The sequence below is a fragment of the Drosophila rhopaloa genome, unplaced genomic scaffold (genome assembly GCF_018152115.1).
Source record: "Drosophila rhopaloa isolate 14029-0021.01 unplaced genomic scaffold, ASM1815211v1 contig_2, whole genome shotgun sequence".
NCBI lineage: Eukaryota > Metazoa > Arthropoda > Insecta > Diptera > Drosophilidae > Drosophila > Drosophila rhopaloa.
In genome coordinates this window covers 14,406,098-14,548,065 of record NW_025335083.1, presented here as the reverse complement: position 1 = coordinate 14,548,065, position 141,968 = coordinate 14,406,098, and the positions used below count along the sequence as shown (strand labels likewise).

At 39.0% G+C, this 141,968-nt stretch overlaps 13 protein-coding genes and 1 long non-coding RNA gene across 18 annotated transcripts; 6 read left to right on the top strand and 8 right to left on the bottom strand.

Annotated features, from left to right (window-relative positions):
• Window positions 1-5,260: 5,260 nt before the first annotated feature.
• On the bottom strand, window positions 5,261-8,529 carry LOC108037859 (aminopeptidase Q). Its single transcript, XM_044459523.1, has 4 exons — window positions 7,947-8,529; window positions 7,735-7,890; window positions 6,319-7,675; window positions 5,261-5,988 (listed from the first exon to the last, which is right to left on the bottom strand). Exons 1-4 carry the CDS (start codon window positions 8,450-8,452, stop codon window positions 5,881-5,883), a joined length of 2,127 nt encoding a protein of 708 aa, XP_044315458.1. The 5' UTR covers window positions 8,453-8,529; the 3' UTR covers window positions 5,261-5,880.
• Window positions 8,530-18,153: 9,624 nt separating this feature from the next.
• Window positions 18,154-25,473, bottom strand: LOC108047751 (CD109 antigen-like). Its single transcript, XM_044460138.1, has 9 exons — window positions 25,369-25,473; window positions 22,703-23,893; window positions 22,381-22,642; window positions 22,093-22,318; window positions 22,017-22,037; window positions 21,894-21,956; window positions 21,724-21,829; window positions 20,574-21,672; window positions 18,154-19,341 (listed from the first exon to the last, which is right to left on the bottom strand). The coding sequence occupies exons 1-9, from the start codon at window positions 25,425-25,427 to the stop codon at window positions 18,304-18,306; spliced, it is 4,065 nt and encodes a 1,354-aa protein (XP_044316073.1). The 5' UTR covers window positions 25,428-25,473; the 3' UTR covers window positions 18,154-18,303.
• A 7,247-nt stretch (window positions 25,474-32,720) lies between these two features.
• LOC123037776 (CD109 antigen-like) lies at window positions 32,721-38,336 on the bottom strand. Its single transcript, XM_044460137.1, has 9 exons — window positions 38,242-38,336; window positions 36,221-37,411; window positions 35,899-36,160; window positions 35,614-35,836; window positions 35,538-35,558; window positions 35,415-35,477; window positions 35,245-35,350; window positions 34,095-35,193; window positions 32,721-33,758 (listed from the first exon to the last, which is right to left on the bottom strand). The coding sequence occupies exons 1-9, from the start codon at window positions 38,298-38,300 to the stop codon at window positions 32,721-32,723; spliced, it is 4,062 nt and encodes a 1,353-aa protein (XP_044316072.1). The 5' UTR covers window positions 38,301-38,336.
• A 3,779-nt stretch (window positions 38,337-42,115) lies between these two features.
• LOC108038725 (CD109 antigen-like) lies at window positions 42,116-46,650 on the bottom strand. The gene is given in 10 exon segments (XM_044460432.1): window positions 42,116-42,308; window positions 42,310-43,118; window positions 43,499-44,597; window positions 44,649-44,754; window positions 44,819-44,881; window positions 44,942-44,962; window positions 45,018-45,243; window positions 45,306-45,567; window positions 45,628-45,723; window positions 46,034-46,650. Coding segments are annotated over 10 exon segments (3,492 nt in total).
• Window positions 46,651-50,496: 3,846 nt separating this feature from the next.
• LOC108043760 lies at window positions 50,497-53,245 on the top strand. Of its 2 annotated transcripts, none has more exons than XM_017122567.2 (5): window positions 50,497-50,701; window positions 50,765-50,812; window positions 50,870-51,268; window positions 52,466-52,776; window positions 52,960-53,245. In XM_017122567.2, the coding sequence occupies exons 1-5, from the start codon at window positions 50,637-50,639 to the stop codon at window positions 53,067-53,069; spliced, it is 933 nt and encodes a 310-aa protein (XP_016978056.2). In that variant the 5' UTR covers window positions 50,497-50,636; the 3' UTR covers window positions 53,070-53,245. The 2 variants fall into 2 exon arrangements, with proteins under 2 accessions (XP_016978056.2, XP_016978054.2); XM_017122565.2 differs by having other exon boundaries at window positions 50,756-50,812.
• A 2,028-nt stretch (window positions 53,246-55,273) lies between these two features.
• On the bottom strand, window positions 55,274-57,349 carry LOC108043759 (retinoid-inducible serine carboxypeptidase). The gene is given in 4 exon segments (XM_044459956.1): window positions 55,274-55,602; window positions 55,878-56,007; window positions 56,009-56,790; window positions 57,227-57,349. Coding segments are annotated over 4 exon segments (1,284 nt in total). The 5' UTR covers window positions 57,303-57,349; the 3' UTR covers window positions 55,274-55,306.
• A 584-nt stretch (window positions 57,350-57,933) lies between these two features.
• On the bottom strand, window positions 57,934-59,363 carry LOC108043761 (retinoid-inducible serine carboxypeptidase-like). Its single transcript, XM_017122568.2, has 2 exons — window positions 58,384-59,363; window positions 57,934-58,300 (listed from the first exon to the last, which is right to left on the bottom strand). Exons 1-2 carry the CDS (start codon window positions 59,348-59,350, stop codon window positions 57,990-57,992), a joined length of 1,278 nt encoding a protein of 425 aa, XP_016978057.2. The 5' UTR covers window positions 59,351-59,363; the 3' UTR covers window positions 57,934-57,989.
• Window positions 59,364-63,112: 3,749 nt separating this feature from the next.
• Window positions 63,113-64,702, bottom strand: LOC108053816 (retinoid-inducible serine carboxypeptidase-like). The gene is made up of 2 exons (XM_044459716.1): window positions 63,723-64,702; window positions 63,113-63,639 (listed from the first exon to the last, which is right to left on the bottom strand). The coding sequence occupies exons 1-2, from the start codon at window positions 64,687-64,689 to the stop codon at window positions 63,341-63,343; spliced, it is 1,266 nt and encodes a 421-aa protein (XP_044315651.1). The 5' UTR covers window positions 64,690-64,702; the 3' UTR covers window positions 63,113-63,340.
• A 1,785-nt stretch (window positions 64,703-66,487) lies between these two features.
• LOC108053817 lies at window positions 66,488-134,675 on the bottom strand. The gene is made up of 7 exons (XM_044459965.1): window positions 134,204-134,675; window positions 108,999-109,681; window positions 69,997-70,208; window positions 68,406-68,541; window positions 68,087-68,343; window positions 67,855-68,026; window positions 66,488-67,140 (listed from the first exon to the last, which is right to left on the bottom strand). Exons 2-7 carry the CDS (start codon window positions 109,066-109,068, stop codon window positions 66,998-67,000), a joined length of 990 nt encoding a protein of 329 aa, XP_044315900.1. The 5' UTR covers window positions 109,069-109,681; window positions 134,204-134,675; the 3' UTR covers window positions 66,488-66,997.
• Window positions 84,000-85,081, top strand: LOC108049291. Its single transcript, XM_017130432.2, has 2 exons — window positions 84,000-84,109; window positions 84,714-85,081. The coding sequence occupies exons 1-2, from the start codon at window positions 84,037-84,039 to the stop codon at window positions 85,019-85,021; spliced, it is 381 nt and encodes a 126-aa protein (XP_016985921.2). The 5' UTR covers window positions 84,000-84,036; the 3' UTR covers window positions 85,022-85,081.
• Window positions 91,449-93,557, top strand: LOC108049290 (phenoloxidase-activating factor 2). Of its 3 annotated transcripts, none has more exons than XM_044459964.1 (3): window positions 91,449-91,676; window positions 91,738-92,758; window positions 92,963-93,557. In XM_044459964.1, the coding sequence occupies exons 1-3, from the start codon at window positions 91,455-91,457 to the stop codon at window positions 93,472-93,474; spliced, it is 1,755 nt and encodes a 584-aa protein (XP_044315899.1). In that variant the 5' UTR covers window positions 91,449-91,454; the 3' UTR covers window positions 93,475-93,557. The 3 variants fall into 3 exon arrangements, with proteins under 3 accessions (XP_044315899.1, XP_044315898.1, XP_016985920.2); XM_044459963.1 differs by having other exon boundaries at window positions 91,738-93,076; window positions 93,194-93,557; XM_017130431.2 differs by having other exon boundaries at window positions 91,738-93,557.
• LOC108049293 lies at window positions 111,149-112,994 on the top strand. The gene is made up of 3 exons (XM_017130434.2): window positions 111,149-111,767; window positions 112,257-112,552; window positions 112,611-112,994. The coding sequence occupies exons 1-3, from the start codon at window positions 111,223-111,225 to the stop codon at window positions 112,820-112,822; spliced, it is 1,053 nt and encodes a 350-aa protein (XP_016985923.2). The 5' UTR covers window positions 111,149-111,222; the 3' UTR covers window positions 112,823-112,994.
• Window positions 129,998-131,663, top strand: LOC108049292. The gene is made up of 5 exons (XM_017130433.1): window positions 129,998-130,126; window positions 130,185-130,289; window positions 130,351-130,749; window positions 130,952-131,283; window positions 131,347-131,663. The coding sequence occupies exons 1-5, from the start codon at window positions 130,086-130,088 to the stop codon at window positions 131,586-131,588; spliced, it is 1,119 nt and encodes a 372-aa protein (XP_016985922.1). The 5' UTR covers window positions 129,998-130,085; the 3' UTR covers window positions 131,589-131,663.
• On the top strand, window positions 132,595-133,254 carry LOC108049295. Of its 2 annotated transcripts, none has more exons than XR_001769531.2 (3): window positions 132,595-132,808; window positions 132,871-132,939; window positions 133,003-133,254. It is a non-coding gene; the product is annotated as an uncharacterized LOC108049295 (long non-coding RNA). The 2 variants fall into 2 exon arrangements; XR_001769530.2 differs by having other exon boundaries at window positions 133,000-133,254.
• Window positions 134,676-141,968: the final 7,293 nt, after the last annotated feature.

Sequence of the window (141,968 nt, the reverse complement as noted above, 5' to 3'; positions counted from 1 at the left end):
TTTCTTAAAATATGTTTCATTGATTAAGAGGTTAAATTTCTTTGAAGTGAATAAAGAAGTGAAGTGAATAAAGAACATTCTAGAGCGGAATTCTCATTTATTTATACATAGCTAAATTGAATTTTAAACTTAGAGCAAACAAAAAAAGGTTTAAGCTAAAGCTACTAGAGACCTTAAGCTCGACAATTGTAATTTTATTTTATCATACGATATTCTTTTTGTTTAATTTAATGTGGTTTTAGCGGATTCTTTGTTTTGATAATTTTTTTTTTTTTTTTAACTTTTATTTAAATTTTATAAAATATTTGACAGTTATATTTGGTGAAATTGGCTATAGCCTGGGCTTGCGTTGAATATAAAAATAGTTTTTAAAAGAAAAGAGAAAGGCATTGGGAACACTCAACGGTTTTTAATAACTTCCGCCATGTTTGTAATAACTTTTATTTTATTGAATACCCGAAACCCACTTTTTATTGCCGCTAGCAGCTGAATAAATCAATAATCACAATTATTTGTGCATTGTTGCCAAAAAATTGTCTCATTTGCATGATGCAATTTCTTGAGGCCAAAGCTAGTAATTAAGCCGGCATTTGGCAGCAACAGAAGATTGTCCACTTAATTCGAAAGGAAGCGAAAACTTTTTTATTAGCTCTGCAATTCCTCCGTCTTTTCTCCTCGGCATTTCAATTCCCCGAACTTTTTTATCAGACCTTTTACAGTTTTCCTACTTAACTTTACGTTCGCTTGGCCCTCGTTTTTTCCACCGCTTGGCAGGTGAGTGCAAGGGACGGAAGGGAAATGAAAGACGGCAATTAATGTTAAGCTCTTGGCACGGCCCAAAGGATAGTTGAGCATTTGGCGGGGCAAAAAAAAAAAGAACAAAAAAAAACAGAAGTGCAGCGAGGGAGGGGATTGGTTTTAATTAGGAAAAGTGTTTTATACTCCAATAACATTATGGTAAGCTTTGCAGGATTGAACCCGGAAGACTTGGAGCTCTTAAAAAATGCAAAAATTGAAGTTTAAATTTTGTGCTTTAGAGTGAAAATCAATGAATTTCTTTTAAAGTACTATTTTTCACAGGAACGCCCACAAATGCGGACAAAACAGAACGTATTAATTCAAGTTATTAAATTTCCACCACCGTACACCACAAATAAAATAAGCTTCAATCTACAAAAAAACCATTAAATGAATTTGAATAATAATTATACCGCTTATTGCTGTTAAATAAAATGTTGATTTATTTATAACAGCGTTTGAATATTTGTTTTCAATTTATAGATTATAAATTTCAGAAGGGATATTCATTATCATTGATTGCTTTTTGTTATTTTTTGAATATTTATCGATTTTTGACCGCCATTTGTTCATATATCTGGTCAATAGTTAAAGTTGTCAGCATCAAAAACTTTATTATTCATTTTCATTGGTGGAAAGTGGGAGCCATTGGCCATTTGGTATTTATCTTTGTTTACCATACTTTATGCTTGACTGATTTCCCCATTAAGTATGACTATTTTCTTCCCAGAAATATTTTTTATTATAACAACAGACAAACAACAATAAAACTACAGATACGAACGCAGTTTTAGTATTTTTATTCTTCACGCATTTTGCTTATTGTCTCCACGAAACTGTTTTTAAGTCCCATACCCGGTGTTGCCATGATTTTTAGTGGGTAAACAAGAATTTCGATGCGGCATAATTTTCCCACCACCTTGTCCTCCTCGCGCGGGTAATTTGTTTTTGACGCATTGCTGATAACGACGCCGATGATGATGTCATAATTTTATTTCGCTATTCCATTGCCCGGGCTAAAAGTCAAAACAAAAAGCGTTTAAATTTCAACGATCTATCCGCATTCGATGTAATTTGCATAATATTTTAATTTTGCATACTTATTGGCGCATAATTAGGTGGTTAAGTCCGCGGGTGTGGGCTTTGTTGTTTGACTTTTAGTTCAATATTTACCAAAGAAAAAATTTCAAATTTAATTTGCATAGATGAGAGAGTAATTGCAAGGAAGGGGCTGATTATTCTACAAGTTATAAAATCTAGACGGTTCTTTTTTATTTCTTTAAGATTCTGCTGGTTGCTTTTTAAATGTTTTATAGAAAAAAGCCGTTTTTCTAAGAAAAGTGCATATTTTCTTTGTCTTGCCCGTCAAATATTAACAACTCTCTGGTATTTTGTACAGTCTACCCATTTAGTGGTAGTCTCAACCTGTCCCTTATTTATTTGGTTTTTTATTTACCCCTTGACCGCAACGGCAAAAAAACTCAAATGTACATACGCGCATTTTAATGGACTTCGCGGAATACTCAACTTCAGAACATCCACTCCTGGTAAAATCGGATACACATGCACCCATTCCCAATTGCAAATCGAACGTACGTTTCGGGTGCCACATAATGTTTGTCTAAGATCCATGGTGTCCCTTGATTTTGTGGCGTACTGAAAAAATATTTCTGAGGGGCTTTACTAATTCGTTTATCGTATTTCGATAATCTTTGGTCAAAGACGGACAGTTTCGAATAGCTTTTTAAAGATATTTTAATCAAATGTTGCAGTTTTAAGTGGTTTAATGAAATCCCCTCCAGTACACCCCTGTCCAGATAAAAAGGTCTGGTCTGGGCACAAAAACCCAACGAAACGGGGTACTTTTTTTTCGCAATCCCGCCACCCAACACAAACACTCGAGTTGCTGAGCGTTGCCGGATATTGGCTTCATACACCGCCAGCCAATTTTAAATTGCCAATATTGATTTATACGCCGCATGCGTTGCTGCCACATGGGGTACAAAAGCCAAGTTAGGGGGAGTTCTGAAGCTGGAGCTGGAGCCCAGGTCCTCTGAAGCATTGTTAAGTTGCAATTTTGCAGGTGGTGGCCGGGGATCCATTGCCAAAGATGGACGTGGGGCCGAAGTAAATGGGCATGGGATTTCACGTAGTTAACGCTGCCAGAATTTATTGGCCAGGCTTTAATAGCTGCACTCGCATGCAATGCAAATGTGGTTAAATGTACACGGTGAACGGACTTAAATGCAAAGATATTTACCATTCATTTATTTTTGATATGCCAATAGAGGATATGAATATTGAAAACATATGTAACCGCAATTTTAACTTTAATTTATTATTTCTTTTGAAACATTATCAAGTTTTTTGCTGTGTACAAGCTTATAAAGGACATAAATATTGAAAATATATGTTGGCCTTATTTTTACCTTAAATTTAATGTTTATTTTCTATTACAGTATAATATTTCTTTCTGTGTACGCACTTATAAGCTGCATAGCATAGGCGAGCATCCTCAAATATAATATTACTTAGCTTAAATGCAATTGGATATGCTATCAAAGCGAAGAAAAAATGATTTTCCCATTCGCCATCCCCTTTTAATTTCGCATGCCCATCTCTTTGCTCGGCTTCTGATTTCCCAAATCCCATTTAAGAATTCCCTTTGTGGGAGTCAGGGATACCCAGAACTCAGACTTGCCCACAACAGTTGAACACACTCCTTTGCATAATTCATGTAAAAAATTCAACACAACTCGAATTTGAGTCCCAGTGTGTTGGTTGTTTGTTTGCTGAGAGCTGTTTCGGATCCTGCTGCCGTTGTCCTTTTTATGGGGGCAATCGACATGTGCTTTAAGTGCTGCGATGCCGGCAGATAGATGAGAATGTGTCAAATGAATGTGGCCCGGTTAACCAACTGACATGTCCTGTTCATATATTCATAGGAGGTGCTTTACGTTAAAATTAAAAAATAATAAACTAAAAATAAAATACTTTGATATCATAGCTTATCTTATGTATATCTTAAGTATATGAAAACTAAAATATATAATTATAATATTTTAGAACATGCTTTTGCTTATAGTTTCTTGGGTTCAAATTCAACTGTTGTGGTTTACTGGTCAACCTTTTGCAACTATTACCTTTTGCAGGCTGGACCTGGGCAATTAAAAAAAAATTAATTGACCGCTTCCATAATGAACGTCATTATAAAACTGTCAACTGCATTCTGCAACTGTATTATGGCCAGCTCTGACACAAAACGATATTTATACCCGTTACTCGTAGAGTAAAAGGGTATATTGTATTCGTGCAAAAGTATGTAACAGCTAGAAGGAAGCGTTTCCGACCCTATAAAGTATATATATTCTTGATCAGGATCACTAGCCGAGTCGATCTAGCCATGTCCGTCTGTCTGTCCGTCTGTCCGTATGAACGCTGAGATCTCGGAAACTATAAAAGCTAGAAGATTGGCATTTTGCATGCAGATTCTAGGAGTTCCTACGTAGCGCAAGTTTGTTTCAAAAAGGTGCCACGCCCCCTTCAACGCCCACAATCGCTCATATACGATTTAAAAAATTTAAATATTTCGGAAAAGTAAAAATTCAGTTTTATTGTGTTTATCAATACCTATCGAAATGTAGAAGAAATTTTTCAAATCGGACCATTCGTTAAAAGGTTATGCGTGATCAAAGTTTCTATCTCCATCTCCCTCACACTCCCTTTACGTGAGTAACGGGTATCTGATAGTCGTGGCTCCCGACTATAGCGTTCTCTCTTGTTTTTTACTTGCTTTTACAATAATTGATTTTTTTAATACACCATAAGAATTTTTGTTTTCATTGCGCCCAAAGTGAATGCTTTAGTGCCTTTAACAAGTATGAAATTAAATAGCAACCTTAATGAATTTTCGCATTTAAACCTGGCCACAAACAAAGGGGAATTAAAAAAGCAAGTTCCGACATTTAAATTTATCATAAAAATCATATAAAATTCCTCTTAAAAAGGATAATCATAGAAAACGAAGGCGATCAAAAAAAAATTAAATGTTTTATAATAGGTGAAAACATAATTACTTTCGCAGGGTATGTTGGTATATTGGTTGTTGATTGATAAATGTGTTCTCTGTACAAAATAAAGTTCCGCAGGCTTAGGCTGCCTCAACTTGTTGCAGCAAACAGCGTTATTAATGCATAGCGGCAAATTTGATTTATAAATATTTGTCTTGCCCCTGGCTAAAAACGAACCAAAAGAGCCAAAAAGGGGCGTCGTAAAAATAACCAAAACGGAAAATGGTAATTTATTTTCCATTAAATTTAATTTGCATGGTTTTAGGCGCAATCCGCTTCCGCCTGATCCTTGGCTCCCACGGCTGTGGCCTGAATTTCATTTAGCGAAAAATATGCTTTTATTTTCCCCCCACAATTTTCCACACTCTTGCTGAGGATATTGGTATTTTTACCAATTTTGCTTTAGTTTTAAATATTTGTATAATTGGATAATGTTACTAAATAAGTTTTTAAATTATGGTACATTACTTTACAATTTCACGACTAAGTTTCTCCTTAGCATTTTGCATTGACCTTAAAGCCATCTGAAGACTTTAACCTTCCGGTCGTTGAAGTGATTTGGTGAACAGGAGGAGTCCATTGCATTCGCATCGCCATGGAAATTGCTGCAGTATTAGGGGTCTGGCATTGTCTTTACCACTGCGGAAAGGAGCATCGATACTGTCCTTTATTCCTGCCCAGTTCTCAGTCCACAGTTCGCGGCTCCGCCTTTATTGTTATTTCGCCTGCATCATTATTTCAGTTGGCGCCTTGGCACTGGCCGTGTTGTAAGTGGAGCCCCAGTTACCAGTGGCTGCTCCTTCCCGAGTCCTTTGGCATTCTGCGGAGCTGCTTCTGCTGTTGTTGCAGATAAAGATAAATAGTCTCAGATAACGCTCAGTTATTTGCAAACAAATACAATTGCGGTTCATTGATGGCGGTTTCATTTCGCCATCCACCGAAGAAGTAGTCTGATTGGGGAAATGGGTGTGGATCTGGTCTGGCCCATTAATTTGTGGCTCTTGAATGGCGGTTAGTCCGGGTAGTCGAGGCTATTCAGATTCACATCCTTGAGCACAAATTTGTCGAACGTGTAACTGATGAACTCAGCATACCATCTGCCAGCAATACCCAGCCATTTCTGTGGGGATAACAAAACTACTTGAGAGGATATTCTGTGAGTAAGGGTCGATGCATACATATTTTGAATAAATTATTGAAATACATTAATATTTAATTTTAATAAATTTTTGTAAAAAGATAATTTAAATTCAGTTGTTATTAAAAATATATAAATATACATTTTAAAAACTACACTGCCTTATATAAATTACTTAGTATATTTCACTCATAAGCTTTGCCTTTACATTGAAGGTCTTACCGAAGTTGGTTTGATTATTAGTTATTAGTATTAACATTTTCATATATGAAAATATTAAGAAAGTATTTTGTATCCCTCCTTATTGCTTACCGCAATGTTAAAGGAACTTTCCGGGGAGACGCCCCAAATGCCATGTGTCACGCCCACAACGAACGCCATCAGGGGCTCATACTCGTCCTCATCGACTATATACTTAAGGACATTTAAGGCGGTGCTCCAGCTGATTAGCTCGTGGTTCCACAGGAAAAATATATCGCTGACGATTTGGGCTCTGTTAAGGACGTGAATGCTGCGGAAGTCATCGAAAAGCGTGGTTGCCAATAGCTGCCAGGTGAGTTCGTCATAGTTGACCCTGTAGTAGCCAACGGCCCGGAGATTGAGAAGGATCCAATGGTCTTGGGGCACATCCTCCTCCAGTTGTACGCTTTGATTTTGTGCACTGAGCCAGGCCCTCGGCCTGAGGTCTCTGGAGGAGGCCTCGTTTTGGATGAAGTAAGTCAGGGGAATCCACCAGAGCTCAGTCCTGCTTCCATTGAGGGCGTGGCTTTGGACCAGGACTACCTTACTCCCCTTTCTGATAACTGTGACCAGTGGATATCCCTTCTGCATGATCCACGTGTCCATAATGCCCTTTACGTTCCAGTTCTTGGTCTCGAAAGACTCCCTTTCACTGGCCAACTGCAGCGATCGCCAGAAGAGATCGGGGGTACTGCTGGCGAAGGAGTTCTGCCACAGGTGCCGCTGGAGTCCGTCGTAGAAAGTGGCGTTGCCCAGGAAGCCGTTCACCATGCCCATCAGCGAGGTGGCCTTCTGGTAGAGGTGCTCCTCCGACTCTGGACTGGCGGGCGGGAAGAGGGGCACCAAGGACATGCCGGCCACCTGCGATTCGTACATGAAGGCCATTTCGCGATGGCGCAGAAGCAATCGACGACCCATTCCCGGCTGCAAATGATCCACGGCGAGGGCCTCAAAGTAGCCGGTTAGACCCTCCTTCAGCCAGAGATCCGACCACCAGTCGATGCCCATCAGATTGCCGAACCACATGTGGGCCATTTCGTGAGCAATCAGCAGGAGCGCCTGCATTTTGGCCCTCGACATTGGGCCATCCTCGCGTTTAAGGATCTCCTTGCTGCGGTAGACGACCAGGCCGAGCTGTTCCACGGCGGAACTGGGGAAATTGTCCACCACCAGCTGGTCGATCTTGTCCAGCGGCAGGCGCACCTGCAGCAGCTCATCCAGGAACGTGAGCAGCTGGGGAGCCACTTCGGCGGCAAAGGAGGTCTCACGCACATCAGCCGATTTGGAGCAGGTGCGAAAGCGGACAGGATATGCACTGGCCGCCTGGGTGAATCGACAGGTGAAGTTGTTCACTGATAAGGCCAGCAAATGGGTGGGCATCAAGGGAGTAACCTCATGCACGGACCACACGTAGTCCTGTAGTTCATGGCTATTAAACCGGTTAAATTATTAGGGACTAAGAGTACAAGTGGGGGATGCTTTACTAACTTGGGCAGCACAGCACGGACATTCATGTTGCTGTAGCTTTGGAATCGCCTGTGATGGCCCATGGTCACATTAAAGGTGGCCCTTAAGGCGGGCTCATCGAAACTGGGCATGGTATTCCTAATCAAGTTCCGATCGAAATGAGAGACGGAGTACCAACTACAAAAAGTGGAAGATTAGCTTTCATCAGGATAACAGCAAAATGCAATATTTACATTTTCTCCGAGGTCCTTGCATTCACATAGTGAAGTACAAAGTAACCATCCTTCTTTTCCTTCGACATTGATCTACCGAATGCAATAGTTAGTATATAGGACTTTCCCATCCTTAAGGACTTGTCGAATGTTAAGACCATATTTGCCCGATCTTTATTGAACATGACATTCATTAGCTGATAATCCGACGCCTCGCCATGCAGCCTTATTTTCTGGGCTTCCACAAAAATATTGGCCACATGGAGCACCAATTGATTGGTATTTTTTTGAGCATGTAGGGAAATATTCACGGAACCATGGTAACGCAGGTTGGACGGGCTATCCAGGTAAGTTATTAACCTTATGTCGTAGTGAAAGGGCGTGATAGTTGTCGGTAAACGAGACTCATTATAGAGCGGAACTTTAACGGAGCTTGCGACTTGAAATACAATCAAAATGACTAAAATGCGCAACAGAGTAATATCTTTCTTGTAGACTTCATTAATACTAGATAACCATATTGGCATGCTGAATTAAAAGACTCGATTTCAGGACTTTTGGACAAAACGCCGAAAAAATAGTAAAAATTTAAAATTTTTAAACAAACAAAAGTTTTTTGACAATCTAGCAAAGAAACATTAGATTAATCTTTCTGTCGATATAAGTTGTATTTTTAAATTTTTATAATTATAAAATAAAAATAAGTTTTAAACATGATCACTTATTATTATTTAAAAATACTGAATATGGTTGAGTGTTTCAATGTCTATTTTAAGTGTTTAATTTTTGTTTTCAAAAACATTTTAATAATCATTATTTTCGGTCCCTGTAATATTTATAAATAACATTCTCAGTTGTCTGTTTTATTATATATTTAAAATTAGGTAAAGGTAATGGGTTATGATAGCCCCAGTACGCTTGAAATAAAAGGAAAGAAAGAAATGCATAAAAGGAATTAAATTCAAAACGGGTGTTATTCAATGACCATTTTAACTGAGGGCAGGGAGTCTAGATTTTCTGGATGTGAAAAGAGGTGCGACCAGTAAAAGTAACATTTCCAGCTCGACTTGGCAGCGTCTTGACTTACTTTCCAGCTTTCACTTGCGAGGTGGCAGAAGTTTTGCAACTTTTCGCGTTACGTGCGTTTCCCGATTTGCTCATGTATCTGTTTGCATCCGTGTGCGAGTGTGCGAGTGTTGGTGCGTGTGTGGGTCCTGCGCCAAAAAAGTATGTTAAGCACTTTGCTCCCAGTTTGCAGGCGCACTTTTGGGCCCAGCAGGACCCTCGAACGCAAACGCATACGCGTACGTTTTCGGATCTGGTTTGCGATTTATACGTGCATGTAATATGTGTAATTTATGACTGACGGGATGTGAGCGCTTAAATTATGTGCAAAATGCTCACCAAAGCCTCGCTGGCTTTGGGAGGCTAACAAACTTTTACTCAAAACTTTGCCACCAGTCCCTCCGCGAATATCAAAATATTGACAGTCACGTGTGGATTAGTTATTGGATTTGGGTTTAGTAAGGGGATTTTTATTTCGCAACGCTGTGCTTCATCGATTTCTTTATTTACTAGAAAGGAAGACCAGCCTCGGCTTGTCGAAGTTTATATACCCTTGCACTTTTTGCAAAGTTTCATCCAACTAGCTTTAAAACTGAGAAACTAGTTTGTGAAGGTTCGGAAAGACGGACAGATGAACCTAGACATGTCAACTAGTCTGGTGATCAGACGTGCCAGTTTTGGACACTTTTCTGCAAATCCATTTTTCGAAAATTTGAAAAGGGAGTAACATCATTGAAAATGTCGAAAAATCGACCCAAAAATAAAAAAAAAGTGAGAACACAGATTTTTAGAGAATCAAACCACAATCATTTGGGGATTTGCTACTTTGAAATCGGATGTCTGTAAGAAAAGTTATGAGCTTAGAAGTGCCGTTTTTAGACACTTTTCTGCAAAGCCATTTTTCAAAAATTTGGAAAGGGAGTAACATCATTGAAAATGACGAAAAATCGACCCAAAAATAAAAAAAAAGTGAGAACACAGATTTTTAGAGAATCAAACCACAATCATTTTGAGGTATGCCACTTTCCTATCGGATGTCTGTAAGAAAAGTTATGAGCTTAGACGTGCCAGTTTTGGACACTTTTCTGCGAAGCCATTTTTCGAAAATTTGGAAAGGGGTGACATGATTGAAAATGACGAAAAATCGACCCAACAATACAAACCAAGATTTAAACTCAGATTTTTAGAGAATTAAACACAACCAATGCTATTGGTATTTTTCCTTGAGAGTCTGATTCTAATATATTTTATTTTTAAGGTTACGTTTCAGTCTAAAATTATAAAACCGAACATAGTGAAAAAGATGTTTTGAATAGCTGCAGGAAAAGTGATTATTTGCCCCTAAGACAAAGGATACCATGAGAATGGGTATCTACTGTCAGAAAGTGTGTCCATTTGAGGGGCTCTCCGAAATGACAAAGCTTAGTCGGATTATGCTTTATGCCCCCTCAAAGGCCCTCAGCCCTTTCCCGGTGCATTTGCTCATCCCGATGCGGATCCTAAATGAATTTTCATTTCCAATTACTTTACAATTTTGCTTTTGTGTGCCTGATGACTTGGATCTGAATCTGGTTGCCTCTCCCGCACTTTGCCTCCCTGCGTCCTTGTCTGCCCCTGGTGGCATTACAATTCGATTTCCTAATTTTCAATTTTACACGTTTGGCAAACACTCGAGCCGAACAGCCCAGATCGAAAACAGGACAAGACCCGAATACCCATACCTAGTCCTCATCCGCATCCGCATCCGCATCCCTATCCAATCGTTCCGCTATCCGTATGCAATGCCAGGCCAGAGACTTTTGAGAAATTTTAATTAAAATTGAATTTTCTTGCATTTAATTAAAAGCTTAGCTGGCGCGCATGAAAAATGAGAGAAGCCAAAGAAAAACTATGCTCGATGAGGATGCGGACGAGGGTGCGGACAAGGATGCGGATGCGGATGTGGATGTAGATGCGGATGTGGCAGGGCACTCGAGCAGAAGTGCATGCACTGGCTGCACCAGAGATATGAGAATCATCATCGTCAGCTGGCTAAGGCATACATATACATGTATCCCATCGCAAAAGGAAATAGAGCTGCAGATATTTTCGTTTGTTTACCGGGACCAAGATCCTGGCCTTCCCGGAACCGGTGCTAAACGCAACACTGACAGCTCCTGTCAAAATAAGCAACTAATCTCTGCCTGCTGCAATATTGTTTGACAAGCGAACACAGACAAACAAGTGGGTCGGCTGCCATTCATCAAACTCCCATTTAAGGCTTGTGCCATTGATTTTCAGTGGAGACAATTGCCCCGAAATTCTGGCCATGGTTTCAGGAACAATAACCATGCCAATTGGATTTTGGGTTGTGGCTGGCTAATTAAGTTTTTCACTTCACCCCCTCCCCTCAAATCCACTGACAAATTGCTACCGAAAATTTGTCTATGCCGCAACATTTTCCACCATTTCCGGCCACCAGAATGCATCACAGTTGCGGACCGGAAGTCGATTCAGTTATATCGCAGGAGGCGGCCATGCGGAATGTTTCGTTCGTCGATTTTTGTCCGGCTTAGCGATAATTTTTAACTGACCGCAATGAGGCAAAACAGGATCTGGATGGAGTGTCCCGAATCATTAGTATGGTGCTCAACTTTTATACCTAGTCGTCAACTGCTGGCTTTAATCGACCGTCAGAAGTCTGTACTAGTACCACACAAGACAGTGTAGTACAAAATTTTACATTTATTCTAAAATATATTTATCTTAAAAATATGCCGTTTTCATAATTTGTAAGACCCACTTTTAAGATTTTCTTAAACGAAGATAGGAATGATTTTGAAACTGCAAATAAATATCATAAATATAAATATACAAGTCTATTTTGAATACTTAGATATTTTTGGTAATGCAAACAGTTATTAATTTCTGCAAGCATTGCAATTAAAAAATCAATTAAATATACGTATAATTTGATTACAAGACAGGGTTTTTTCGTGAAAGTCGTATATGACTTATTAGAAATTCATCTAAAATGGCTCTTTTCGCTTGGCAGTTTTTTCTTTTTTTTTCAAGGAAACCAATCAATGCATTCTTTGTATTCCTTGCTTTGGCAACGTTGAATGCCACGAACAAATTCTGGTGGCGCCAACTGACCAAGCAACCGATCAATGGCTACCCATCCTGCTTCCGGAACGATGCGGCCGAAGCCACATAATTGTTTTAAATTTTTCATAAATTCCCCCGCAAAATGTAGCTCGATAAAAAATTGTGAAAATGTTGCACACAGCCCCCAACCAGCGGCAGTAGGTAAATTTTCAAGTCTCGGCTTTCGAGCGCCACCGAGTCGAGACTCCTCGAGATCCGGTGGCCCAGAGTCGAGATCCGAGGATGGAGGACAGTGGACTGAGGACCGAGGACCGAGGACCGAGGACCGAAAGCGGAGGACCAGGCATAAATAGTTTAATATAAAACGCAGACAAAGGCCTGGAACCGGAGCCCTTGGCTCATCTCGTGCCCGCATAGTTTGGCCAGCTCGGAGCTCATCCTCGTGAAGCGTTTCTTTTGTCTTGCGGCAAGAGGGAAAATATTTAATGCACCCACAATATTTTGCTTGGCTGGCAAGTGATAATGCACCCGCCTCCTCCACAGAAATGGGCTGCCTTGGCCTTTGGCAGGAGCACAAAGGACCAACCAACCAACCAGATAGTCAACCAACCAAAGTGGGCGTGCCGCTAGTCGTCAAAGCAGCCCACCACTGCCGATTCGCTTTTTATATGCATATTCAACAGTGTGGAAGTAATAAAGCCAACTTGCCGACAGTTATAGTTGCTTGTACAGTTGTCTGGAGACAGTCGGTTTGCCGGAAGCAGGAAGCACTCATTGCCGGCCCAGACATTCACGGTGCCGGATGCTAAAGAGGACAAGAGCCGGCGCGATTGGAAAAATGAATCCTTTGACACTTGACTCTCGTCCTGTGCCTCCACTTAATTCACACAATTTATGGCATGATAGCCAAAATTATTTCACATTTTTATCAAGGTTTTTTTACGCTCTATATAGCTCTTTTAAAAATATTTCAAATATTAGGCATTTGCTAGGATCAAGGATTTTGTCCTTTTATTTATAAATTTGATTGATCCTCATACATTTTTGGCTTAAACAAGCAGCTTACAGTACATTTGTTTCTATGAGCTGGTAAACAGGTCGACATTAAAAAGTTTATTTTATGAATATTTAAAAAATTCGATTTGGCATAACATCTGAAATATGCTATGTTAAGTAGAAGGTACAGATCGTCACGACTTTTTTACCTCGTTAAGAGGAGCTTTCTTTAAAAATAAATAGAAGAAAAAAGTATAATTGAATTAATTTTCATATCTTATGGCTATCAGGAAGATATATAAATACAAATTTTAAAAGGAAAGCGTAAAAGTTAAAAACAGAACTAGCGAATTTCTATGTTAAATTATTTTGAACAAAGATGAAGTGAAATATTCTCTGTATTTCTCCCACATGCAGTTATTTGTCACATAACTTGATGTACGGCACTCCGCTGACATAATTAAATTAGCTTTTGCTCCAAAGGCGAATGGAGAACGTTTAGCTAATTTGTCATTCAAAACACGCTTTAATCGAACCCACCGAGTCCATAGTCCTGCCAGCCAGGCAACGAAATTGAAAGTGACATTTATGACACAGACATTGCCGACACGACATCATCATTTCCATCAGCGGCAACATTCCTCTGACGAGAGGCGGTGCAGTTTGCCCTGTGGCACTGATTTGAATTCTGTCAACAATTTCACGACGACGACATCTGCGGAGGTGCAAAGAGGCAGTTGATTGGCCGTCTCATTGCGACGGCAGACAGGAGGCAAATTTAATTGTTGTCAATCCGACATTGCCAAATTGGACCTGCTGACGGCTGTCTCTGTTCGTTCTGCCCAGCATTGTCTTTTGGTTAGCCGCCAGCTAATATCCACATTTTTTGCCAGGATTAATTCTATGCAAGGCCGATCACTCTGCAACAAGTTTTTCAGATTGCAGATCATTTTCTGATTCGAGGAATAAAGAATATATTTAAATTCATCCAAGTGCTTTTATAGGGAAACTTCATTTTTGATTACTTTTCATTTATACTTTTAAGCTAATGAACAACTTGAGTACATCATAAATATCTCTGGTAGATAAGAAACTATAGCCTTAACATGACATTGAGAAATCGGACCTAAAATATTTGTAACTATATGTATGATCATTTTTAATATGTGTAAGACAAGCGCTTAAGATATATGTTTGAGCTCCCCATGTTCTTAATTCTTAAATAATAATATTAATACCACATATTCTTCCACTGCGATTTAGAAGAAAGAGTTTTCCATGTTGCACAGTGCTATGTCTACATAATCAATCATTCTTGTCTAACTTTACCCCTATTCGTTTTCAATGTCATGGCTACAGAAAATTGCTGACATATCCTGCGGCCTAACTCCATGCTCCTGACATTGCCAGCTTCTTTTGCTACTTTTATTTTGTGTACACTCCTAATTTGTGTACGCCTTTTTTTTTTGCTGCGCTTTTCTCTTCTGCATTATTGTGATTTGGGCCATAATTATTTTCCTGCTTCTCTTTGAAATGCACTGGACGTGAATTTCCATTCCGCACTGCCCGATCCCCCAGGATGTGCCGACATTTTGCTTGTCACGCAAATGTTTCGTGTCAGATTTGCCCTCCTCCGACTGCCTTCCTGCAGGAAATATTCATTTTTAACCGCATATATATACATGCCGCTACACAGTTTGCCATATTCTTCACATAAACCATTATATATTTTCAACATTAGTATGTAAGAGCCGTGTTCGTGGAAAACCGCGCTGCACGTCGACGGTCCACTTGCAGGAAGTCTGCCTGCCCACAGCCAACTGACCCATGTAACAACTCATTTCTGCAGCAAAACTTGCCTAGATGCCCATAGTGCCTCAAGATCCATAGATAATGTTACGAAAATCCATAAAAACTGTGCCATTCTCATCTGGCTTTTTGCATGGTGAGAACTTTATACATTTTATTTGATTGTATAGTTCAATATATACTATTTTACTATTTTATTTTAAAGCTGTGAAAACCGTTTAAATTAAATGTTCACTCTCGTGTTTTTTAAACTATTTATGTGCATCAGAATAATAGATCGCCAGAAGTTAAAAAACTAATTTAACGCAAATAAGTATATTAAACCAATTTATTTACTTGCCATTTAAAAGCCTGGAAATAATAAATTTGAAGTGTGTTTTAAAAGCTTTGGTTACACAGTGCACTTCTCGCTGCACGTTCCCTCGGTCGCATGCTATATTTTTCAATTTGTAAACATATCCTGCGGTGTCGGCGATGAAAGCCGGTCTGAAAGGGGCGGCATTAGCCAGCATCCAGCCACTCCCCCGCACCGGCTGAAATGCATTTGCTTCATTTGTTTGGCGTGTATTTCATGTCAACTTAATGTTTATTAGAAAACGTCTACTCAAATTGCAAGGGGCACTGCGCAAGGGAATGCCAAAGGACGAAGGATGAGGACGAAACTCAGGCTGCCGACTGATGTAAGTCCTGGCCAGTGGAGCTCATTCGTCGACCAACGAAGGCCAGAACTCACGGTATTTGTGAACGTTAAATTAAATCCTCTGAGGCAGTGATAGAAATGACATCAGAGTTTATGAGTTTAACATTGCGATGTGTTTTTTGGGTCTTTGGTAAGGTCAAACTACTAAGAAACCAAATTTAAGAAAAAATGCCAAAGCGTTGAAGTCTAGAAATACAAAATAAAAGTATTTTACATTCCTTACACATAAGTATAAATAATATAAAAAGCTGATAAATATGCCCTCAGGGGTCAGAACATAATGATAACGTCAGAAATTACTAACACTCAATTTATAAAAAGCTCTCTTCTTTGTAGAATTGGAATTATCATTTACGTTTGTTACTAAGTTAATTATTTATACTAATGAAAAATAATTATATCATTTGTTAATGACGCTAATAAAAAAAAAGTTAATTAGAGTTATTGCTCATCCCAGAACTGATAATAAAGCAATTCCGAGAACTGATGATAAAGCAATTCCGAGATTAATCAATATTCTCTGAGAACTCACAGACTGTGGGAAACAACTATTGATAAGGCGTTATCAATAACATGTGTACTATTTCTTAGAAATGTAAATTCCTATGACTAGGCTCGCATAAATTTAAAAAGATGCATTGGAAAAATTATTTAAAGTTTACTACTCACAACAACACAATAAAGTTCACTGAAGTCAAACGATCCGACAACGAAATACCACTTAAACAATTTAAATCAATTGATGAAATTTAATACAATAATACTCTAAACGGAAAATTATTTTAAGATAAAATTAAGCAACTGGTAGGTAAATCCTCTAATTGATAAAAAACTTTTTTTAAAATTTGTTCGAATACAAAGTCAATTATAATCTCTTAAAACACTTTTATTTTAAATATATGTATTTTCAATTTAAAGATTTATAAGAAAGAGCTGTCAATAAAAACCTTTTAGCAATTGTCATATAAATGAGTGGTATGAGCGCGATTTACATGTATTATATTTATTTTTATGTAACACATGAGATTATGACGTTACACATTATCAACAAAAGCCCAGCAGTTTTATTAAGCGCAAGTACTCGCAAATACCACTTATTGTTTAGTTCTGCTGAGTCATAAAATTCAATGACTAGTGGTTGCTATTATCATCATGTTGGTGCTAAGAGTGTGTTTATTGACCTTTTCTCTGGAGCTATGGGCCAACCATTAGACGATAGTCACGACGACTATTATGATCCAATGATATTGCAGAGGACCCCAAAGTAGTCACTTCAAACATAAAAACTTTTTTCCAAATTACATGGTGCGGCTTGCACGCAGATAGGACTTGTGTAAAGCGATCAGAATGCCCAACGACCATGCGCAATGGTTTAAAGCTAATCGTGGACCTGAATGAACCGCAGACAAGTGGCTGTCACTATCTGCAATCCGGATAATTTGGCGGGTTTGATGATTGCATAGACTTTTCAGCTCAATATCATTGAACTTTGGTGTTTTTTTAGCTTAGACCAATGAATGTATCCAAAATCAAATCCTACATTTTTTTTTTTTTTTTTTTTTTTGCGGAGTCCCACGGCCTACTTAGTCGCCTAACCGACCGAGGGGCGCAGCCGTGTATCGTACGGCACGATTCGCGATAAGATAGACGCGAGATAGGAAAATAAAGGTAACGGTCCGGGGAAAAAAGTAATAGTTAGATCAATCTTGTGCCAATGAAGCAAGTATCAATCGTTTTAGGAGCGTCAGAGAGTCAAGATTTGATATTACAGGAAAAAGTCTATTATAGTCAGAACATAATACTCTGAAAGGCTCATGCAAGGCATAGTTAGATCTACAATGATTTAAAATTAGGGGAATATAATTTCTAGTTAATCTACTTGGCACAGAAAAGTTTAGCCGACTTAACAAGTCGGGGCAGTCAATATCACCATGTATAAGGTTATAAATAAAGATAGTACCAAGCATCGTTCTACGGTTGGCTAGGGGTGGTAAATTAATCAAAAGAAGTCTACTAGAATAAGAAGGTAAGAAAAGATTTGCATCCCAGTTTAGGCGCCGTAAAGCAAGAAGAAGGAAGTTTTTTTGTACAGATTCAATACGACCAATATGTATTTCGTATTGTGGACTCCAGACGGGAGACCCATACTCCAGAATTGGACGGACTAGCGAAATAAATAAAGTTTTAGTCAAATAAGGATCATCGTTTATACCAAAGGAGCTCCTCCAGTTTGTCCCACCGAGAGCAGCAGGAGCTACGTAGTGGGCCTCTGGAGCACCAGCTTCAATGGAGACAATCTGTTTAAGGACGTTCAAGGAATGGATAAGTCAGGCACTTCAGCCATACAACATTGTCCTGTGACGTTGGTTGTCTCAAAAGCTTTGTTTGGAATAGTTACGGCCTAAATTGTTTCTTGTGAAATTCTTTACTAAAAAAAAATGAATTGATTTCTTATGCCACCCAACCACTCCCTTTCGCAGGTAACTCCGAATTAGTTATATATATTTGAACCCATGTTACTTGAATATTGAGGAAATACTCCTTTTGGCCGGAGAATGAAACACAAGGAAATTATTTCAATTATAGAACAATATATTTAATATGTATAATACATATATAACTGAACAGTGTACATAATTGATTGTTCTGCATACATATATGCTTCGAAATCGAATAAAAAACTTGAATGGAAATAAATCTTCTATGAAGCGTTTTAATCTTTCAAAGACATTCGTCTCCGCACTCTTCGCCGTGGCAGACGTCGCACAGGGAGGACTCCACGTTGTAGTACTCGGTGGCGATGCGCTCCTTTTGGTAATAGTCGTAGAGGATGACATACGACGGCCTCAGGTTGGCCACCGGGTGGTTGAGGATCGCCTTAACGGTCATGCACTTGCGGACATTGGGCAACAGACGATCGAAATAGATGTCAATCTGGGTGTCCGCTTTCAATGACTCCACGCGCTTCACATCAGCGATGGCCTTGATATTTGCGAAGGACTCTGGATCGCTCACATAGCCGGATGGCAATTTGATCTGCATTACCGCCATGTTGGTAGGCTTGCCCTTGTCGGAATCTTCAACTGGAGTATACTCGCCGCAAATGTCCAAAACGATACGTTGTTTGTCCGATTTCTTAGCTATTGTTGTTAACTTGAAGCTGGGTTCCTTCTCCTTGGTGGCCACGTTGAAGCGGTACTGTATCTGGAATTGAACGCGACCATTTCCTGAGGCCGAATACTTAACATCCCGAGTGTCATCCGGAAGCGGGATATTCTTTGTGTTCCAATTTGAGTCGTCCGTGATGACTATGGTTTTCTTGGGCGGGGTATCGATTCGAAAATTGACGTTCGTCGGTTTTTCGCTTTGGATCCCGTACTTGGTCAGGGCCATGAGGGCGACTACTGTGTCCTGGGACGAGGCGAAGCCACCGTTGCTGTTTCGCTTGCTGATCAGCCAATTGACAATCTGATCCGTTGAATCCATCGATTCTTTCTCCAAAAGGGCGAGCAGCACATAGGCAGTGGTCTCGACGTCGTTGCTGACGCTGTTGTCCGACCTGGTCCACCACTTGCGATCTCCACTTTTATTGGCCATGCTTTCCAACGAGATCAGGACCTGTTCGGCCTTGCTATTTTTGGCCAGCTGGAGCGCCAAAGCGGCGATGGCCAGATCGTATGGATCATTTGTCTGGTCCACCTTCTGGGCCACAAATTGAACGGCTTTGTCAATCAATTTCTGGTATCGGTTCATGTATTCCTGTGGGTAAGTCAAAATGTTGGGTCAAATCAAGAAGACAGTATTATGTATTATTGAACTTTCAGAAAGATTTAACTATTTAAATCGGAATATATATACTTTTTATACCCTTGCAGAGGGTATTATAATTTTGGTCAAAAGTGTGCAACGCAGTGAAGGAGACATCTCCGACCCTATAAAGTATATATATTCTTGATCAGAATCACCTCCTGAGTTGATATAGCCATGTCCGTCTGTCCGTCTGTCCGTCTGTCTGTCCGTCTGTCTGTTTCTACGCGAACTAGTCTCTCAGTTTTAAAGATATCGAATTGAAACTTTGCACACACCCTTCTTTCCTTTGCACGCAGTATATAAGTCGGAACGGCCGGGATCGGCCGACTATATCCTATAGCTGCCATATAACTGATTGATCGGAAATGCCATAACTCTGCTGTTTGTTAATTTAGGAAGTTGGGACTTTCTATGGGTTTTATATTTGGCCAATCAATCCGACGTACCAAATTTCATAAGGATCGGCCGACTATATCCTATAGCTGCTATATAACTGATTGATCGGAAATGCCATTACTTTGGTGTTTGTAAAGTTAGGAAGTTGGGATTTTCTATGGGTTTTATATTTGGCCAATTAATCCGACCTTCCAAATTTCATAAGGATCGGCCGACTATATCTTATAGCTGCCATATAACTGATTGATCGGAAATGCCATAACTTTGGTGTTTGTTAAGTTAGAAAGTTGGGATTTTCTATGGGTTTTATTTTTGCCCAATCAATCCGACATATCAAATTTCATATGGATCGGCCGACTATATCCTGTAACTGCCATATAACTGAACGATTGGAAATGCCATAACTTTGGTGTTTTTAAAGTTAGGAAGTTGGGATTTTTTATGAGTATTAAGAATGCATCATATGAATAATTTTGGAGAATATAATTTTCAGAATATTCTGCAAAGGTATTTCAACTTCGGCTCCGCCCGAAGTTAGCTTTCCTTTCTTGTTATTTACTGAAATTGTAATACCTCTACAAGGGTATAACAAACTACGAATTTACTGCATGAATACGAAAGCTAATACCAAATAAATATTAGTTAATATTTAAAATAAATATTAATATTATGCAACACAACCTTAATTATACATTTATTTTATATTCTCACCAAACAACTATATTATTGCATGGTATCACTATTTATATGTTGTCAAGCTGGCTATGCCAATATGAAGAGCTCACCTTGTTCTCGAAGAAGGCCAACAGGACGAATGAAGTAAGTGCTAAGGGGCTGCCATGGCTATTGTTATTGACCCTTCCCCGCTCCGGGAACTCGCCACTAGCAACCTGCCGGGACTCCAGAAAGTCGAGGCCTCTTGACATAACGTAGTCGTCAATATACACGAACTTTTGTGCCTGGTGGAAGGAACGCAGCACATATGCTGTTAGCCAAGTGCTTCCCGCAGGATCACTCTGGCCAAAGGCGCTGAAGGACCAGTCGTCTCGCTTGTAGGTCAGTTCTCTCTGGTAGCCAGTCTCCAAATATGTCTTAGCTTGGGCCGATAACGCGGGATTTTTGTTTTTGCGGTTCTCCAAGTAGCCCAACACCAGGACATTGGGCACGAAGTTCATCATGTTCTGCTCCCCGCAGCCGTATGGCGCCCGAACCAGGCCATTGAGGTTATCAAGCTGTGGCGCCTGGATGGTCTTGGCCACTGCCGCACCTACGACCATTGTACCTGGTACAATCTCTTCGGGTTGCTCCACCGTTATCGTCCGTTGTGGCATAAACATTGTGTGACGACGATGCAACCGTTGAACGTTAATCAATACAGCTTTGTTGACGTACTTTGTTACGCCATCGGCCTTTACCTTAAGTCTTTCATGAATAGTGTCGCCGGCATTTGGCGCGAGTGCGGTGATCTTCAGAGTGATCAGACCTATTTTCTTGGGCCGGATCATGAACGATATGCTGCGTCCGGTGTTGGCGGGTATATAAAGCGACTTCTCCCTTCGCAGGTGCAGAAGCTCCTTGGTCACATTCGCACTGGTGGCCTCAACAAACTCGTACTCCCTGTCAGAGTTATCCATCGATACAGTGGCCCGGACAGGTCCACCCAGGTAGTTGAACACCAGCACGGGAATGGCTACCACTTCATTCCGCTTCACTGAGTAGGGGAGGTTGGTGGTTGCAAAGAACGGTTGGAACACACGAACAAAGGTTGGGTCCCTCGTCACGGCAAGGCCCGTCTTGGCGTTCAAAGAGAAGCCACTGATCACCCAGGAGGTCATCGTATCCGGCATCGTTTTGGGCACATAAATTTCACCATTGTCACCCACGCTATTGAATTTTGTTAATATTGGTTGGGCAATGCAAAGTACGGCCACTTACTCTGATATATCATCAAAAAACCAGGTTTCAGGGAACAGCTTACGAATCGCTGGAGGTGTACCTTGCGTTTTGGTTGATCCAACGGCAGTAGGAGCTGAGTTCTTTTCTGGAATTTATTAATATTTTATTGCAGTATATAAATACCATGAAACAAGTGGGAAATAGCTTACCTGGTCCCGATTTAATACCTGAGCTTCGACTGGGAGGGAAGGCATAACATTTCTTCAGGTCATCTGAGAAATTAAGATATTAAGTAGGGTAATCATTGTTCAATTCATATAATCATTTCTTACCAGGATTAGTATAACAGCCACCTGTAAGGGGTAATAACGTTTAGAAAGAGCGATTCATATTAATTATGTTACTCACCGCTCTCTTTATCGATGTAAATATTTGCATTGGTTATGGTCACCACATCGGTCGAGTATTTGAGGAGATTGTTCAATATTTGGTTCCGGTCGAGGTCGTTGCCAGATCTAAGAAGCAGTACACTCTGGTCCACTCCAAGAAGACCAACGAAGGAATTGGGGTCGGTCTTAACCCTGAGGCTCACATTCTGCTTGGGCTCGGTTTCTTCCGGTGCTGTAATTTCAATCTGTGCGGGAGGTAAAAAGAATGGATTAGAAACGTATTTCGATCAATATTGCAGTGCCCTACCGTGTTGCCAAAGTCCTTTTCGATGTCGACAGTTTTCTCGGCGGTATGCAACTCTCCATTAACAACATATTGGACAATAATGGTGGCTTGGGGCACCATGTCGAAAGAGGGCAAAAATGTTAAATTCCTACTAAATTGTCCTTCTTCCACTTGTATATATCGGTTAATGATGATGTTACCCCGTGCGACTATCGCCAACATGAAATAGGGAAGATAGTTATCGGAGACAACATTGATTGTTAGCGGCTGCCTTAGTTTGGGTCTGTGAAGTGAAAGATATTATAGTATTATACCAGAAAATGGCACCTCTGATGATACTCACTTGTTAGTAATAACCTCGATCTTAAGTGATTTCTCCAGCTTATATGTATATTGCTTGAAATCGGCAGCGTTCTCCAATTTAGCAGTAATAAGGCAACTTTTGCATGTATTATCGGGAAAGATAAATGTGTGGCTGGCGATACTTTTCGGAAAGGTAGATTCTTTTGTCCTATTATTCTGACAGCACAACACGTCAAGCATAACTTTCATTGGCGAGTTTAAAACAGGAGAACCGTCCAAATTCCTGACTACAGTGCGAATGGTATAATTTTTTCCTGGAATGTAGGTAGTAGGCCAAAGGTATTCCTCCAGCTGGTAGCGATGCTCATGGAGATTTACTTGGGCGGTGCCGTTGTGCTTCAGGTCCGTCAGCTCCTCCGTAACAGTGGCAATAATTTTCAGAGGACTTTTCGCAGTGGCCGCAAAGGGGAACTCCACGTTCACCGCTCCATCGATCGGCAGGGTCCTCTCAGTCCCACTGCCCTCCAACGAGACGACGAGTGTGCCCTTCACAGGCTTTTTAAAGGTGTACGTGGCCTTTATCGTAGCCGTAATTTTCCCAGCTCTATTCACAATGTTCCTGGGGGTAATTACCTTAACCTCGAACTTCGGCATCACATACGTGTCCACCACGAACGACTTTGACTGCTGGCCCCTGTCCTGGACTTTAACTGTCATCGTCCAGTTTCCGAGCACCGGCTGATCGGATAGCTGCAGTTTTTCGGTGAAAACGCCATTGGTCGGCTTGACATTCTCCCACTTTTTGATCATGTTATTGGCTCCGTCGTGGATCTCAATTGTAATTGGCTTGTCGATCGTGGCAGGTTGGGTACGCCTATTCAGGAAGAGGACTCTGAACTGCACAGCATCGCTGGGCTTGTAGGTGGCCTTGTCCGTCTGGATGTAGATCCAGTCCTTGTCGTCGGCGAATTGCAGACTTTCGGATTTCTGGAACACTATACCCCCTACACCCTGGGCTATTAGCTGGTAATCACCATTGGTGATCTTCGGGATATCGAAGGCAACGTTTTGCGAGGTCATGGGTGGAACCACCAAACTCTTTTTTACATCAAATGAGGGTCCTTTAATGCTGAGTGTCATATAAGTAGGACCATGTGCGCTGTGCACGGTAACGGCCACGTTGAAAGGACTGTTGGGTCGAATGTTCTTTGCCGCCACAATGGAATAAATACTGAAAAATAAATAAATAACATCGCTCATATTTAAGGGGGTATATACCTTTTTTTGTCGAAAAAAATAGGAAAGTTTGGATTTTTTTATGTATGTAACTATTGTTTTTATTAAATGAATGATTATATTTTCTGAAAGTTTAGATTGTTGACAATGTTTATGCAAAAAATTTTGAAAAAATATTTAATAGTTTTTAAGGTGTGGGTGTTTCCCTTAAACGCCTTTTTTTTAAAGAGCCTTGCGGTGATAATTCCCCAGCACGAAAGGGTAAACTGATACCGAAAAAATAAAAATATTTCATTAGTTTAAAGTAGTAACCTGTACTTGAACGAACGTTTTAAAAAAAAATTTTTTTTTTGTGCAAATGACGTTTTTGGACGCAAAAATTCTTACAAAACTATTTATTTCGGCGAAATAAAAATTTTTACATGACAAAACGATCGTTCAAGTACTAATAAAATTCATTACGAACATTTAAAAAAAAATTTGAAGAAAATCGGTTCAGTAGTTTTTCGCCAATCCATATCACCCCAAAGTCATTTTTAAAAAAACCATTTCGAGATATTCGCGTTTAAAGTTTCAAGTTTGGGTTTGGGAGGGGACGAGGCGCGCGGCTAGGAGCGCTCTAACTTTTTTTTTACAGCTCAAATCTCTATGAAAATTTTGGGAAATATTCTTAAGAAGTTGTTCTTTAAGATAAAGCAAAAAAAAAATTTCGATTTTTTGAAAATGAAAAAGGTAATCAAAATCCAAATGTGTCTGTATTTTTAATTTATCTGGTTAAATATTAGATTTTGGAATCTATTAAGTGTATGCCAAGAATATTTTCCTGGCCTTAAATTAAGCTTACTTTTGTAATTTTATAAAATTTAAACCTTCTTTGAGGGGATAATACTCAGTCTCTAAGCTGTAAGTAGTATCATGTTATTATAGTTGTAAGTATTATTGAGCAGTGAAATACGTATCATATACAAATTTAAATTGCTCTAATAATTTATTCTTTTTATTTGCAACTCGAATTCCGAGGAAAAAATTTCTGATAACGACGTATAAGTAAGGCAAATATGATGAAGAACTAAAGCTGTGTTTTAAATTTAATTACTGATTGCTGAGCGAACTTTCGTTATCGGGCGACACGTCTTCGGGTTATCATTTTAATTATACTGTTATGACAATTCTATTTTTCTGGTGGAAAACCCAGTTTATGTATTTTTAAGCCTTATGATTTTTAAGATAAAATATTACTTTAAAAATGTTGTAAGTCCTCGAAGTCAAAAAACAACTTGCAAAGGGATCATATCAATTAAAATGTGTTATCATTGATTTAAGTTGTGAAAAAGACACTAATTTGTGTTTATTTTAATTAAACCGTACTTGAGTATCTAATTAAAGGAGAGCACTGCATCTGTTTAGCAGTTTCATCTGAGAAACACAAACCTTTATTTTTTAAGATATATGTTAAAATTGTACACTTACTTTTCGGCATTAATTGACAACACATAGTGCAGCAAAATTGAAATCAAAATTAACCGCATGTTGCAATCTTTTAATTTTTATATTTTTCCACCAGAAGAGCACTTTAGTTTTTCGACCGTTTAATTTAAAGCGACAGAAGGCACTGAGCTTATTGAGCTTGGGGTAGACTTCTATTTATATCGCTTCTTTGACTTGCCTCGCACGGGGAATAAGTACAAGTATTATATGTCTTATCAGTTCTGGGTAATTCCAGACCTTTAACCTGAGTTCTGAAAATCTTTTTAGTGACCAAAATATAGATTAATGGAAAAAAAAACAACAAGAGAACTCTGTGCAATGCTGTTTCTTGCTGTTGTACATACGCAAGCCTTGCCTATAACCGCATGTGGAGGAATTAACGCCAAGGCATCAAGTCGCATCCAGGACACCCAGGACTTCCGGCCCCCCAGATGGGCTCCCCCCAGGCATTTCAAATTTTTTATTCTCTTGCTTGGGTCCACAAATGTTTGTACATTAGCAACATTTGTGCAAATGCTTGGGTGACGACGCAGGTGCTGATTATATTGAAAATTATTAGTGAAACATTGCAGCATCAGGCTCCCGTGGATTTGGAGGGGTCAGTAGGCGTGGGCGTGGGCGTGGGCTGAAGTGGGCTGGAAGGTCGGACTTCCTCTGCTTTGCGCTGCATGTGGGCTATAAAAATTGATTGCATTCTTTGCGGCACACCAAGTGTGCGCTGACTGTGTGCGGATGTCTATGGCTGCGTGAGCACTAGTCAAATAAATGGGTGTAGATGTTTAAGAGTTAAGAGAATGGTTGCTTTAAAATAAATTTTTATTTTCTTTATTTAATTTACTAAATTGATTATTATCTAACTGCGATTGCGAATTGCAACTTTAACAATACTGCAATAACTTTAACTTATACTTTAGTGTGATAAGATTTAATACGGGATTGACAAAACTTTGTTTTACTAACAACATTATGAAAGTAAAATAATGTCAACATTTGATACAATCTGCATTATTTTTTCAAAGATTATTATGTAAAAAGCGGTTAAAAACAAGAAAGGAAAGCTAACTTCGGGCGGAGCCGAAGTTGATATACCCTTGCAGAATACTCTATAATTATATTCTCCAAAATTATTCCTATGATGCATTCTTAATACTCCTAAAAAATCCAAACTTCCTAACTTTAAAAACACCAAAGTTATGGCATTTCGAATCGATCAGTTATATGGCAGCTATAGGATATAGTCGGCCGATCCTTATGAAATTTAGTAGGTTGGATTGACTGGCCAAATATAAAGCCCATAGAAAATCCCAACTTCCTAACTTTATAAACACGAAAGTTATGGCATTTCCGATCAATCTGTTATATGGCAGCTATAGGATATAGTCGACCGATCCCGGCCGTTCCGACTTATATACTGCGTGCAAAGGAAAGAAGGCTGTGTGCAAAGTTTCAACTCGATAGCTTTAAAACTGAGAGACTAGTTTGCGTAGAAACAGACAGACGGACAGACGGACAGACAGACGGACAGACGGACATGGCTATATCAACTCAGGAGGTGATCCTGATCAAGAATATATATACTTTATAGGGTCGGAGATGCCTCCTTCACTGCGTTGCACACTTTTGACCAAAATTATAATACCCTCTGCCGGGATCGGCCGACTATATCCTATAGCTGCCATATAACTGATTGATCGGAAATGCCATAACTCTGCTGTTTGTTAAGCTAGGAAGTTGGGACTTTCTATGGGTTTTATATTTGGCCAATCAATCCGACGTACCAAATTTCATAAAGATCGGCCGACTATATCCTATAGCTGCTATATAACTGATTGATCGGAAATGCCATAACTTTGGTGTTTGTAAAGTTAGGAAGTTGGGATTTTCTATGGGTTTTGTATTTGGCTAATTAATCCGACCTACCAAATTTCATAAGGATCGGCCGACTATATCTTATAGCTGCCATATAACTGATTGATCGGAAATGCCATAACTTTAATGTTTGTTAAGTTAGGGAGTTGGTATTTTCTATGGGTTTTATTTTTGCCCAATCAATCCGACATATCAAATTTCATAAGGATCGGCCGACTATAATCTATAACTGCCGTATAACTGAACGATTGGAAATGCCATAACTTTGGTGTTTTTAAAGTTAGGAAGTTTTTTATGAGTATTAAGAATGCATCAAATGAATAATTTTGGAGAATATAATTTGCAGAATATTCTGCAAGGGTATTTTAACTTCGGCTCCGCCCGAATTTAGCTTTCCTTTCTTGTTTTAAGTATTTTTAACGAATTTATTTAGATTTTCTAAGTTATTGCGTTGCATTTTGCGAGAGCCTGTCGAGAGAGCGAAACACAGAGAGCGGATGCCAAGAGAGCGACGGCCGAGAGAGCAACAGCCAAGAAAACTGATGAGGGGGAGGGGTAGTGCTGCAGGAAAGGGGAGGGGAAAGAGGCAATTTAAGTTAAATTTGTTTAGGATTTTAAAAACTTAAACTGCTGCTCCGATCAATATGATTTTCGATCAATAGTCAGTCCTGTGGATCAAATGCTTAGGTTTTATTTTTCATTTTGTAGCAGAAGTAAGAGCCTTATTTAATTTCCACCATGGAAGAAAATAGAAAATTACTACAAATTCTGTAAGCAAAGCCAAAATGTTTCCAAGTTAAATATTAATCTTAAGATTCGAACTTTTGACCAAATACGTATGTACATATGTATATTTGGAAATGTTTTGATTTGCTTATATGTACAATACATGTACATACATACAATGTGTGTATATGTTTCTATTCGAAAGTAGATAATGTGCTTAAATACAAATAAAATGATTTATTATACCCGTTTATCGATCAAATGTGGAATCTGAAAATAATACGTTACTTTGCTGTTTTTGTATTGGATGCCAATCTTTTACTGTGTGTACAAAGGTTTTCGTTTCATTCAAAACAAGAAATTTGAAAACAACAAATTCCAATTTACAAACAAGTATACATATTTGTGCGCAAATTAAAATTGCATTGATAACATTGGAACTGATAAAAAGTATACAAGCTCACGACTTTTACTTGGATCACTTTCATCCCTAAAGATTATAAAATGAAAGACCAATTTTTAAGGGGATACGGCCACAGCCCAAACCGTAAGAGCAAGAGCAGCCAAATTTTTTCACAGTATTCCATTGGGGGCGTGGGCGCCCACTAAGATCCGATATGTCCCCCCAGTGGCCCCAAACAGCTCCAACATCCATTATTCTGAGCAAAAAAAAGTTGATGTATTTAAGCTTAACTTCTAAAGTGGTTGGAATTTCGATATTTGGTTTTTTCCGAATTTTAGGTTTTGAAAAGGCCTAATTAGAAATCTAAAAGAAATTTCGATATCCCCCATAATTTGGGGGCTACATTTAAAATTAACTTTTCGATTTAAAAAATCTAAACCGCTGCTCCGATCAAGATGATTTTTCGCTCAATAGTTATTCTATGGCCCAAATGCTTAAGTTTAATTTTTCAAGTTTTTAACATTTTTTTAAGTATTTTTAACGAATTTATTTAGATTTTCTAAGTTATTGCGTTGCATTTTGCGAGAGCCTGTCGAGAGAGCGAAACCCAGAGAGCGGATGCCAAGAGAGCTCGGCCGAGAGAGCAACAGCCAAGAAAACTGATGAGGGGGAGGGGTAGTGCTGCAGGAAAGGGGAGGGGAAAGAGGCAATTTAAGTTAAATTTGTTTAGGATTTTAAAAACTTAAACTGCTGCTCCGATCAATATGATTTTCGATCAATAGTCAGTCCTGTGGATCAAATGCTTAGGATTTATTTTTCATTTTGTAGCAGAAGTAAGAGCCTTATTTAATTTCCACCATGGAAGAAAATAGAAAATTACTACAAATTCTGTAAGCAAAGCCAAAATGTTTCCAAGTTAAATATTAATCTTAAGATTCGAACTTTTGACCAAATACGTATGTACATATGTATATTTGGAAATGTTTTGATTTGCTTATATGTACAATACATGTACATACATACAATGTGTGTGTATGTTTCTATTCGAAAGTAGATAATGTGCTTAAATACAAATAAAATGATTTATTATACCCGTTTATCGATCAAATGTGGAATCTGAAAATAATACGTTACTTTGCTGTTTTTGTGTTGGATGCCAATCTTTTACTGTGTGTACAAAGGTTTTCGTTTCATTCAAAACAAGAAATTTGAAAACAACAAATTCCAATTTACAAACAAGTATACATATTTGTGCGCAAATTAAAATTGCATTGATAACATTGTAACTGATAAAAAGTATTCTAGCTCACGACTTTTACTTGGATCACTTTCATTTATTATATAGCTCTGCCAGTATCCTTCTGATTCTCTCTCTTGAAGGATCTTCTACAAAGGTTGTTTACACAAAGGTTTTCAAAAAACGCGCAAATAAGAAATAAGAAAGTCCTGACAACCCAATTTCCTAACTCCAAACTAATATTAAGCGAACGAGCAAAAAGTCGTATACAATACAATTTTACAAAGCGTTGGGGCTGAGATGGGTGAAATATTTTTTTTGGATGCACCTGGAGGGACAGCTAAAACCTTCTTGACAAACTTATTGTTGGCAAAAGTTCGAAGTTCAAAAAAAATAGCCCTAGCTGTAGCATCTTCCGGTATAGCTGCTACCCTGCTCAATGGAGGTCGAACTGCTCATTCTACATTTAAACTTCCTTTGGATTTAGTTAATTTAGAAACACCTCATTGCTCTATTTCAAAGCAATGTAATATGGCTGCGGTGTTTAAAGATTGTAAGTTAATTGTTTGGGATGAGTGCACAATGTCACATAAAGTTGGGCTTGAAGCCATAAATAGAACCCTGCAAGATATTAATGAGAATACTATGTTGATGGGTGGTATTACAGTCCTGCTAGCTGGAGACTTTCGCCAAACCCTTCCTGTTGTGCCAAGAGGTACAAGAGCTGACGAAATAAAGGCCTGTTTAAAATCTTCATTTTTATGGCCACAGATAAAAAAACTAGCGCTCAAGAAAAATATGCGAGTGCACTTAAAAGGAGACAGTTCTGCAGGAATTTTTGCCGAAACTCTTTTAAAAATTGGGAATGGCGTCCATCCAACAGTTGATGGAAAAATAGTTATAACATTACGCTTAGGAAATGTAGTCAAAAACGTTCAAGACCTTACATCCAAAATATTTCCTGACATTTCCAACATATCATGTAAAAGCTTAGATTGGCTATCTGAGCGCGCCATTTTGACAACGAAAAATGAAAGAGCAACCACTATTAATAATTTATTGCTAAACTCATTTGATGGTTTAAAAGTCTCCTATAAATCGGTTGACTTTGTTCCTGGTGCTGATAATGCTGTTCATTACCCTGTTGAATTTTTAAATTCTTTGAATCCTCCAGGAATTCCTCAGCATAATCTGTCTCTTAGGATTGGAGCACCCGTAATGTTATTGCAAAATTTAAGTCCCCCAAAGTTATGCAATGGGACACGATTGCAGATAAAAGGTCTTCATAAGAATGTAATCGAAGCAACAGTATTTACGGGGTGCGCGAAGGGGGAAACAGTGTTTATACCCAGGATCCCATTAATACAATCCAGTCTGCCGTTTAAGTTTAAAAGGCTACAATTCCCTCTAAAAGTTTGCTTTGCAATAACTATAAATAAATCGCAGGGGCAGACTTTGAAGCTGGCTGGACTAGATCTTAGAGAAGATTGCTTCTCTCATGGACAATTTTATGTCGCATGCTCTAGAGTTAGCTCTGCCACTAGCCTTATTATTCTCGCTCCTGAAGGATCTTCTAAAAATGTTGTTTACACAGAGGTTTTAAAGTAATCATATTAATTAACATTCTTAAACCTAGAAAGTTTCAGTGGAATATGTCTAATTGGAGATACCACATTAAAAAAAAACGCGCCAATTTCTCTACCTCAGGGGTGGTGTGGAAATGGGAAAGTCTTGACAACCGTACTCAAAACTAATTTTAAGCGAACGAAGTCGCGCCGGGTACAGCTAGTTTTTATATAAATGAGTGGTATGAGCACGATTTACATGTATTATATTTTTTTTATATAACACATGAGATTATGACGTTACACATTATCAACAAAAGCCCAGCAGTTTTATTAAGCGCAAGTACTCGCAAATACCACTTGTTGTTTAGTTCTGCTGAGTCATAAAATTCAATGATGACAAATCTTAGATGTAGTGGTTGCTATTATCATCATGTTGCTGCTAAGAGTGTGCTTAGTGACCTTTTCTCTGGAGCTATGGGCCAACCATTAGACGATAGTCACGACGACTATTATGATCCAATGATATTGCAGAGGACCCCAAAGTAGCCACTTCAACCATGAAACCTGTTTTCCAAATTACACGGTGCGGCTTGCACGCAGATAGGACTTGTGTAAAGCGATCAGAATGCCCAACGACCATGCGCAATGGTTTAAAGCTAATCGTGGACCTGAATGAACCGCAGACAAGTGGCTGTCACTATCTCACTATCTACAATCCGGATGATTTGGTGGGTTTGATGATTGCATAGACTTTGGTGTTTTTTTAGCTTAGACCAATGAATGCATCCAAAATCACATCCTACATAAGCAGTTCTCTTGTTCCCATATGACTGACCGACGAGGGGGTGGTTCAAGACTATGACAACTGCTTTGACACTGGCTGGAATTACAAGACCGAGAGCAAACTGGAACTATGAATATAGTTCTTAGACTGGACATGAATGTCGCACAAGCCCCCAGATCGAATAACTCTAGCTCCACAACGTTCGGCGCCATTCCCCGAACCGAACAGGTCGTTGATGTCAAAGGAGCTCCTCCAGTTTGTCCCACCGAGAGCAGCAGGAGCTACGTAGTGGGCCTCTGGAGCACCAGCTTCAATGGAGACAATCAGTTTAAGGACGTTCAAGGAATGGATAAGTCAGGCACTTCAGCCATACAACATTGTCCTGTGACGTTGGTTGTCTCAAAAGCTTTGTTTGGAATAGTTACGGCCTAAATTGTTTCTTGTGAAATTCTTTACAAAAAAAAATGAATTGATTTCTTATGCCACCCAACCACTCCCTTTCGCAGGTAACTCCGAATTAGTTATATATATTTGAACCCATGTTACTTGAATATTGAGGAAATACTCCTTTTGGCCGGAGAATGAAACACAAGGAAATTATTTCAATTATAGAACAATATATTTAATATGTATAATACATATATAACTGAACAGTGTACATAATTGATTGTTCTGCATACATATATGCAGCGAAATCGAATAAAAAACTTGAATGGAAATAAATCTTCTTTGAAGCGTTTTAATCTTTCAAAGACATTCGTCTCCGCACTCTTCGCCGTGGCAGACGTCGCACAGGGAGGACTCCACGTTGTAGTACTCGGTGGCGATGCGCTCCTTTTGGTAATAGTCGTAGAGGATGACATACGACGGCCTCAGATTGGCCACAGGGTGGTTGAGGATCGCCTTAACGGTCATGCACTTGCGGACATTGGGCAACAGCCGATCGAAATAGATGTCAATCCGGGTGTCCGCTTTCAATGACTCCACGCGCTTCACATCAGCGATGGCCTTGATATTTGCAAAGGACTCTGGATCGCTCACATAGCCGGACGGCAATTTGATCTGCATTACCGCCATGTTGGTAGGCTTGCCCTTGTCGGAATCTTCAACTGGAGTATACTCGCCGCAAATGTCCAGAACGATACGTTGTTTGTCCGATTTCTTAGCTATTGTTGTCAACTTGAAGCTGGGTTCCTTCTCCTTGGTGGCCACGTTGAAGCGGTACTGTATCTGGAATTGAACGCGACCATTTCCTGAGGCCGAAAACTTAACATCCCGAGTGTCATCCGGAAGCGGGATATCCTTTGTGTTCCAATTTGAGTCGTCCGTGATGACTATGGTTTTCTTGGGCGGGGTATCGATTCGAAAATTGACGTTCTGCGGTTTTTCGCTTTGGATCCCGTACTTGGTCAGGGCCATGAGGCCGACTACTGTATCCTGGGACGAGGCGAAGCCACCGTTGCTGTTTCGCTTGCTGATCAGCCAATTGACAATCTGATCCGTTGAATCCATCGATTCTTTCTCCAAAAGGGCGAGCAGCACATAGGCAGTGGTCTCGACGTCGTTGCTGACGCTGTTGTCCGACCTGGTCCACCACTTGCGATCTCCACTTTTATTGGCCATGCTTTCCAACGAGATCAGGACCTGTTCGGCCTTGCTATTTTTGGCCAGCTGGAGCGCCAAAGCGGCGATGGCCAGATCGTATGGATTATTTGACTGGTCCACCTTCTGGGCCACAAATTGAACGGCTTGGTCAATCACTCTCTGGTATCGGTTCATGTATTCCTGTGGGTAAGTGAAAATGTTGGGTCAAATCAAGAAGACAGTATTATGTATTATTGAACTTTCAGAAAGATTTAACTATTTAAATCGGAATATATATACTTTTTATTTACTGAAATTGTAATACCTCTACAAGGGTATAACAAACTACGAATTTACAGCATGAATACGAAAGCTAATACCAAATAAATATTAGTTAATATTTAAAATAAATATTAATATTATGCAACACAACCTTAATTATAAATTTATTTTATATTCTCACCAAACAACTATATTATTGCATGTTATCACTATTTATATGTTGTCAAGCTGGCTATGCCAATATGAAGAGCTCACCTTGTTCTCGAAGAAGGCCAACAGGACGAATGAAGTAAGTGCTAAGGGGCTGCCATGGCTATTGTGAATGACCCTTCCCCGCTCCTGGAACTCGCCACTAGCAACCTGCCGGGACTCCAGAAAGTCGAGGCCTCTTGTCATAACGTTGTCGTCAATATGCACGAACTTTTGTGCCTGGTGGAAGGAACGCAACACATATGCTGTTAGCCAAGTGCTTCCCGCACGATCACTCTGGCCAAAGGCGCTGAAGGACCAGTCGTCTCGCTTGTAGGTCAATTCTCTCTGGTAGCCAGTCTCCAAATATGTCTTAGCTTGGGCCGATAACGCGGGATTTTTGTTTTTGCGGTTCTCCAAGTAGCCCAACACCAGGACATTGGGCACGAAGTTCATCATGTTCTGCTCCCCGCAGCCGAATGGCGCCCGAACCAGGCCATTGAGGTTATCAAGCTGTGGCGCCTGGATGGTCTTGGCCACTGCCGCACCTACGACCATTGTACCTGATACAATATCTTCGGGTTGCTCCACCGTTATCGTCCGTTGTGGCATATACATTGTGTGACGACGATGCAACCGTTGAACGTTGATCAATACAGCTTTGTTGACGTACTTTGTTACGCCATCGGCCTTTACCTTAAGTCTTTCATGAATAGTGTCGCCGGCATTTGGCGCGAGTGCGGTGATCTTCAGAGTGATCAGACCTATTTTCTTGGGTCGGATCATGAACGATATGCTGCGTCCGGTGTTGGCGGGTATATAAAGCGACTTCTCCCTTCGCAGGTGCAGAAGCTCCTTGGTCACATTCGCACTGGTGGCCTCAACAAACTCGTACTCCCTGTCAGAGTTATCCATCGATACAGTGGCCCGGACAGGTCCACCCAGGTAGTTGAACACCAGCACGGGAATGGCTACCACTTCATTCCGCTTCACTGAGTAGGGGAGGTTGGTGGTTGCAAAGAACGGTTGGAACACACGAACAAAGGTTGGGTCCCGCGTCACGGCAAGGCCCGTCTGGGCGTTCAAAGAGAAGCCACTAATCACCCAGGAGGTCATCGTAATCGGCATCGTTTTAGGCACATAAATTTCACCATTGTCACCCACGCTGTTGAATTTTGTTAATATTGGTTGGGCAATGCAAAGTACGGCCACTTACTCTGATATATCATCAAAAAACCAGGTTTCAGGGAACAGCTTACGAATCGCTGGAGGTGCACCTTGCGTTTTGGTTGATCCAATTGCGGTAGGAGCTGAGTTCTTTTCTGGAATTTATTAATATTTTATTGCAGTATATAAATACCATGAAACAAGTGGGAAATAGCTTACCTGGTCCCGATTTAATACCTGAGCTTCGACTGGGAGGGAAGGCATAACATTTCTTCAGGTCATCTGAGAAATTAAGATATTAAGTAAGGTAATCATTGTTCAATTCATATAATCATTTCTTACCAGGATTAGTATAACAGCCACCTGTTAGGGGTAATAACGTTTAGAAAAAGGGATTCATATTAATTACATTACTCACCGCTCTCTATATCGATGTAGATATTTGCATTGGTTATGGTCACCACATCGGTCGAGTATTTGAGGAGATTGTTCAATATTTGGTTCCGGTTGAGGTCGCCAAATCTAAGAAGCAGTACACTCTGGTCCACTCCAAGAAGACCAACGAAGGAATTGGGGTCGGTCTTAACCCTGAGGCTCACATTCTGCTTGGGCTCGGTTTCTTCCGGTGCTGTAATTTCAATCTGTGCGGGAGTTAAAAATAATGGATTAGAAACGTATTTCGTTAAATATTGTATTGCCCTACCGTGTTGCCAAAGTCCTTTTCGATGTCGACAGTTTTCTCGGCGGTATGCAACTCTCCATTAACAACATATTGGACAATAATGGTGGCTTGGGGCACCATGTCGAAAGAGGGCACAAATGTTAAATTCCTACTAAATTGTCTTCCTTCCACTTGTATATATCGGTTAATGATGATGTTACCCCGTGCGACTATCGCCAACATGAAATAGGGAAGATAGTTATCGGAGACAACATTGATTGTTAGCGGCTGCCTTAGTTTGGGTCTGTGAAGTGAAAGATATTATAGTATTATACCAGAAAATGACACCTCTGATGATACTCACTTGTTAGTAATAACCTCGATCTTAAGTGATTTCTCCAGCTTATAAGTATATTGCTTGAAATCGACAGCGTTCTCCAATTTAGCAGTAATAAGGCAACTTTTGCATGTATTATCGGGAAAGATAAATGTGTGGCTGGCGATACTTCTCGGAAAGGTAGATTCTCTTGTCCTATTATTCTGACAGCACAACACGTCAAGCATAACTTTCATTGGCGAGTTTAAAACAGGAGAACCGTCCAAATTCCTGACTACAGTGCGAATGGTATAATTTTTTCCAGGAATGTAGGTAGTAGGCCAAAGGTATTCCTCCAGCTGGTAACGATGCTCATGGAGATTCACTTGGGCGGTGCCGTTGTGCTTCAGGTCCGTCAGCTCCTCCGTAACTGTGGCAACAATTTTCAGAGGACTTTTCGCAGTGGCCGCAAAGGGGAACTCCACGTTCACCGCTCCATCGATCGGCAGGGTCCTCTCAGTCCCACTGCCCTCCAACGAGACGACGAGTGTGCCCTTCACAGGCTTTTTAAAGGTGTACGTGGCCTTTATCGTCGCCGTAATTTTCCCAGCTCTATTCACAATGTTCCTGGGGGTAATTACCTTAACCTCGAACTTCGGCATCACATACGTGTCCACCACGAACGTCTTTGTCTGCTGGCCCCTGTCCTGGACTTTAACTGTCATCGTCCAGTTTCCGAGCACCGGCTGATCGGATAGCTGCAGTTTTTCGGTGAAAACGCCATTGGTCGGCTTGACATTCTCCCACTTTTTGATCATGTTATTGGCTCCGTCGTGGATCTCAATTGTAATTGGCTTGTCGATCGTGGCAGGTTGGGTACGCCTATTCAGGAAGAGGACTCTGAACTGCACAGCATCGCTGGGCTTGTAGGTGGCCTTGTCCGTCTGGATGTAGATCCAGTCCTTGTCGTCGGAGAATTGCAGACTTTCGGATTTCTGGAACACGATACCCCCTACACCCTGGGCTATTAGCTGGTAATCACCATTGGTGATCTTCGGGATATCGAAGGCAACGTTTTGCGAGGTCATGGGTGGAACCACCAAACTCTTTTTTACATCAAATGAGGGTCCTTTAATGCTGAGTGTCATATAAGTAGGACCATGTGCGCTGTGCACGGTAACGGCCACGTTGAAAGGACTGTTGGGTCGAATGTTCTTTGCTGCCACAATGGAATAAATACTGAAAAATAAATAAATAACATCGCTCATATTTAAGAAATCAAAATCCAAATGTGTCTGTATTTTTAATTTATCTGGTTAAATATTAGATTTTGGAATCTATTAAGTGTATGCCCAGAATATTTTCCTGGCCTTAAATTAAGCTTACTTTTGTAATTTTATAAAATTTAAACCTTCTTTGAGGGGATAATACTCAGTCTCTAAGCTGTAAGTAGTATCATGTTATTATAGTTGTAAGTATTATTGAGCAGTGAAATACATATCATATACAAATTTAAATTGCTCTAATACTTTATTCTTTTTATTTGCAACTCGAATTCCGAGGAAAAAATTTCGGATAACGACGTATAAGTAAGGCAAATATACATATGATGAAGAACTAAAGCTTTAAATTTAAAATTTAATTACTGATTGCTGAGCAAACTTTCGTTATCGGGCGACACGTCTTCGGGTTATCATTTTAATTATACAGTTATGACAATTCTATTTTTCTGGTGGAAAACCCAGTTTATGTATATACCAAAATGTATTTTAAAGCCTTATGATTTTTAAGATAAAATATTACTTTAAAATATTACTTAAAGTCCTCGAAGTCAAAAACAACTTGCAAAGGGATCATATCAATTAAAATGTGTTACATTGATTTAAGTTGTGAAAAAAAACACTAATTTGTGTGCTGAATATTAAAGTAAGCTAGCAGCAAAAAGGTTTATTTTAATTAAACCGTACTTGAGTATCTAATTAAAGGAGAGCACTGCATCTGTTTAGCAGTTTCTTCTGAGGAACACAAGCTTATATTTTTAAAGATACATGTTAAATTTGTACACTTACTTTTCGGCATTAATTGACAACACATAGTGCAGCAAAATTGAAATCAAAATTAACCGCATGTTGCAATCTTTTAATTTTTATATTTTTTCACCAGAAGAGCACTTTAGTTTTTCGACCGATTAATTCAAAGCGACAGAAGGCACTGAGCTTATTGAGCTTGGGGTAGACTTCTATTTATATCACATCTTTGACTTGCCTCGCACGGGGAATAAGTACAAGTGTTATATGTCTTATCAGTTTTTGGTAATTCCAGACCTTTAACCTGTGTTCTGAGAATCTTTTTAGTCACCAAAATATAGATTAATGGAAAAAAACAACAAGTGAACTCTGTGCAAATTTCTTGCTGTTGCACATACACAAGCCTTGCCTATAACCGCATTCAAATTTTTTGTTCTCCTGGTCGGGTCCACAAATGTTTGTACATTAGCAACATTTGTGTAAATGCTTGGGTGACGACGCAGGTGCTGATTATATTGAAAATTATTAGTGAAACATTGCAGCATCAGGCTCCCGTGGATTTGGAGGCGTCAGTAGACGTGGGCGTGGGCGTGGGCTGAAGTGGGCTGGAAGGTCGGGCTTCCTCTGCTTTGCGCTGCATGTGGGCTATAAAAATTGATTGCATACTTTGCGGCACACCAAGTGTGCGCTGACTGTGTGCGGATGTCTATGGCTGCGTGAGCACTAGTTACATATATATGTATAAGTTACTGCATTAATTCTAGATCATTCTTGTATATTCTTTGTGTACGTTGTTGTTGTTGTAGAGTTTGCTCTCACTGGGCTCTCTCTCTCTCTTTTGATCTCATTGCTCTCACACTCTATCAGAGAGTTGGGGGTTGCACTATGGGGCCAACGACCACTTTTGTTGGCCAAAATTAATAACTCGCTCAATTTTAGAGATATCGAGCTAAAACTTTACCAATCGTTTTTTGGTATCCTTAGGCAACATATATGTTAACAAGAAAGGAAAGCAAACTTCGGGCGGAGCCGAAGTTGATATACCCTTGCAGAATATTCTGTAAATTATATTCTCCAAAATTATTTATATGATGCATTCTTAATACTCATAAAAAATCCCAACTTCCCAACTTTAAAAACACCAAAGTTATGGCATTTCCAATCGTTCAGTTATATGGCAGCTACAAGATATAGTCGGCCGATCCTTATGAAATTTGGTAGGTCGGATTGATTGGCGAAAAATTAAACCCATAGATAATCCCAACTTTCTAACTTTACAAACACCAAAGTTATGGCATTTCCGATCAATCAGTTATATGGCGGCTATAGGATATAGTCGCCCGATCCTTATGAAATTTGATAGTTCAGACTGATTGGCCAAAAATAAAACCCATAGAAAATTACAACTTCCTAACTTCAAAAACACCAAAGTTATGGCATTTCCGATCGTTCAGTTATATGACAGCTATACGATATAGTGGCCCGATCCGGCTCGTTCCGACTTATATACTACCTGCAATAGAAAGACAACTTTTGGGAAAGTTTCAAGCAGATAGCTTTAAAACTGAGGGACTAGTTTGCGTAGAAACGGACGGACGGACAGACGGACAGACGGACATGGCTAGATCGACTCTCCTGGTGATGCTGATCAAGAATATATATACTTTATAGGGTCGGAAATGTCTCCTTCACTGCGTTGCAAACTTTTGACTGAAATTATAATACCCTCTGCAAGGGTATAAAAAGATCAAGCAAATATATCCCATAGCTGCCATACGATCGATATAGTCAACTTTGTTATTTTTTAAGATAATCGAAACATTTTTTTTTTATTATATACTTTATAATTACATTTATATTATATTTTTTTATGTTTTTTATATCTGCTTCTGAATAGAATTCAAAATGCAAAACAAAATGTTCTTCGTTCCACAAAGGTTCAATGTAAATGCACTAAAATCGGATTAAACAAATTTTATTAATAAGTAAAAAAATGGCACTTGCTATTAAACGCCATGATCTTCGGATTCTAGTTCAATATTTTATTGAAAATCAAAAGGATTCTAATATTCAACGCAACTACTGTTAAGGTTGCAAAACTTGAGTTTATGTACTTAATAATTAAATTTCGGAAAAAGTGGCAATAAGTGGCGATTCTAACCATATACATTTTAAAAAGAATTTAATGCTCTACAAATCTCAATAGGTTTCAGAAATGGACTCCGCTGGACTCACTTTGTTACTCTACTTTAAAATTAGTTTTCTAATTAAAAAACGCGTTTTAGACAACTGTCTTTAACACTTAAGTACAAAGACAGCACGATAGATTTCAACCATTTAAACACACAAACACTTAGTACACACCACCATTCATCGAATTCATATCAGAAACATTTTTTGGAACGCTTATAAACTGATTTTTTAACTACTTTAATAATGCAATTTATAAGTCGAATTTCAAAAGCACGTGGCTTGCGTCTTAAACATCTGATTTAACAGCTGTTATCCTAACAGAAGCGCACTCTATCGGAATTCCTGAAAGATTGGTCTTTTGTTAATGTATTCTAAAACACCTTTTTTGGATTTTACGACTTTTCAAAAATGTGTTTGGCCCAACAAAAGTGGTCCTTGCCCCCATAGTGGGTTGGTGCGAGTCGTAAGCGGAAAGCGAGTTCAGTTGAAAGCCAGCAGTGATTCTGAACTATAAATACAGTAATGGAAAAAATAATAGAAACGACATTTTATTTCGTATTTTTCAAACTTTTCTTCAGTCAATTTTTTTTTTTTAAGTTTAATAATTTTGATTAATAGTCGATACAATTATGTGTCTAAATATACCAAAACAATAAATTTCAAAAAACGTATTAAAAAAAATTTTTAGGCCTGGAAAAAATAATAGAAACGAATGAGTTAATTCTATGGAAAACAGTTTTCTAGCTTCAAAGCCTATTAGTTTAGAGGGTAACTTTAGTATATAGTTATGCCACCGCAATTTTTAATGATTTTGGTTCATGGTTCCATGGAGTACCACTCGGAATTCACTTTCTTCCACAAATCTTCACTAGTTTTGGACTTAAACCCACCAATCCTCTTCTTTATTATCCCCCAAAGGTGCTCTATAGGATTTAAGTCTGGGGACTGCGATTACGGCGATTCATCACAATAATAAGCGCGCAACATCGGTGAAAAATTAAAAAAAATCCCTTTCTCTCGTCGAAACATCTTAAAAATTATTTGAATGCACCGGTTACAAAGTCCAAAAATCGGGAAGATTTGTGGAAGAAAGTGAATTCCGAGTGGAAACTATATCCTATAGCAGTTATATAACTGATTGATCGGAAATGCCATAACTTTGGTGTTTGTAAAGTTAAAAAGTTGGGATTTTCTATGGGTTTTATTTTTGGCCAACGACTATAACTTACAGAATATTCTGCAAGGGTATATCAACTTCGTCTACGCACAAAACTAGCTTTACAGGACCCCGAGCACAATTCCCCCGACCATAGTTATATATATAATATAAATAGTGTTATTACGCCAGATCGAATAAATCTAGCTCCACAACAGAACAACATTGTTGGTTGTCTCAAAAGCATTGTTTGTAATAGTTACGGCATAATTTTATTCTTGTGAAATTCTGTATTATATTGTATTATTTTAAAAACTTAAAATGAATTGATTTTTTTGCCATGTAAGTTTCCCTTTCGCAGGTAACTCCGAATTGGTGCTACTTGAATATTGAGGAAATACCTCTTCCGGCTAGAGAATGCAACACAAAGAAATTATTTCAATTATAGAACTCTATATTTAATATGTATAATAACTGTATAGTGTAATAATTGATTGTCTTGCATAAATAATAAATCTTATAAAAAACTTGAATGGAAATAAATCTTCTATGAAGCGTTTTAATCTTTCAAAGACATCCGTCTCCGCACTCTTCGCCGTGGCAGAAGTCGCACAGGGAGGACTCCACGTTGTAGTACTCGGTGGCGATGCACTCCTTTTGGTAATAGTCGTAGAGGATGACATACGACGGCGTCAGATTGGCCACCGGGTGGTTGCGGATCGCCTTAACGGTCATGCACTTGCGGACATTGGTGTCCGCTTTCAGCGATGGCCTTGATATTTGCGAAGGACTCTGGATCGCTCACATAACCGGATGGCAATTTGATCTTCATGAGCGCCATGTTGGTGGGCTTGCCCTTGTCGGAATCTTCAACTGGAGTATACTCGGCGCAAATGTCCAGAACGATACGTTGTTTGTCCGATTTCTTAGCTATTGTTGTCAACTTGAAATTGGGTTCCTTCTCCTTGGTGGCCACGTTGAAGCGGTACTGTATCTGGAATTGAACGCGACCATTTCCTGAGGCCGAATACTTAACATCCCGAGTGTCTTCCGGAAGCGGGTAAGACTTTGTTTCCCAAGGTGTGTCGGGGTTGATGAATATGGTTTCCTTGGGCAGATGCGCGACGATTTCGACGGCCGGAGCGATTTCAATTTGAACGTTAGGTGGTTTTTCGTTTAGGAGCTCGTACTTGGTCAGGGCCATGAGGCCGACTACTGTGTCCTGGGTCGAGGCGAAGCCACCGTTGCTGTTCCGCTTGCTGATCAGCCAATTGACAATCTGATCCGTTGAATCCATCGATTGTTTCTCCAAAATGGCGAGCAGCACATAGGCAGTGATCTCGACGTCGTTGCTGACGCTGTTGTCCGACCTGGTCCACCACTTGCGATCGTCACTATGCTTGGCCAAGTTTTCCAACGTGTTCAGGACCTGTTCGGCCTTTCTGTTTCTGGCCAGCTGGAGCGCAAAAGCGGCGATGGCCAGATCGTATGGATCATTTGTCTGGTCCACCTTCTGGGCCACAAATTGAACGGCTTTGTCAATCACTCTCTGGTATCGGTTCATGTATTCCTGTGGGTAAGTGAAAAATGTTGGGTCAAATCAAGAGGACAGACATATTATTGAACTTTCAGTTAAAACGATTTAAATCGGAATATATATACTTTATATTTACTAAAATTATAATACCTCTGCAAGGTTATAACAAAATACAAATGTACAGCATGAATACGCAAGCTAATACCAATATGATATGTTAACTAAATAAATTTAAATAAAACACATCATAAATATTTTAAATATTAGTTAATAGATGTAAGAAATATTAATATCATGCAACACAACCTTAATTATAAATTTGGGAATTTTAAAATCTTTTTTTAAAAACAAATAATCTTATCAAACAAATATATCATTGCATGGTATCTCTAGTTATATTCTGTCAAGCTCACCTTGTTCTCGAAGAAAGCCAACAGGACGAATGAGGTAAGTGCCAAGGGGCTGCCATGGTTATTCTGAATGAGCCTTCCCAGCTCCGGGAACTCGCCACTAGCAACCTGCCGGGACTCCAGAAAGTCGAGGCCTCTTGCCATAACGTTGTCGTCAATATGCACGAACTTTTGTGCCTGGTGGAAGGAACGCAACACATATGCTGTTAGCCAAGTGCTTCCCGCACGATCACTCTGGCCCCAGACGCTGAAGGACCAGTCGTCTCGCTTGTATGTCAGTTCTCTCTGGTAGCCAGTCTCCAAATATGTCTTAGCTTGGGCCGATAACGCGGGATTTTTGTTTTTCCGCTCCTCCAAGTAGCCCAACACCAGGACATTGGGCACGAAGTTAACCATGTTCTGCTCCCCGCAGCCTTTTGGTTCAAGAACCAGGCCATTTAGGTTATCAAGCTGTGGCGCCTGGATGGTCTTGGCCACTGCCGCTCCTACGACCATTGTACCTGGTACAATATCTTCGGGTTGCTCCACCGTTATCGTCCGTTGTGGCATAAACATTGTGTGACGACGATGCAACCGTTGAACGTTAATCAATACAGCTTTGTTGACGTACTTTGTTACGCCATCGGCCTTTACCTTAAGTCTTTCATGAATAGTGTCGCCGGCATTTGGCGCGAGTGCGGTGATTTTCAGAGTGATCAGACCTATTTTCTTGGGCCGGATCATGAACGATATACTGCGTCCGGTGTTGGCGGGTATATAAAGCGACTTCTCCCTTCGCAGGTGCAGAAGCTCCTTGGTCACATTCGCACTGGTGGCCTCAACAAACTCGTACTCCCTGTCAGAGTTGTCCATCGATACAGTGGCCCGGACAGGTCCACCCAGGTAGTTGAACACCAGCACGGGAATGGCTACCACTTCATTCCGCTTCACTGAGTAGGGGAGGTTGGTGGTTGCAAAGAACGGTTGGAACACACGAACAAAGGTTGGGTCCCGCGTCACGGCAAGGCCCGTCTTGGCGTTCAAAGAAAAGCCACTGACCACCCAGGAGGTCATCGTATCCGGCATCGTTTTGGGCACATAAATTTCACCATTGTCACCCACGCTATTGAATTTTGTTAATATTGGTTGGGCAATGCAAAGTACGGCCACTTACTCTGATATATCATCAAAAAACCAGGTTTCAGGGAACAGCTTACGAATCGCTGGAGGTGCACCTTGCGTTTTGGTTGATCCAATTGCGGTAGGAGCTGAGTTCTTTTCTGGAATTTATTAATATTTTATTGGAGCAAAGAAATACCATGAAACAAGTGGGAAATAGCTTACCTGGTCCCGATTCAATAACTCTGCTTCGACTGGGAGGGAAGGCATAACATTTCTTCAGGTCATCTGAAAAATTAAGATATTAAGTCAGGTAATCATTGTTCAATTCAAATAATCATTTCTTACCAGGATTAGTATAACAGCCACCTGTTAGGGGTAATAACGTTTAGAAAAAGGGATTCATATTAATTACATTACTCACCGCTCTCTATATCGATGTAGATATTTGCATTGGTTATGGTCACCACATCGGTCGAGTATTTGAGGAGATTGTTCAATATTTGGTTCCGGTTGAGATCGTTGCCAGATCTAAGAAGCAGTACACTCTGGTCCACTCCAAGAAGACCAACGAAGGAATTGGGGTCGGTCTTAACCCTGAGGCTCACATTCTGCTTGGGCTCAGTTTCTTCCGGTGCTGTAATTTCAATCTGTGCGGGAGTTAAAAGGAATGGATTAGGAACGTATTTCGTTAAATATTGTATTGCCCTACCGTGTTGCCAAAGTCCTTTTCGATGTCGACAGTTTTCTCGGCGGCATGCAACTCTCCATTAACAACATATTGGACAATAATGGTGGCTTCGGGCACCATGTCGAAAGAGGGCACAAATGTTAAATTCCTACTAAATTGTCTTCCTTCCACTTGTATATATCGGTTAATGATGATGTTACCCCGTGCGACTATCGCCAACATGAAATAGGGAAGATAGTTATCGGAGACAACATTGATTGTTAGCGGCTGCCTTAGTTTGGGTCTGTGAAGTGAAAGATATTATAGTATTATACCAGAAAATGACACCTCTGATGATACTCACTTGTTAGTAATAACCTCGATCTTAAGTGATTTCTCCAGCTTATAAGTATATTGCTTGAAATCGACAGCGTTCTCCAATTTAGCAGTAATAAGGCAACTTTTGCATGTATTATCGGGAAAGATAAATGTGTGGCTGGCGATACTTCTCGGAAAGGTAGATTCTCTTGTCCTATTATTCTGACAGCACAACACGTCAAGCATAACTTTCATTGGCGAGTTTAAAACAGGAGAACCGTCCAAATTCCTGACTACAGTGCGAATGGTATAATTTTTTCCAGGAATGTAGGTAGTAGGCCAAAGGTATTCCTCCAGCTGGTAGCGATGCTCATGGAGATTTACTTGGGCGGTGCCGTTGTGCTTCAGGTCAGTCAGTTCCTCCGTAACAGTGGCAATAATTTTCAGAGGACTTTTCGCAGTGGCCGCAAATCGCTCCATCGATCGGCAGGGTCCTCTCAGTCCCACTGCCCTCCAACGAGACGACGAGTGTGCCCTTCACAGGCTTTTTAAAGGTGTACGTGGCCTTTATCGTCGCCGTAATTTTCCCAGCTCTATTCACAATGTTCCTGGGGGTAATTACCTTAACCTCGAACTTCGGCATCACATACGTGTCCACCACGAACGTCTTTGACTGCTGGCCCCTGTTCTGGACTGTAACTGTCATCGTCCAGTTTCCGAGCACCGGCTGATCGGATAGCTGCAGTTTTTCGGTGAAAACGCCATTGGTCGGCTTGACATTCTCCCACTTTTTGATCATGTTATTGGCTCCGTCGTGGATCTCAATTGTAATTGGCTTGTCGATCGTGGCAGGTTGGGTACGCCTATTCAGGAAGAGGACTCTGAACTGCACAGCATCGCTGGGCTTGTAGGTGGCCTTGTCCGTCTGGATGTAGATCCAGTCCTTGTCGTCGGCGAATTGCAGACTTTCGGATTTCTGGAACACTATACCCCCTACACCCTGGGCTATTAGCTGGTAATCACCATTGGTGATCTTCGGGATATCGAAGGCAACGTTTTGCGAGGTCATGGGTGGAACCACCAAACTCTTTTTACATCAAATGAGGGTCCTTTAATGCTGAGTGTCATATAAGTAGGACCATGTGCGCTGTGCACGGTAACGGCCACGTTGAAAGGACTGTTGGGTCGAATGTTCTTTGCTGCCACAATGGAATAAATACTGAAAAATAAATAAATAACATCGCTCATATTTAAGAAATCAAAATCCAAATGTGTCTGTATTTTTAATTTATCTGGTTAAATATTAGATTTTGGAATCTATTAAGTGTATGCCCAGAATATTTTCCTGGCCTTAAATTAAGCTTACTTTTGTAATTTTATAAAATTTAAACCTTCTTTGAGGGGATAATACTCAGTCTCTAAGCTGTAAGTAGTATCATGTTATTATAGTTGTAAGTGTTATTGCGCAGTGAAATACATGTCATATACAAATTTAAATTGCTCTAATACTTTATTCTTTTTATTTGCAACTCGAATTCCAAAGAAAAAATGTCTGATAACGACGTTTAAGTAAGGAAAATATATATATGATGAAGAATAAAGCTGTGTTTATACCCTTGCAGAGGGTATTATAATTTCAGTCAAAAGTTTGCAACGCAGTGAAGGAGACATTTCCGACCCTATAAAGTATATATATTCTTGATCAGCATCACCAGTAGAGTCGATCTAGCCATGTCCGTCTGTCCGTCTGTCCGTCCGTCTGTCCGTCTGTCAGTCTGTCCGTCTGTCCGTCCGTTTCTACGCAAACTAGTCCCTCAGTTTTAAAGCTATCTGCTCGAAACTTTCCCAAAAGTTGTCTTTCTATTGCAGGTAGTATATAAGTCGGAACGAGCCGGATCGGGCGACTATATCATATAGCTGCCATATAACTGAACGATCGGAAAAGCCATAACTTTGGCGTTTTTAAAGATAAGAAGTTGGGACTTTCTATGGGTTTTATTTTTGGACAATCAATCCGACATACCGAATTTCATAAGGATCGGCCGACTATATCTTATAGCTGCCATATACCTGATTGATCGGAAGTGCCATAACTTTGGTGTTTGTAAAGTTAAGAAGTTGGGATTTTCTATGGGTTTTATTTTTGGCCAATCAATCCGACATACCAAATTTCATAAGGATCGGCCGACTATATCTTATAGCTGCCATATAACTGAACGATTAGAAATGCCATAACTTTGGTGTTTTTAAAGTTAGGAAGTTGGGATTTTTTATGAGTATTAAGAATGCATCATATGAATAATTTTGGAGAATATAATTTACAGAGTATTCTGCAAGGGTATATCAACTTCGGCTCCGCCCGAAGTTAGCTTTCCTTTCTTGTTTAAATTTAATTACTGATTGCTGAGAGAACTTTCGTTATCGGGCGACACGTCTTCGGGTTATCATTTTAATTATACTGTTATGACAATTCTATTTTTCTGGTGGAACACCCAGCTTATGTATTTTTAAGCCTTATGATTTTTAAGATAAAATATTACTTTAAAAATGTTGCAAGTTCTCGAAGTCAAAAAACAACTTGCAAAGGGATCATATCAATTAAAATGTGTTATCATTAATTTAAGTTGTGAAAAAAGACACTAATTTGTGTGCTGAATATTAAAGTAAGCTAGCAGCAAAAAGGTTTATTTTAATTAAACCGTACTTGAGTATCTAAGTTTCTTCTGAGAAACACAAACCTTTATTTTTTAAGATATATGTTAAATTTGTACACTTACTTTTCGGCATTAATTGACAACACATAGTGCAGCAAAATTGAAATCAAAATTAACCGCATGTTGCAATCTTTCAATTTTTATATTTTTTCACCAGAAGAGCACTTTAGTTTTTCGACCGATTAATTCAAAGCGACAGAAGGCACTGAGCTTATTCGTAGGGGTAGACTTCTATTTATATCGCATCTTTGACTTGCCTCGCACGGGGAATAAGTACAAGTGTTATATGTCTTATCAGTTCTTGGTAATTCCCGATCTCTAACCTGTGTTCTGAAAATCTTTTTAGTCACAAAAATATAGTTTAATGGAAAACAACGAACAAGTGAATTCTGTGAAATGTTCTTGCTGTTGTATATACACAAGCCTTGCCTATAACCGCATGTGGTTAAACACAACGCTAAGGCGTTACGGCGCATCCAGGACGCCCAGGACTTCCGGCCCCCCAGATGACCCTCTCCCCCAGACATATCAAATTTTTTATTCTTCTGTTCGTGTTATATGTCATATCAGTTCTTGGCAATTCCAGACCTTTAAGCTGTGTTCTGAAAATCTTTTTAGTCACTTAAATATAGTTTAATGGTAACCAACAAACAAGAGAACTCTTTCCAAATTTCTTGCTGTTGTACATACACAAGCCTTGCCTATAACCGCATGTGGAGGAATTAACGCCAAGGCATCAAGTCGCATCCAGGACACCCAGGACTTCCGGCCCCCAGATGGGCTCCCCCCAGGCATTTCAAATTTTTTATTCTCCTGGTCGGGTCCAAAAATGTTTGTACATTAGCAACATTTGTGCAAATGCTTGGGTGACGACGCAGGTGCTGATTATATTGAAAATTATTAGTGAAACATTGCAGCATCAGGCTCCCGTGGATTTGGAGGCGTCAGTAGGCGTGGGCGTGGGCGTGGGCGTGGGCTGAAGTGGGCTGGAAGGTCGGGCTTCCTCTGCTTTGCGCTGCATGTGGGCTATAAAAATTGATTGCATACTTTGCGGCACACCAAGTGTGCGCTGACTGTGTGCGGATGTCTATGGCTGCGTGAGCACTAGTCAAATAAATGGGTGTAGATGTTTTAGAGTTAAGTAGAAAATGTAGCGAGAATGGTTGCTTTTAAATTTATTTTATTTTCTTTATTTTTTTTTACTAAATTGATTATTATTTAACTAATTGATTGTGATTTGCAAAACGTGACTAGCCCATTGACTAGCAATAACATTAACTTATACTTTAGTGTGATAAGATTTAATACGGGATTGACAAAACTTTGTTTTACTAACCACATTATTAAAGTAAAATAATGTCAACAATTGATACAATCTGCATTATTTTCTCAAAGATTATTATGTAAAAAGCGGTTAAAAATTATAGGAACTAATACCATAACCTTCCCATTCTTTTTTCTCCAATAGCTTGTTCATCAGTCGCTCGCTGTACTTGACAATAATTTGAAAATTGATGATGTGCACACAATAAAGTGTCAAATATCGACACACATCAGCGCACTGGGAGGCCGACATCATGACTGCCGATGCGAAAGCTTTGGAGACAGGACAGCTTTGGCAGCTTTGGAAAATAATAAAGAAGTCCACACGTGAGCCGTGCCAAAAAGCAATGTGCAAAAAAAAATATAGAAAAACCTACAAAAATTGATTGAGCGCATGAAGCGAGACACAGGTGATTTCATCTCAAAAAGAAGGTGGGCGCCGATACAAACTCTCAGGTGGAATGCCGAGGAGCAAGGATGCCGCCAAACCACTTCCCATACTTCATCCTCCAATTTTTCACCTTTTAATAATTTCGTTTGAATTTTTATTGTCTTCCTCTCGAGTCAAACTTATTTGCTGTTGACGTCAAGCGTAATTTATGTGATGCTCCTCACATATTATCACAAAAATATGCAAATATGTCGCCAAATTTGATCAAATAATTTGAAGGTGAAAATTAAATAAGACGTGTACCTGTCAGTACAGCTCCTACCTGTGTTTATTTTTTTCTTGTACATATTAAGTTCTAGCACAAAAAGTGTTTCTAAAATAATAAATATTGCCTTTTACTTGAATTCAATTTTTCCAACTGGGCAACTGAAGCTATTTTCCCAAGGGTTGACATTATCGAAGTTGCTTTTAAAATATACTCAAATTTCATAAATCCAAGGAATGCGTTGAACTTACACTTGAGTTTCACACTTGAGTTCATTTTAATTGTTGCTGCAACACAAAACACTAGTTAAATTTACCTAAAACAAACACCACAGACTTATTCGCGATTTTAGAGCGAAGACAATGCATTTGGTAAGGCACCGCAACACCACTATTGAAAGGGAAGTAGAATCTGACAGAGAGTCCGAGTAAGTTGAGGCTATGTCAAATGTGTGATCGAAGGATAACCCTTCAATCCATAGCTTTCACAGCAACCCGGAAGAAGATACAACCTGGCCCTTGGCGGTGAAAGTGTCCAGGTGAGGGATCATCACGGTTAACAATAATATATCATGAAGTGCACAATGCACCCGCAGGACAACGGTGCACCTGTTGGACTACAAGATGTTCATTGCCGCTCGCCGTATCCAGTCCTATTGGCGTGGCCACCGCGTCCGAAAACAGCTCCATCAGCGCTGGCAGGCTGCGATTACCATTCAACGATGGTGGCGCGGCTTTCGGACTCGGCACAACCTGTGGGAACTTCTGGAAAGGCGTCTGCAGGACACACTCCTCGAGCACTTTCGCCGCGCGGCCATCGTCATCCAGGCTTTGTTTCGCGGCTGGCGGGACAGGCGGTACATTCACAACGTTCGAAACCTGCGCCGCATGCAGTCCTCCGCCGCCGAGGACCTGCTCAACTGCGTGATCCTCCAGCTGAATCACATGAAACGGACCGGGTCACTACCGGGGATCCTTTCGCTGCGAAACTCCCAGTAAGTAACAAATAATAAGATCACTGAAGGTCGTCAGGCTTGTAAGCTTGAATCAAAAACAAGAAAGAAAAGCTAACTTCGGGCGGAGCCGAAGTTGATATACCCAGAATATTCTGTAAATTATATTCTCCAAAATTATTCATATGATGCAATCTTAATACTCATAAAAATCCCAACTTCCTAACTTTAAAAACACCAAAGTTATGGCATTTCCAATCGTTCAGTTATATGGCAGCTATAGGATATAGTCGGCCGATCCTTATGAAATTTGATAGGTTGGATTGATTGGTTAAAAATAGAACCCATAGAAAATCCCAACTTCCTAACTTAACAAAAACCAAAGTTGTGGCATTTCCGATCAATCAGTTATATGGTGGCTATAGGATATAGTCGGCCGATCCTTATGAAATTTGGTAGTTCGGATTGATAGGCCAAATATAACACCCATAGAAAATCCCAACTTCCTAACTTCACAAACACCAAAGTTATGGCATTTTCGATCAATCAGTTATATGGCAGCTATAGGATATAGTCGGCCGATCTTTATGAAATTTGGTAGGTCGGATTGATTGGCCAAATATAAAACCCATATAAAATTCCAACTTCCTAACTTAACAAACAGCAGAGTTATGGCATTTCCGATCAATCAGTTATATGGCAGCTATAGGATATAGTCGGCCGATCCCGGCCGTTCCGACTTATATACTGCGTGCAAAGGAAAGAAGGGTGTGTGCAAAGTTTCAATTCGATATCTTTAAAACTGAGAGACTAGTTCGCGTAGAAACAGACAGACGGACAGACAGACGGACAGACGGACAGACGGACAGACGGACAGACGGACAGACGGACAGACGGACAGACGGACATGGCTATATCAACTCAGGAGGTGATCCTGATCAAGAATATATAACTTTATAGGGTCGGAGATGTCTCCTTCACTGCGTTGCACACTTTTGACCAAAATTATAATACCCTCTGCAAGGGTATAAAAAACTAATACAAAATACATATAAATTTTATAGTTAACAAATCAAAATAATTTTATAACTGTCTTTTTTTAAACTTAAAAGAAAATATTTGGTTTTTTAAATATTTGGTATTTCAATAACTATATTTTGTGATCTGACCAAATCGAAACAATATTAAAATATCTTCTTTTAAAAACGAATTATAATTTATAAACAACGTATCTTGCAGCTGCCTTTCAAAAGTCGAAAAACTGATGAACACTATGTTGTACCGATTTCACAATAATCGGGTGTTCTCGATGGTAGCCAGCACTATATCCCAAAAGGAGGTTAACCGCAGGTACTTTGAGTCCAGCTTGTTCTATACCCAGTTTCCCTATGCCGGTCCCAACTTCAATGAGCTATGTCCTTTCACCGACGAAGAAAAACTGGTGGTCAAGGACTTACCTATTGATCTGCGCTATGCCAAAATTTTTGCAGAGTACGAAGAGTCTCAGCTGGATTCCAATTTAAAAAAATCCCATCGTCGTTCTGTAGATCGTGAGTATTTTTTAAACCGTTACTGGTAGAGTAAAAGGGTATATTGTATTCGTTCAAAAGTATCTCACAGGGGAGTAAACACGAAATTGGTTAAGGGGTATCTAATAGTCGGGACTTGTAGCGTTTCTTTGTGTTTTGATTCTCCAGAGTAATTCTGTAATTGTAAGTCGTCCTTCTTCTTAGGCAAACGGCAAAAGCATATGGACAAGATAATCAATCAAGAAATGCTTGCGAAACGTAAATTCTGCGAGGATGTTAAAGAACGCATGCAAAAATGGAAGATATGGCTCTAACGTTAATACTAAGCCTAGTATTAAAAGAGACTTGATAATCTGCTGAGGACCTACAAAGTAAGCACAACCGAACCCTTTGGCAATTTGGGAAGCTTGTACGAAAAATATGCCTTCGGATAAATTCAAGTCAAACATATCTTTATACACCTTACAGAATATACTCCAATGTTTAATAACCAATCATGGATTTTTATCAAAGCTCAGTTAACTTGGGCTTCCCGAAAAAAGGCAATCGAAGAAAACAAATTAGTGTTTAGACGGCTTCTCATTGTGATTTAGTTCCCACCCCAGAACCTGAAGAATTGGCAACATCTGCCTTTGACTGTTTACTAATTAGCACCTATTTATTCACCTTTGCTTTCTTTAATTTTGTTCCACACTCGCCTTCTGCCTTCCGCCCCACATCATGCAGCACAGCAGCCACATTTTTCATGCGAAGAATTTTCCTTTGTTTTCAGCAGGCATTTAATTTATTTTACTCTTGGCCGGGCCAAGAAAAAGCCGGCATACGGGAGCAATTTGTGAGCTGCGTGGTAAATCTTGGCATGCTTACCTATAAATATTTGACATGGCTACAATAGCAGTCCCTCGGCCAGGAGACGTGGCAGCCACACATGACCCAGCCCCAGCCAGGACTCGGCCTGCTCTGAGCCTGTGGCATACGTGCAGGAGCATTATCCGCATACTTGGAGCGGGTCCTTATACGTGACTGCCGTCTGCAGAGCCTGCAACCGGGTATTCGCGGTGCGGGGCTGGCAAATTAGATTTGCCTATAATTAATATGCACGATATGTGGCGTTAACTTGTGTGAAAATTACTCGGCTCCCTGACGTGACGGAGCGTGGTTCGTGTGGAACGCGAGCACAAAAACCATAGACTCCAATTACAATCTATCTATTCGGCACCGGAGGCCCTTGTTATTCGATTTCAATGCTCGCCCGTAAGTATTTCCTAATTAGTTGTTGATGACAAAGCGACGTGAGTGATTTCTGAAGAGTGGGCCGACTGCAAAAGTAAGGCACAAAATGAAATATGTAGGCAGCTCTGTCACTAAAATCAATTGTCAAATTGGGTTACCATCAAATTAAATTAAATCAAATTAGCCAAGGTAAATCAATTAAGGATTAATGTTTTCATTTATTTAATAAAACCTCGGATTAAATACACAGCGTAACAAGATGATGTACGGATACATTTATTTTTATATTTTTCGCTTAATTCTCTTTTTAGAAGACAACTTATCGTCCAAATGATATGACAACAAAGATTAAGCACTTCTGAAAATGTTCTTTGAATGGACTATATCTTTACTTTTCAATTAAGCTAAGATCGGTAACTTTTTGGAAACCAAAAGGAAGAAATATCCAGCCAAATCAATTGCCAGACTGCTAGAATTTGTCAAAAGGCCTGATTAGACGAATTTCCGGTCCTTGTCTTTCCTCCAATTTCTCCTTTCCATACAATTAAGGCGTTGCCGTCGACAAACTTTTAAGTTTTTAATTAATTTGTTTTGCTGCGGTCCGGGTTGCCGCAACGTAGCTTTTTCCCGACTCCCCTTCTGATCATTTTTCCTTCGGCGGCAGGAGAAAAAAAGGTTAAGTGGTTTCATTTGGCAAACATTTACCCCGACCCGAAACGGGAAGTTCCCCAGCCGCTCATCAATGCCCAAGTGTGTAAGACTTTTAATAGGCTTTTGTGTGGAAAATAAATTGATGCGGTGCACCTGTAAAACGCTCCAACAATGGAGCCGCCTGAGCCAGACGAATGTCAGTCCGTGTGATGCGGCCGACCGCATCCCAGCCAGAAAGTTTGGGAGGGAGGCCACCGAGACTCAGTTAATTTTGAGTAAATTGTTAGAGAATTGTTTTCACTGCTGCTGCTGCTCCTGCTGGGCAAGACCCTTATGTGGGTGACTTGTGGCCTTCTCTCGAGAATTATGGCATTTAATTACAATGCGTTTTAGGATACTTCTGGTCGGGGAAAGAGATGTAAATGTCTCAATTCCTTAGCCTTCGATTAGGGAGTGATTATTAATTGGTCAAGAAAAAAAACGTATACGCAAAAAAAAATTAAATATTACTCATACGACACGTTGTCAGTAAGAATACATATTTTGATCAAAAGCAAAAGTACATTTAAGTGAAAAGCTCTAAAGCCAAATTCCTTACTGATGATCAGTGATCATATTCCATAAGTATAATATAATATATTTTTCTTTATTCCAAGGAAATGGTATATTATCCATAATTGGTGAAGTATTTCAGAATGTACGCCATTGCCACTGGGTTTTCCTGCTGCACCAGATGACCCGCCCGATAGACCCAGAACATACTGAGTCGTCCGCCGTGTTTTTCGTACCCCTCGAGCATTCCTTCGATCCGGAAGGCGGTACGCGGTGCCATCGCATATTCCGACCTGCCGCCCCACTTCAGTCGGTTGATCCAACTAACGGTGCCCGGCGTGGCACAAAGTAGGTCCAGAATTCCAGAATAAATGCCCACCTTTATGTGCGTCTCCTTTAGCAATCTAGTAACTAAAGGGAGGAAATTGAAGTACAAGTTTTCGAAGTTAGTTCAGTGTTTTGTGTGGCGTTAAAAAAATTCAGCTGATTGAATTTAATTTTAAACACTTTTTATCAGAGCTTGTTAACTCTATTTAATTCGTATAATCATATCAACCGGAATAAAAATGTTTGGCAGGGAAATTCTGAGGAGTAAACTTACATTTGCACTGTTTAAGTTCGCCATTTCAAAATTGTTAATTAACAAATGGCCAAGGAAGGCAAAAAGAATGGAAAACCATAGTTACCTATATGGGTGGCTGGCTTGAAAATATCCGCTTCGAGGCGCATGAAGACGGTGGAATTGTTCTTCATCCACTCGGGCATTTCGACGAGGCCCAGTGCCTGAGTGACATTGGAGCGAACGAATTGGCCCATCAGAGGGGTCCTCACCGTACCGGTAGACCTCGTCCACGTGAACGCGACGCTGAGTGTTGTAGATGAAGACTCCGCCGGTGCTTTCTAGGATCTCCTCCTGAATATCGCTGGCCTTTAACAGGGCACTCGACCACTTTTTGCTGTACACAAGTGCGGCCAGCTCGCCGGCCTTCCGCGATATTCTGCGGTATCCATCCTCATCCACAATGCCCGCTTGGAACAGGAAGGGGGCATACGAGATAACGCTGTCCAGCGGAGAGGTCCAGGGATTGCCCACCACCACGGACTCCAGTCGGCATTGCAATCGGCCCCTCTTCTTGGCCAAATGAAGTTCCAACGCGAACTCCGGGGCCATTTTACCGCCGTAGCTCTCCGAGAAGATGTGCAAGGGTACGTTTCGAAACGCCGGATATTGTTCGAGAAACTGAACCATCAGCTGGACGAGATCAAGCGCTATCTGTCGATTGGTGCTGGCATACTGGCCATGTTCCTCTACGTAGGCGAATCCAGTACCCACGGGGCTGTCCACAAAAAGCACATTCATGTGCCGCACCCAACTGCTTTCCCGCGGCCTGCCCTCGATGTCGATGGGGCCCAGCTGCTCGAAGATCCCACTGCCCGTGGAGGCCACTCCTGGTCCACCCTGCAGCCAGATCACCAGCGGTCTCTCCGTAAAGTGGCTGACATTGGCCGTGGTGTACAGGAGCCAGTAGAAGAGATGGGCGCCCTTGCGAACCTCCACGTAGTCCCACTCCTGCTCTCCAGGTCCCACGCCAACGCGTCCTGGAAGGATACATCTTACTATCAGGACTGGCAAAAAATTGTCAAGCTCTTTTTTTAAGTATTTCTCTCAGCAATCAAATGCCTTGGAATTGTATTTTACTTGCCTGTTTAAACAGTTTTTAATAACATAAAGGTTAGAATTAAAAATGTATTAGTTTTATATATTCTAGCAATAGCATCATGAGAAGCAAAAGTTAAATTAAATGAATTAGTAATCAGATTGTGTAAAGAAGCCTTAAAAACAACATTCATTGTATTATTTCTCAAGCCAAATGTAAATTTTTTAGCCAATCGTTTTATATGTGTCTAAAAGTATATAAGTGTTTTAACCATAGTATTTGTATATAATTGATTAATTTAAAAGTTTGATTTCACTGAAATAATTATTAAGTTTTTATTTGGGCCACCACAATTTGTTATTTAAAGACGAACACACCTTGCACCCATGTCACCGAAATGAAAAAGCACAAAGACCACACCCAAATATTATTTTTATTCAGATTGAGCAGCATTTCGCGGTCAGAAATCAATGGAAAGGAGAGTGGAACTAAACTGTCTGCTCCGGCGGGAAATGCCCACTGATCGCCGCAGCTCTTGGCCGATCGCTAATTTTTCTTGGAAATAGATTCCGTTTTCGGATAAACAATTAAAATGGGGAAATTATGTGATGATCGAAAACGAAATTACCCTTTCCCTTAGCAGTTTTGGCTTATAAGAAAATATTTTTGATAATTTTTTGTGTTTTTGCTCACAATACTCTTGAGATATTTAAATAAACAATTAAAATTATTGAATACAGACTTACCACAAAGTTTCAGGACATATTAAGGACAATACAAATTTCTTACTAACGCAGTTTTATTCAATGTTCATGTGTTAGAAAAAATATTTTTCCTTAACACCATGTGACAGTTTTCTTAAAAAAGCTAAGAGAAGTAGCTTTTGTGTCTGTAGATGCTATTCTTCTGTGTAGACCTCTAAACGAAATCGAATTTGTTTGCTCTTTGATATAAAGTAAACATTGACCCCCATCAGAAAGACCCACCCATTCCCAGCACAATATTAGCTTTGCACTTGGTTAAGACGTCAGCAGAAAATAATGGAAGTGGGCATCTGGCAGACGAAGCCTTTCCAGGCCTTAAATTATATTCGAAACCTATCGTTTATTTATGGTATATTAAATGAAAATTATTAATTAACTATTCGGTTGATTCGGCATCATACTCAGTGACGGACTTTAGGACATATTGCATGGCAGTTGGGTTGTCGGAGGGTGCCAAATGTCCCGACCGATTGATCCAGTACATCCCGAAGTTGCCCCCGACTTTTTCGTAGCCCTGGAGTATTCCATCGACGACGATGGCAGTGCGATTGGCCCGGAGATAGTCCGACTTATCCTTCCAGACCCAGTCCTTGATCGTGGCCAGAGTGGCTGAGGTGGGTACCAGGGCATCCAACTGGCCGGAATAAATATTTATCTTAACGGAGGTCTCGTTTAGCAGACGAGGAACTGTAAGGACGTTTAATAAAATAAGTAAAGTAAAGATTTGGTTACTTGAATTTGACTACATAAATTTAAATTGTATTACTCACTTGCATTAATGTCCGATATAAGGCGATCTCCGTGCAGAATCGTGAGCACATCAATGACCTGAGACGCATAAACATCACCGTCAATTTGCAGGGCCTTACTCACTTCAACCTCCATCAGGGTGTTCAATTCAGGTCCGTAGCCGTAGGTGCGATCCTCAGAGGGATCGATGTGGGTCTGTGTGTTGTATACGTAGATCCCACCGGTCAGTTCTTGCATGATGTCGAACCATGCTAAATACTCATCAGTGGCCTTTTCGAACTCGTGATTCTTGAGGGCGCTCAGGATTTTCTCCTCTTGGGCATCTATTTCCGCCACCCCATCCTCATCGATTAGACCATTGACGAACAAGTACTTAGAGTGTTCGCGACAGATATGGCGAGAGGATATCCAGGGATTCCCGATGGTCACGGTCTTTAGTATTCCAGGTTCTGCCAGTTCACCAGCCTTCATGGCCTTTTCCAGTTTGATGGCCAAGGCCGGAGCCACTTTACCTCCATAACTTTCTGAGAAAATGTGCAGCGGGACACTCTTAAACTCGTTGTGCGACTTATAGAAGTGCAACATGAAGGTCATGAGGTCGTCGATTAGCTCATCGTCATTGGTCACCAGCAGATCGATGTTGTCGGCAGAGCTGTAGCCCGATCCCACGGGACTGTCGATGAAGAGCACGTTGACGTGCTGCACCCAGTTTCCCTCCCGCGGTGCGCCCTTTATATCCACTGGTCCCAGTTCCACGAAATTGCCCAAAGCGGAGGATGAGCCACCGGGTCCACCTTGGAGCCAGAGGACCAACGGTCGCTCCGTATAGCTGCTCACATTGGCCGTGGTGTAGTAGAGCCAGTAGAACATGTGGGCCCCCTCCCGCACGTCCACGTAGCCCCAGTCCTGCTCCCCAGGTCCAAATCCCTTGCGGGCCTCTGAAAATCCCAGCAGGAGACACACGATCGCCAAGGAACAGCACCACATTCTCACAGATATGTTGAAAAATCACTGGAGTCTTCGCAACCTTATTTGCAGCTATTTATCGGATTGGAGAGCAATAAATTTTGCATACCAGATGAGACGTGACCCTGAATTTAAGAGGTGTTCTTTATCTGCTTACTTTTGGGCAAACACTTTCTAAGATTAAAACGAGTGCCTTGACTATAAGATACCCCATAATTGGCTTACCAAAATAGAAATGCCCCACTATCTGCCGAACTGCAGTGCCAAATAGAAAAAGCTGATAGTCCATAGATATTGATCTAATAAGTTTTCAAGAGCAGTGCCAACATAGGCTGCCCAATAACTGAGCACTAACAAGTGTCTACAGAGTTTCGCAAAACTTATTTTAAAAACCCAATTGTAAGGTATCTTATAGTAGAGTCTTCTACGTTGCATGTTTAATTTATTTATTTTACCACGACTACATACCTCTCATTTGTTTACTAATCCACAGAAGAAAAAAATCCAAAAGCAAGAGTATAAACATGTAAACAACTTAATAAAAGAACCAAGAACAAAATGTATTGATTCTTTTATATTTTCTAGCTCACAATACATTCTCCCTTTTTCTGGCCCTCAGAAATAAACTTTTCCACATATGTAGAAATGTTCATATGCCCAGAGGTTTCACATAGATTTAAGGCTGTTGAGTTTTTCGGTAGTCATAAGTTTTCTTTAGGACAAAAGTACTTATTTATACATGAATATTTTATATGTTATCAATATTTGTTAACTATATAAACTATGACAACCTTTTGTTGATCACAATAAAGACAAATATATAGCAAATATTAATTTCTAGAAAATATTTAATTTTTTGTTCTAGATTCTTAGTTTATTAGATGCTGGATAAAGTCCTTTTGCTGAAGGCATGAGGTTTGGTTCAAATTCATATACAAAACAAGAGAGAACGCTATAGTCGGGTGCCCCGACTATCAGATACCCGTTACTCAGGTAAAGGGAGTGCGAGGGAGATGGAGATAGAAACTTTGATCACGCATAACTTTTTAACGAATGGTCCGATATGAAAAATTTCTTCTACATTTCGATAGGTATTGATAAACACAATAAAACTGCATTTTTACTTTTCCGAAATATTTAAATTTTTAAAATCGTATATGAGCGATTGTGGGCGTTAAAGGGGGCGTGGCACCATTTTGAAACAAACTTGCGCTGCGTAGGAACTTCTAAAATCTACATGCAAAATGCCAATCTTCTAGCTTTTATAGTTTCCGAGATCTCAGCGTTCATACGGACGGACAGACAGACGGACAGACAGACGGACAGACGGACAGACGGACATGGCTATATCGACTCGGCTAGTGACCCTGATCAAGAATATATATACTTTATAGGGTCGGAAACGCTTCCTTCTAGCTGTTACATACTTTAGCACGAATACAATATACCCTTTTACTCTACGAGTAACGGGTATAACAAGAGAGAACGCTATAGTCAGGTGCCCCGACTATCAGATACCCGTTACTCAGGTAAAGGGAGTGCGAAAGAGATGGAGATAGAAACTTTGATCACGCATAACTTTTTAAGGAATGGTCCGATTTGAAAAATTTCTTCTACATTTCGATAGGTATTGATAAACACAATAAAACTGCATTTTCACTTTTCCGAAATACTTAAATTTTTAAAATCGTATATAAGCGATTGTGGGCGTTGAAGGGGGCGTGACACCTTTTTGAAACAAACTTGCGCTGCGTAGGAACTCCTAAAATCTACATGCAAAATGCCAATCTTCTAGCTTTTATAGTTTCCGAGATCTTAGCGTTCATACGGACAGACAGACGGACAGACGGACATGGCTATATCGACTCGGCTAGTGACCCTGATCAAGAATATATATACTTTATAGGGTCGGAAACGCTTCCTTTTAGCTGTTACATACTTTTGCACGAATACAATATACCCTTTTACTCTACGAGTAACGGGTATAACTACATTGTTAAGGTACTTAAAGATTTTACGGGTTCTATGTTTACAAATAAATAGTATTAAAAAAAAAAACAAGAGAGAACGCTATAGTCGGGTGCCCCGACTATCAGATACCCGTTACTCAGGTAAAGGGAGTGCGAGGGAGATGGAGATAGAAACTTTGATCACGCATAACTTTTTAACGAATGGTCCGATTTGAAAAATTTGCATTTCGATAGGTATTGATAAACACAATAAAACTGCATTTTTACTTTTCCGAAATATTTAAATTTTTAAAATCGTATATAGGCGATTGTGGGCGTTAAAGGGGGCATGGCACCTTTTTGAAACAAACTTGCGCTGCGTAGGAACTCCTAGAATCTGCATGCAAAATGCCAATCTTCTAGCTTTTATAGTTTCCGAGATCTCAGCGTTCATACGGACGGACAGACAGACGGACAGACGGACATGGCTATATCGACTCGGCTGGTGACCCTGATCAAGAATATATGTACTTTATAGGGTCGGAAACGCTTCCTTCTAGCTGTTACATACTTTTGCACGAATACAATATACCCTTTTACTCTACGAGTAACGGGTATAAAAAGAAAAAATTAGATGCTGAATTATTTTAACATACTTTGAGGATTTCACGCATAAATTGCAAAATAGCTTATCATACTTTTCTGGTGCTATTGAGAAATATACTGTATCTACTCAATATAAAAGACCCTAATTAATAGTCATCAGTCGTTTCAGCATACATAAACTTTGATTACAGATAACCAGTTGTTCCAAAATTTCGCTTGCAGACACACCTCACAATTTTCATTTATTTTTCAATGCTGCTTGTCTGTTTTTCGTGTCCAACGCCGATGTTTTTATGTCGTAATTGTCAAAGTGAAAATTGCTTAATTTCAATTTCAACGCATCTAGATCAATGGACAGTTTTGTGGATGCCAAAAAAAAAACCGACTGTCCGGAAGTCCGAAAAAAAAGGAGTGGTAAATGAATCCGATTTCTGTTTTCTGTGGCTGCACCCGGAAAAGTAATTACCAAATGTTTGTTTGCTCCACGCAAGTCGAAAGCAGGACGGCAAAAAGCGTACGATGTGAGCAGTTCCTTCGTCCACGGCTCGTTCCGACTGCTTTTGACAACTGCAAGTGGTTGGACGCCACAAAACCACCTACCTTGCAGGATCCAACACCCACCACTACCCAAGCCCACTGCCAATTTTGACCGGGTCGCTGTGCAGTTTTAATGAGAGCGCCACCTGGCGGCGGCGTCTGTCATCGGAGGCCAGTTGACGCCGGGGAGCGACCGCAAACGGAAATCAATTTGCCACGGGAGCAAAACCAAAATTGCCAGTTCAATGCGTTTTCGATTGTCCATTAAGCAGCTCCTGCCGCTGGCTTTTTGCCCGCTTTCAAAAGTCATTTTCAAGCAATTGGCCGGGCTGGCACAGCAATCCTGCAGATACAAAGGGAGCTGTGTGTTCCAAGATACATTTCCTCTTCATGGCTGTATTAAGAGACAAATTTATCACACTTTATTTTGATTTGCCGTTTAGTTTAATACACAATTCCCGATTGGACATTTCATGTACACACCGCTGAGGAGGTCAGATCAATTCAAGAAGTACTTTATTATTTTATATTAAAAATGAAAAAACTTAAAAAAAGACATGATATTTCATTGAACCATTAATGTATAAGGGTGTTACTCTTTATAACAGATGGAAATAGACCCATAATGAATTTTAAGATTTTTGTAGGCCACCACCATCTTTAGATAAAGACGTGCTCACCTTGTACCAAATATAAGTTCTATTTTGCTTCTTTTATTTTGTTTTAGCTCACAATACTCTTGAGATATTTAAATAAACAATTCTCATTATTCAACACAGACTTAACCAAAAAGACTTAACCACACTTGGTTAAGACGTCAGCAGAAAATAATGGAAGTCGGCATCTGGCAGACGAAGCCTTTCCAGGCCTTAAATTATATTCAAAACCTATCGTTTATTTATGAAATATTAAATGAAAATTATTTATTATACTCAGTGACGGACTTTAGGACATATTGCATGGCAGTTGGGTTGTCGGAGGGTGCCAAATGTCCCGACCGATTGATCCAGTACATCCCGAAGTTGCCCCCGACTTTTTGGTAGCCCTGGAGTATTCCATCGACGAGGATGGCGGTGCGCTTGGCCCGGAGATAGGCCGACTTATCCTTCCAGACCCAGTCCTTGATCGTGGCCAGAGTGGCTGAGGTGGGTACCAGGGTATCCAACTGGCCGGAATAAATATTTACCTTTACGGAGGTCTCGTTTAGCAGATGAGGAACTGTAAGGACGTTTTATAAAATAAGTAAAGTAAAGATTTGATTACATGAATTTGACTACATAAATTTAAATTGTATTACTCACTTGCATAAATGTCCGATATAAGGCGATCTCCGTGCAGAAACGTGAACACATCAATGACTTGAGACGCATAAACATTACCGTCAATTTGCAGGGCCTTACTCACTTTAAACTCCATCAGGAGGTTCAATTCAGGTCCGAAGCCGTAGGTGTGATCCTCAGAGGGATCGATGTGGGTCTGTGTGTTGTATACGTAGATCCCACCGGTCAGTTCTTGCATGATGTCGAACCATGCTATATACTCATCGGTGGCCTTTTCGAACTCGTGATTCTCGAGGGCGCTCAGGATTTTCTTCTCTTGGGCATCTATTTCCGCCACCCCATCCTCATCGATTAGACCATTGACGAACAAGTACTTAGAGTGTTCGCGACAGATATGGCGAGTGGATATCCAGGGATTCCCTATGGTCACGGACTTTAGGATTCCAGGCCTTGCCAGTTCACCAGCCTTCATGGCTTTTTCCAGTTTGATGGCCAAGGCGGGAGCCACTTTACCTCCATAACTTTCTGAGAAAATGTGCAGTGGGACATTCTTTAACTCGGTGTGCGAATTATAGAAGTGCAACATGAAGGTCATGAGGTCGTCGATGAGCTCTTTGTTGTTGGTCACCAGCAGACTGGTGTTGTCGGCATAGCTAAAGCCCGATCCCACGGGACTGTCGATGAACAGCACGTTGACGTGCTGCACCCAGTTTCCCTCCCGCGGTGCGCCCTTTATGTCCACTGGTCCCAGTTCCACGAAGTTGCCCAAAGCCGAGGAGGCGCCACCGGGTCCACCTTGGAGCCACAGGACCAACGGTCGCTCCGTATAGCTCCTTACATTGGCCGTGGTGTAGTAGAGCCAGTAGAACATGTGGGCCCCCTCCCGCACGTCCACGTAGCCCCAGTCCTGCTCCCCAGGTCCAAATCCCTTCCGGGCCTCTGAAAATCCCAGCAGGAGACACACGATCGCCAAGGAACAGCACCACATTCTCACAGGTAGGTTGAAAAATCACTGGAGCAACCTTATTTGCAGCTATTTATCGGATTGGAGAGCAATAAATTTTGCATATCAGATGAGACGTGACCATGAATTTAAGAGGTGTTCTTTATCTGCTTACTTTTGGGCAAACACTTTCTAAGATTAAAACGAGTGCCTTGCCTATAAGATACCCCATAATTGGCTTACCAATTTCAAAATAGAAATGCCCCACTATCTGCCGAACTGCACTGCCAAATAGAAAAAGCTGATACTCCGTAGATATTGGTCTAATAAGTTTTCAAGAGCAGTTTTAACAAGAAAGGAAAGCTAACCTCGGGCGGAGCCGAAGTTGATATACCCTTGCAGAATACTCTGTAAATTATATTCTCCAAAATTATTCATATGATGCATTCTTAATACTCATAAAAAATCCCAACTTCCTAACTTTAAAAACACCAAAGTTATGGCATTTCCGATCAATCAGTTATATGGCAGCTATAGGATATAGTCGGCCGATCCTTATAAAATTCGGCATGTCGGATTGATTAGCCAAATATAAAACCCTTAGAAAATCCCAACATTCTAACTTTACAACCACCAAAGTTATGGCATTTCCGATCAATCCGTTATATGGCAGCTATAGGATATAGTCGGCCGATCCCAGCCTTTCCGACATATATACTGCGTGCAAAGGAAAGAAGGGTGTGTGCAAAGTTTCAATTCGATAGCTTTAAAACTGAGAGACTAGTTTGCGTAGAAACAGACAGACGGACAGACAGACGGACAGACGGACATGGCTATATCAACTCAGGAGGTGATCCTGATCAATAATATATATACTTTATAGGGTCGGAGATGTCTCCTTCACTGCGTTGCACACTTTTGACCAAAATTATAATACCCTCTGCAAGGGTATAAAAAGGAGGTTTGGTTTACTTTAGAAAAGTAAAGTTGGGATCAGTTTTCCCTATAACCATATTTAAATAATAAATTCTTTGCTTATTTGTTAAGTTTCTTCTTTTACGTTATACTTGGTGTTGGTTGGGGTAATAATTGGGTTCGGCTTAACATAGGATACAAATATTTAAATTAATGAATTTTGGAATTAATTTTAACATATTATATAAAAAAGAAAATTTGGGAGATTTGAAAACTAACGAAAGTCCAATTATTTATTTCAGGAACACAAGTGGCGTGCATGTGAGGCCACTCGCATGCACAATAAATTGTTGCTAAAGTGCCACGCCCACTGTCGCCTCCAAATGCAGATCCTTAGCAAGGAGTCGGGATGCAGGATGCATTCGAGTGCGAAATTGCAAGCACTAGGGGGACGACCCTTCCCGAACCCACTGTGCACAGTGGGTGTTGCCAAATCCAAGCCCACACAGATACACACCCACACCAGCACAGCCCATTTGACGCTGTTTTTCATGTCACTCCGCCAATGGAAGCTCCAAATTTTCCTCCTCTGTCGCTGGCATCGCATTGTTTTTGTCACGTAAATTACAAGTTTTTCATTTTCGATGTGGCTGGCGAACTTGGCCCTTCATTTCGCTTCGTTTCTTTTCTTTCACTCATTACTTGAAAAATAATACTCAGCCAAACAACAAAACAATGAAAGTCTATGGAAATTAAGCATCCGCAATAAGTAATTGTAATTAGTGTGAATGAATTTATGGGTCAGATTTGGAGTATCAAAGGAAGATTGATAGCTATGAGATATTTACATTTTAAGCCTAATTTATTATCAATTTCTAAAAGAATTACTTACCTATTGAACACATAGCCTTGAAAGACACACATCGCATAAGTGATCAAATAAAACCATCTTTATTTGGCTTCCATCAATGTTTCTTACGCACACGTTCAACTTAGGGTCACACTAGAGTTATCGCTATAGCTAAACATTTTAGTTGTACAGTTTTTCAAACAGACACAGAAGAACAGAACAATGAATCTGCCTAGAAACCACAATCTTAACAATAAATCCTCGACAAAAACCCAACGAAAGCAAACATTTAGAATCCTGCTTAGAGAGTAGGTATATGTGTGTATGCCTGGTGAGTATGCGATGCCTATTTACATTTGACTTGGGAATAGAGGAGTACGACGGGTAATTGGAAATGCACTTGTCTTTACAGTTACGTACTTAACATAGGTATAGGTATATATGAGTAGGTATATTCGGTATGCTGAGGACCTCATTCACTGTTGATTTGCTATTCGATTCGCTAAATATGGGTTCCATAATTTGCAGGGGTTCTCTTCTGTCTCAAGTCCCGCCTAAAGTCCATCTCTCCTGCCATCGGCCAGCTTATCACCGCTCCGCCCTGTCCAAAAGTCGGTCCTCCAACAGGTTCCCCAGTCGGTTCTCCCAAACGCACAAAGCCCAAGCACTTGGCCACAGGAGCAGGAGCAGAAACAGAGTGGGATTCCAGGCGAATAGTCCGGCAGCGGTATCTGAAATAACACAAAACAAAAAAGATTTGGCTTAGACGATGGAGGGATGAGGCCAAGAGATTGAAATCAGCTTCGGATGCCCGGCACCCGCCGGTAAAATTAATCTTTGAATTAATTGCTCCCAGCTTACCGCAGAGCATTAATAAATCGCCGACGGTCAGAGGGACCCACACACAAGGATACGAATCGGGCTAATAAGGTGCTCGGTCCTTTTTCGCTAACTTTGATTTAATGCCCACCAGTTTATCACTGTAATGGCGTGCGTGTAAATGTATCCCCTGTGCATATGTTTGGCTTGTAAAACAATCATCCCAAGATCTGTAGGCCCGGTTTTGTTTGGGTCAGTTGCCCCCCATTTGCCTGACATTTGGGGCGTGGCCATTGCCTATCTGTGGACCAATTTTTAAACAGTAACTGCAGACAAAGCTTACCTACTAATGACCGGAAGTTAATCAAATAGAATATTGATTGGCTTGAAAAAAAAAACAATGGGAATGGATGTTTCCTTTTATCTTTAACTTTTTCTTTGGAAATGTGAGACTGTTAGCATTCAATGAATGTTTCTTTTGACCATTAGTTAGTTAGAGTCTACACCTTTTCATTTTGGAGTAAATAAATATTTTAATTTTCAAACTAAGACAACTTTTTAGTTTTAAGGTTACTTAAACGTTTTATTTTTCTGAGATGGTATACTAATTTTTAACTAATACTCACTTGAATGAATCAAATACAATTCGTTATGCTCATCCACATCACCGGGCTGATCGAAGGGATACATATTCATTTCGGGCGATCTTCCTGAAGCCAGAAACCTGGGCCGATCCTCCTCGATCATTTTTTCGCTCTCTTGGGCATAGATTTTGTGTATTCGAGCCGAACACTTCAACTGTGAATATATTTATAGCCTGTTTAAGGGTTCTATAAATTGAGCTGAATGCAAACTCACCTTCAAGCGACTCTTGTTGAAGTGATGTACGGTGACCACGAAGTTGATCTCCAAAACTGCCGACTCCAGGTGCTCGGCCAAATGCCGCTGAATGTCGTAGATGCGGAGATAATTCGGAGGCACCTGGATGTCGTTGATCCACCAGGTGAGATTCGCCGCCGGCTTGGAGTAATCCGATGAGCAGTTGCCATTCACAACGTCGCCCAGGCGATATCTCGAATGGATGCCCGTAATTATGGGTCGTTGAGTGGGCAATTCTGGGGCCAAAAACACGAGGCAAGTTAGTGACATGTGGGCGGATAAGCACCTGATTACTTACCAACCACCTCCATGTCGGCAGCCACGATGGAAGTATCGAAGGTGGGTGCATCCGCGGACACTTCGCAGGCAAACTTGCCCGATATTGAGGTGGGAACATTTCGCAGCAGAACATGGCTGGCATTCGATTGGGTAGTCTGAAAAATTTTGATATTGGGGAAACTCTTAGATTAAGCTCTGTTGGTATAAATTAAGTTGCCATTGTTTTAGCAATTTTAATAAATTCGCAGACTAGACTAAATTTAAATTGGTAGTCAAATTATAAAACAAATAAAAATCTTGAAGCAAAAACAAATACAGAAAATATTTTAAAATAAAACATTCAAATAGTTTTTAAACTTTTGCTTGCACTTTCTGGTCACTTTTTTCATTAAATGCTGATGGCAAAGCAATCTAGATTTTCAATGATATAGCCAATGGTTTTGTACGTCTTCGATAAAATAATTGTTTTCAGTTAAACAAGGCGTATAACGCAACCCACAGCTATTTGCGTTCTGCGTTTACGTAAGTGCTTACATAAGATAGGCGTAACCTTTGTTGCTGCTCTCCACCACTTTTTTAATATATAATTTTTTTCAGTCCTTTTGCAACGTCGTTTTTAATATCGAAATGTCAGCAAAAGTCAACAATAAGAGCGCAGCAAATGGAAAGTCAAAATTGTTAATTAAAACTTTTTAACATGCATAAAACCAACATGGATGCACACATGAACATCGAAAGCAGGTCGATTGTTTATACAGCCCCCTTACTGCAGTTGCTGCTGTCGTTAATACCATCAGCAACATCCCGGCAGCAGCAGCAACAGCAACGGCAACAGCAACAGCACGGCAGCAACAAAGAAGCCCATCAGCAGCACTTTGCCTTCAGTTATTTAAAGCAATTTACACTGGCAACTCTTTTGCTTTCGTTTCTTTTCCCTTGTCTCTGTTTTTCAGTTTCAATAAAACCCATCATCATTATTATCAACAGCCTTCGGAGCACTTATCAAGTGTTGCCAACTTAGCCTTTTGCTAGCCATATGGTCTACTTCGTAATAACTTGATGATATACAAAATAACATACGCCTTAAAAGTAAAACAACAACAAACTGTTTTGAATTTGAAGCGCAGTAAAATCATACTTTGTTTAAATACAATTTGTAAATTGTAATTTGTAATATAAGCAAAACAAAATGTATTTCAAATATTATTTAATGCAAGAACACGCTCATTTGATTCACTTTAAAATTCAAATTCAGAAACTCACAAAAGAATTTATAATAAACTAAGGTTGTAATTTAAACGACTGACTTAAACATTTGAAAATTACTCTGCAAATTTTTATAAATAGTTATTTAAAATAAATACTTATTTAAAAGCCACCAGCATAAACCTTTTCCCAGAAAATATAGAAAATATAAAAAAAATTTGAAAGAAACAACATTATTTAACATAATCTTAAATCCAAAAAATCATTTATATAAGTAATCCTAATCATATTGTGCAACTCTCTCTATACCGTCATTTATTAGAAATATATGTTTTATATATATATGTTTTCTGTTTTCTTAAATGAAATGGTGTTAGCTACTTAGTTGGCAGCTCTGCCATTACCTCGACATCGATTTCGTTCGTTTTGGTGAATATCTTCCAGGCCGGATTCTCCTTTGGCGTGTAGCGATAGAACTCCCGTCTGCCGCGGTACCACTTCACCGTGTAGAGCGTGTCGTTCTCGATGTCATAATTGCAGATTAAGAGCGCATTATCGCCCCGCTTAACGGCGGACGGGATGCGAACGTTGACATTGCGCAGCCCCACAGTGAGACCTGGAAAAAGAGGACGGCATGGGAGCGGTGTAATGAGTTGTTGCCATGGGATCGGAGTGCGGAGTGCGCAGAACAGCAGCTCGGAGCGGCTTAAATATGACAAGTTATTGTGGCTTAATTATGATCCCCCGGAGGATTACACGGGATTTCTCGCGCACGGCAGCAACTTTTACTGCGCCTTAACAAGGGGGTAAATCATGGCAAGTAAGACCAAAAATAAACAAACTTTTCACAATCGAATAGAGCAACATAATATTATGCGTTTGCTGCGGAAAAGTTCTTGTGAAATACAGTACTTATTTATTAAAACCATTCTAAAAGAAAAAAGTTTTTTAGCTTCAAGAAAATGTAGGGAAACGTTTTAAAACCCTCTGCCTATGCAATAAATATTTTTTTTGTTTAAAGAAAATTTTAAAAAAATAATTGTGATAATTTTTTTTTTGCACAGTGTGCCGCACAACAACAGCCATGAATAAAAAGTAGGTCACCAACCATGAAAGCGCCAAAAACCCATCAAAAAACCAAAAAAAAACTCCACTATATCAATAGCCCGCGGGTGTGAAAGAGACAACCGGAAGAGCCGCACTCAAAAAACTGAATATAAAATACAAATGTGCGATCACCAGTTGGAGCCAGTGCCCCAAGCTGTTCGCCTGTTCCAAATTATAAAAAGCTTCCTAGAAAAATTAAAATCGAAAGTGAAATGCTTCAGATAGTGGGTCCACTCTCCTCGGGAGAGCCGTAAATCATAAAGGGGGCCCGACTTTTTTTGTTTTCAACCATTAACAACGGACAAGTAGGAAATCGAGTTGGGGCAGCCGACCAGGGGCCCAGAAACTTTAGGTACAACCCTCTGTCAAAGGTTGCTGGGCAGCTCCTCGAGTTCAATGACCTCCGGGGAAGCGGCAAAGATTTTGTGGCGGTGAGCACATTATAACAGATGACCGCACCCAATGAGTGGTAATTTATGGGTGCGTGTGCGTGGCTGGTGTTTGCGTATCTCATTCTTTCAATTGGGAAAGTTTCTCTGGTGTGTTGGCACCCTTTGAATTCATTATGTTTTCGATGGACTCAATTGTGATGGTTCTATGAGAGAACTGCCCAGTCAATCAGCATTGACATTCTCACTAATAAAAATGTTTCTTTCAAAAAAGACTATACTGTATTATAGGTATTAAAATAATTATACTTATAACTCGCTAAAATTTATAAAATAGGTACAATTCCACAATCTATTAAATGGCAATTCTAGTTATAAGCTGGTTACTCTTGGCTATTAACTGAAAAACTATATTCTTTGATCACAGAAATGGTAAATAAAAAATTTATAAAAGGGTTACAAAGGTTAAGGGTTACTTTAAAAAAATGTTAATGAAAAATATTTAGTTAATTCACTATTATGATGAGAATACATTCACCATTTTCACAAATTAAGTTAATCCCAAACCGTTTAAAAGTGATTATAACTTTGACTCTTAGCTTGAATTGTGACAACAAAAAAAACCCGGTAAAGTGAAGTCCTAACTTTTAATGGTTTGAATTGTTGGTTTTCAGAGTTATAAATACACAAAAAAAACAGAAGCCCTAAAAATAAGCAAAAACAAAAAATATTACGGTTACAGTAAATTTAATAGCAACAAATTTTTTAATTTGATTATTGACCACTTATTGTGTTGTTGTTTGTCTATTTTGGTGTTGCTCAGTTCACTTTTCTCGTAAGCTTTTTTTCTACTATTACATACATATGGATGTTTAGTTGATTTTTCCCATCGTTATTTAACACATAAGATATTGAAACCAAAGAAAGAGTTTTCCCGCCTGTGCTTTAAATTCTTTACTACAAAATAGGTTCCATAGTCTGATATCCTAAAATAGCTATTTATAATTTGTAAAAAAGAACCAATGAAAACAGTAAACCGGTTTCTTGGGGCCCAACGTTGGGGTCTGTTTAAACAATTGCTTGTCCCCAGTTGGTAACTGAGTTCGTCGCCGGATCGCGGTTCGTTTCTGGTTAACCTTGAATACTAATTGTTGTTTCACGTTGATTTTAATGGAACTCGCTGCGTACCAAGCGCGTTGTCGTTGTTTTCATATCAGCATAAAAATTTCATGCTGCCGGTCGTCGTAGCTGCTTTTCATCGCTGGGCGCCGGATCGAAATAGTACGAAAAAACTAATCTCATCCGCCGTGCCGGCTTTTCTAGCCGGCCGCCGACCGCTGGCCAGCACAAATTTGCGTAAACAGAGCACTATTTGTTTTGCCGAATGGCGAGAGGGGCACTTTTCTGGCGGAGAACTGCTAGCGAGCAGCCACCGACCGACTATTTAGAAACCGTTGCTGTTCTATTTTGGCCAGGCCAACAGAAGAGGGCCAACAACGCTGCTGCCAACTTGACGCCACACGTACTTAATTCAAGGAAACCTTGGGCTCGTCGTCTCGATCGAACTGGAAAACCTTGGAAAACCAGAAGCGGGCCTCGGCGTGAAATAATAAAAACAACTGCAAAACGCCCCAATAACAATGGATCGGCAAGGAGCTCATAAACACACAAAGGGCACCTAGAATGAATAGGATAGAGAAGGTGCCCATAATTAAAACCAATAAGTATTGAACCAAATCCATATTCGAGTGTAAAAGGGGTACAAATAACTTTATATGCATAATACAAATTTATTTATTAAGGGTTAAATCATTCTAATACTAACAAACACCAAAACCAAAATGATTCTTTAGCTTATAAGTATAATTAATGCAAATATATAAAAATAGATAATTATTGACCATCGGATTTAAATATTCTTACTTTTGCTTTTAAAGTAAGACCAACTGATTAATCAGAATTTTCGAGTTTATCGTTCATTTTCAATACGAACGCTTATTTGTGGTTGAGAAAGGTCCATATTGCATTAATTCAATTCTCAAAGGAACTTTAATGCGCATCTGATTTTAAAGAACCCTTTGCCCAGTTGAGATGCGCGTTTTTTCCCATCCTTCTTTTTCCTTTTCCCTAGAACCTGAATGCCAAAGACTCCTTTGCCATTTAAATTCAGTATTAAAACCCGCATTACGTCCGACATGCCCTGGGCGCTTCTTGCAAATCTCCCCCGTTCATTCCACACCATTGTTTAAGTTTCGACACAAATAAAAACAACAAAATATAACGAAACATAACGAAACCGAAAAGCCAGCAGCAGGAAAACGAGGTCACCAGCAGTGAACAGCCAACTGAAGTGCGAGCCACTTGGCATTATGTTGGCCTGTTACTAGCTGCCGCTATATTATCGATCATGTTTTGAAAGCGAAAGTGAAGGCGGCAGTCGGACAAGCCCAACAAGACCGAGTTCGTCAACGCACAGTGTGGCATTGCTACAAATGATTAACAATATATTTCGATTCCATTGAAATTTAATATGCGGTAATTGATAGATATAATTTGGTTTTGTCTGGGGAAAGAGGAAAATAAAACTGAGCATTCTATATTAATCTAATATAACTTATTAACACTATGCAAGTTTTGTTTTCCAATTTAGTGAAAAGCAAGGTATGGACTTATTTAATTTGTATTATTATTTAGATCGTGCTTTTAACTTTAAAATTAAATTAGACTAAATGAAAAGATTCCAGTATAAGAAAAAAATTGAAGTTAAAATATTTATATTAATGTATTAAATTTGTATTAAATATTACATCTATAATACTGTAGAAATTTAGCGACAACCAAGCAAATAGTAAAATAAGTTAAGTTTTTGAAGACGCTATTAACATAACTTTTTATATTCATAATATCATTTTACAACCATACCTACAAAAAACTGAAAATAACCAAACGAGTGCAACTTTTTTGATCTTGTTTTAAAGACATTAAGCCCACTGTGCGCTGCAGATAAATTTACAGATACAGATACAGATACGGATACGAACGCAGTGCGGACTCAGATACGGTTCGTTGGCTGGGGCTGTCTGGACGCCTGGTCGCCGAGCAAAGCCGGCTATCGATTTCTACATAAAAAACGAAAGTGAATTTCATCCGAGTGGTCCGCTGGTCGGATGCTCTTCGCTTGACCCAGTTTTTGGGCGCGTTCGCTGACCTCGGGCGCCCAAGGTTCAACGCCCCAAGGTGAGCGGCCGCCAACGGTGTCACGTTCAGGGCCCGTCCCTGACCCACCGGCACTACTGGTGATATCGGAATCCACCAGCACCACCGATCGACGATTGAAAGAAAAATCAGACGCCTGTTGCGCCAACCAGGCGATCAGAAAACTCAGTGGGCAACCCTATAAAAAGTGGTGCTTTCTTTTTCGGTAGGTCATCGAACCCGGACTCCAAATTTTGGAGATCGTTGACCGCAGCGGTGGTGGGTGTGTGAAAGAGATGGCAAACGACAGTGCAAGAGAGATAGCTGACGAGTGAATGAGTCTCCTGTGGTGCGAACGAGAGGGCTAGTTGATAAAGCAAGAGAGAGGGCATGCTGCTCGAGTGTTCAGCGTCAGAGAAACGCTGACACACATTTCATGACATCGGCAATCAACAGGACAGTACGCACTCGATAAACTAAGCTCGAGAATTTGTATCATTTAGCTTAACTCAAATTGCTTAATATTATATATTTTTTAATTTTATAGACTCTTAAAATAATTAAAAAGAAACCCTAATTATTTACTTTAAATGCAATATGTTATTTTTAAAGTAATTAATTAACTTAATTTACTGTTTAATTTATTTTTCTATATTGGTATTGTAAAAATGAGAAATTGATCTTTTAGGTTCAAGCTTGTAAAAACATTTTCAATTTTTTCAAACAAATTTTGATTTTAAAAAATTAAACTTACAATTCAATTTTCCACAATTCATAAAGTTATTGATTGATAAATTTCTAACAATATCCGTGTGTGTACCAAGTGCCTTATCTTTAACTATTTTGTAACATCTAGTACTAGGATAAATAATAATAAGAAATTATTGATATATAACGTAATCGTAATTTGATTATCATTCAATAAAAAATGTTTGCTTAGCAATATATTCACTACATGGGACCTTATCAGTAGTTTAGAAACTGAGCCAGAAGCATTTAAATGTACCGAGCAACAAATTGATACACAGGCCTGTGGAATAGATTACTTCATCTTAGCAACCCTCTGAATTTGTTGCTATTTATCGGCCCTCAAACCTCAAAGCGAAAACAGCGCTGGAAATGTTTATAAATTCCAGTGTGCGCCGCCCCCTTGCGGCATAAAACATTAATTTTTTTGTTAAATACGAAATTATAAACTTTTTGTAACAAGCGCACAGAAACCGTTTGAAAGCCGTTTGTCGAGTGCATCTGGCACGCTCCACTCGAGTGGATAAGTGCCAAGGTTGACTTGTGGGGGAAACGCTTGTGTAATTGAGTGGTGGGACGGGGAGCGGAGGGGCGGAGGCCCTGTTGATAAGCTATATATGCCACACACAGCTGGAACGAGCTACATGTGGGCACTATGAGCGCTACGTAGAGTTCCCGGGTGCGATCGTTTCTTTCGATTTGAATCCGGGGAACCTCGCAAAGCACTTTCCGTTTCGATTGCCGCTCTTCCACGCTGACCATTTATCCAAAATCCCAGGCGTTCAGTGATCTAGTGGCAGTATTAACGCTTTGGATAAAAACTGATTTTTACTGTGCACTTGGAGAAAATATTCGGATGGTGCTTTACGATTTGTATTTTATCTAGGGAGTTTTTATTTCACAGTAAGATGTAATCATTTTATTGGCTAAACAGATTATAATAAAAAACTGGCAACAAATATTATTTACAATCATATTTAATATTTCATCAATATTAAAAAAATAAATTTTTTTAAATTTAATTTGTATGTTATGTATCTTAGATAAACAAATTAGACTTAATAAAAAAACGATTTTGAATAGGTTTGAGAATCAACACAAAACGGTTTGAAATTAGTATATAATTAACCAAAAATAACATTTTTAATTTCTTTAAATTGAAAAGATAAGGTTCTTAAATTTTAAATACAATATTAATATTAATTTTGAAAAAAAAAATATTGTTTTATCAAAGTTCAATTAAAAGAAAAACAATTGAACACTAAAGCAATCGTTTTTAATTCCATTCCTTTAATATAAGCTTAAGTACATTTATAAAGCAACTACTAGTACTGAGTAAGTTGATAAATATTTTTTCAGGTGCACCTAATGTTTAAACAAATTAGTCTAAAGCTCAGCGAGAGTGCCAATAAGCTAATTAAGTCCAATGCCAGACCCCAAAGGTATACAACCAAACAGATATGTATATTTGTACATATGTATATACGATTGCGCACAAAATAATTACACACACCTAAGCACATATATATGTGTGTATAAATACATAGGTGGTGTGCGTGAGTGGGCTTACACATATTCTCAGTTATCAGCAAAAAGACAACACTACGCTCTGTTAACGCTGCTCGCCTATTCGAATTAGTACAAAATAATACCGTATTTCCTAGAAGTTTACGGATTCACCGTTACGCCGTAATTTCACTGTGAGAGTAAGAGAGATGGAATGAATTGCGGAGAGCAACAACAAAGGGCAATTTAGTACGCCTTTCGTTCAGTACAAATTCATGGGGGCAAAAAAGAGCGAGCGTATTACTCATACGCTCCGTTATCGCGATCATAAACAAGTGCCTTGAACAATTGTTTTTTCGACACGGAGTATAAATGTTTTTATTTTGTTTATATAAAAATTTAACAACAATTCGAGTGAAAAAGTTTAAAACATTTTAAATAGTTTGCTAATGGAGCAGGCGACCAGCATATCGGAATAGCTGACGAATGCACCAAAAAAGCCACTCGGCCAACGAATTGAATTTCACATTCTGGTCTCCGTTGGGTTTCGTTTTTTTTTCGGTAAAAGTTATTCGTCACCACCGCCGAGAACTCAACAAAAGCTAGAAGTGATAAGCAAGCGATCGTGGGACGACATTCAGTGCCCCTTTTCGTATATACCCGATTATCACCCGATTCCCTCCCGATTTTGCCACAATACCCACCCGATTTCCTCCCTATTGTGACCCAGTTCCCACAGTGCCGTTGATTATTTAATCGCCTACATTGATTAATAAAAAAGCGAAGCAAGGTTCTATAATTTTAATATAATTGTTAGATCATTTTGAGATTAATAGACCCCGAAAACTACACAAGCTAGAGACTTGGGATTTAACGTGCAGACTCTAGATATACCTTCAAGTTTACAAGTCTGCCCGTTATCGGGTGAAATGTTTATTCGCTTTATATTTATGGACACACCAACAATTTTACAAATCAAAAACTTATTTAGAAGTCATTAAAATATTAAGTTTAACATGGTCAGTAAACTCAGCTCTACTTACTAAATGTACCTTACTGTCAGATGGCGCTACATTTTTTTTGGTTAGCCGCGCTAACAAAATTGCGAATCTATTGGGCTCCTATTTGTTCTGAAATTGGTTAACATAGTGAAGCATACTCGACTTCAGTGTTTATTTCAGATTTTTTTAAAGGCATATAAATAAAAATTAGTGAAATGATAAATACAGGCTGAATTGCTCTTTCTGGTGAAAGTAAAGTACATTGACCGAAATAAGTTGGCTGACAGCCGCCGCAGGCATCCCGACTTTCCACGTTATTTCCGCAAAAATCACGTGTAAGCCGAACGAGCCTGCAGCGCGCCGTCGACAAAGGTGAGACACCTCTGTCAGGTGCCCTCGTCATCCGCATTGCTTGAGGGCTCCTTTGCACGGTGTCAGGTGGGCCGGGTCCTGCTGCCTGTTGCACTTTTTGCACATAATCACGTCACATAAACGGACGACAGGCCAGGATATGAACAACAAGCTGCCGCTCCCTTTCATCCTGGCGACATGTGACGCTTGGCTTTAGATGGCCGCAAAAAAAATAAATAAAAATAAAACGTAAAGGGATGGGGCAAAAAAAAAAGCAGGACGAAGAGTCCTGGGACCTTCCAACTTATTTCTCGCCGGGCTTTTCACTTTATGTTTATGTTGTGTGTTGTGGGCTGTGACGTTGGCCACTGACACTTTGCTCCTGCTGCCGCTTCTCCTTTCAGCTTTTCCGGCTCCTGTCGCCTGTCTCGTACTTTTCGCAAGCGGATGCGACCGGGACACCTGGACACGCTGGGTGTTAAAATAACAGGCACTGAACATATTGACTTTTAAAATAAGCATTATGGCGGTAAATTTTTATGAAGCCCCCATCCTTTCGGCTCCTTTTGGATCCCGGCGCTGTGTGCGCCGGACAGCTGAGTGATTTATATATATTGTTTAATATTATTATGGCTGGCAGGTGGCCATTCGGCCGGGCTTTCGCCTTGGTCCTGTTCCGGCCGACGGATGTGCAAAATGCGAGAAATTGAGCACATTACAAGCTCCGACTCGTGTCCATGTCGATGTCGATGTCCAGGCCCTTGTCCTTGTCCACGTGTGGTTGGTAATAATTGTTAAAGTGTGCGGTTGGTTGGGAAGGATGCGAGGCGTGGCGAGGCGAGTGGAATGATGAAGTGATGGTCCTCGGAACCAAGACAGGATGCGTGGAAGTTTTCTTGCCGCTGTCAAGCTCGAGAGGATTGCGCTCGTAAGCCTCGAGAGCAGTTAATGGTAATTGCAATTATCCAGCGAGCTTTATTGGTTAATGAACGAGCACCGGCTTAATGTCCTCCGGGCAGGCGATAATGTGCACAGCAGATTGCCCACCTAACGCAGAAGGCAATAATCTAATACGAATAACGCAAGCTCAGGCAGGATTGTCCTCTTGAATTTGTATACCCTTGCAGAAGGTATTATAATTTCAGTCAAAAGTTTGCAACGCAGTGAAGGAGACATTTCCGACCCTATAAAGTATTTATATTCTTTATCAGCATTACCAGGAGAGTCGATCTAGCCATGTCCGTCTGTCCGTCGGATAAAATTTGGTTAAGTTATGGACTTTGGAAGTCCAGTTATGGGCCACCTTTTAACAACACATCGGAATCTTGGAAATAAATGACATGAAAATGGGTCAAAAATTGCACCAACGTTAAAATGAAAAATTTTGATGCAAATTTTTTGAGAATCAAATTACGAGTCTTTAGAGGTATGCCACTTTGAAATCGGATAAAATTTGGTAAAGTTATGGACTTTGGAAGTCCAGTTATGGGCCACCTTTTAACAAAACATCGGAAACTTGGAAATAAATGACATGAAAATGGGTCAAAAATTGCACCAACGCTAAAATGAAAAATTTTGATGCAGATTTTTTGAGAATCAAATTACGAGTCTTTAGAGGTATGCCACTTTGAAATCGGATAAAATTTGGTAAAGTTATGGACTTTGGAAGTCCAGTTATGGGCCACCTTTTAACAACACATCGGAAACTTGGAAATAAATGACATGAAAATGGGTCAAAAATGGCACCAACGCTAAAATGAAAAATTTTGATGCAGATTTTTTGAGAATCAAATTACGAGTCTTTAGAGGTATGCCACTTTGAAATCGGATAAAATTTGGTAAAGTTATGGACTTTGGAAGTCCAGTTATGGGCCACCTTTTAACAACACATCGGAAACTTGGAAATAAATGACATGAAAATGGGTCAAAAATTGCACCAACGCTAAAATGAAAAATTTTGATGCAAATTTTTTGAGAATCAAATTACGAGTCTTTAGAGGTATTCCACTTTGAAATCGGATAAACTTTGGTAATGTTATGGACTTTAGAAGTCCAGTTATGGGCCACCTTTTAACAACACATCCGAAACTTGGAAATAAATGACATGAAAATGGGTCAAAAATTGCACCAACGCTAAAAGAAAAAATTTTGATGCAGATTTTTTGAGAATTAAATTACGAGTCTTTAGAGGTATACCACTTTGAAAATGGATAAAATTTGGTAAAGTTATGGACTTTGGAAGTCCAGTTATGGGCCACCTTTTAACAACACATCGGAAACTTGGAAATAAATGACATGAAAATGGGTCAAAAATGGCACCAACGCTAAAATGAAAAATTTTGATGCAGATTTTTTGAGAATCAAATTACGAGTCTTTAGAGGTATGCCACTTTGAAATCGGATAAAATGTGGTAAAGTTATGGACTTTGGAAGTCCAGTTATGGGCCACCTTTTAACAACACATCGGAAACTTGGAAATAAATGACATGAAAATGGGTCAAAAATTGCACCAACGCTAAAATGAAAAATTTTGATGCAAATTTTTTGAGAATCAAATTACGAGTCTTTAGAGGTATTCCACTTTGAAATCGGATAAACTTTGGTAATGTTATGGACTTTAGAAGTCCAGTTATGGGCCACCTTTTAACAACACATCGGAAACTTGGAAATAAATGACATGAAAATGGGTCGAAAATTGCACCAACGCTAAAAGAAAAAATTTTGATGCAGATTTTTTGAGAATTAAATTACGAGTCTTTAGAGGTATACCACTTTGAAAATGGATAAAATTTGGTAAAGTTATGGACTTTGGAAGTCCAGTTATGGGCCACCTTTTAACAACACATCGGAAACTTGGAAATAAATGACATGAAAATGGGTCAAAAATGGGAACAACGCTAAAATGAAAAATTTTGATGCAGATTTTTTGAGAATCAAATTACGAGTCTTTAGAGGTATGCCACTTTGAAATCGGATAAAATTTGGTAAAGTTATGGACTTTGGAAGTCCAGTTATGGGCCACCTTTTAACAACACATCGGAAACTTGGAAATAAATGACATGAAAATGGGTCAAAAATGGCACCAACGCTAAAATGAAAAATTTTGATGCAGATTTTTTGAGAATCAAATTACGAGTCTTTAGAGGTATTCCACTTTGAAATCGGATAAACTTTGGTAATGTTATGGACTTTAGAAGTCCAGTTATGGGCCACCTTTTAACAACACATCGGAAACTTGGAAATAAATGACATGAAAATGGGTCAAAAATTGCACCAACGCTAAAAGAAAAAATTTTGATGCAGATTTTTTGAGAATTAAATTACGAGTCTTTAGAGGTATACCACTTTGAAAATGGATAAAATTTGGTAAAGTTATGGACTTTGGAAGTCCAGTTATGGGCCACCTTTTAACAACACATCGGAAACTTGGAAATAAATGACATGAAAATGGGTCAAAAATGGCACCAACGCTAAAATGAAAAATTTTGATGCAGATTTTTTGAGAATCAAATTACGAGTCTTTAGAGGTATGCCACTTTGAAATCGGATAAAATTTGGTAAAGTTATGGACTTTGGAAGTCCAGTTATGGGCCACCTTTTAACAACACATCGGAAACTTGGAAATAAATGACATGAAAATGGGTCAAAAATTGCACCAACGCTAAAATGAAAAATTTTGATGCAAATTTTTTGAGAATCAAATTACGAGTCTTTAGAGGTATTCCACTTTGAAATCGGATAAACTTTGGTAATGTTATGGACTTTAGAAGTCCAGTTATGGGCCACCTTTTAACAACACATCGGAAACTTGGAAATAAATGACATGAAAATGGGTCGAAAATTGCACCAACGCTAAAAGAAAAAATTTTGATGCAGATTTTTTGAGAATTAAATTACGAGTCTTTAGAGGTATACCACTTTGAAAATGGATAAAATTTGGTAAAGTTATGGACTTTGGAAGTCCAGTTATGGGCCACCTTTTAACAACACATCGGAAACTTGGAAATAAATGACATGAAAATGGGTCAAAAATGGGAACAACGCTAAAATGAAAAATTTTGATGCAGATTTTTTGAGAATCGAATTACGAGTCTTTAGAGGTATGCCACTTTGAAATCGGATAAAATTTGGTAAAGCTATGGACTTTGGAAGTCCAGTTATGGGCCACCTTTTAACAACACATCGGAAACTTGGAAATAAATGACATGAAAATGGGTCAAAAATTGCACCAACGCTAAAATGAAAAATTTTGATGCAAATTTTTTGAGAATCAAATTACGAGTCTTTAGAGGTATACCACTTTGAAATCGGATAAACTTTGGTAAAGTTATGGACTTTGGAAGTCCAGTTATGGGCCACCTTTTAACAACACATCGGAAACTTGGAAATAAATGACATGAAAATGAGTCAAAAATTGCACCAACGCTAAAATGAAAAATTTTGATGCAAATTTTTTGAGAATCAAATTACGAGTCTTTAGAGGTATACCACTTTGAAATCGGATAAACTTTGGTAAAGTTATGGACTTTGGAAGTCCAGTTATGGGCCACCTTTTAACAACACATCGGAAACTTGGAAATAAATGACATGAAAATGGGTCAAAAATTGCACCAACGCTAAAATGAAAAATTTTGATGCAATTATTTTGAGAATCAAATTACGAGTCTTTAGAGGTATGCCACTTTGAAATCGGATAAAATTTGGTAAAGTTATGGACTTTGGAAGTCCAGTTATCGGCCAGCCATGTCCGTCTGTCCGTCCGTTTCTACGCAAACTACGGCTTGCCGAAGTTTGTTTCCAAAACAAGGTAATACCTGAAGTAGATATCCACCAGTTAACTTAAGGAACGTAACCTGGTAAGTTGATATTTAAGCATAGTAAAATATTGAGCAAGGTAGGTCAATCAAAATAAGTAAAAATGGAAATAATTAACAGTTTGAATAATGTATAGAAATTGTTGGAAAACCATTTTTTAAATATATAAACTTATATATTCTTAATTTGCTAAGAATACAATTTTATATTAAGTACTGAGTCAAACCCAATTTAACATTTGTATGAATTTAACGAAGTGCTCAAAGTGAAATTCGTTACTAAAAAGTTTATTAATGCGTTTGCTGAAACAAGGGGGAAATCAATTAATAAATAAGTAAATGTGTCCACAATTAATTTCCATTTTGCGACACGCATTTGTCGTTTTCCCGGCCGATTGATTGCATTTTAAATGTGTTTGTTCAGCAGCAAGGGGAATTTCGCACTCGGCCAAAGAGTATGCCATATTTAAAGCACCACTTTTTGCTTGCTACTTTTTCAGGCATCTGAAAGTTGTTCAAACGCATAACTGCTGTGTGTTTGCGCGTGTCCTGGCTGATCATTTGGGTAATTATAGTCGGAAAAAACGCTTCGGCAAAGAGGGCTTAACCATCAGTTCGAGTTGTGCAACCAGAATGGCGGTATAATGTTGTAAGAGGATTAATAATGCGTTTCAGCAATTAAAACTCGTAAATAAATTGATAAAAAATCATAATGCTTAAAGGAAAGAACTGTTTTTATGTGCAAATTAGGTTTGTTTTTTTATAAATCCATTGGTGTTTAAGCTTTAATGTTTAAATAGCCAATTTTATTTTGAAGTATTATTGGGGAAGGGCAGCACTTTTACTTTTTTTTGAATGAAAGAATAATGAAAATGTAACAAAAAATAATAATTAGGCTGATACATTTCCTGACTCTTTATTAAGACATTTATCAATAAGCTAATATTTTAAGATTCTTAAAAATAAAATACGTTTTTCTTATTGAAAATACACTTGAATTCATTAATAATTTACAGGGATATATATAATACATGTATGTTTTAATTGACTTTAATTGTTGTCTAATAATAACTATTAGTTAAAGATAAATATTTTTAATGACTTAACAGAAATTACTAAACAAGACATTACACCTGTGATTTGAAACCACGGCGGAAGTCGCTCCACCAAGCAAACCACGAAATGTAATTGAGGCCTTGTGGTTGCTGGTTGGCGGTTTCAGGTCGGTGGTGGTGCCAATTAGAATCCAGAAGCGGTGGGGAGAGGTGTGCTACTTCAAAGGAGTAGGCGTCACTTCTCCGCTCGGCTCTCGGCTTTGAAACTCGATTCGAAAAATGAAATTCTTGTATCAAAAGAAACACCAGCCGCTCGACCCAATTAAACAAGCTCTTCGAAAAATTGCACGTGGTGAGTAATGAACGTGACTATTCATAGGAATTATACTACTTTATTATGGTGGGAAACAGTGTCAAAGAAAACATACTCAATATAATTTCTGTATGAGCGTCTTAAGCTTTGTTTTCATTAGACGATGTAAGCAGAAAACTTTCCAATTATTTTACTAATGATTTAGTTGCAAATTAATTATAATTCATTTATTATTTATAATTTGAATTAGGTTCAGAGATATTTAATATATTTAAAACTCGCAAACTTAACATATGAGTACATATAGTCTTTCTTAACGATTTTAGAAATACGCTTTTAGTTTTATAAAAATCCGACGACTATATCATATAGCTGCCATAAAACTTTTTGAATTTTATTTAAATCTTACGATTAATTGTGTATATCTATCGACCATATTGATTGTTTTACTTAGAAATCATTTTTTCAAGGTTTCTTTCGCTAAAGTCGGTAATTTGAGTGAAAGGTAAGGTAAATATATTATATATAAACTGGTTTCCCGTAATATCGAAAAAGACAAGCATAAGAAAATTTGTTTCTTCATTGGAAAGATGTTCATAAATTCTATCTGGCGAAGATTGTCTAAGATTTTTGTCTTCCACAGTTCTTGGCAAGGCCTTCTGTTACCTGGGCACCCCACCTCTGTGCCCGCTCCACCAGGCGAGTGCCCTGACCCAGTTCCACTGCCACTACCTGGGCGTCTGTCCCATCTGCAGCCTGTGCTCCTTTCCCGGGATCGCAACGTCATCATGCTGGAGTCCGTGTTCTTCGTGCTGCGGCAGTTCTACAGCTTCGTCTGTCCCATGCAGATCTTCTACGAAATCGAGGAGACCGAGCAGCAGGGGCAACGTGAGGAGTGGGATATCTGGTCGGAGCTCTGAGATTCGGCGGCATGACTACGAAAGCAATTGATTAATGGCGGGCGGGGCGGAAGCTGTTGGCAATAAAGAGATCTCTACCATTTTCCCCTGAGTCACCCTGGCTACGCGTCTCCGATTCGCACATAATTTTCGCATAAATTGTCAAATAATTTAAAGCCCTGCCATTGAGCAGGAGTCAAGGTAACCTAAGCCGTCGGATGAAATTTATTGCGTCAGCTTGAACAGCATTGTGAGTGGGGGGTAATGGTGTCTGCTATCAGGCATCATTGAGTGTCGTTGAAATGCCAGTAATTGCGTATTAAAATTATACACCAGGGACCATTTGTTTAATGAAATGTATCCGTGTCTGTGAGCTAATTAGGTTACCATTTGCCTGGTATTTATGCAAAGTAATTGAAGAATTACAGAGAGGGGGCGAATAGTTCCTGTGGTGTTTGAAAGCTCTATGCAGGATTTTCATTTTCCACTCGAACGGAGATCTTTAATCAGCACAGAGCGGTGGATGCAGGGCGTTAAGGTGACACCTCGCATTTGGCCTTCCAGTTTCCTACTTTGCAATTCAAATGTGGTTTCTGTGACCCACCTTTGACCCCCATTTCCAGTTCCTTCAGCCAAGGCATTTCAATAAGCCGGTCCGACTTGCAGGCCCAGCCGTCAATCTGCCGACTCTTAGGCAATTTGTTTAGCTTGTCGAAACACCCACACGTCGCATCGACCAACTTATTTTGAACAGAGCTGACATCTTTCCCGCCCTTTTTGCCAGTCTTTTCTCTCCGCCCCAAACAGTTGACACAATTTGACTTTTGGCATCCAAACGTTCGAACAACGCCCTGAACTTTTGAACTAATCTATTTGTATTTGTTTAGCTTGACATTGTGTTGTTGTGTGTCAGTGTGTGATGTATCGCCCACCGACAGGTGCAAAATTGGGGATGCAGGTCACCGACGTTTAGACTCTTTTTGCCCTTGATGGCTTCTTTAGTGGGACACTTTGCTCAGAGGAGTTCAAGTGGATTATGATAAACAAAAGAAAAAAGGTGTCTATATTTATATAAGCATTAGCTTCATAACAATTTGGTGCATTTTGATTAACACAAAAAGAAAATAGTTATCCCTTCCGTGATAAAATACATACATATTGGACCTAAAATATAATTGAATTGGAGTTTGGTAAGCAACATCGATTCACTAAAGCGACCAACAAAAAATTCTTCGTATTAACTCGGTATTTTTAAAAAATTAAAGAGTAATTTAAAATATTTTTCTTAGGCCTCAACGATTTTTGAACTTTATGTTTCAATATTAGACAATATTTTCCATTTCCAATAGTAAAAAAAAATGTTTTAACATAAAACTGCAATTTGTCTTATCTTTTGTTAAATGTCCATTTTATTTTGATTTTTTACTGATTTCCTTGATATTGATTCTTGAAACCACTCGCCTTGAGTGTTGAAGATACTTTGAGCAAGAGTCTTGAGCAGTGGATGTCGTTCTCAGATTATAGCAATTGCATTAACGATAGAGATATGGCATTGCTTTGCCAATTAAGGGGCTATTTGAATCCCCTCCCTCTTGCTGTCGTTAATACCACAAATTAGCCCGGAAAGTGGAAGTAACCGGTGGGTGGGCGGTGGTCCGAGCTCAACTAATAACTTCTAGTTGCGTGAACAGCCCGTAAACCAATTTCTCCCGGCTGTGCTTTCATTAGCGCTGCCTCAATGGCCAAGGCCCCCTGATTTCCAGGATTCGTCCTTGGCTCTGGTCAAACGATTATTGGCCTCTCCCCCGGTGAGTGTGTGTGTGTGTGTGGGATGCTGCTAAAGCCCTTTCGCGTTAAAGCCTCTACTCCACTGATTGCCAGATTTGTTAATTATGCACGTTATAATTAATGTTTGCTATCCAGGACTGTCCACCTCCCGCCCCCACCCAACCAACTCACACTTCCCTGCTAATTGTCAATAAATTTGCCAGCTCAAAATATCATTTCCCAGCCGGATCCCCCACCGCCAAGCTCCCCGCTGTCATGCTGGCTGTCAGTTGTGCTTAATGCTTAAATGAAATCTAATCACGTTCTAATTTCAGTTAAGTGTGACAGCGAATTGTGCGACCCGTCCTTGGAGCCACCATTCCATACACCCCCGATCCCTCATCTTTGATCCCCCACCCGACCCCTCCGCTTCCGTTGCTCGTCTCCTTGTATTTCATTTCCGCCATTTAAGTGGGCCACTCCCACTTCGTCTGCTGTATTATTCTTTTTGGCCAAGTGCCAGTCGGGAAAATTTGCATTCAATGAAGGCGACTGACCTGCAGTCGAAGGGGCGATGTTTTAAGAACGTTTTAAGGATGGTAAAGAGTGCTAAAACTTTGATGAGCTCGATTTATAGCGACGCATAAGCTGGGTACTCACAATTTCGAACCATTATTACCTATTTATTTAGTGACTTGGTAAAGCTCTTAGGTCTTGGGATCCATAAAATACAACTCTTCAATTTTAAATCAACTCCAGGATTTATTTAAGTGCTTTGGGATATATTATTTATTACTTACTCAACAATTAAGTCTTAGGTTTTTTAAATTTTAAGTTATAATAAGGATGTATACAAAATTACATTTATTTCAAGACCATACTGGGATACTTTTGTTATTTATTTGGTATTTTGTATTATTACATCCGTAATGTTATAAGATTGCTAGACTCATAAGCGCATTTTCAAATTAGCTGATGATTCAAGTATTCTGTTTACATGCTTATTAGGTTGTTGTTCGTTTTCACTTACTAATGAGCAGAGTTGTGCACTTTTCCACGTCTGGCGGAAAAGTTTCTTTAAATTGCGCAACTGGCGTTAAATCTCTCATGACCGCATCTACCATCACTGCATGTTTCATAACTCTTCATTTGAAAATGACGCCGGAGGGACTGGGAAACTATTTCGTTTTCAAATTAGCAAACGGTTTTCCCTTCGAAAATCTAGTTAATTAGCGCTTAACAACAAACAACTCGGGGAGAAACAGCAACAGCATCATCACTATCATCATCATCATGGTTGTGAGCAGGCGGCAGTCGCACAACTTTTTTTGGCGCAAAATAGTTGAAAAACTGAAAGGAGGGAGGCCACGCCCCCTGGCCTGAAAACCCACCCAGCCGCCCACTGGTCTCCGAAAAGTACGGAGTGCAAAAGTGCTCGTGAATTAAGCAATTAGCCAAGTCGAAGGAAAAGGAGAAATAAAAACAGGGAATTGCGAATTAGCCGACATCCCAAGTTGCCTATATTGTTGCACAACTCTGACGCTGACCCGCTGCTAATTGACCAATATTCCCGTCTTCGCATCATCGCCATCATCCCGGGGTCTTGAGTTTGGCTTTGGTTTCAATATCGGTTGAGCCATGCCATTGGCATGGTAATTGCAATCGCAGGCATTCCACTTTCGCCCCTCGAGAAACCAGTCGTTGTGGGGACACAGCATAAATACAGCCAATAAATTGAATTTATTTCAGCCAGCTACCAATTCCAATTTTGAGCATTAGCTTCCCTTTCTCTAGATTTCTGGAAGAAAGAGAATTGTGACTTCCTTGTGGACCCTAAGAAAGAAAGTTTTTTGAAGTAAGAGGACAGTTTTGTTTCAAGACGTGGTTTTTTCTATGACGTACTCTGACCAACGTTATTAAAATATAACACTTTTAAAAATTAGAAAAAATATCTAGGCGATTTAAAAACATTGTGATACAAATTTTACTTCTACTTATTTAAAAAGAATTTTAAGAAATAATATTACTAGTTTAGTCAGAAAAAATAATGACATTTTAAAAAATCCCTTGTTTAATTTAACTTTGAGATAAATATTAATTTAAGTTTATAAGGCTTACAAAGTTTTTCTTCACCATTCTGTTAAAAAGACCTCTAAATAACTTATTCTTTTTAAATAGTAGAGTATCTCCCCTTCGAATTGAGACACATTTATTGGCGGCGTTCCTTCTGTCGACTGCTTTTTGGCACATTGCTTATTGATTATTTTTACTAATTTATGTGCTAATAAAATTGTCAATTTGTATGCGTGCAGCGGCGGTTCGCATTGAAGCGGATTCCATTCCCGCGAGTGGCTGCGATGTCCTGGCGAAGGATATAAGGGAGGCGCGGCTGACAAAACCATTAGACTTAAGTGTCTCCTGCTGGCCAGCGGCTGTCTCCCTCTAAGGGCGACGCCCTGTCTCTTTCTTAGAGGGCAGAATGCCAAAGGCTCTTACAAATGACGCTGCAGGACATTTTTGGTAACGATTTTCCCGTCGAAGGCCAGCCAGCTTTGGCTTTAGTTTCACGTTTTCGCCGGGAGAAATCTCAACAATTCACTGGCCAATCCAGGGTTTCCAACTGGCTTATTATGCCGCATTTGAGTTTAAATACGGCCGCAAGGATTTCGCCGATTGCCTTGGGGCTATTGATAATCTCTCGCTCAGTGTTTATGCAAATATTCTGGAGAATTATGGCAAGTTTGGGAATTGAATATCAAATGAAGTGAGTTGAGGTAAGCTTTAAATGCAGGTTGTCGCTGGAAGTTTCAATTTTAATTTAATTTTTCCATATCAAATTAAAGAACTTAAGAATTAAAGTTAGTATTTGCTTAATTATTGGACCAAGCTTGCACTGAATGTTTGTTAAGTTGAGAGCTGCTTAAATTGAGATTTTGTGTTTAGTGAGAAGCGTATTATAAATGAGGTGTTCCATATAGGTAAGCATTTTTTATTTTGTTTCTTTAATAAGACTTGATAAACGATTTTACCATCAGAAAGGTATAATATGATTTGATTCATGGGACTATGGAGACCATTATGCATATGAAAAGCAATTAGTCACTTTGGAAAGTAATGAAATTTATTTATTAAGGTTTAAAGAATTGATAGTTCTTGCAGAAAAATGGCTTAAACTCCCCTTGAATTCCAAGGCACATTTCTTATCACCCTAACTGGTACTTAACTCAGCCTGCTTAAATGTATTTTCTAGGCTAGCAGTTCTATTACGAGAACCTGGTGTCTGCCTTTGCTCCCCGATATAAACAATATTTTCGCACACTTCCCCAAAGTACCCACTTCCACTTAGCAACCTTTTTGGCCTTCACAAGGTGTAGAGCAGCTTTTACACCATTTGTGCCGTTCGAAGGCGGGAAAAAGGGGGGATCCTTGAGCAAACCACTTGATGATGAAGACATTTTGCCAGCTAAAAAATCGGATTTACAACATAATTTACGCTTAAAGCGAGGGAAAGGACCCAGGCTGTGATGGAATGCGGGCGAAAGGGTGGACCGGGGGTAGTAATCCTCATTCAAAGTGCCGCCACTTTGCCGTAGTTTTGCCCCGGCTGGCTACTGCTGAAAAATAGGACAATTTCATGGCCTTTAATGGCAAACTTTTAGTGGTCAATGCAATGGCTGCCGCAATAACATCATCAGGAGCAGGAGGACATTACCGAGACCTCCGCAAAGAAACGGCAAGCTGACCTGCCAGTATGAAGGAACAAGTTCGCGCCTGAAACTCCCTTCGTACTCTTAAATTATGTAAAAATATAATTCTGCCCTACAAAAGAAGGCATTCGGTGGCATGATGGGGAAACGACGGAAAGGAAGGTGCAAATTGTATTACACGAAGTCAAGTCAAGTTCTGCATTCCCTGCTGTTTTCCGCTTGCCGCCCTTTGATGTCGTTGCGTGAAAATTGAATAAAAATAAAATTGTAATGCGTTTGCACTGCCGCAAATGGATGGTGAGTTTGCGGTTGAGTGCTGAATGAAAGGGAAATTACGGGAAATTTTTAAAATTAATGAGATGTTGCAAACGCTCGAACTTGACGGAATTAAATGCGGGACTTATACTCAAAAAATTGTTGATGAGTAAGTGAACTAAGCGGAGCAATGTCTCAATGACTGAACTATAAAAATCATAAGAGAATTCGAAAAAAGGTGATTAAATATACACCAGTATTAAATTAAATTCATTCCTACAATTTAAGAAAAGACTTTAAAGAAGGCAAATTTAGTTAATAACACTTCAAGCTATAACAATAATGTAACTTACTATAAATTGTCTATATATCGATTTAGTTTAATATGTTTAAAAGAATCAAGCTTTGAAATTTAAAAAATATTTATATTTCCTATGAAATTTGTTGTCTTATACAAAACATACCATTGAGTATGTTTTATCCAGACAGCTTTAGAACTGAGAGACTAGTTTCGGTAGAAACGGACGGTCAGAAGGACGTGGCTATATCAATTCGTCTAGTGATGCTGATCAAAAATGTATATTTTTTAATATAATCTAACAACAGGCAATTGACCTTTCACCTCTGGGCTAACGTTATCTGTTGCCAAGCAATCAAAACAAGCCTTATCAAAGTCTGACTTCCCCAGACTTCTCTCGGCAAATATGTTTGCAGATCGCATCGCAGCCGTCAGTTTCTTGAACAGCAGCGACTAGAATGGTCCACCTACACGGAATACTTTCCATACTTTGCCTGCTCATTGCCACTTATGGAGTCCAGGCCAGGATTTGCGGCCGCTCCGTGGAAAAACAGTGCGTGCCGCGACAATCCTGCAGGACCGGCTCTGAAAGTGGAAGGCCGGTCATAGAGTTTCGAACCCTTCAAAAAGGCAACGAAGGATGTCCTACTGCGGAAACTTGCTGTCACACATCACAAATAGTAATGCACATGGAATGTGATCTGGAAATAAGTTCCTTTTAATATCTGGTTTCAATTGCAGGTAGAAAATCCAAACCCTAACGATGATGAACCTTTTCATCAGGAATGTGGCAACGTCAACGCAAATGGGATGACCTTCACCATTGCAGACTTGAATAACCTGTCCCAGGAGGCCGAGCTGCCATGGATGGTCGCCCTCCTGGATGCCAAAGATCTCCTATATAAGCATGGCGGTTCCCTCATTGCCCCGGATGTGGTGCTCACATCGACCTATGCAACCAAAAATCTGAACGAGAACCAGCTTATTGTGCGGGCTGGCGAATGGGACCTTTATACAAATACTGAGCAGCGGAAACATGTCGACGTTGCCGTCCGTAAGATCGTTCGCCACCCCGATTTTAATAAGGATAATGGAGCCAACAATGTTGCCCTTCTATTCCTCGCCGAATCGCTTAAACTAACCCGCCACATTAATCTCATCTGCCTGCCCCAGCCCAACCGGAACTTCATCTGGAACCGATGCATCGTCAGTGGCTGGGGTAAAATGAACATCAGCGACAACTACTATATGAATATCATGAAGAAGATCGACCTGCAGGTGGTAGACAGCCAAAGCTGCGAGCTGAAACTGAAAGTACCTTATTCCTCAAACTTCAGACTTCATAACAGCCTGCTGTGCGCCGGCGGAGAGATCGGAAAGGATGCGTGCGAGGGCGACGGAGGAGCTCCACTGGCCTGTCCGCTTCAAAGTGATCCCAAGAGGTACGAGCAGGCCGGGATCGTCAACTTCGGATACGGATGCGGAGGAACGATCCCTGGTGTCTACACTGATGTTTCCAAAATGATCGGCTGGATTAAGGAGCAGATTATGATGAATAGAGTTAATGGTCTAGGACTCGGAGGATCAGGTGGAGGAGGTAAACCTATTGCAGTTAAACCAAGTACATTTGGAGGACAAGTTGGGGAAGGTGGTGATCAAGGAGGACTTGCAGTAAAGTTTCCAGATGAAAGACCTGATAATAGAGCTGGAAATGCTGAATTGTATGATCATCCTCAAGAAGGAAGACAGAAATATGCAACTGGTGGACGTGGAAGATCGGGTGGAGAAGGTGGTAATGTAGCGACTGGAGGCGGTAATTATGATCAAGGAGGAGTCCCAGTACCCTATCCATCTAAAAGAGATCAATATGCACCGAGTGGACCTGAAGCACCTGATAATAGAGCTGGAAATGCTGAATTTGGAGGCGTTTTGTATGATCAAGAAGGAAGACAGAAATATGCAACTGGTGGACGTGGAAGATCGGGTGGAGAAGGTGGTAATGTTGCACCTGGAGCCGGTAATTATGGTCAAGGAGGAGTCCCAGTACCCTATCCAGCTAAAAGAGATCAATATGCACCGAGTGGACCTGAAGGACCTGATAATAGAGGTGGAAATGCTGAATTTGGAGGCGTTTTGTATGATCACGGAGGAAGACAGAAATATGCACCTGGTGGACGTGGAAGATCAGGTGGGGAAGGTGGTAATGTTGCGACTGGAGGCGGCAATTATGGTCAAGGAGGAGTCCAAGTAAACTATCCAGCTAAAAGAGATCAATATGCACCGAGTGGTAATGTGGCACTTGGAGGCGGTAATTATGGTCAAGGAGAAGTCCAAGTAAACTATCCAGCTGCACCTATCCTATATACACCGAGTGGAACAGTTTTTCCTCAAAATTCGGTTTCAGGTACACGTGATCAATATTTAATTGCAAGTCCCGAAACTAATCCAGCACCTACTATGGAAGTTTTTAAATATTAACCCATAATATTTTCATTTCTTTGATAATATTTTCGAATATTGTTTAAAGCAATAATAAATTGATTTATTTGATCCCCAATGCATATTGAGCCAGAATGTTAATTATTTGCGTAAAGAGTTTTAAAGCTATCTGCTTGACTAACTTCATAAAAGTTGTCTTTCTATTGCAGGTAATATATATGTCGGAACGATCCGGATCGGGCGACTATGTCAAAAAATTAAAAAAAAATATAAATGACAAAAATGTTATTTTGCTGTTTTCCAATTTATCAAAATATCCCTATCAGATATATATATCTATATATATACTATACTATAGTAATTATTTATTATATCAGAATTACGCTTTTAGTTTTGTCAAAATCGGACAACAATATCATATAGCTGCCATAGAAACGATGGCATACAGTCGTGTTTCATTAATTTTAAAGTACATTGTTTTAGAAATACCTGCCAAAAAAAGATCCAAGCATTACAAAATGTTCAGAAATCTGTAGTTTTTTAACTTCCTTTTGTAAGCAAACAAATAAATATATTAAAACATTAACCTTCGAAACTCAAGCTCTTCCAGCATTAGTGTGTGTTTTTGTGTGCGAAAAATGAATATAATCTTTTTACTAAGAATTATATTATACGTTTGTGGTGTTCCAGAGAATGAGATAAGGTATACAATGCTATTTATGACCTACAATCGCCGTATATATACAAATACAAATATACAAATTTTATTTGAAAGTGTTTTATTTATCTTAACTACTCGAGATTTTCAATATGATATTATCAACTTACAATCGGTTTCTTATCTTGCTTAAATCTTTTTTGGTTTTGGGCCTTCGGAATTTTAAACTTTTTTTAAATTGAAGATATTGGTTAACTTTATGTATAAATTAACTTAATTATTTTTAATCTGTCATTCTAGTAAAGATTTTTAAAGTTTATTTTTCCTTTTATTCCGTTCAGCCCACAAAATATCTATAGTTAATTATGCCATTGGCAACACATTAATGTGTCTTACAACTCATCAGGGGTAAAATGAATTTATTGTTTGCCAACGCAGTCCCCAGCCCGGTGGTATTAATGTTGTCTTTCGTTTCTGCTTGCATTATGCATGACAAATCTGGTAATATATTTGCTAGAATATTAACTGATGTCGGGAGGCTCTGACACTTTCGCCCTATGGATTCTGTGGCCCACACAAAACCCGGCTAATTGTGTCCGAGTTTGGCAGAGGCTTATTACGAGCCAAGCTGGCCCCAAATCGCAGCCCAGATACAACCAATTTCGTAACGCACAAAAACTGGGCAAAATGAGGGGAACGGGAACGGGAACGGGAAAACGGGAATTGGCACTCAGAGCCAGTCGAATGTGGAACACATTGTGGCCCTATTGCTTTTAGCCCCAGTTCGCTTCTTGTTTATTTGTTTGTTTGACTGATTTGCTGTTGTTTATTTTGATTTCCGGCTCAAATGCCGAGTGGGCGGAGGCGGATCCTTGTCGATTTCTACATTGATTGTGTTGTCGCAGCAGGAGTTCGATTTCCTCTGCGGGAGTGTGTGCTTGTGCTGCAGCAGATTAGTGTTGACAAACAGGCAAATGGCAAAGGTGATGTGCCGGCTCCTGCGACATCATCGGGCCCTGGGTAATCCCATAAACACCTACCAACAGGAACCATTTCCGGGGCTAGGAAAACCTTTTGTTTGCCACTCGTTTTCCCTCTCGTTTCTCGACATCAAAGGGAATCCGCAGTGGGCCATTGGAAATGGCACTTCGATTGGCCCCGATAAAGGTTTACTGCGCTGACTGACCCCAACTCGGTTCAAATAGTTCAAATGGCATTATTATTTTGCATAAAAAATGCATTAATATGAAATTTATGCATTTGTTTTGACGTTTTTTTTCGCGCTTGCCCCCCTTAATGTGTCACAAAGTCATAACTCGTGTTTTACTGTTTAACATCAACTGAGCTGAGCTCAGACATGGAATAACTTTTAGTGGGTCGCTAAAAATTGTTTAATATTTCATTTTTATACGAGCGGTTTTTCATGGCTGCTCGTTAACGCCATAATTCTGAAAAATTTATGTGGATAATTTAAATGCAAGTGATTAACTTTTTACAAAGCAGATTAATTTCAACAAAATGATTTGAATGATTAAAACTGATCACACTCTATAGGCTTAAGAGTTAAGAGCAAAAATCAGAAGAGTATTTAATATTTAATTGTTGCTTACTTGCAATTGACAAACATATTATGGAAATATTTTATTGCTATTTAGTTTTCATTGTATACTCATTTAAAATTAAACTTGTCAAGAAACATTGAACTTGGTTTGCCTATATAGCAGTTAGAAATATCTACACTTTAACATGTTAATATTAATAAATCGTGTATTTATTTTTAAAAACAGTATTATTAAGGGAACTATTATATTTTGTCCAGCTAAAATGAGTGCAAAAAAATGGTTTTGCAATTTTGAAAACTGACATTTAATTTAGTTGGTTCCATTTTCTCAGCTACCAAATAAAAACGCATATATATTCCAGCAAGTATAGTGAAAAGCTAAAAAACTGGAAGACTGTATTTACAGATGTAGACCTCCTCCGGCTGAAGTTAAACTTCAAATGCAAACATTAAAAAGCAAATGAAATTAAATTATAATCATTTTGCTGGGACATTGTTCTCGTTTGAGTTTCTGGGAATGGAAAGAAGATAAAGCAGTCGCGTTTTCCATGAAATGTTAATTCAGCAGAAACTATATTGCAGGCTGGTGCATTTTTAAGATGGACTCTGGATTCGCATACATATACATACATACATATGTTACATGTGTGTGAATATAAATTACGAGCAGTAATATTGTGGAAAAACGAAGTGGCGAAAATTTCATTAAGGGTTTCAAAGAAAAAGTAATTACAAGCAATTATAAAAACGTCCATTTCACACATGCATCCCACGAATAACGCAAAAAATAGAAGTTAACCGAAAATTATCGCAAACTTTTGCGCTGCAAACTTTTGCAAGCAATTAAATATATTTGTCACTTCAAAATGGCTGACAAGCAAGGGACCTTGCCGAAACCGCAACAGAATCGAGTGGTGCGGGTGGTGGGGCTGTCAAACATTAAACTGAGCCACATCTCCGGCACAACTTCTAGTTCTAGCCACCTCCAACTCCCGGCAAATGCAAAGAAACCTTCAACCTCAACATAAAGTTGCCCAGTAACTGGCACTCGTGACAAGTTCTGGCGAAGTTTTCTTTTCTCCGCCTGTTGTGCTGCAGTTAACTGCAGTGGTGAAAATTTATAAAGTTTTAATCATGTGGAGCATTAGCAACTCATACTGAACTCTGTGTGCACACATCAATCAAGATGTACTACGAGTTAAGTGTGTAATTTATTTCAGCATATCATTTTGCCCACAAAGATATATTATTTATATTAAACAGCCTTCAGAATAGCACCAATTTGAAAGCCCCATATAGCATTTATTTATATGCCATTAAGTTGACCTATTAAAAAACCCAAAACGATTGTGTTTTTTTCAGGAAAAACACAATAGATTATTTCTTAGCCTATTGACCTAATACAAAATGAGTGTACACGGTTTCAAATACAACGTTAAATAAATTTAAAGACTGATGACTAAAAAGTGAACCTATTAATGAGCACAAAATAATAAATTAAAAATGATTAGAAGCCTGACTTATCAAGAAAAAACAAAACAATTCGGGGTTTTCAATGACTAACAAAGTTAACTTATCAAATCTATTTTATTTATAATCAGAATATTAATTACTGCCAATTATGAGCCTATTAAGATTTTAATGGAAGTACAATTTTTTTATTCCCGGAAAAGTGATTACCATCAAACCCATATATGTATATGCTCATTAATTCGGTTTCATAGGAACAGTTAAAATACTCTTTACTACCAAAACTAATTTTTAAAAAAATCCAATACAAATAACTTTATTGAACGGAACGATTAAAATATTAATGTTAATTATTTTAAAAATATGTGAAAAAGAGTTTACAGGTTTTGTTAGCTTAATGGCTTAAGATGAGATCAAATATATTTAAGAGTTGAAAAACCGATGATTATAAATGTAGTAGTGCTTTAGACATTTAAAGACCAAAGCTGTAGAAAAACTTCGATCATAAATCAAAATGGAATTCTTAGCCGAAGTTAAGATAAGTCGAAACAAACCGTGGTGAAACTGGGGGTCAAATTGAAACCATAACCATAACCAAAGCCAGAACCCAAACCAACTCGCTCTTTTCCCCATTGTCCCCAAGCGATCCCCAGCTCCGATTTCTGGTCTGTGAGGACTACCAGCAGGGACACTCTAGATGCAGCCAAGTGGAATCAATTAATCTTTGCTCGCAAACATTTGCCAGTGGCCTCGGCCGAAAAAACAACACCAGCATTGCTGACATCTAAGGAGTCCGAGTCCGAAAATATGTAACCGGGTGGCGTTTCCGTCCCCAACTCCGATGCTGAGTGAAACGTTTCAAGAAAGTGCAGCTTGCAGCTTGCAGCTTGCTATGAAAAATGATAAATTTCACTTTGTAGTACCCGCCCGGCTCCCCACGGCCCCTTCACCCGAACAGGGTCCTGCCTTCCCGATGCTATTTTATTATTTATCAAGCTTATTACGAAAGCAGCGGCATCCACCAGGGAGGATGCGGATCCTTCAGCTGCAACTGTGCAAGTGCATCACCCTGGAAACCCTGCTACGGACGGCGATTGCCGCTCGGTTTGATATTGAAAAATTATTGCTTTTTATGAAATAGTGTCATAAATTATTCGTAATACATTAACAATTATTTAGTAGTTGTTTTGCCTCTCTCGCTCGCCGGCATCTACTCAAATGTGTGATATATGGCCAGTACTTACTCAAGCGAGTCTCGACATACAGGAGCGCAGAAATTAATATTGTTTTGCAATCAATTACCTAAAATGAGAAAGGAGAAAGCAGAGGGAGATGTGTGCAAAGGCCAAAAATATTTAAGGAAAGATTCGAATTCCATTTGAGCTTGTGTCAGTTTTTTACATAATATAGAAAAATATTGGACAAGAAAATTATATTTATTATTCAATGCATATTTCTTGAAGATGATACCATTCAAGTCGTCTTGTATTAAAAAAATGTATTCTGCCCAAAAGTATGCTCTTTATTAACAAAAAAGGTGGAAAATTATGGAATGTTCTCAAGATTTTTATAGTATTTTATTTTAACGTTAATTTAAACAAAGTCGTTTTATTGAAAATGTGTAAATAAGTATTCTTTTAAAATGTCATGATAGTAGTTTCAATGTGTTATCCCTTGCTAAGTCAGCCATTAACAAGTTGGAGATGCTATTTTGAAGTTGAGATGCCACCTCAGCTACTTCTCTATGAGGCAGCCTCCACACTTTGCATTAAGCCGGAGATTAATCTTGAGCCAGACTTCATGTCACATTATGCTTCCCCTTTTTGGCATATTTACATCGACAAGGGAAGCCATCAGGCGAGTAAACACCTCCAGAGTCTCCTGCCCGGGACACTTTTATTGATTTATCACGTCTGGCGTGAGTTATAATTGGATGCCGCGCGGGGTGCGAATCTGGGTGGATATGGGTGGATATGGGTGGATCTGGGTGGATCTGTCGCCCATCAAGTGCAAAGTCGAGCCGGAGTAAGTGACGTATCCTGGGCAGATTTATGGCATCTTTTACGAGTGCCGCCGCTTGCGTCTTGGCGATGGCTTCTTAAAGCCCTTTCGGGTGGTGGTGCAAATTGTGTGATTAGCTGATGAAAGTGTAATTAAATTTCTGAGGCGGCACTTTGAGTTCGCCTTGTGCCGAGTGATTTATTTGTTAAGCGCCGCAAGATTCCTTAAATTTATTAATTATGCGTAATTAATTATGAGACGAGTGGGAGTGTGAGATATTTTGTTTGAAGTCAGCAAAAGAGTTTCTGGGTTTTAAAATATTCGTATGTTTAGCTACTGGCATTTTAAATAAGCTCTCATTTATAAAATTTATAGTAAACAATCAATTAAATATATGAAAAATATCAATTATAATAAATAGATAGAATTTTCGTGAGTTTAATTGTAGCTGGGACATGGTTAAAACTTTCTTTTAAAACCCGAGAATTTGCAATTTAATGCCAAACTTTAAATTCCCCAGAATCATTCACCGCCACTTTCACAGATATACATTGCCGACATGCAAATATAATGTCATGCAAAATATTTGCAAAATGCAGAGCCAGTTGTAAAAATATCCGTTATTCACACAGCATGATGAAATATTTTAGGCAAATGATTTTTAACCATGCCGTTGGCACCTAAAGAAAAAGGTATTTACCCATGGACCGACCAAATGTTTCTGAATTTTAGGCTAGCCGGCAATTGTTTACCATGTGTCTGGTGCAAAATAGTTGTCAAAATACAAACAAATTCTGGTGAATGCAATTAAAGAGAGAGAATTGAAGGTCTGCCATTGTACTATCAGTTAACATGGAGTACCCCACTTGTCAGACGGCCCTCAATGGGATCAGGAATGGAGATAGTATCCATAAGAGAGGGAACTGAACCCATTACCCGTAATATTACACACATTTGCCTAGCGGGGAGCAGACTTACTCAACGCGGAAGCCCGCCCAGAATTTCCTAGACCCGGCACATATGCTTATAATGGCATTTCGCAACTGCCACTCATCCACCCAACCACTGGCAACTACCAACCATTCACCACCAACAAACTACGTCCGCAGGGCCAACATCACGAGTCCTCGCCGTCGGTGTCGAGTCGTCATTGTTGTCGGTGATGTTTTCTATTGCCAGGAGTTGATCCCCAAGAACATGAACTTGGACAGCCATCAGCATGTTAAGTTAAATGAATTAATCCACACTAAGTGATTGTTTAAAAACATAGTTTAACACAAAAATTAGTTTGCTTTATATGGTCAGTATTTTATAAGGTTATGATCACACTAAATAAATGGATTGGTTCATATAAGCTTTTTATAGTTTAATTATCCTAAAAATCAAAAAGAGAATTGTAAATATTTTAAATCGAATTTGTCAACTACTTCAAAATATTAATTATTTAAATAATAATTTTTTTCATTTTAATAATTTCATTAAGGATAATGTAATACTATAAGCTATAGAGGACCCCTTTTTGGTGTCACTTTTAATCATTTCTTTCTTAGAGGTAACTTAAAAGTTAGAGTATTTTCAATTCTTAGTACTTAAAGAGCGGAATTCCTTGCCTTTTATCCGACCACTTTCTTCTTTCTCCTTCCCTCACTCTGTTATTCCCATGTTATTGTCATTTATGTTGCTGCACTTTGTTGTTGTCGTGTCCGTGGGTCGTGTTCTTTAATTGCGCCCTTTGCAGCAAATGTTGTTAACACATACACACACACACACAAATAGACTCCGGAAGTCAATGACTTTTCGCCGGCGAACGTGGAGCGGTTAAAATCCAAATAGAGACATTACCACTAGCTTAAGTAAGGCCCTACACGGCGCAATTGCTGTTATTGCTTTTGCGGATAACACGACCTTTGGCACTCTGGGGTTAAGGCACGCAAGTGGGCGAAAGGGATGTGAATGGGACATTAAGTCATTTAGTTTTATTAGTTACATCACGCCCAGGCAGGTTGGGGTTAAGCATATGGGTTAATTGCATAAATTAAAGCCGAATGAAGCGGCCATTTAAATTATTGCGCACCACGGGTCCGTGAGTCGATGGAAAATGGGAAAAACAGGACGAAGGCGGCGCGCATAAATCATTGTTGGCATTTTTAAATTGGCTTTCTGGGCCGACACATTCCGCTTTTGCTGCCGCTGCGGCTGATGTGGCTGCTGCTGGCCGGGATTAAGGCCAGCCCCAAGGAGTTCCCGGAGCAGTCCCAGTTCGCAAACTGCTGGCCCGGAGATGCCCTGGAAGCCAAGGCGAGGCGAACGGAAATTTAACAAAAATTGACTCAATTTGAATAAGCTGCGAAAAAAGGGCAAGCTGCAGCCAGTTGAGAGAAGAGTTGAAAGTACATAGCGACAATGAAAGAAAAATCCATATAAAAGCCAAACCGGAAAATATCAACAAGAAAAGAGTGAAAAATAAGAAAACTGTGTCAAGGTGAATACGAACACACTTCTCGAGATATTCGATATTCACATGGCTCAGATTTTTTATGTTCGGTGAAAATTTGGATGTTAATAGGATAAGCTTAACTAAGAATATCAGACTTGCACTACATCCTCTAAAACGAAAACTATTTCTAGTTTTCTAGTATTTACGCAATTGATCTTTAATTTAAGCCTGTTTTAATTTAAAGAATTGACTTGTTTTTGCGACCATGTTTAACATTAAGTATTGACTTGGATTTAAAGTAGGTATATCTATATATTCTAGCTTAAAACATCAATGAAAACAAAGGCCTCATTCCCTAATTAAACTATCTATAAAAGATCGCATTGGTTTAAAATCGGCTAATGGTTAACATTCTCAACTGAAAAATCTTTCAATTATATATCAAATTAGCTTTTTTGTTTCTGTTCTACTGGCAATTGATATTCATGTATCTTAAAATACATAAACTTCCATCAGTTTCTTGCCCCTGAATGACACCTCCGAAATTCGTGTTGCGCGTCAAAACTTCTCATGTTAAATCGAAATAAGTTTTCAGCAACATTTCGCCAACTTCAGCAAACACTTGAAGGCGTCAGCACGCACAAACAGACAGCCACGCAATTGCTGTCAATTGTAGTGCGGAAAGTATGCAACAGAAAATTATGAGCGGTGCCGGGAAAACTTTTCGCGGAGGCGGAAAACCCTCGGACAGCCAACGTCTTTGGACCGGAGTTCAATAGAATCCGTCCTTCTCGAAAGGGATGATGTTGTTGGGCTGTCCAATGCCCTGATTGATGAGCATGTCATGAACTTATGACATTGATAGTTATAAATTATTATTATTTCGACATTGTGCTCTTGCCCGGAGCTAAATGTACAAAACTTTTTCCACGTCTTTCTTACTTCCAGCGGGGCACACAAGCATTTGACAACTAATTGACATTTAAAGTGCGCCCAAGAAAAAAGGCAGCCGAATACTAATGATTGCCGTCCAAGAGGTCGCTGAAGCGATGAATCATCTGGAATTTGAATGAAATGTTTTTACTCTTGGCTTTGATAAAATCCTAATGGCTAAAGAATGATCAAAAAACACAATATCGATACATCAATATATTAATGAAAGTGAAAATAACACTGTAATATGTGTTAGGTATATAAATAAATAATTTGTTGAAGTATTGTCCTATTCAAAACAGAGTGATAATCCTATAATGAAAATAAGCGTAATTAAATTCTATTTATAGTTTGTTTTACAATGCATTTCTCATGTTTTAAGTTTGCTTTTTTAAATACTTTGCTCTTTTAAGCTTCAAGTAAAGCCTTTAGTTGAAAATTTCCTTGAAGGTCCTAATGACCAAACACATTTTCTATTTTCTATTTGTTTGCGATTCTGCTGTGTCGCATTGCCATTGTTTTTGTTGCTGTTTATCATTTTGGCATCTTCATCGCTGTCATTAGGCGCACATTACGCTGCCCACCTGCCAGTTTCAGGACCTTCCAGGATCCCGCGCCTGTTGCCCGTTGGCTGCCTGCCCACCTGCCGTTTTATAAATGTTTCAAAAATATACCCAGCCAGCGAAACGAACGCAAACACTACACAGTCAGAGTCCAAAGAAAAAAAAAACATTTATAAAGAGGGAAATTTGATAAATGCTTCTTGCGGGTTTATTTAATGTGCGCCAAGTGCGTTCATTGTGTGAAATCATAAAAAAATAATAAAAAAAGGAAAAAGAAGGAAAAGGCAGGGCCAATTTTATAAAAGTCCGTGAGACCCTTTTGTGCAAGTAACCAAATAAATGTACGGTCGATTTTTAAAGTGAATTCTATGCGGAAAGGTTTTTTTCGCTTATGCTCTTTGAAAGACTTAAGTTTGATTTCAATTATGTATCATTTTAATGTTCAACCTTAATATCAATAATTTAAGAATAAAATCCTTCCCAAATAATATTATTCCTTTTAAGCAACACATTTATTTAAGGATTTTTCACACTTGTTTAATATTTAATTTTCCAGATCGCCCTAATCCATTTCACTCTAACGCCGCTTAAAGTTGAGCAAAATTATGATTGACCTAGAATCTTGTCAGAACTGAATTTTGGATGCCTTTAAGCTGCTAAAAACACTGAAACACCGCTCCAAATGAAATTAACATTATTCAAAATATTTCCTCAGCTATGAATATGCAATGTGAAATTCATGGAACACGTTCTATGGCTTTGTTTGGCAGCTCGGTCCGAAACTCGGGCATTAGTCCTCGGAAACAAAAATGTGTATGGGTATATATTAATATCCATGCGTCACGTTGGCCACATATGACGTCACAATAATAATGATGGAGATAATGATGAAGCTACCGCTGATTTCAGTTCCATTGGGAGCCCTTGCTTGTCTCTGCCAAAAGTTTGTTCAGCATATTTCTCGCGTACTCAACAAAAATCAAAATAAATAACTATATATCCGCTGTAAAGTGAACCCCCTCGCATATTTATATTTAATTTTAACTGCTTAATTTTGTTTTACTTCCGAAAATCACCCCTGCTGTATACAACTATTTCAGCTGATTTGAACGAAAACTTTTTATAATTCAGTTTATGACTTTGAGTGGATTTTTATGGGTTTTGATGTGAGATTGAGATTGGCATTGATATGAAATGTTGTTCATGCACTGAATCGGGAAAGTTTTGATGGCGTTGAATTGTTGGGACTGATAAGTTAAACATTAATAAGGATTTTAAAAGATTTTTGATGGGAATTATTTCATAACACTTACGTGTATATTATTTTGAGGATTTACATTTTGGTTTATACTCAGAATGAACAATTTAAAAATAATTCGAGACAGAAGCTGTTATTTAAAAAAAATTGGTTTTTAAGAATTTTTATTGAGCTACTTTACTTACTTTATTTTATAAGCTCACAAGCTCGGTTGAAAGCGGAACTCGTTTTAATCTGCAAACTTCCAAAATAATTCGGAGATGCAAGCTTATACGCAAAAGCATTATTTTCTTACTATAGAACCCAATTATTATTTTATGTTTTAATGGAAAGCATTTCCACTTTCATAATTGGCAGTTCAACTACGTGTCGGCAATGGTAGTGTGCCCTCTACAATTTGCGCACTTTCATTAAATTTACCTTTTGCCATTATACATATATATTTTTTCCATTTTTTGTTTGTATTGGCTTTTGTTTTTCCCAGCCATGCCACGCCCCCATTGTCTGGCCGCATTAGCACTTGGTCCAGTGAACCAACAACACCAGCCAGCAGCAACAATAAAGCATTTCTCTTCCTGTACGGAAACTTAATGAAAATAAATCTGAAAAAATATAAACAAAGGAAAGGCGTTGAGGAAGTGAAGGGCGGCTGGGGTGGCTGTTCACAGGTGTATGGCTTAAAGTTGGAGCTCAGCTGGGGGGTTTCTTGATGATGCATTCAACAGCTTGGAAGTAATAGACCCTAACAAACAAACCAAACAAAAAAACTTCCCCGCCCAAAAGAAGGGCGCTGGCCTAAGAAAATGAAGTAGTAAATGGGAACAGGGAACAGAGAACATTTTACAGAAAGGACGTCTAGAAATTTAAGAAGGACTTAGAACATAGCCAGCGAATTTCTTTACAGCTCGAGCACAATTAGAAACTACTTGGAGCATATGATCTGCGACGTTTCACAAGGAAGAAATAGGAAGCAATTGTTTTGTACACATGTTTTACACTTAATTGTACCAATCTGGAGTTTATATACAGAGCTTAAAGGATAAATTTACTTTTTATAGAATACTTTGCCTTACTTATATGTTTAATGACTATAGTAGTTATTGCTTAACTAATGGTTTATATAAATAAAATATAGAATAAAGAATTAATTCAGTTTAAGGGAGCATTTTTTTTAACTTCACTGTTGTTCCTACAAATTTTATGAAAAGGAACTCTACTCTCTCTTCTGGCTGTATTTATTTTAAGAACAATCTTTGAGAGTTAGGGATTCTGGCATCTGACCTACTTAATATGCCTCAAAGAAGCCACACATTTTAAATCAATTACGAAAATGCTACGCCCAATCTTTCAATCAATCAATGTGAATTGGTTGGCGTGCTTGTTTTTTCCTCGTTCACTTAATATTGAATGCCATCAATAACAATAATTTTCATAAATATGATAAGACATAAATCACAAAGTAGCAGGCGCCACAAAGTGCCCGGCCAAGGGTCTGGATTTGAGTCCTGCCGGCAGGACCCTCTCTCTTGGGGTCACCCACCGCCCATCGTCTGCAATGTCACTTGGTCATGCGAGGCACGCGCTCTTTGAAGAACGACAACAACAGAAAATAGGAGCAAAAACAAAAAAAGGAAGCGAACTCCAAAAAGCAGAAGTTCATACACTCTTAGTTAGTGGAAAAATAATGATATGTTGGCACAACATACTACATCTATGGGGTTTGCTCGATGGAATTCGATTCCTAGAGCACCTTTAGGATATAATTGTTTGATATTTACCAATTTTATATTATCATCTCAAACGCGAAACAAATCGAGATACTCAAAGGTGTAAATTTGGCATTCTTAGGGCAACTGTGAAATTGTTTTTAAATATTATTAATAGCTGCTAAAAAAAGAAAGTATTGTGGTGAATATTTAGCATAGATTTGACAAATAAACCCTTCTGGTAATGCTGATAAAAATATACATTTATTGTGTCTTCTTAAGATAACATTTGCAATACCCTTCGCAAGGGCATAAAAAGAGTAGCTAACCCACTTGGGGGCGGGGGTGGAGGGTTGGGGGGTTGCACGACGCGGAAGGACGCGACAGCGTCACGCAGCGATGTCATGGCGCAATAAAAATAAAAATCTAATTAGTATGCCGTTGACAGTTTAATCGTGATTACGCTGGCAAAAATGTCAGCTAAGCGGGGCAGAGGCGGGTTGTGGGCGGCAGTGGGTGGTGGGTGGCAATTGGGCTGGTGGAAAGCGTCAACATCAACATGCCAACAGTTGATTCCTGGCTTTGTTGTTCTTGGACGTTGAGCTTGGCATTTCCGGCAGACGCCACATGCATCGCGTGCGTGTCACAACAACCCGAGTGTGTGTTGGCGGACGTGTGTACGTATGTGGGTGTCAAAAGTTTAGCACTGAAAATCGCCACCCGCGTGGGTGGCAGCAAAACGCTAAACAAAAATATCAGAAATTATAAGCCATTGAAGGCGAAACGGGGCACAAAGCGAACGAGAATGCGAGATGCGACGCAGAAATTGCTGGGCACATTTAAAATAATCTATATAGAGATTTAGAGGTGTAAAAATATTTTCTAAGCTATTTATAAGGTTTTATTTAGAACATCTTCTAAGATTATTTTTTAGACTGATGAAATAATTACCCTTTTTTAAGGAAGTGATCTTTTAAAACTAATACATTTTATTCACCTTTTAGTAATCTTAAAAAAATTGTTAAAAATACAAAACTTTATGCTTATATATATTATTATTATTAAAATCTATTCTGTGAATTTTACATATGTTAAAGCTCATAAGATAATATCTTTAATAAAATGGATATAATATATTGAATAAAAAAATTATACAAAAAGAGATTGTGTAGACCGTTAATTATGTTTTCTACAAATTAAGTTTAGATCTGCAGCTTTATTTTAAAAAATAAATATGGAAAAAATAATTACATAATATTAGATCGAATCCAGAAGTCTCGTACAAGAATTTCCGGACTTAAAAAACTAAAAGGATCAGAAATTTACGCTTTTAAGGAAGTCGACTAATAGTTTAAGTTGTTGCACTCTAATAGAAAATGGAAAAATTATTTTCAGACCCACCTCGTATGCTATTTTTGGGCCTTGCATTTGTTTCAAAATGTGCTCCACGCCCAGACACTCCCACTTCGAAGGCTCGCATCAATGTTGGCCATTGAAATGCGTGTCTAGTGAAGGATCCGCGAGACGTGATTGGAAGTTTTTAGCAGGCCCTGTCGCCGTTTTCCCTTTGTTTCGGCTGATACGAGTGGGTTTGCACCAGACGGATGGGGCGAGAGCACGTTCCTTGGCCAAATGTTGGGAGTTGGGAGCGGTAGTCGAGGAGGGAGTACGAATTAAAAGCTAACCAAAGTGTAGATCTGGCCCAGACCGGAACCGGAAGTTGCTGTGATGAATTGCTGTGCATCAGCAGCCGCTTCCGTGCCCTTAAATTCGGCTCCCTCAATTTGCCGGAACGACTTTCAAGTTCAGCTGACAACGCTGCTCGAATCTTTCAGTTTTTAATATAAAATGCCGGGGATTTATGAGCGCCTCTTTTACAACTTTATTATGCCCCAATCTCACAATGAATGAATGAAGCGGAGTGGAGGGCACGTCGGGAAGCCAAGGGAATATGAAACGAAATTAAAGCTGCCGGAAATGCAGACAAAGCGACAACTCATTGCAGCAGCTATTTTTCCCGGAGTGTCAGACAGAGATGAAGATGACTGGAAAAAAATCCGGATAAAAGCCGGAAAACTGAAATGAAATCCGAATCGTATTGCATTTGGAGGGGAAACGTTAAGAGTGACAAACAAACCAGTTGTATGTAAAGTCACGATGTTGCCTGGCACAAATATTAATTTTCAATCCTGTAAAAATGTTATTAAAATGCTGGTTTTTTAATGAATAAATGTGCAGAAGAAACTGCATTATGTCGAAATTGAGGCAACGAACAATAGAAGTCACTCTGTCAAAGAAAATTTAATATTTTTAGTTGGCAGTAGACAAAGCTCCTGACAAATATCATTCAATGTAGTTTTAAGTGCAGAACTATTTTTTTCTGAACAAAAACTCTTGTAAACAAAGGACTTTTGTTTGAATTCCGTTTTATGGCTTATTTCAAACATGGTAAAGCGATTGTTATTCAATGAAAACCGTGGGATTAATCAAAAGGATTAGAATTCATCAATTGGAGCGGTTGTAAAATATGATATTAATGTATATTTAAGCTTCAAACCCATTGATATTAGTAATTCTTATAAAAAAAATCTGAATTTTTTTTGGGGTACATCGACAAAAAACTACCCTTTTTTAAGCTACTGATTCAGTTACATTTGTGCTCTGCTGATTGGTGCTTAATTCGATTTGTCACGCCGTTCGGAAAAAACAAAAGCACACGTCCGGAGTTGAAAACGTTTTCACAAATGGTAGCCGCAAACATAATTGAACCGCAAATGATGTGGGTAGAGCAAATTGTTCGTCCAGTTTTGGAAACAACTTTCCCCATGGCCATAATTTTTGATTAATAATTCAGGCAATCCGTGTGTGCTGGGATATTTAAATTAAAGCTCCAATATGGTCAAATAGTAAAAGGAGAAGCCTTAAATAGGTGATGAGGGCGTGACAATATTTGATTTGCGCTTTAAACAAACTCACCTGGCAGGCTGGCTATGTAAACAGCGGTAATGATGAAGAGTCTTCGGAGTTTGAGCGCTGGCTTTTGCATTTTGTTTTCCCTTTTGCCCGCAAATATTATTGTTTATTTATGAATCAAATAATGTTTAATGTCGCGCTGTCCTTCGCAAACGGTTCACGTTCATATATGGGCAATATCCGCTATCCAGACCGCAGAAATCAATTTTTACATTCGCTAACTGGTTTTGTCATCCTTTTGTTTTGCTCTGCTTTGCGCTCAGTATGTGCAATTTCCTTTTTTTTTCGTCGCTTGATTGGTTTTACTTTTTGCTCTATTTTGCGGTTGCATTTAATGCATTTTTCATTCCGTGCTCCTGCTTTCTTCGGTTTACCAGTCAGCCACAATTAGCAATCTGCACAGTGAGTCGCATTTGTATTCGGACCTGTGTGCCCTGAACTACCTGAATGGGAAACTGTGTAAATACGTTCGGGTTAGCTGCATTTCTCATTGAACTCGATTTGGCTATTTGCATTTTTCATATCCCTTCTGCCTTTTTTGCATATTCATTTCCTGTTTTTCACAATTTTTCCACTTTGCTGCTATGTATTTTATATGACTTCGATTCCCTCCCAGCTTTTCCTGCATGGGGGCCTCCACAATGTGGCTGGTTGATGATTGAACGGCAGTCGACTTCCGAATCAACCTGAAAAATGAATGAGCAGAGAGGGAAAAAGGATTAGACTCAGTTGTAAGCTTAGGAATTTTTGAATTTGTTATTGCTAGAGAATGCCATACTGTTGCAATTTAACTAAATTCCATTTTAACATTTACCTCACTTTATACAAACAGTATTGAATAAAATAAAGCCTTAAATTGGTTTTTATTTCTATAAATGTAATGCACAGTCTTTGTTTTTTACTTACATATATTTTAAGAAGGGTAAGATTCTCTAAACATCTGAAGTTCAGTGAAAGACACCATCATCGCATTAATTTAATCAAATGTTATTGCCTTTCGTGACACTTTTCCCCCTTGACAACTCCAATCATCATCAAATTCAATATCCCCGCCAGGATTTACTGCCTTCGAGTCGGAGAATCCTTCGGGTCTAAATCATTGACGGACGCTTTAAGCTGCATCGGATTTTGGAGTTTGGGAAAACAAAACATACGCACAGTGCATTTTCCAACTGATTTGAAAATCCAAAGTTGCCCATTAGCAAACCAAATACGCGCTGTTGCCACCGCAAAAAGGGGGCGTGGCCGGGGCAAGGGGAAGGGGCAAAACTGAGACTTTGGCGCCACACGAAAGCCGACTGACTTTACATGGGAAATTGGCAAAAGCCAAGCCATGAAATTGTACAACACGATTTTCACATTTCGTACATGACACCATTTCGACTGCCAGTGGGACAGTGGCGCACATGTGTGTAAGGCGCCCGGATGGTTGCCGGTTGCCTACTTGACATGCCTGTGTGCATAGGGAAAATTCACTTATGGAAATCGAAGATTTTCGCTGTGCCCTCCATTCTTTTTCGAGGGAACGACAACGAGAACGTAACGAAAACTAAACTGATATGAAGTATCAGCATTCAGTATTCAATGTAAATCCTTTAAGCTGCAAATGCGCCCGAAAGGAGACACTCCGCCACATTTCCCTGGCTGACTGACAGCTTGACTGCGGCTCTGAGTGGTGTTCCTGTCCCATATTTGGTGGGTTCTGCGGCGGAAAAGCGAAATGCGACCTGGATCTGGTGAAATCGGGGAGAGGGGGTGGTGACCCCATACCCGGTCATGTCAAGATATGTGTGCCAAGTGGCGGAGCGAAGGGAGAACTTAATACTCATCATTGAGAATAGAAGCGATATTGTGCACAAATACCAGAGTCGAATAAGCCCAACATTTCTGGCTGAATCAGTGTTTTTTTGGCAAACTGTTTCTCACTTGTTTTTCGGTGTATCTCGGTACCAAATTGAGTGCAATAATGTCATGTAGTCAGAATAAACAGATGGTAAATTATATAGCAAATAAGAAGAAGTAAGGAAAAATGACCTATTAAAATTTAAATAATCATTAAAGAATTTCTAATTATATCAATGCTTATTTCAATTTCACCCGCAGAATATTTTGAATATATTGTCAAACACTTTGTAAGGCCCCACAAATACTATAGGAACTCCACATTATTCACAACACTACATCGCACTAAATATAAAAAAAAAAACAGAAATAATAAAGGCTAATTATGTTCGTAAATTGTCCTTCAAACATTGGAGGGTCCGTCCTGACAGACCTTCTAAACGAACAGCTCTACGACGAGTCGGATTATTCTAGCGAAGATGGGGAAGAGTCGAAGTACTCCTCCGATTCCTGCTACGGGCCAAACTGCCACCTGCAGCTGGTCCTGTTGGACTACAAACAGTTCAAGGCTGCCAGGACCATTCAGCGCCACGTGAGGGGATTTCTTTGCCGAAGGCAACTCGACTACAGGAATCAGGCGGCCACCACGATTAGCAGATGGTGGCGAGGATACTATGTCCGTCGGTTCTACTTCTTTCACATTCAGCAGTTGCTGCAGAGCCGGATCATGCAGTTCTACCACGACATGGCCACCAAGATTCAAGCCCTCTTCCGCGGCTGGTTGACGCGCCAGTACTTCCAGGACTTCGAGGGCATGAAGTCGCTGCGCATGCAGTACGCCGAGGACATGTTGAGTACGCTTTTCAGGAAGCTCAGCCAGATGCGAAGGGACCACTTGCTGCCGGGGATCTACGCGCTGCGAGAGTCTGAGTAAGCACATTCTACCCCGCTCCTAAATTTAATCCAAAGCCTATCATTTATTGATGATTTATGATCTTAAATATTTTGTGGGAAAAGTACAATTTTATTTATTTCTTAAATATAATATTTAAATTTTCAGTGACTTTTTAATACATTTTATAGCCAGTCTTTCTGATTTTTAAACTTTTAAATGCCTTAAGTCTGATAATTCTTAGTGACACTCTCAGAAATCTAATTATTTAATAAGGAAAAACTATTTAAGCTGATAATTATCAGTTTAAATGCTTATTTTTTTTTTTAATTTGAAGGGTGTAACCCTTTTAAAAACAAAGCTTTGCTTAATTTGTCGTAAAAAACTTGAAATCAGTCTAATTAGTTTTTATTAAGGCCATAAGTCGTTCAAATATTAACCATTCTGATTGTCATTAGGCAATTTTAAATAATTTAAAATAACAAAATAAAAGTGTACTTCTTTTACAATTTAAATTTCGCCATCAGCTTGCTCTTAAAGATCGAGGACCTGTCTGCTACCTTTGGCTACCGATTCCACAACGGTCGAGTCCGAGCGGCCATTGCCATGAAGCGGGCCTTTTTAAACGATCGGCGAATAGAGTTCCGAGGGGCCGCCAATTATTCCATGGCGCCGTATCCTGGACCCGGATCAGAAAACCTTCCCAGCTTTGACTTCACCCTGCCCAAGAAGATCGGCCCGCGACTGCAGCGAACGGTCCTAGTATACGACAAGTCCTTGAGGGATAAACACATCAAGAAAGTGTACGCTAATTATTCAAAAAGTAAGTAGCACATACATTTTCGAGTGCAACTTTTTTTATAAATCCCCCTTAATCACAGGACGTCGTATTAGCATGAATGTCCTGCGTGAAAATATGCGCAGTCTTTTTTGCAAGGATTTTATTAAGCGAATTATGGCGAATAAGAAAATGGACCGGAAACGATTTGACCTCAAAATGATTCAGTTGTTCCTTGACGATCTTCTAAAGGCCTCCGAAGATTATAATTGTTTTTGCAAGCCCATGATGGGAATGGATAGTTTGTGTGAATAGGTTTTCTCAGCACTGTAAGTCCATGAAAGTCGATGGTGAAACAGTGCTGAGAAAACCTATTTCTATATTCGATTCCTTAAACATTTCGTGAATTACAAAATTTAGATTTGTCCAAGCGAAACTCAGTTTTTAAAAAACATTTGTGTTGCTTTAGTGCAATAAAAAAATATTACAAAAAATTATGTTATTTAAGTATTATTTGCATTTGATATCCTTTTCGATCAATTATAATTAACCTTTTTTAGAAGACCTAATATAAGAGTAGGAAGTCTATTTGCTTTGCAACATTTTGTTTCAAATTAAATATTTCATTTTGTTGGTTTTTTTATTGGTATTTTTTTCTAAATGTAAAATTACTTAAGATCCTTGAAATAAGCGAAGTTAGGGCAATAATTTGTAGCTGATTTACATACTTATGTAGAAGCCACAGATAAAAACGGTCCTGGCATCCATTCAGATATATTATACACATCCGCCGCACCTTCCTCTTGACCATTCAAAGTGCCCCCGGGAAACTGACAGAAGATTTCCATTCCTTACTGTCATCAGTCACAAAATTTTCAGAAATTCCTCGACATAAAACAGATTTGGTCCCTCAACTGAAGACGAATAAAGCAGAGCGCTTAAACTTTTTTAATGTCAAGGCAACAAAAATTGAGGAGAAAAACGAATTCCGTTTTCTTTTGTGTGGCTGACTGTGCGTTTTTAGCAGCTCGCAATTTATTTGCAAACATTTATTATAGTTACTTTTGTTTTATTCGCTTTGAGTACTTTTGCGTGTTGAGCGATGGAGACGGGAAGGTAGGGGTCACTTTTTATGCTGCATTGTTTTATGGTCGCGTCGTGGTTGGCAATGAAATGCCCCACCATCACGAAGCTGAAAGAGCCGCCCAAGGTTGTCAGATGGAGGGCAATCGCAGGGGACTCGAAGCTAGGAAACAAATTAGTTTAAAGATAACTGGGTTACACAATTTCGAGTAGCATACTTTGTGGCATTAAGTGGCTGTCTTGATTAGTCGGTGCAGATGCCTGGATGACTGGAGGAGAGGGCAAATACAATCAAGCATCGGTTGCAGACTGCACGTGGAAATGTTTAGCAGCTGTCGATGGTGGGGAGAGTGAGTTTAGGGCAAATACTCGTGGCATAAAGCAAACATCAGGGGAGTCGGGGCGGCAGGACTCTGCCCAAGGACCTTGAGGCAGTGCCGTAATGCGCCTTTGGCCAAGTGCACTGTAAATACCAAAGCAATTTTCACTGCAAAATTAACAAGCGCCAAACCGCAACACAAGCCCGAGGTGCTGAAGTGGATTGGCTTGGCTCGAACGGAGCTATCTAAGATTCCTGCCATACATACATTTACCACTAAGTCGAGGCGCCAGTACATAATGAATTTTCCCAACTGCTCCTCGCCGTCTGTTTATTTGGCTTTTCACCCATTTTTCCAGGCTCTGACTGCCTCCTCTCATCGGACACACGAATGCAATTAAGCTGCCCAGATGGGGGAAAAAAACGAAGGTTTACGGGAATTCTTTTCTCTTCTCGATTGTATCATCAATTCACGGAGAAAAAAAGCAACCCTCCTTAAAGCTCTTACATTTTGGAGCCATCTAAAAGGTATTTCAAGTGTTTACAAAAAAATAAAATCATTTTCAAGAAGAAACTTTGATCGAACGTCAACTTTGTTTAAAAAAGACTTGACACTATGGAAATTCTTGAGCTATTCAAAAAGTCATTAAAAAATTGCTAAAAAACAAAAAAATAAAACCGATTTTAGAAGACTGTTTTGTTTCATCTTTTATAATAATAAAGCTTGTAATAAAAATATAGCTCGGGTAAATCTTAATAAATTGTTTTGTTTTGGATTACCCTCTATAAAACTAACTTATTTTTCAGGGCCGTAAAGTTAACATTGCAACATTGTCAACTGTCAAAATATTTATAGTCAATCAAAATAACTTCTTTTGATATCAATTTAAATTTACCTAAAATTTATTCTTTGTTCATTCTTTTGTAAACTTCAAAAGACATTTGTGTTTATATTTATGAACAACGTAGATATAAGTGAAATTACCCCCTTTCATTAAAATGGACAACGTAATATTTACGAGCCAATTATAAGCTTATGTTAGTAAGCCGCTTAGAAAATCATCAAACAATATAAGTTTATATGATTATTAGTCGCATGCCCTAATGATTTTCTGTAATCATCCTATTACATGGCTTTTAGACGATTCACTTGGCTCTCTTAAGAACTTTAAATTTACATTTATTTAAGCCCATTATGCGAAGCACAAAAGGATTCCAATTAGAGGTCATTCCGAAAGAACTCGCACCACTTCCTTAACCCCAATCTTAATTATGCAAAAAACGAGGCCATGTGCGAAAATGACCAAGATGGAGATGAACCCACAGGCGTCCCGATTGGACAATAAACTAACACCAAACTGCTGAGCGCCACCAAATGCTTGGGTCATCAAAATGTGTCAGGCCGGTCCATGCAAATTTCAAACTTAATCATGGCAAATTATATTACGAGAGAGCGTAGACTAACCCTTTGACCCTTGGAAAATGTCCGTTTATCAAATGACCCAACCCACAACAGCTGTTGGCCGTTGAATAGTTTCTCCATCCCCCCCCTGATTTCCTTCGCTCGGGTTCCTTCGCTCATGGCTGTCAAATGAGATTAAAATAAGCTCTTCCGTCAATCGACATCATCGACTTGAACTGCTGCTACACTCTCCACATGACAATGGCAGGGTATCCAAGTTCCCATTCCGAAAGGACCCTACCCCCCAACCCACCCATCGCACAATATATAATGGGCCAGGCGAATTTATAGCAATTGTGCACTAAAAGGGTTTTATCCACGCACAACAGCATGACCAATAAAGCAACTAAGCGCATTTGTGCACCACTTCACAGGACGCGGATCGTGCCTCATATATACTATATATAGTATCGGTTTTGGGGGCGGGGCAATCGGCCCTGAGCTCTGAGTGCCAGTTTATTGCCAAATTGAGTCCTCGGCGACAAAGCGTCGAGTGTAGGGAGCGTTGTCAACAACAGCTGCACAATTGAGATAAACTTCAATTTTCGTAAATTGTTTAGTTTATTGAAAAATCTGCGACATGTGAAGACTGCCACTGTGTCAGTGTGTATGTGTGAGTGTTCTGTGTGCTTGTGGCACATTAAGCGCTCTGAATTTTAATTCAATTTAACTTTAGTTTCAGTTTTGCAGCTTGCGGATAGTGGAGACAGCAATTTATTGGCACATTTTATTTTACGAATTTATTGGATTTGATGGGGCCAAACTGAAATGAACTGGACTCTGCTCGAGTCGATGGCAACTGGCAGCTGTGAAAAAACTCAACAGCAACTGTCCATTGAAATGGGGAACTTTGCTAATATCAGGCCAAAAGCGCTTTCACGCGGAAGAGCTGAATAACTTTGAGTTTAAATAGCGTAGTAAGTGTTACCGTACTCAATAATACCTATCTACCAACTTTAATATTATCATGAATAATTATAATTTTGTACATGACATTAAGGTTTAAAACTGACTAATTCTATATGTTTTTTTTGTATTCATGCTACTTTTTTAAGGATACGTTTAGCATGCCATAAATACTTAGAAACGGGTTGTGCGATAACACAAAATTACCAACAAAATATGTGGTTGTGAAAACCCTGAAAAGTACAAATTGGTGAAAACCAGAGAGCTGTGGAACTTGAAAAGATTTAATAACTGACATGCAAAAATTATTTATTATTATTATTTATTTGTCATCAAATTGTATATTAGAAATATAATGACTGAAAACGGGATAATATTTACCATATTTATATATTGGCTATTTAATTTTAATTCTTTATTCAGTGCCTTTATTAAATACTCTTTATTTTACAGTGCTTAAATTCGTTTGGGAACGTCGTGAGTACATTTGCTTGAAGGTGCACTTCCCATTTTTCCTATCAAACCCAGCTCCCTTTGCACACAGGACAACAAAGCGAAGATCGAAGTTTCTCCCCCTTAAGCTACCAAATATACATTTCTCTTATCGAAGGACCCAAAGGTCTACCTAAGCCGCACACATTCGACTGGCGAGGCGCAGACACAATATCCAAACGCCCCATCCAATCCCTTCGCCATATTCTCGCATTCTCGAACTCGCTTTTCCCCGTGGAAAGCGATGCCTGTGTGTGCTGAAATTATGCGCATGTCGTTGGCATTTTCCTTCTCTGCTCGGCACGATTTTCAATTCAAATGTTTTTCTTTTCGGGGATTCGATTTCGGCGGCAGAAGGTGAAAGATGCGGTTACACGGGCTGGGGGCTGGCGAAAAGTTTTCGCATAAAATAAGGCAAGATAAATTGTTAATGCGTCTGTGGGGAAGCGATTAGCGGCAAATGTGCCGAGTTCGTTTCGAATTCCACTTTTGCGAGCAGTGCAATTTAAATATTATTTTCCAGCTCCTTAAAGGCAAGCAGAAAGTACTTTCAGTTCAACCAGAAACATTTTACAAATCAACTTCAACATATAGGGCTGATGTCTGGCTGGCACAAAATAAGAAATGTACAGGAAAAATCAAGCAACAAAAGGTGAAGCCAGGCTCTCGTTGGCATTGGCAATTTATTTTACCTGATTTTGTCCTCGACCAAGGCAATTCCTTCCAGCCAGGATGCGAAGGCACTTGAGAACGCATTCAGGTGGGCAATTGGTAAATGCAACAGCCACTGCAGCTCATGATAAATCGTTATTTATAATTTGTATTGTAAAACGAAGAAATTTGTATTTCCTTCTGTTGGGCAGACTAAAGTGGGGTGTTTGGATACGTAGGAAAAATGGTAAAGTGAATTGCAATGGTTTGAAAATAATTTATTTTCGTGCAAGCCGGAATTACGTTTAGAGTATATAAAGAATTTGGTTTCCCTCAATAATAAATACCCCTTACTAGTTCATTTAAATTTTTTAATAAGTTTAGTAGTCTACGAAACAATTTATCTTAGTTCAAAGTTTAATATATCCGAACCTTTAAAAAACATATTTTCCTTAATTTTTTGTGTGGTTATTAATAAAATAAATTTAAAATTTAAAAAAGTTTCTTGTGGTTTTAATCGTTATTGGGTTAGTTTTCATAAAACGCGCACATTAGCAAACGCAAAGAACATATATTCTCGTGTGCGATCAGAATTACATTTTAATTTCACTACCACCAGAGAAAAATTTTACAAAATAGTTATCTTATAGTTGCGGAACGAAACATTTCTATACGCAATTTTAAAGGCACTTATAATGCATAGATAATTAAATATTTTTGCGAAACACTGCCCTCCGCTAAGCCACAGCGTTATTAAATTAGCTTTGAAAGTTTTCATTTGTTGAGATAAATATTTCCATATTACGGTTTTCATTTACTCTCCCGGCTAATGGAAAATATGTTTGGCTTTCGGTTTGCGCCAACGGGAGTAAAAAGGCAAGTTCATCTCTGACCCAGTGTCCTGACCAAAAAGGAGATAAATAAATGCATCTGTCAGTGGCAGCAGAGTTGTTCGCCAACTGTCAGCGCCGGAGTGCAAGTGACAAGTTTGTGGAGCCGCCAGGAGCAGGACTACTCAGTAGCCAGGACTCGGGACCAACTTGAGCAGGACTACGCCACCTTCCAAAATGATCCTGCCCCAAACCCCACTGACTCTCCCGCAGCAAAGTTACCTGGCCAACGTTGGGTAACGAATCAGGCGTAAAGGCAGACGTTGGCAGACAAAGAAAAGTAACCGCCACTTTACTGACAGATATTATTATTCATGTTCCCAGGCTGACTAAAATCTGCAGCGGACTGACCAACAAATACATAGCCTTTAAAGTTTTCCAAATATAATAAATCTATGTAAAATTTAAAATATTTTTGTGATATTCGAAAGGTCTTTAAGATACAACAAGAAGAAACGAGTGCTCGTTAGTTTGTAAGCAATTTTTAAAGCATACTATATATATCCCAAACAAACAGCTTTAAAAATAACTTCTATATATGTTATATGTTATGTTGGAACGTTTGTAGATATTTGTAAGAGAAGTTAGAACTTTTTCTGAATCGTTTTTATTTTTCTCCATTTTTAATAAGTTTTCCTAAGAGTAATCATAAGTAACTTCAGACAATTTATTGGAGCTCACATTCCTCATCTAATACTCGCGAAATCCCCCCAGCTCAATTCTGACTTTATATTTATTGATTGCACTTTCGAAACTATTTTGGGTGAGAGTTTTGTGAAACTGTGGGAGGCTTAGCATAAAGGGCTGACCCAGAGCCATTCGGATACTATTACCGAGGCGACAATCAAATAAATCACAAGTCCTGCGTCTAATTAAACTTAAGCTGCGCGACCCTTAACACTTGAGCTCGGCCCATTGTCTTAGCCACATTCTCGCTCATTTGCATAAGGACGCGTTTGCTGCCTACCAGCCAAAAGATCAACTGGGGAGCCATTTTCAGCTGCCTCCCGGTGCCACGCCCCTTCCGACACTCGAAATGTGTCTATGCATATGAGAGAAACTTTGTCCGCACCAGCCTGTTCCTTGGGCCCCTTAACCCCTGATGCCCCATCTTCCTCGGATAGTGTGTCACGCCCGCGTTTTGTGTCATGTGTGCCAATTAAAGTCGCTGCTACGCCCACAAACCGAAAAGGGGGTATCAAATAAGAGGAGGAACACATTGCGAAAGAAGACAATAGTCGAAAGTATTGCACCCTTCTCGAAATAGAAATTTGAGGAGTATTTTAAGAAAGACACGATACTGAAACTATAATGAAATGTTTTTAAGAAAGTGATTTATAGATAGTAAAAATATTTAAATATATCTGAAATGTTAGGTACGGCATCTACGATTGTCAAATGCTATAGGCAAATGTTTAAAATTTAAAATTGTATAAATATTTATAAGCTTGAAGACGGTCATATTAGTTATCTCTTCAATCAAAATAAATCTAGAGAAAGGCATTGATTTTCTATACACCGGCAAATCCTCAGCTTGCAGACAAAGAACTATCCAAGCAAAGAAGGCTCTATGCTCTTATTTCCACTGCGAAGTACAGTGTATGCCAGCCCAAGTGGCTTGCTCGCGTCCTGCCCCTCCTGCTCCTTCGTCCTGGCTCCTTGGTCCTGGCTGCTCGTTGTGCGCATTATTAGCTGTCGTTTATTTTACCCAAGCAGCCGCCAGAAGGAGGCGGGCTGCAAGGACCTCGAAGTCGGGACACCCAGCTGCTCTGTATGGGGGCAAAACAAATTTCAGTTGTCGTCGTCATCGTCGCTCACTGGCTCGTTGAGCTCCTTGTGCTCCTTGTGCTCCCTGTACTCGCTGCATATGGCTGGCATGAAAGTGGCCCCTGCATCCTGCTGCTTATCTTTATACACTTTAAAGTCATTAGCCATCCTGGCTTTAAGGAGATGCTTTCGGGGAAAATCAATGCCAGCCGGTCTCTGCAAAAAAAAAAACAAGGTGGAAAGGGCAGGGCGAAACTGCAACGCTGTCAAGTTAAGAGCCTGCCAGACGTCGCAAAAGAAATTATAAAATGAAAACAAAGTGCAAATATTTTTCTAATGTCTGACAGCAGCTGTTAAATGTAACGGAAAATCCCGACACAGAAAAGCAGCGAGAGAAGAAAAGTGCTGGTCAAAAGGAGGAAAAAAGGGGCTTTGAAAAGGGACCAGCGCACTAATGAACTATGAAAATAGCAGACGACAAACAAAAACAAAGCGGAAGTGACAAAAAGTCCTGTCCAGTAGCTGGCAACTTAAAGGACACAGTGGGAACAACAAGTCAGCTTATCCCTCAATTTTTTTTCATTTTTTTCTGAAACACCCTTGTTGTGTTTTATTTATTTTATTTTGAAGAATGTAGTCAAAGCATTTAAGTTTCTATCTGAATTCGTATTTCATTTGAACGAAATATTAAATTTGGTATTGAATTATTGATAACAAAGGTATACAAATACTGAGAAAAATGTTGACCAGAATAAAATTCATTTGAGAATTGGATTTTTATGTGGGAAAATTTATATTTTAAAGTATTTTCTCTGTTGTTGTTCAATTTTTTTAGATATTTCATAATCGTCCGAAAATAAGAAAGTAAGTAATAAGTAATGTGAAATACAAAATTAATTATTACTACTAAAAATAAAAGAACTACATATTATTTACATTACATTTGAGCTTCATTACATAAAATCGGTAATAGTCGATTATTACTCCAAACTAAACTTGAATTAATAAGACAGCATTTTGATTCTATTTTCTTTGCCAACTGAGACCACAGTGCTGCATAATTAATTAGAAAACAAAAGCAAGCCACCGGAGGGAACAAAGAGAGCAACAAGCAATCACTTTCGGAATGAAAAAATAGAGCAATATCCAAGTGCGGACTTGTGGAATCCACTCAGTAGTGCAGTCGCCACCGGAGGAAGCGGAAGTGGGCGGAAATGGGCGGGGGCTACCTCGACTGCCGGCCACAAGATGGCGCTGTGCACTTACTTTCCTGCAGCTTGACAGCGCTCGAAATGAGACAAGTGGCAACAGCACGCGCAGCGAAGGAAAAAAAAACTCAAACAATGGACCAAAAGCGGGTGGTCCAACGTCAAAATGCTAATGCCAAGGGAATGGCTGGGGCAGAAGGTCGAGCTGAAGGAGCGAAAAAGAGTGAAATGCAATCGGTTTGTTCCCTGGCAACTCGATGCATTCAACTTGGTTTTGCTCTATTTGGTAATTTATGTGGCGACATTTTCGCCACCCACCTCCATTTTCCAGCAGGATAACCAGTTGTTATTGTAAAGTCAACCGCAAGGAACGAAACGAAAGCTGACGGCCAGCATTTTTGTGACAAGCGCACAAGTTTCACGCTCCAATGTGCAACCAAATGGCAAATGTGTGCAAAGGGGGCGCAAGGATATCGCCAACGGATGACTGACCTGTTGGCTGGTGGCAAGTGAGTTAGAAAATTAAAAGCACAATATGTTGGGGTTTTGCTGCTTTTTTAGATCCTTTCTTACACGCTCTCACTGACAGATTGACAACAATTTGAACTACGGCGTTACTATTGAGACCATCGAAAGTAAAATAACTTGTTCAACATGTTTTCCATTTATAAATGGGCACACCCTGCTGGCATATATTATTTATATAAACCCGTGAAGTTAAAAATAAAATGTTTCTTAACTATGATCAATAAAATCACTTTACTTGTAGTTGCATATATTTTTGTAAAAAACTTTAAAAATTAGATTATATGCTTTTATAGCTTGCAAATGAAAGTTCATAACAAACAGAAACTTTCAAAGACTTTGGCAACAACATAACTTTTAAGACTTTTACTGTAAGGAAATTTTTATTTAAAAGTGTACAGAATGAGTTTATCTAAAAATTGTGATAGTTGTTTAAGTAGATCATTAAATACATTTTTTAATTAAGCTTGTTTTTACAAAGAATTTTTTTTAGATAAAATCTGTTTTCAGATGAATCATACATTGTACAAGAATTCATGATTGCGCCAGCTGATATTCCACTCATCGCTTGTACGAGCTTAGCATATAGAACACATACACAGTGATTTATTTTGGAAGGGAGACAGCCGCCACCCTCGACCTAATTTAAATCGTTTAAAGATGTAACCACGGAATGCTGTATTTATTTTTGTCAGATTTTTCCTTCTACCTGATGTGGAAAACTTTTTCCGCTGGCGACATTTTCTTCAAGTTTTCGTGGCTCGACGCCCGATGGCGGCGGCTGTTGTTATTATTATTCAGTTACTCTGTTTATACAGGCAAGATATTCATACATTCATGAATATATATAAAGCACGTATCTCCCTTTTGGCGCTGGCCCAACACACAGGGCGAGAATTTGCATAAGCACCAGCGTACAACAATAAGATGTGTCTGTGGGTTGGCCAAGGAAAACCGGGAAAGGCGGGAAAAGCATCCGCAGATAGCCGCTTGGTTTACTTTTAAATTTGTACTATATGCAATGTACCCTGTGCATGTGGTAACACTGAAAAAAAATGTCTCACCCCTATATATTATAAAGCAAAAACTATATTCTATTAAATCGGGGAGAAATTAACTATAATTGAATTAAAATCTGTAGTTTAAAATCCCTAAGCCATTGGGCAGAAATACTTTCCCTCATCCAATTTTATAAAGATTATAGTATATATCTTCCAGTGCACTTGAGTATGTGTTCCTTTGGTACAACTTCTTCGACTTTGGTCGTACGTCTATATGTATTCAGATTTATCTTGCCACAGTCCTCCGAGCCGTATGCATGTTTATAAAATTGTCTAAATTCCCACAAGTTGATTTAAACTTTCTTCGCCAGCCACGTACATTCGTGTGTGTTTGTTGGTATTTTTCCGAAAATGAAAAAAACCTGCCTTTGTTGGTTAGATGCCCGCTGGAGCTGCTCAGGACTCAAATGCAAGTATCTCTTTTGGTTTTCCTGTTTTTTCCGACCCACCTCGCGTATACGTTATGTTTGTGCACAAACGTTGGTTGCTGTTGCACACGAGCACCGAAAAGCGGAAGTATCATACATTGTATTGTTGTTATTCCACCAGTGTCCCTTTTCGGGGTGGCATTGTAGAAAATGCCAAAAAATGCACTCAGGTATTGAAATCTGAATCGCTGTAACGCTTCGCTATATTTGTTCTTATTTTTTCGTGGTTCCTATATTAAAATTCTAAGCCTGTTGGCCTGAATATGAGATAAGCCTGCAAGGAAAAGCTGTCCCCAAAACCCTGACAATGAAAGGGAGACTTTGCGGTAGGCGTTATTGTGTAATGACAAAAAAACAAGGTGGGAAAATTGAATGAAGGAAAAATTGTTCGAGATATTGAATAGAATTTGTTAAAAAATAGTATTAAACATATGTAACCATAATTCTGACTTTATTCTGTACGTGACTCAAAACATTTAATTTAAAACCTGTTTAAAATTGTAGAACACAAGTTAAGCACAACTTTAAACTAATCCGAATTAACAAAGTGACGTTTAAGTTTTGTCGACCGTAAATAATTTATCAATTGTGACAGAATTGTTTGTCCGAATTCTTTGACCTTAAAACGATAGTAAATGAGCATTTTGCCATTTAATGTGAATTAATTAATTTTGATTAAACATAAAGAATTCGTGTCTCGGTCAAATTCCATATGGACACTGAACTAATAATGATATTAGTAAATTACGTTCAATATAAATGCTTATCTGAAATGGTTTTGTTTTTGTAAGCACTGAGTGACAGTTTTATCTTTGACATTGGCAATTAAGCAATTATAAGCCAAAAGCTGTGTGGGCTCCGAAAAATAAATGTTAAATATTTTTTTTATATATATTGGGTTAAAGTTTCATTTTATAAAGTGATTCAATAGGTATCACGATTCTTGGTGTAGTTTAACTTGTTAATGTTCTGATTATTTCTGCTTTGTGATGTTGATTAATAAATAGCCTGGTTAGCATTTTTAGATTTACTTTAGATTTATCAAGTTGAATCTTTATTTCTTAAAAAACGTATTTTGCGAAAACATTATGAGTCGGATATGTTCTTTTAGCCCATTTAAAATGTGTATCTAGCTCGGTAATAAAATGTGTCTTATATGCTCATCGACTTAGCCCGGTCGCGAGCCACTTGGCCCACTTACCCACTTGTTCCGTCGTGATCCACCTAATCTGCTTTCCAACATCTGTTTATAATTTCAGGCAGGAACGAAGAGCGAAGAACCTCTGGGCCTATTTGGCATTGCACTTGACTGAACTTTCGCTCACATTCGCACTGTCACCCACTCACATCCACTTTCGTTGGTGGCTGGAGCGCTTTAACCAGCTAACCACTTGACTCAAGTGTTTGCTCACTTTGCGGGCTGTCTCCCCGAGAACCTTTCTCCTACTTTCTCCCGCCCGTTACCGCTTCGGTTTGCGGTTACTGCTCTTTTTTCGCATATGTTTTGACACGCCTTTTTTTCTTGTGCGCCCAGATGTTTTTGTTCTCCAACGATTTTGCTTGTTTTTCTTTTTTGTTGTTTTTTTTTCTGCGACCTACCCTGCTCCCCTGGTATTTCCATTGTCTGTCGGCTTTCACTCAGTTTATTTGTACCCATGCATCATAAGGGTTTAATGGATTTGCTGTTGGCCTAGGCGGGGGTTCCCATCTGTTTTGCATCATTTACCCACTTTTCACACGCCCCTAAAAGCGAGCGTGTGGGCCAACGCAATGATTATCATATTACGGCCATTGTGTCTGGAACTCGGTGGGCCACACCTCACTTCCCGCACTTACCACTTCGCTTTATGACTTTATTTTCGCCTCCCCTTCTCGGCGGCAGTTAATACATTTTTATAGACTTGCCAAACTACTTAACCACCCCCTGGCGGCTTATTTTCCTTTTCCCGGGGCTGTCTCTCTATTAGCGTTTCGCGTGCTTTGTCATTGCCGTTAATAGACTTACTTTTCCTCTCGGCAAGAGGCCAGTGTTGGAGGCAGAGTGGCGACAGACCATTAAAACCAACTGCCCACCTGACCAACTGAGACGGACTGGCCATAAAGAAATTGGTCAACGCCGCGTATGCGTAATACGCGAGTACCGCTTTATTTATGTGCGAATAGTTGAAGATCTATAATATTTAATGACCTTACCAGGGTCGCTGGGTCATTTACCGATTTTCTGAGCCTTAAAATGTTTAAGGTAAGGATAGCTTTTTGGCTGATTGTCAATTAATTAAAGCGATTGGGTGAAGCTTTAACAAGTCAAGCATTTTTGGCTATATAAGTACTCATCAATTCTTATCAGTATATCAATTATCTTATTAATAATGAAATATTATTTTGAAATATAACAATTTCTCTGTATATTGCCTACTAAACATTAAATATCATTAATTGTAGAACTGCTGTACTTTGATTTCTTTCACTAAAAGTATTAATCTAATCATTTATTAATACCGTTCCTGACCCCTAAAAAATACTAAAATTAGAGGACTTTATCCTATTCAGTAAAGTTTCCCTTTAACAAAGAACAGAGAAAGCAAAACCATTAATGATAATCAAGCAGATATGAACTGAAGTTATTAATACAAGGGCAAGTACAAATTAATTTATTATGCCTCCATCTAGTGCACTTAGCACTTAGCCCGACTTTTGGCAAAAGGCTTCTCTTACCCGGTTTGCTTACAAATTCCGTTTACATTTGGCAAAATTTTTGCAGACTTCTGCTGCATCTGCGGCAGTCAGATCGAGAAGAACAACAATGGACACGAAACTGGCTTTGGTTGGCCATGTACTTGGCTTGTTGTAGTCTGAAGCTGTCTTTAACACACATCAAAGGCATTATTAACACCGCATACACAAGCAGGGATTCTGAATGATGCCTTCAAGCAGGCTCAGAGGCCAAAAACCCAAAACATGTGTCGTTGTCCTTGTTTGTCCTGGTGTGTGTGTATGTGTGTGTGTGTGTGTAAGTGGCTCTATGTGCGAGGGTATTTATGAGCCACTGTACTATGCCATACTATACATAGCCAGCAAGCACAGTAATACATGCGCATGTAAACTGCTTTTGGCGTGCATTAAGTGGTCTTAACTTTCCACACAAGGACATGCTTTTTGTGGTCTTTTAAATTATTTTTTTGCCCTCTTTCATGGAGAGAAGGGAAGGGAATTAATAGTGGTGCAAGTACTTCTGTGCAGCCAATAAAACTTATATTGGTCTGGGAGCCCATGTAATGCCAAACGCATTTTATTAAAACATTCGGCTTTAATCTTTTGTTAAGATGTTATACTTATAAATTTCGGGGTAATAAAATAATTTCACTCTTAAGACTAATTTTTGGAAGTAACATTGCTTAGAATAATATATTTTAAAGCTGGCGATTTATTTCTTAAATAATTATCCGAAAGATTACATTCCTTTACGACTAGTAAAATATAAAAAGTTTCATTAACAATATGTTCTATCCGAAAAAGGTTCAAAAATGTTAAATTATTACATGGTTTTTATTTCCTTCTACACATTTCTTACCTTAAATTTGATTGAATTTATTTCACCCTACCTCCCCCTTTAGTTCTCCACCTTTATGCTTGCCTCTGTTCAAAACACGTAATCCTACCTATTTGGCTTGTCTGGTGAAACTTCAAATTTACAGCTGCCAATTTGGGAGTCAGAACCCGTCTGACCCTTTTTTCTTTTAGCTCATCAATGAACCAATAAAGTATGCTACCAAAAAAGGGCTGGCAATTGATGTTTTATTTCCTCGTTATATGTGTGAGCCATACAAATGCAGTTTGGGAAATGTTTACCTCTACATTTGCCACCCTTGTTTGTTCTGCGAAATCAGGTTAACGAAGAGTCTTCTCTTGGCCAATTGATATGCGTGCGGAATTTGGTTCAACGGAGAGCCGGTTGCAGTTTTCGACAGCCACAATTAGCATCCCGGGCCTACAGTTCGCAAGGCAGTCAAAGAATTTGCAAAGTGCCTGGGCGCAGATGACAAGGATGGAACTTGAGCAGCCTGATAAATTGAAATTTGAGCTGAAACGTGGAGCTGCTCAACGTTTGTTAGTTCGCTGTGGCACTCTAGCCCAGATCCTCCTGCTTTTTCACATTTTCGCAGGCTTTGCCTCAACGTCGTCGTGCTGCACTTCAAAGTTCGCGTTGTCGCCAAGTTCGGCGAGTAATGAAAGTTGCGTGCTGATGTGGTGGCAGTGCGCCGAAGGACGAAAGGACGAAGGACGAGGACGTGACGGCGTCAAGTCGCAAGGCGGTTGCATTCAAATTAAATAGCATTTTGATGAATATTGATTGATTGCCTTTGCCTTGGGGCAAATTAGAAGCGCAAACCGCATCGACAAAGTTTTTATTTGTACGCCGCAGGCGAGTGGGCGGACTAAAGTTTAGCCTTGAGTTTCACAGAGGGCGGATTTGGATTGGAATTATTTCCATTTCAATTCAATTTAAAGCGAACAATTTAATCGGCCATCGATTTCGTTTAATAAACTAAAATCAGACAATGGAGATGGAAAAGTATGAGATAAATTGCTGGTTTTCTTGTCACTTATTTAGATTTTTTATTTTAATTGGCATAACATGCAGTATGATTAAAATTAACTAATTAAAAAATTTTAATATTATAATCTTAAAGAAAGCTTATTCAAAAGATTACTAATATTTTTTAAAGCTTATATTTAAGTTAAAGTTGACCAGACTTAGATTTTTCAACTATTAAACTGAGTCGGGATTAGGTATTTTCGCAAATCTTAACTTCTATGCAATCAAAAAACTCAAATTTTACAGTCTAATAAATATTTCTTTCTGTCGATTTTGCTCTGCTACCTTAGCGCTCAACATGTTGCAGCATAACTTTCATTTCGCGGGTATCGCTGTGTGCTTTGTTAAATATGAAAGGACTTCCTGGCTTCCGAGCCAACGTTAAACCATTTTCGTAATGGAGGCTACAAAGTATTGCAGTCTTCGCAGACGACAGAGGACCCACAAGGCGAGGCAATGTCCTCCGGACGAAGCACAATGCAAGCGGCAACCGGAAATGAGTAAACAAGCGTCAAATAGTGAAAACAGCGGACCCAAGTACAATGCCATTCCCCGTAGTCTCTGCACCACTCCACTCCTCGAGTCCTTTTTCGTGCCTGGGCTCGAGAAAACAAATAAATGAAACATTAAACGAGTCAAGGAGCCCAACCAAAGGGGAAGAAGGGGTGCTCGAGGGGGGCGCCGCATAAGGACGAAAAATGAGCACCGAAGACAACAACCGGATATCCTGGAACTTTATAAGGAGCTCCCCAAAAAAGGACAGCCCCGACGACGTCGGCAAGGACAACGAAGTTTATTTTAACTTTTGATTTCCGCCTTTTTCGGTACAACCCCGCTCCTTCACCCCCTCGAGTGCATTGGCAAATGATTGCACGGAGTGGCAAAGTTGCGCTTTCAAGAGAATATCGAGTGAGTCGGCTTGACATTAAAAATGAATTAAATTCACAACACTGTACTTCGCTGAAGGCGACAGAGAAGAATAAAGTATTAGTAGAAATGTCATATATGTAATACCCTTCAAACATAAATATTTAAAAAGTCGAATAAGACATTCGAATTATTTAAATTGTAACTTTTCCATAAACAATTTTTTTTTTAAATGTTTATTTCCAGAAACAAAATAATAAAATGAACCTAGTTGGCTGTGTATAGATCAAAATATATTTGTCAATTCTAGGCTAAGATTCGCTCTACAAAAATTCAGTTACACTCGACTCGTTCTCAGAAGAAGTTGAAAACAAATAATCTTTTTTAAAAACCATATATTTTCCACAAAAAACTTTGAAAAATGAAAAAAAAGGATTTAGGCTTAAGTTTAAAGTGAACGTTGCACCGGGGAATATTGCAGCGTTATGGAGCCAGTAGGTTAGTTAAAATGGGCTTGAAAAATTCCAAAATGTTTAAATTTTTGTCCACAGTGTCTGGAACCAGGGATATAATCTGATAAACTTCGCTTATAAGTGAGTATTTACCTTTACCCAATACAAAAACAGTTAATAAATAATAATTGTATGATAAGTTATGGTGACTATTTTCGTGTTTTGTCTAAAAAATTTCAAAATATTTTCGTCTATAGTATTTGGAAAACATGGATCGTCTACATATCGTAATTTACATTGTTGCCTGTCCCTTCATCAATGAGTGAGTATTTTCGTGTTTTGCTTAATATCAAAATGTTCAAATTGTCGTCCATAGTGGAAATCATCTGTCCCTTCGTTAAGGAGTGAACAAAATACTTAGCAATACTGGAATGGAGCGCCGAATGTTATCCACTTCATCGTACAACCATGGAGCGAAAAATTTTGGTGTGGCTTATTTTAATTTAATCAAATTGATCAGTGCGAACATAAGAACAAGTGAAATATTTTGGATTTTAAAATTAATAAAGTGTATTTTCGGCCGAAAGTCATTTCTTTTTTTGGGTGTGATCTGGGGAATGTATTGCGCAGCCTAGTCCTAAATATTCCTATTCTTCCATAGGCATTAAATGGTCAAGAAAAACAGTTCAGATAAATCGGCAACTTAATTACACTATTAGGTGTGAAATTTCCATCATCTTGGCCTTGACTTTAAATTTTTCGTAATCTTTCCACTGCTGGCATTTTTCATCAGTAACATTCAGACAGTCTAGCCTAACACAGCTAAATAATACAATTGTATCTGGACACTTTTAATTTATCTAGTTCAAAATGCCAAAGCCAACAAGAAATGCGTCTTACTTTCCCTCAAGGTAAGAATCTGTTGCCCAGAAAAACTACTTATTTGACTTATTTGCATCTTTGGTCAAGGGAGCTCATTAGTTCTTCGATCTTTCCGGATGATGATCAGATCGAGGACTTGGAAGAAGTCAGTGACCAAAAGAGTCGTTTCAGCCTAACCACTAACTTAACGCGGTAAGTGAAATAACAAATACTTGCGGTGATATGAAGACTCTGAAATTGACCATCTTAATAGTGGTCAAAGCGTTATTTTGGACTACAAGCAATTCAAGGCGGCTCGAACAATTCAGCGTTTCGTTCGTGGTTGGCTGGTGCGCCATCATCTTAGAAATCTTGAAAGGTCGGCTATTGTCATTCAGAAATGGTGGCGACGTTTCGCGGCCCAGAGAAATCTGATCAATGTGGCTGAAAAGGTCCTGCAGTCGACCATTTTGGCCCATTATGAGTGGTCTGCCACCAAAATCCAGACCATATATCGCGGCTGGTGGTCGCGAAAACACATCTTCGACCTAACAATGCTTAAGAAACTGCAGAACGCCCTTGCAAAGGACCTTATACACACCCTGGTCAAGTATTTGTACTCTACGAAGCATTCTGATCTGATGCCAGGCGTTTACACGATTAAAGAGTCGAGGTAAGTGTTCAGGTAAAGCTGAAAAAATATTTTTTTTAATTACAAAAATTACAAATTGATCAAACGATCTCTTTATTTAGGTACCAATTAGAACAACATTTTTAAGACTTTTTTTTGACTTAAGCTTCTTCTATACTGGCTTACATATAATTCCAGCTGCTCATTTTACCTAGCTTATTACTTGAATATGGTCTCTTTTTAGCGTGTGTCTAAAAACATTGGAGCAACTGATGTCAACGTTTGGATTTCGCTATTTCAATGCTCAGGCCAGCTACAAAATGCACAAGTCCTTATCAATGGTGGCTCAAGGGCGGCAGGCTTTCAAAATCGCTTCTGATTTCACTGATGTCCCATATTCCGGCTTTAATGACACCGGCTTTTGCAACATTCGAAACCATTCCGTTATGAATTTAAATGCAACGGAACCCGAACATTTCGAGTTCATTCACATATTCCTAGCCGGCCATCAAAAGTTGGATATGGCAGTAAACATTAAGCTCGATAAAATAGCTGCCATCGCAGCAGAAGAAAATCGTAAGTTAAATGTACTCATTTTTAAACGGTCGAATAACTCTTAATATCTTTAAAATGAAACAGGTTTGAGAATTTTAAAGGAGAAGAATAACAAGAAGAAAAGTTTCCTAAAGCGCATTTTTCAGGACATGCAAAACTGGCATCATCCAGATGGGGAGCCAATTCTACCCAGAGGAATATTCAGGAATAATGATTTGGTTCCAATACTTTACAATGCCCAGAAGACCCTGGAATCGTTTTTTGGCCAACTGGAACCCTGTGTTTGTCCCACTGCTGAAGACATATCCTACCTTCAAAATATTTAAAGAACTATTCTTAAATTTGTATATTTTCTATGTGTGCAAACTTAAGAGTATTCCATTAAATATGAGCAATTTAAATAATTTTTGTTTAATTAAATAAAAATATGGTTATGTTAATTTTAGTCCAGTTTTTTACAATTATTGCTTTGTTATATTGATATAGAATTGGTTCTTTAAGATGTGGCTTAAAAAACACGTGTATAAATCAATATTTTTCTAATTTATTTTTTATATAAAAAAAAGTTTAACTTTAACGTTCACCTTCATTTTGGAGCTTTGTAAACCAGACGTTCCTCGAACCTTTTTGTATCTGATTATCTTCGTTTCTATTTTTATTTATTCCGTATACACAAGCATAAGTAAGTTCAATATTGGCAGCAAATTAAATTTAATGATGTTTGCTGCTTGCAGCCAAAAAAGAAAAGCCGTAGCAAAAAGCGAAGCACAAATTGCCAACTCTGGTAAATATTTGCCAACTGACGCTAATGAACTTGAGCATACAAATGGGGATCGAGCAGGGGGCCAAGACTTTTGGGCTTCGCAGAGTTGAGCAGAATGATTTTCCCAAAAGATTTGCTAGACAGTCGATTGTGTCGCTGACTTCCATTAAAGAGTTTTTCCCACCTCCCATACCAGCGCAATAATATGAAAGGCAACTGAAGGGAAAAACACGGTAGAAATAAAAGAAAATTGGCTAAGGAGCAACGAACGTGTTTGCACAAAAAATTTCTTTGCTATTGATTATATGTATTTACACATTCCTCTCTTTTTCTCATATGGCAAATCATGGTTTGTCCATTGTGTGGCCACAAAAGTCAACAGTTCTCGGATACATTCGATACACTCGATTCCAGGAAGGTCTGTTGGGACTGGAGTGGAGCACTCAGGCGCAACTTGTTTCAAAAAAAATAAAACAAGTAGGCAGAGGCTTTTTGCTGTCAATCGAATTCCTACCTGACTGCGAATGCGGCTACTATTATTCAGTTTATTCCTGGAGTCCAAACAGGAAACACCTTCGGGTTTAAGCTCCAAATTCTTAGTGTTTTTTTTTTTGATATTTAATTGAATTTTTCGGCTAGTTTTAAGAATAAAGTGTATCATATTTTAAGCATAAAATTAAAGCAAAAAACTATACATATAACGCTTGGCTAGGTGACCAGAAATACCACAAGAACACGACACTCTTCGCACCTCTTCGAATGGATAACTTGGTAATAATATTGGTAAGTATTTCATTTGGTCTTTTTAATTGCAACATCCTAACTGTCCATTTCTTTTTCTCAAGCAATTTAGGATTAAGTTATTTGTTTGCTCTACAGTCTGGGACAAAACACATAATAATAATAAAAGAATTGTAAGTAACCTGATGCTTTTAGCCTCTTTTAGCCTTCTTTAATAAAAGTTACTTCTGCAGCAGATCCTCTCTCTCCGTGCTAAAGAATTCTCTAACAACGACAACACATTATACACATGGCTCTTAGAAGGCTCTTGGTAAGACCAATTCAATGAAGGCGACACAAATGGAAACCATCTACACATATACTCGAAGCACACTTACTGGGACGAATATTGCTACCGAAACTACTTCTGGGATACTCGCACCGGAATATTAATAATAATAATATAATAAAACAAAGTTCAAATATAATAATAAACACTTGAAACACTATTGCATTGATATTCATTCAGTTTGGGTGGTAATCTGAAATCTTCTATCCGACTGGAATGTCTTAAAATGGACAAATAATGGTACAAGTTAATTAGGACAAAAGTAGGTCAGAAAAACAGCAAAAGCGAGAGCTAAAAATAATGCTAGTCATGGGCAAAAGAAAAAAAAAATACGGAAAACGGAATTAACCCAAATATGCAAATAAATTTGCCAACAAAAATGGAAACAAGTCTGAGCCAAGTTGCACATTAACTTCCGCAGCTCATTAAGTCACTGTCGGACCCCGAGGCGGGAAGCTGGTGGAAAATATATATAAATTTATGTGACGCCAACTGGACGACAGGCGACCACTGTACAAGGCCCGAACCCCTCTCGAATCGGCCAAGAACTTTGTTCCGAAGCTGGAAAACAAAATAAAATATGGATAGGAGGAGGTGTTACAGTCCCCCCTCCAATGTATTTAGATAAATCAGCAGGGGTCGCAAAAAAAATTGCTGAAAAGGTTGGAATGAAAATGTCGGCGCTTAAAATGAAAACCCAGAAAACAAAAATCTGATTCGTCCCGCCCTCTTGGCCCGAAGTTTAATTGGGTCGATTCCCTTATTTTGCCTGTATTTTTTTTTATGTAGACCATAAGAAATGCCTGGATTTTGTTTTGTTTTTCATTTTTTCGCCGTGCAAAGGTCACGGGCAGACTTAGGGGGCCAAATGGCTAGGGCAGGCCAAACTAATTAGTGGCCATTTTGTGGGTGCTCCCAGTTTAATTAAATTTTAATATGAGCTTAATTGAAATGCAGTAAATAGGGATGTTTATAGATGTTAATATTTGTAAAGAGCTCTGCTGTTTTAAAGGTGTACATGAAAAACTTATGTGTTATACAAAAATGGTTATGCTTTAAAATTTCCTATATATTAAAAAATTAAATTAAAAAACAATTGTTTTACTCACTTATTTTAAATTTAGTTTCGTCGGCATATCGTTGACCTACTGAGAGTATTTATTCTTGTCTCTATCGTTTCACACTAATTCAAGGGGAAAACAAAATTGTGACCAACATGCAGATTGCACGAAATTAATTTAATTTGCAGGTCTCGTTGTTATTATTGCCAGTGGCTTAATCCTCTGCAAGCGGCTATATAATTAAACACACGCGCTGCGAAAAACGACCGACGAATGAACCGAACGAGCGCTGAATGTATAGAAGTATCGAAAGAAGAGAAGGAGATTTTCCCAGGAATAAGTATTTACTTCAGTCTGAGCATCACTCATACGCCTACACCACAATATCACTCATACGCCGCAATGGCCAAACAGCATCGTACAACCTGTTCTACTTGGATATTTTGGGTTTTTTTTCTATGCTTTTGCAGCCTCGTTCACGACTTTTTGGACAGTGCAGCTGGCCGGTGTTTGTCTGAGATCCAATTCGTTGCGCGTTATCAATGAAACTGCTGATTTTTCTCGTCATCGTCGCCAGCATCGCCCCAGAAAGGACATTCGTTCGTGGGTAGTCGGAATTTTACACTCTCTTTCTCTCTCTCTCGCCTTCTCTCTCTCTCTGCCAGGACTTCTTCTCTCAACTCAACGAAGGTGCCGAAGTTCCTCGGAGAGAAGAAGCGCAGGGATATTTAACGGTCCAAATTTGTTTGAAATTATTTATGCTCCCGTTTAGTGGTATTATTCTACTCTGTTATAACATTTCCGGAATACAGAATTGGTTATTTAGTTATACTAATTACCATACCCAACCATCTATTTATTTGTTCAATTTTTAATAATTACATCACATAATTACCATTAAAAAGTGGGACAAATTTAGTGGCTCTGACTGTTTATTTCATTCTGTTAACAGTGGTAAGTCCCAACAATGTTAAAATACGGGGAAATATTTTGGTCTAGCCGAAACTTAAATCTTTTTGTGAGACTAGTCTGTAAAAATATGTCAGAATGTGGAAAAAGAAACTGCTTTTATGTACCTAATTACTAAACCATAATAGCTAAACATAAAACATACCTTGTAGTGACATATAAACAATAAGTTTTTCAATAAATAACATAAATGAGGCAGGTAAATTTATTTGGCCTTTGCTATATTTTAAACGATAAGAGAACAGGAATATATTAGAAAGACTGTGAATTTGTATATTTATATAAATTAATTACATATTCCAAATTACATATTAAGTTAGATTTCAAAAAGTATTTCGTTACTAAAATATAAAACTGATTGCGTTCAGAGCTTAATTAATATGTCATTATTCTTATTGTAAAACCATGAGGTATAAACAGCTTAAGAAATCGTGAAAATGTGTAAAGTAAATAATTAATCAACTAATCAATTTAATTACTTAAAAGGCAAATTAAAATCTTAAATATTTATTAATAATCTTATATCTATTTCCACACAGGTTCACACAAAAATGATTCTCATATGCAAACTAAATGGTGGGTGAGGTTCAATTAATTGCCATTAATTAGGAATAATGCATTTACCGCTTAGTGCAAAGTCAAGGAATTAGTGTAAGCCCCCTATCAGTGGGTTTTCGTAAGGTTTTAAGATGCTTCAATATGTTTCGCTTTATGCCGCAAAACCCCAGTCACTCCCACCCACTTAAAGTACGGAAAATCTTTTATGACACGTTATTAGTTGGCCCTGAGCAAAGGGAAAGCCGCGAATTGTGCGCCGCGGAGGGAAAGAAGTGGAGGGAGTACCGGCTCAGACGGCGGGTGAGCTTTAATATGCTTAATGTAATTATGAGAATCGCATAGAAGGGCACCGCATCCTTGCATACAAATGAAAGCGTAATTTCCAACAAGGAAGCAGGGTGCGAGGCTGTAAAAAAATGCTGGGGGACTTCCGAACCTGGGGCTGTCATAAAAGCATATACAATACAAGCGATTTTTTATTGTTGCGCGAGGAAATAAAGAATGCATTTTTAAGTCAGTCAATTACAGACTTAAAAATCGTTTTTTAAATTATAATGCAATGGCCTCTGTAGCTTCACTCACAAAACTTTCCCATTTAAAAAATAGATTATATCTTCTTATTAAAAAACCTTTTTAAATGCCTTCTTACCACACAGTGTGTTAAAGATGTGACGCATGTGCCTAATTGTTTTGACAGTTCTCAATTTCCATTTGTCAGGTGTGCATCTTATCTTACTCCATATTTACCCTGCTCCTGCTGCACCTTTAAAAAAACCACCTGAGTCCCCTTGAAAACAGTAAAAAGCAGACCAGTTCCTCCTACTTATTTTTACATTATTTACAAACATATTTATTCCTTCGCTCCGAAATACCTAGCGAAACTGACTTTGCGGCTAATGCAGATGGCAGGCGAAGCGAAGCGTAAAATGCTTTGTAAATTATTATGCCAAGTCTGAAAATGGTGTGGGTGCTAGACCCCACATATATAAATATTTTTCTAGAGATAAACAAAGTATTTGCGCCGTGGGACGGCATGTGTCGTGTCATAAATTTCAATTGACTTATGAATATGGAGGGGAATCTTTTCCCATGGAAAGTTTTTAGCGCCTGCACGTGCCTAAAAGCCGATGAATATTGTTTGAATTTATTTTCCTTATGCTTAATTCTGCTTAGGCTTATGGGCTTTAAGAAAAATATGTTGGGGCTTAATAAGGTTAGTTCATTTTTGTTTATTCGTTGTAACCACTTTTTCATTTTTTAACAAGGCGAGTTAAAGTTTGAGTCAAATAATAAATTATAATTAAATGAGTATATTTAATTCTGCGATCTTTTTATTTTAGAATAAAGAAAAAACTTCAACCTACTTTAATTTTTCATCACATTATTGTAGCCACCAACTTTAGGATATATATATTTATGTGTTTGTCAAATCTCTTGCCAAAAACAATCCACAAACTTTTAACCGATGCCTATGCATCATTTTTATGTGTAAAATTTTAGAACAGTCTAAGCGCTTAATGTGCCACGCAGTTGGGGGAGAAAACTCCTTGGCCAGGACTTCCACACGCTCTAACAGCCAGTAACAGTCGGGCTCAGAGCACCCCAAAGGATATTAACAATAATCTAACCAAATTAACCCAAAGCACTAAAGTGTAAGTGACATTAAGTTAATTTTCGTGTGCGCCAGCGAAAGAATAAACGAGATGAAAAACAAAACGGAAGAACTGAAACAAAAGAAGTGGCAATAGGGTAGGGGAAAACTTACGTTTTATTTTACGTATTTTGTGTTTTTTTTCCTACTTTTTTTGTGTACTTTTTTTTGCTTTTGTCCCTGCTGCTGTTGGTTGCATCAACTGTGCAAAATTTCCCACGAGATCAATCAGCCACAGGCTGGAACAGGACAAGCAACAACAACTGCGATGAGGGGGACTTTGGGTGGAAAAACCAGCAGCAGTTCCTGTCGCTCCTTGTTGTGGTTTTTGTTGCCATTACTGCCTCCTTTCAAGTTTTTCCTTTTGTGTAACTTTGACCTGCTCTGCTCCCCAGTGCTTCTTTTTCCCGCTGCTTTATTGTCTGCAAGTAGTAGCAGCTTCTTCTCGAATATATACGTATGTAGGGCTTTTTTTTGTTTTCACCTCTTGGCATTGGCCTTTGGAGTGTGCAGCTAATGAAGCGAGAGTTGATGAGGCAACTTGGGTCAGAGGCGTGCAGAGTTCAGTGCGAGGGAAACTACTTTGTGGGCCAAAGTTTAGGCTGCGAAATTCACCCAGCTCTAAGTTTTCATCGAGTGCTTAAAGCTATTTTCATACTAAATTTTAAAAGTTTGCTCCTCTAATTTAAGTGTAAAATGCTTTATTTAAAAGACTTTCCTTTGACATGAACTGCATGGAACTTTTATATCTCGAATTAATCCTAACTAAAGTTAGATAATATAATTTTTAAAAATAAATTCAATTCGATTTTCGTTAATAGCAGGTGTTTTAAATTACTAACTTCTATTATTGAGTTTCTGAATTATTTTATTTTGCTGCTATAGTATCTTCGGGGATAAAAGCTAATTTATTGTTACCCGACTTCAACTTTTATTGACCTTGACTTGATTATTAAACAAAATTTAAAAGATACCAACTTAAGCTGGTATGATTAAATAAGAGAATTCATGATTTAAAATTATCTTTGATAAGATAACTATTTTTAGAAAGTATTTTGATGTTTCGCAATAGCAAATATTTTCTTAATGCAATCACTTTACAACCACTGAGCTTGTAGTTATATACCGTCATGTACAAAACTATTGTTGTATGTTAAAATATAAAATATCCCAGCATCTAAGCACTCCCTTTAGTAACGCCACCTCTGTTGAAAGAGTTCCTAAAAAAGCACCAGAAAGTCAAGCCAAAAACCAAAAGTTGTCTCTCATTAACAGAAAACTTCAAAGAAGCGCATAAAGCCTGGAACTCGGCGCTAATTGTCGCAGCGTGCGTGTGTATTTGAGGGTCCTCCGAACAAAGTCAGGAAAATATGCCGCCGAAAGAAACCAACCCAGTTGATTGATTAATGGATGTCAGGCGGCAACGTCGAGGTGACAAGTGACCAAGTCAGGCTGAACGGGGATTTGCCGCCGCTAAATGATGTGCCAAATTAGACACGGACTGGAGGGAAATGAGGTTTTCTGTTGCCAGAAATGACTCTGGGGTCATTGGATGGTGGGAGAGGGGGGATGGGAGAGGGGAAGCGGTCAGCGGGCAAAAGTGTATGCAATAAACTGTCAAAATGTCCTCCGGCAAATGACAATAAAATTGTTTGGAGTTCCATTTCGGTCTGTCGGTGGCTTGTATTTCGGCACCCTTTCCGGAAACATTTAATTTTGCGCCACGCCCCCCAGAATTCGATGCAGAATTTCTTGCACAACTTGCACTTCCGTCTACTTTTGCATTTCCGCCCGTTTCGGAGGACGACCTGGAATTGCCCCCCAAATGGAGTTCGGGGTCCATTGCGGATGTCCGCGTGGCAATTTTAATGCAATTTTTATGCGCCCGCTTTCGGCTTCCGATTTTTTATTTCACCCCCCTTTTCAGTCCTTTTCTTTCCTTCCTCTGCCATTTACTTTTTATCGTGTGCCATAATAGCAGTTTGTCTCTCCCTCGACTGCAGTTTGTGGCCAGGGGAAATGGAAATGGGAGCCAGGTCCTGCATCCTTTGGACCGGAAGTCAGGTATGTAGGGAGCGGAAAAATTCGTTTTTATTTCGGGTGTAGTCTAAAGGCCGCTTCGGGTATTTGGTCGTCTAATTGCGATCTTCTTTACAGACTAAAGAAGAGATTAATTTTTTCTGTTATTATTATTACTTGGCCATAATATCTGTACATTCTTTCCCACTAAATTAAATTTTTTTTGAAAATAGTTTATCTTTAAATGATGTCAAGAACTAAGGTATTTTAGTATAATTATTGATTGTAAAAAGGTGTATATACTAGTTTCTATCTAGAGACAGAAAATCATATAGCGTTTGTTATATAAAATTATATATACAATAACAACTTTATTGGTAAATAGATAAAATAAAATATACAGAAACCTTTAACAAAATTTATTGGTAGCTAGAAACATACCTCAAAGGAATAAACACTTAAATACTGTTGCAAATGTAAATACGTAATTCAAGCCAAACAAATTGTGTAACTTGGCTTACTTCTAGTTGCTGATTGATCATAACCCATTACTCCTTGTCGCCTTTGTCGCCATGGCAGAAATTTTCCACTAGAAACTTTTAAACTGTTCCCAAAAAATAGACCCGAAAAACTGCGATGGAAAATTTTAGCATAAAACCATTTTGCTTGCAGCAACCGCAAGACAATGTTGTAAACTAAGACCAGTACGCCCCTGACACCCCTTTTTTCCTTTGCAGAGCTTTTCCCGGAAAGTTGTTGCTGTTTGAGAGCCCAAGAAAATTTCTATAAAAAGGCATAATAGACGTCAGCAAATGTCTGCGACAGCAGCAGCAGAAAACTACAACAAAAGCATCAATAAACAGTGTAAAAGACAGTTACTGGGAAGGAGTGCAGGAAGGAGGGAATGGAATTTGTTGTGACAGAGAGGCCAGAACAATTGCACTCAAAAAAGTTGGGATTAAGTATTGATTACTTTAAGATAGTGTTTTATATACTTAACCTATTTATTCATAGCCTTTCTTGCTAATTTTCGTTAAAAAATTTTGTTTAAAAAAGTCAACACGTTGAAAAACACCAAATTGAGCTTTGAAAAATACTTATTAATGTTTCTCAAAACCACATTAAAAATGAAATTTGAATATAAAGCTAGCCTTTATTTTTTGGGAAAGAATGCCCAATGTTTTAACATAATAATATTTATATTCAAAGTTTAAATAAACCTGGACTTAAAAATTGTTTAGGTCATTACAAACTATTAAAATAAAAAATCAATAAGAAGCAAATGGTTAGTTAAAAAGTGCGTATATTATTTTTTTTGACTTGCATGGAAAAATCATTAAGCTTATTAATTTTTTTTTTTGGAAGTCTTACAGTTACCCAAGCTTAATAGTTTTTGAAGTGTACATAAGACATTAAAATTTGTAGAGATCTCTGTGCCATTTGGCAATATTCAAGGTTTTTTTCCCAGTGCGGTTTAAGGGACAACTCTGGACTTGAGGTTGCGGCTGAGCCCTAAAGCTTCCGCTCATATTTTTATCGAGACTGGAAGGGGTTTTTCGGGGCGAAAGTGGGCGTGGGCGGCGTAAACCATACGTCAAAGATGCTTTATTGAGCGGGACAAACAAAGCCCGAAGGAGAAAGGGGTGCCCAACAAATTTAAAGTTGTGCGGTTGCCGAACCCGGACCTCCCCCGATTTCCATTCGCCCCCAGAATGAAGCTGGCCACCAACAGCTGCCAATGATGCAAACAAACAAAATGCTCCGGGCGGGATTTTAAAAAGCACTTTACGAAGGCCAACAGAAGATCTTGTTGGATGATGGGCGACGGCGACAGGGGGCGTGGCAGCTGCCGGGGGCCACCATAAGCCGTATGTGTGTGTGTGTGTGTGTTGACAGGGGCGTAAGGGGGGTTTTGGGCGGCCAGCGGCATGCGACGGGCGACAGGCTTGATGGCAACACAAATTTGCAAAATATTGACAAGCGAATCGTCGTTGCTGGGGCATTATTTAATAAATCAATATTTTATTAGGTGGAAAATATGCGTGTGCAGAAGGCGGAGGAGGGTATTTGACTGGCGCGTTGATAAGACGAGCGGATGTGGAATAATGCCCTACAGACCACTTGAAAAGCGGTGCATTAATATAATTAATATTTGCAAATATTGAAAGTAAATGCTTTCCTTCTCTGTAATCCCATTTATAATGAATGACATTTTTAAATAAACTACAAGTTCAAGTGATAAGCTTAAGCTGATACATTTAATTTATTTAATTGAAATCACTTAAAAGTTGTTGTTTATTTGATGCAGAAATAGAACTTAATTTGTAAATGATTTCAATTATATAAATTAAACGTATTAAAGAAAATTCTCAGCTTAAGCCTTTCACATGAACTTGTAGTTTCTTCAAAGCCTAAATAAAGTTTTGAATTTAATTTTTAAGTGATTTTAATTATATACCTTAAATAACACTTAACTGCTTAAACTTGTATTTTCTTTACAAATTTCAATCGTTATAAATATGTTTACAGAATAAGAAGGCATTTACATTAAATATTACTCTGATTATAAAATGTATAATTTTTAAGTTAGGTCAGTTTTAATATAAGATTTTATGT

What these genes read in the sequence shown, in the direction of transcription:
- LOC108037859 (XM_044459523.1), bottom strand. Translation starts at nt 8,452, where the DNA reads ATGCCAATATGGTTATCTAGTATTAATGAAGTCTACAAGAAAGATATT. An exon ending in GCAAGGACCTCGGAGAAAAT is followed by an intron (nt 7,891 to 7,946) that starts GTAAATATTGCA and finishes CACTTTTTGTAG; the next exon opens with TTGGTACTCCGTCTCTCATT. An exon ending in AAAGTTCCTTTAACATTGCG is followed by an intron (nt 5,989 to 6,318) that starts GTAAGCAATAAG and finishes TTATCCCCACAG; the next exon opens with AAATGGCTGGGTATTGCTGG.
- LOC108047751 (XM_044460138.1), bottom strand. Translation starts at nt 25,427, where the DNA reads ATGCGGTTAATTTTGATTTCAATTTTGCTGCACTATGTGTTGTCAATT. An exon ending in TTGTCAATTAATGCCGAAAA is followed by an intron (nt 23,894 to 25,368) that starts GTAAGTGTACAA and finishes TTTATTTTTCAG; the next exon opens with TATTTATTCCATTGTGGCGG. An exon ending in ATCGAGGTTATTACTAACAA is followed by an intron (nt 22,643 to 22,702) that starts GTGAGTATCATC and finishes TTCACTTCACAG; the next exon opens with ACCCAAACTAAGGCAGCCGC.
- LOC123037776 (XM_044460137.1), bottom strand. Translation starts at nt 38,300, where the DNA reads ATGCGGTTAATTTTGATTTCAATTTTGCTGCACTATGTGTTGTCAATT. An exon ending in ATCGAGGTTATTACTAACAA is followed by an intron (nt 36,161 to 36,220) that starts GTGAGTATCATC and finishes TTCACTTCACAG; the next exon opens with ACCCAAACTAAGGCAGCCGC. An exon ending in TGGCTGTTATACTAATCCTG is followed by an intron (nt 35,478 to 35,537) that starts GTAAGAAATGAT and finishes TTAATTTCTCAG; the next exon opens with ATGACCTGAAGAAATGTTAT.
- LOC108043760 (XM_017122565.2), top strand. Translation starts at nt 50,637, where the DNA reads ATGCATTTGGTAAGGCACCGCAACACCACTATTGAAAGGGAAGTAGAA. An exon ending in GAATCTGACAGAGAGTCCGA is followed by an intron (nt 50,702 to 50,755) that starts GTAAGTTGAGGC and finishes TTCAATCCATAG; the next exon opens with CTTTCACAGCAACCCGGAAG. An exon ending in CTTTCGCTGCGAAACTCCCA is followed by an intron (nt 51,269 to 52,465) that starts GTAAGTAACAAA and finishes CGTATCTTGCAG; the next exon opens with CTGCCTTTCAAAAGTCGAAA.
- LOC108043761 (XM_017122568.2), bottom strand. Translation starts at nt 59,350, where the DNA reads ATGTGGTGCTGTTCCTTGGCGATCGTGTGTCTCCTGCTGGGATTTTCA. An exon ending in TATATCGGACATTAATGCAA is followed by an intron (nt 58,301 to 58,383) that starts GTGAGTAATACA and finishes ACGTCCTTACAG; the next exon opens with TTCCTCGTCTGCTAAACGAG.
- LOC108053816 (XM_044459716.1), bottom strand. Translation starts at nt 64,689, where the DNA reads ATGTGGTGCTGTTCCTTGGCGATCGTGTGTCTCCTGCTGGGATTTTCA. An exon ending in TATATCGGACATTTATGCAA is followed by an intron (nt 63,640 to 63,722) that starts GTGAGTAATACA and finishes ACGTCCTTACAG; the next exon opens with TTCCTCATCTGCTAAACGAG.
- LOC108049291 (XM_017130432.2), top strand. Translation starts at nt 84,037, where the DNA reads ATGAAATTCTTGTATCAAAAGAAACACCAGCCGCTCGACCCAATTAAA. An exon ending in TCTTCGAAAAATTGCACGTG is followed by an intron (nt 84,110 to 84,713) that starts GTGAGTAATGAA and finishes TGTCTTCCACAG; the next exon opens with TTCTTGGCAAGGCCTTCTGT.
- LOC108049290 (XM_017130431.2), top strand. Translation starts at nt 91,455, where the DNA reads ATGGTCCACCTACACGGAATACTTTCCATACTTTGCCTGCTCATTGCC. An exon ending in GCTGTCACACATCACAAATA is followed by an intron (nt 91,677 to 91,737) that starts GTAATGCACATG and finishes TTTCAATTGCAG; the next exon opens with GTAGAAAATCCAAACCCTAA.
- LOC108053817 (XM_044459965.1), bottom strand. Translation starts at nt 109,068, where the DNA reads ATGCAAAAGCCAGCGCTCAAACTCCGAAGACTCTTCATCATTACCGCT. An exon ending in TTACATAGCCAGCCTGCCAG is followed by an intron (nt 70,209 to 108,998) that starts GTGAGTTTGTTT and finishes CTCTTTTTCCAG; the next exon opens with GTCTCACTGTGGGGCTGCGC. An exon ending in ATTGTATTTGATTCATTCAA is followed by an intron (nt 67,141 to 67,854) that starts GTGAGTATTAGT and finishes GTGTTATTTCAG; the next exon opens with ATACCGCTGCCGGACTATTC.
- LOC108049293 (XM_017130434.2), top strand. Translation starts at nt 111,223, where the DNA reads ATGTTCGTAAATTGTCCTTCAAACATTGGAGGGTCCGTCCTGACAGAC. An exon ending in TACGCGCTGCGAGAGTCTGA is followed by an intron (nt 111,768 to 112,256) that starts GTAAGCACATTC and finishes TTTCGCCATCAG; the next exon opens with CTTGCTCTTAAAGATCGAGG. An exon ending in GTACGCTAATTATTCAAAAA is followed by an intron (nt 112,553 to 112,610) that starts GTAAGTAGCACA and finishes CCTTAATCACAG; the next exon opens with GACGTCGTATTAGCATGAAT.
- LOC108049292 (XM_017130433.1), top strand. Translation starts at nt 130,086, where the DNA reads ATGCCAAAGCCAACAAGAAATGCGTCTTACTTTCCCTCAAG. An exon ending in TACACGATTAAAGAGTCGAG is followed by an intron (nt 130,750 to 130,951) that starts GTAAGTGTTCAG and finishes GTCTCTTTTTAG; the next exon opens with CGTGTGTCTAAAAACATTGG. An exon ending in CATCGCAGCAGAAGAAAATC is followed by an intron (nt 131,284 to 131,346) that starts GTAAGTTAAATG and finishes AAAATGAAACAG; the next exon opens with GTTTGAGAATTTTAAAGGAG.